The following is a 144,179-nucleotide window of genomic DNA, read 5'->3' as shown; positions in this document are numbered from 1 at the left end:
TTAAATATTAAATATTAAATATTAAATATTAAATATTAAATATTAAATATTAAATATTAAATATTAAATATTAAATATTAAATATTAAATATTAAATATTAAATATTAAATATTAAATATTAAATATTAAATATTAAATATTAAATATTAAATATTAAATATTAAATATTAAATATTAAATATTAAATATTAAATATTAAATATTAAATATTAAATATTAAATATTAAATATTAAATATTAAATATTAAATATTAAATATTAAATATTAAATATTAAATATTAAATATTAAATATTAAATATTAAATATTAAATATTAAATATTAAATATTAAATATTAAATATTAAATATTAAATATTAAATATTAAATATTAAATATTAAATATTAAATATTAAATATTAAATATTAAATATTAAATATTAAATATTAAATATTAAATATTAAATATTAAATATTAAATATTAAATATTAAATATTAAATATTAAATATTAAATATTAAATATTAAATATTAAATATTAAATATTAAATATTAAATATTAAATATTAAATATTAAATATTAAATATTAAATATTAAATATTAAATATTAAATATTAAATATTAAATATTAAATATTAAATATTAAATATTAAATATTAAATATTAAATATTAAATATTAAATATTAAATATTAAATATTAAATATTAAATATTAAATATTAAATATTAAATATTAAATATTAAATATTAAATATTAAATATTAAATATTAAATATTAAATATTAAATATTAAATATTAAATATTAAATATTAAATATTAAATATTAAATATTAAATATTAAATATTAAATATTAAATATTAAATATTAAATATTAAATATTAAATATTAAATATTAAATATTAAATATTAAATATTAAATATTAAATATTAAATATTAAATATTAAATATTAAATATTAAATATTAAATATTAAATATTAAATATTAAATATTAAATATTAAATATTAAATATTAAATATTAAATATTAAATATTAAATATTAAATATTAAATATTAAATATTAAATATTAAATATTAAATATTAAATATTAAATATTAAATATTAAATATTAAATATTAAATATTAAATATTAAATATTAAATATTAAATATTAAATATTAAATATTAAATATTAAATATTAAATATTAAATATTAAATATTAAATATTAAATATTAAATATTAAATATTAAATATTAAATATTAAATATTAAATATTAAATATTAAATATTAAATATTAAATATTAAATATTAAATATTAAATATTAAATATTAAATATTAAATATTAAATATTAAATATTAAATATTAAATATTAAATATTAAATATTAAATATTAAATATTAAATATTAAATATTAAATATTAAATATTAAATATTAAATATTAAATATTAAATATTAAATATTAAATATTAAATATTAAATATTAAATATTAAATATTAAATATTAAATATTAAATATTAAATATTAAATATTAAATATTAAATATTAAATATTAAATATTAAATATTAAATATTAAATATTAAATATTAAATATTAAATATTAAATATTAAATATTAAATATTAAATATTAAATATTAAATATTAAATATTAAATATTAAATATTAAATATTAAATATTAAATATTAAATATTAAATATTAAATATTAAATATTAAATATTAAATATTAAATATTAAATATTAAATATTAAATATTAAATATTAAATATTAAATATTAAATATTAAATATTAAATATTAAATATTAAATATTAAATATTAAATATTAAATATTAAATATTAAATATTAAATATTAAATATTAAATATTAAATATTAAATATTAAATATTAAATATTAAATATTAAATATTAAATATTAAATATTAAATATTAAATATTAAATATTAAATATTAAATATTAAATATTAAATATTAAATATTAAATATTAAATATTAAATATTAAATATTAAATATTAAATATTAAATATTAAATATTAAATATTAAATATTAAATATTAAATATTAAATATTAAATATTAAATATTAAATATTAAATATTAAATATTAAATATTAAATATTAAATATTAAATATTAAATATTAAATATTAAATATTAAATATTAAATATTAAATATTAAATATTAAATATTAAATATTAAATATTAAATATTAAATATTAAATATTAAATATTAAATATTAAATATTAAATATTAAATATTAAATATTAAATATTAAATATTAAATATTAAATATTAAATATTAAATATTAAATATTAAATATTAAATATTAAATATTAAATATTAAATATTAAATATTAAATATTAAATATTAAATATTAAATATTAAATATTAAATATTAAATATTAAATATTAAATATTAAATATTAAATATTAAATATTAAATATTAAATATTAAATATTAAATATTAAATATTAAATATTAAATATTAAATATTAAATATTAAATATTAAATATTAAATATTAAATATTAAATATTAAATATTAAATATTAAATATTAAATATTAAATATTAAATATTAAATATTAAATATTAAATATTAAATATTAAATATTAAATATTAAATATTAAATATTAAATATTAAATATTAAATATTAAATATTAAATATTAAATATTAAATATTAAATATTAAATATTAAATATTAAATATTAAATATTAAATATTAAATATTAAATATTAAATATTAAATATTAAATATTAAATATTAAATATTAAATATTAAATATTAAATATTAAATATTAAATATTAAATATTAAATATTAAATATTAAATATTAAATATTAAATATTAAATATTAAATATTAAATATTAAATATTAAATATTAAATATTAAATATTAAATATTAAATATTAAATATTAAATATTAAATATTAAATATTAAATATTAAATATTAAATATTAAATATTAAATATTAAATATTAAATATTAAATATTAAATATTAAATATTAAATATTAAATATTAAATATTAAATATTAAATATTAAATATTAAATATTAAATATTAAATATTAAATATTAAATATTAAATATTAAATATTAAATATTAAATATTAAATATTAAATATTAAATATTAAATATTAAATATTAAATATTAAATATTAAATATTAAATATTAAATATTAAATATTAAATATTAAATATTAAATATTAAATATTAAATATTAAATATTAAATATTAAATATTAAATATTAAATATTAAATATTAAATATTAAATATTAAATATTAAATATTAAATATTAAATATTAAATATTAAATATTAAATATTAAATATTAAATATTAAATATTAAATATTAAATATTAAATATTAAATATTAAATATTAAATATTAAATATTAAATATTAAATATTAAATATTAAATATTAAATATTAAATATTAAATATTAAATATTAAATATTAAATATTAAATATTAAATATTAAATATTAAATATTAAATATTAAATATTAAATATTAAATATTAAATATTAAATATTAAATATTAAATATTAAATATTAAATATTAAATATTAAATATTAAATATTAAATATTAAATATTAAATATTAAATATTAAATATTAAATATTAAATATTAAATATTAAATATTAAATATTAAATATTAAATATTAAATATTAAATATTAAATATTAAATATTAAATATTAAATATTAAATATTAAATATTAAATATTAAATATTAAATATTAAATATTAAATATTAAATATTAAATATTAAATATTAAATATTAAATATTAAATATTAAATATTAAATATTAAATATTAAATATTAAATATTAAATATTAAATATTAAATATTAAATATTAAATATTAAATATTAAATATTAAATATTAAATATTAAATATTAAATATTAAATATTAAATATTAAATATTAAATATTAAATATTAAATATTAAATATTAAATATTAAATATTAAATATTAAATATTAAATATTAAATATTAAATATTAAATATTAAATATTAAATATTAAATATTAAATATTAAATATTAAATATTAAATATTAAATATTAAATATTAAATATTAAATATTAAATATTAAATATTAAATATTAAATATTAAATATTAAATATTAAATATTAAATATTAAATATTAAATATTAAATATTAAATATTAAATATTAAATATTAAATATTAAATATTAAATATTAAATATTAAATATTAAATATTAAATATTAAATATTAAATATTAAATATTAAATATTAAATATTAAATATTAAATATTAAATATTAAATATTAAATATTAAATATTAAATATTAAATATTAAATATTAAATATTAAATATTAAATATTAAATATTAAATATTAAATATTAAATATTAAATATTAAATATTAAATATTAAATATTAAATATTAAATATTAAATATTAAATATTAAATATTAAATATTAAATATTAAATATTAAATATTAAATATTAAATATTAAATATTAAATATTAAATATTAAATATTAAATATTAAATATTAAATATTAAATATTAAATATTAAATATTAAATATTAAATATTAAATATTAAATATTAAATATTAAATATTAAATATTAAATATTAAATATTAAATATTAAATATTAAATATTAAATATTAAATATTAAATATTAAATATTAAATATTAAATATTAAATATTAAATATTAAATATTAAATATTAAATATTAAATATTAAATATTAAATATTAAATATTAAATATTAAATATTAAATATTAAATATTAAATATTAAATATTAAATATTAAATATTAAATATTAAATATTAAATATTAAATATTAAATATTAAATATTAAATATTAAATATTAAATATTAAATATTAAATATTAAATATTAAATATTAAATATTAAATATTAAATATTAAATATTAAATATTAAATATTAAATATTAAATATTAAATATTAAATATTAAATATTAAATATTAAATATTAAATATTAAATATTAAATATTAAATATTAAATATTAAATATTAAATATTAAATATTAAATATTAAATATTAAATATTAAATATTAAATATTAAATATTAAATATTAAATATTAAATATTAAATATTAAATATTAAATATTAAATATTAAATATTAAATATTAAATATTAAATATTAAATATTAAATATTAAATATTAAATATTAAATATTAAATATTAAATATTAAATATTAAATATTAAATATTAAATATTAAATATTAAATATTAAATATTAAATATTAAATATTAAATATTAAATATTAAATATTAAATATTAAATATTAAATATTAAATATTAAATATTAAATATTAAATATTAAATATTAAATATTAAATATTAAATATTAAATATTAAATATTAAATATTAAATATTAAATATTAAATATTAAATATTAAATATTAAATATTAAATATTAAATATTAAATATTAAATATTAAATATTAAATATTAAATATTAAATATTAAATATTAAATATTAAATATTAAATATTAAATATTAAATATTAAATATTAAATATTAAATATTAAATATTAAATATTAAATATTAAATATTAAATATTAAATATTAAATATTAAATATTAAATATTAAATATTAAATATTAAATATTAAATATTAAATATTAAATATTAAATATTAAATATTAAATATTAAATATTAAATATTAAATATTAAATATTAAATATTAAATATTAAATATTAAATATTAAATATTAAATATTAAATATTAAATATTAAATATTAAATATTAAATATTAAATATTAAATATTAAATATTAAATATTAAATATTAAATATTAAATATTAAATATTAAATATTAAATATTAAATATTAAATATTAAATATTAAATATTAAATATTAAATATTAAATATTAAATATTAAATATTAAATATTAAATATTAAATATTAAATATTAAATATTAAATATTAAATATTAAATATTAAATATTAAATATTAAATATTAAATATTAAATATTAAATATTAAATATTAAATATTAAATATTAAATATTAAATATTAAATATTAAATATTAAATATTAAATATTAAATATTAAATATTAAATATTAAATATTAAATATTAAATATTAAATATTAAATATTAAATATTAAATATTAAATATTAAATATTAAATATTAAATATTAAATATTAAATATTAAATATTAAATATTAAATATTAAATATTAAATATTAAATATTAAATATTAAATATTAAATATTAAATATTAAATATTAAATATTAAATATTAAATATTAAATATTAAATATTAAATATTAAATATTAAATATTAAATATTAAATATTAAATATTAAATATTAAATATTAAATTTAAAAACATAAAAATATAAAAAATATAAAAATAAAAAAATATATAAATATAAAAATATAAAAATTTAAAAATATAAAAATATGAAAATATAAAAATATGAAAATATAAAAATATAAAAATATAAAAATATAAAAATATAAAAATATAAAAATATAAAAATATAAAAATATAAAAATATAAAAATATAAAAATATAAAAATATAAAAATATAAAAATATAAAAATATAAAAATATAAAAATATAAAAATATAAAAATATAAAAATATAAAAATATAAAAATATAAAAATATAAAAATATAAAAATATTAAAATATAAAAATATAAAAATATAAAAAAAATAAAAATTTAAAAATATAAAAATAGTATATATGCTCCGGGTCTTCTGCTAGAAGACATGCTGGTCTTTTATAAGAAGACGTACTGGACTTTTATAAGAGGAGCTCCTTGTCTTCTATAAGAAAACAAACTGATCTTTTTCCTCGTAGTATGGCAACTCTGTATACTAGTTTTTGTCCGGCAAATTGAAGGATCAGTGCCGAAGATAGTTATTTATCAAACTAATGATGGGTGGCGACAAGGCACACAAATTCAGAATATGATATTAGAACATGCAACAACAACAACCACATAATAAACATTATTAATTGTTATAAAACATAAAATCCATTACATGAACTTGCATACAAAATTGTAAATGGGCTTTGAATTTTGCATCTGCAGGTTGCATTTTTTACACATTCAGGGGCAACACCCTTTTTTCATTATATGCTTCTTGTACCTTTTAAGCTTAGCTGAGGTGACTAACAAAAAAAAAATCCAACAAGTAAGCAAATTTAAAGAAACAATTTCGTATATTTTTTTCAATTCAAATAATCCTTTTTTCTGTTTTAAACATTTGTTAAGCTGCTTTAATGAAAACCATTTTGAAGTCTTTAAAAAAATGCCATTACCTTGTGGCATGTTAGGGGGATCTTGTTTCATAAATTGAAATTGATTGTCTTCAGCGATAATCCTCTTATGGCTTGTAGTCACCGGCATGCAAGCGGCAGCAGCCATTTTTTATTGTTTCTAGTTAAGGTAACCGCCGCCGCTCAGATACACATTATTTGAATTACAAAAACGCCAAGTGTCAATCAAGCAACAGTAAAAGGAGAAACAAAGGTTTGTTTTTTTTTTCATGGTTGTTCCATTCGTACGGTGACACGGTATTAGCACATGTATAGCAACAATATGTTTTTCGGAAGCTGTGCATTTTTAAGTCAGCCGTAAAGTTACAAACAGAAGCTGTGGGGGAACAATTTGTATTTTAATTAGAGCACTTTTATTGAAAAAGAAGTTTCAGAGGTCTTGTATAGGGATAATATTTTTAAGAAGTCTTCTATAAAAACAGGACCTTTCAAAAGTCTTCTCAGACAAATACCTTTCAGGGCTCGCCTATAAAGAGAAGTCCTTTACTAGGTATTTATTAAAGGAGGTTTTTGCAAAGGTAGCCTGTAAAAAAGAAGGCTTTCAAAAGTATTCTATGCAGCCCCTGAAACCCTAGCTTCTTCAAATCATTATATATTCCGTATTTACCGCATTTTTCACTAAAACTTCATAAATATTTCCCATTAAAATGCTCATTTCTCTACCCAAAATTTCTTGTCAACTTCAAAACGAAGACAATTTCAATATTAATGGTAATTTTTTATGCAGTTGTCGATCAGCAGCAGTTAGTCAGCCACTGCGGGTCACATTCAATTTATCAACCTGTCGCAAGTGGTTGTCCACCGCTAAAAAAGTTAACTAAAAAGCCCGAACAACAGCAAAAAATTCCACAAATTCTTTAACAGAAGCAAAAAAAAAAATACGAAGTGTAGATTTGACTTTAAAAATGCCAATAAAAGTTTGGCAGGTAATAGCGGCGACAGCAGCAGCAGCGAGCAACAGCTAAATGGCAACATAATTTCACTAATTACAAATCGGGTCTCATGTTATTTTTCTTTTTTTGTTGCTGTTTGTTGTTGTGTTTTATGGTTCATAATTATTGGCCATCATAATGAAAAAACAACAACAACAAATCTACAACAGAGCCACCATTATCAACAAGAAATGTCCGAAAAAAAATTACGCTCGGGGGAAACAACAAAAACAAACTGGAAAGTCAAGTAAAGAATCTCCTCAAGGTGTATTTTTTCTGTGGGAGCAAGAAGAAAAAGCTGGAGCAGTGGAGGGAGGGAAAAAGTAACTGCTCTGCACGTATGTTATGTGGGGATGTGATATGCTAACTCTTTTCCTTAACCATCAAACCAACTGGCAACATATGATGGTGGCTTGGCTGATGATTATGATGCGAAACATAATCTGCAACCAAGAACTAACCAGCATTTTAACATTCATGGCCAGATAAAGATCGAGAAATTTGAAAAGGAAATTAAAAAATCTCGATAGAAGAAAGGTGAGCAAAACATGGAAATCATATAGGCTATTTATAGCTGTATATAAGCTATACGGCCTTCAATCTGAGAAGGACCTGACATCGGTATCCTGAGTTAAAAAAAAAAAAAAAAATCCAAAAAAATTATAGAAATGTGTTTCATGCTATATAAGATCTGACCAGATTCAGTTGACCCTTCCCTTAGGTTGCATTCTTAATTAATAATTAAATATTCCGCCTAAAAGTATGCTCATTACTTTATCTCTCCATTCGATTAATAGTGTTGAATGTGAGATAGAGATGGCGTTAAACCATATCCAAAGAGGACCTTCTTTAAAGAAGATTTCTTTCTACAAGATACACTTTTTACATATAGAGGAGTCTTATAGAGGAGTCTGAGGTCATCTACAGAAAGAATAACTTTCATAGGAGACCTGAGGTCTGTCATAGAATAATCTGAGGTCTTCTTCAGAAAGCATAATTTTCGTAGATGACCAGTAGTTCATAGAAGTCCTTAATATAAACAGATCCGTGATAATTGGGAATGTACATCCGAACACACACTGCCAACTTAATGGGAAGAATGGGAAAGGTTTTTACGGCACCGAGGCAGCTGTGGCATTAGCCTGAAAGCCATTTCTGTAAGGTTCCACCCCGGCATACTCAGATTCCAACACAAGGTTCATCAATTCCAAATTGTAGTCCAGTAATACCATCGATCTTAATGTCAATAAGGGCAAAAAGTTTGTATTGCTGCTGCCCGTACTGGAGTCAGATACAGACCAGTAAGCCCCCCACTATGCGTCAGACGCTGCTGAATATATGTATTTGTAGAAGTTTTACTATGGCTACCCATGTTTGGCTACCCTTTACTTTAGTTTACATGTTTCTCGCCTTGATGGCTCAAACCATTGCACAGGGGCAGCGATATCATGCGTAAGCCAGTTCCCCATTGGGATTACCTAGAGAGCTCTTGGAGAGTGGTTGCCCTATACAAAGCTCCCAGGCCTATCTCGCAGGCACCAAGATCCACTGTGTGGATTTCACTTCGCTCTTGGTAGGGGGGTGAGATCTGTCTTTCACCAGAAAAATAGTTTGAAGTCAGACTTCGTAGACAAATCGGGACTTGTTGCCGAGTGCGTGATAAACTAGAAACGACCAGTGAATAGGGAGATCGTAACACAGGTGTTGCAATGATGGGGCAGTCTAATCACTACAATTACATGGTAGTAGGTTTCTTACTGCTGGGAGCGAGGCCTATTTTCTTCTTCTGCTCTGAAGCTGGCGAACAACAAATATTTGTGTGAAAGTCCCATAGCGTTAAAGATCTGGATGGAAGACCTCTGGTTGGATCTCTTAACCAAGTTACTACCAGTTTCGGTCCCACGTGACCGATAGGCTTCTATGACCCTGTAAGAATGGGGTCCGTGGGATCGATAAGCCAGTTTTCCCATTTTAGATAATATCCCTGCTTCATAGCAGGCCTGGCGGTCTTTTTATAGAAGAGCTGGATGTTTACTTTTGGAAGACCTGGAGGTCTTTCTATAAAGGATCTGGAGGTTTCCGTGCGTAAGACCTCAAAGTCTTCTTGTAGACGACCTTAACGATCTCATAGAAAGCCTAGAGGTCTTCGTATAGAAGACCTGGAAGCTTTCTTGTAGAAGACCTGAAGTTTCCCATAGAAAGCGTAGAGATCTTCCTATAGAAGACCTGGAGGTCTTTCTGTGGAATAACTAAAGATCCTCTTGTAGAAGGTCTGGTGGTTTTATTATAGAAGATTTGGAAGTATTTTTATAGCAGACCTGGAGGTCTTCTTATAGAAGATCTGGAAGTCTTCTAAAAGGCGACTTGGAGGTCTTCTTATAGAAGAAATTGAGGTATTTAGATGATTAGGATTTAGGAGACTTGGATTTCTTTAGAAGACATGGAAGTCTTTAGAACACCTGAAGTTCTGGGTATAGAAGATGTGGAGATCTTCTTACAAAAGATCTGGAGATCTCCTTGTAGAACATATGGAGATCTTCTTATAGAAGATCTGGAGATCTTCTTATACAACACCTTGAGATCTGGAGTTCTTTTTATAGAAGATCTGGAGATTTTCTTATAGAACATCTTGAGATCTGGAGTTCTTTTTATAGAAGGTCTGGATATTTTCTTATAGAAGATCTGGAGATCTTCTTATAGAAAATCTGTAGATCTTCTTATAGAAGATCTGGGGATCTTCTTATAGAAGGTCTGGAGATCTTCTTACAGAAGGTCTGGAGATCTTCTTATAGAAGGTTTGCAGATCTTCTTATAGAAGATCTGTAGATTTTCTTATATCAGGAGATTTATTGTAGAAGATCTGGAGATCTTCTTATAGAAGATCTGGAGATCTTCTTATAGAAGATCTGGAGATCTTCTTATAGAAGATCTGGAGATCTTCTTATAAAATATCTGGAGATCTTCTTATAGAAGATCTCGAGATCTTCTTATAGAAGGTCTGGAGATCTTCTTATAGAAGATCTTGAGAACTTCTTATAGGAGATCTGTAGATTTTCTTATAGAATATCAGGAGATTTATTGTAGAAGATCTGGAGATCTTCTTATAGAAGATCTGGAGATATTCTTATAGAAGATCTGGAGATTTTCTTATAGAAGGTCTGGAGATCTTCTTATAGAAGGTCTGGAGATCTTCATATGGGATATCTTAAAAGATTTGGAGATTTTTTATAGAAGATCTGGAGGTCTTCTCATAAAAGATCTGGAGATCTTCTTATAGAAGATCTGGAGATCTTCTTATAGAAGATCTGGAGATCTTCTTATAGAAGATCTGGAGATCTTCTTATAGAAGATCTGGAGATCTTCTTATAGAAGATCTGGAGATCTTCTTATAGAAGATCTGGAGAACTTCTTATAGAAGATCTGGGGAACTTCTTATAGAAGATCTGGAGATTTTCTTATACAAGATCTGGAGATCTTCTTATAGAAGATCTGGACATCTTCTTATAGAAAATCTCGAGATCTTCTTATAGAAGATCTGGAGAGCTTCCTATAGAAGATCTGGAGATCTTCTTATAGAAGATCTGGAGATCTTCTTGTAGAAGATCTGGAGATCTTCTTGTAGAAGATCTGTAGGTTTTCTTATAGAATATCAGGAGATTTATTGTAGAAGATCTGGAGATCTTCTAATGGGAGATCTGAAAAGATTTGGATATCTTCTTATAGAAGATGTGCAGATCTTCTTATAGAAGGTCTGGAGATCTTCTTATAGAAGATCTGGAGATCTTCTTATAGAAGATCTGGAGATCTTCTTATAGAAGATCTGGAGATCTTCTCATAAAAGATCTGGAGGCCTTCTTATAGAATGTATGGAGATCTTCTTATAGAAGATCTGGACTTCTTCTTATAGAAAATCTCGAGATCTTCTTATAGAAGATCTGGAGAGCTTCCTATAGAAGATCTGGGGATCTTCTTATAAAAGATCTGGAGATCTTCTTATAGAAGACCTCGATATATTCTTATAGAAGATCTGGGGATCTTCTAATAGAAGATCTGAATCTTCTAATTGAAGTTCTGGGGATCTTCTGATAGAAGATCTGGGGATCTTCATATGGGAGATCGGAAAAGATATGGAGATCTTCTTATAGAAGTTGTGGAGATCTTTTTTAGAAGATCTGGAGATCTTCTTATGGGAGATCTGAAAAGATTTGGATATCTTCTTATAGATGATCTGGAGATCTTCTTATAGAAGATCTGTAGGTTTTCTTATAGAATATCCGGAGATTTATTGTAGAAGATCTGGAGATCTTCTAATGGGAGATCTGAAAAGATTTGGAGATCTTCTTATAGAAGATGTGGAGATCTTCTTATAGAAGGTCTGGCGATCTTCTTATAGAAGGTCTGGAGATCTTCTTATAGAAGATCTGGAGATCTTTTCATAGAAGATCTGGAGATCATCTTATAGAAGATCTGTAGGTTTTCTTATAGAATATCAGGAGATTTATTGTAGAAGATCTGGAGATCTTTTTATGGGAGATCTGAAAAGATTTGGAGATTTTCATATAGAAGATGTGGAGATCTTCTTATAGAAGATCTGGAGATCTTATATATTATCTGGAGGTCCTTTAGTAGAAGTCCTGACGGTCTTCTTATAGAAGTTTGACGGTCATCTTAAAAAATACCTGTATGTCTTCTTATTGAAGACCGGATATTTTCTCTAGAAGTGACGGTTTTCTCGTGGTCTTATTGAAGACCTCATAGGAGACCAAGAGGTCATATTAAGGAACATGTGGGTCTTGGAAGAAAACTTTCTCGAGGTCTTTTATAAAAAGAAAATAGAGTCAAGGTTTTTCTATATATATAATAGGAAGACATGGATATCTTCTGATAAAATACCTAGAGACTTTCGTTTGGACGACCTGCAGGTCTGTTTAAACAAATCCTCATCTATGACTAACCTGGTCCTTCGACAAATGTCCTAAAGTTACCAACAAAAGGTCCAAACTGACTATACCCTCTATATCTTGATAGAGCCTACCATCCAAGAAGCATAAGAAACATTTAAGGAAAGCAACAAAAAACCGCTGGACACTGAAAGATAAACATTTTTCTAAATGAAATGAGAAGAAAAAAATCTGAGATTGCAACAGGCCAGGCAGGAAAGGCACATAGCCATGCTCTGGATGGATTTTTTATGCTGAGCTTAGCGTTTTTTGTTTCATATTTCATGGCTCCACAGCATATTGTATATACAAAACTAAGATGCTTCGGTGTGGGGGGCGGTAGGAGGCGTATGGAACTGAGTCTCAATGGTGACGTAGAGTCGCCTTGTAGTTGGACTCATATGTTGGACTGGCTGGCGGACTGTTGCTTTGGGGTTTCTTCGTTCGTTATTGTTTTTGTTTTCTTTCTCGTATTTATTTAAGCCAAAAACCGGATTTAATTAGGCTCGGACAACAGAGACACCAGATAGCAGCAAATGGACAACAACAAAAATAAATAACTGAAGACAACAACAAGAATGCCAACCAAGATGGACACTCTCCAGATAACAGAAGAAAAAAACGTTACCAAAGGAGATGAAAGTATCTGCCTGGGTTTGTTTGTGAGGTAAGAAAAAAAGAGTTAAGCAAATGATGCTGGTTATTTAAAGAGCGGCACAAGACTTGGGAGAGTAACTGAAGATCTCTCCACGATCAGTTGGTTTTCGAAAGGTTTTTTCAGTTTTCATTCCATTAATTTTTGTCGCCGCCGAGTGTCATGGTGTGTGTGTGTGTGTTTGAATTTCTTGAGAGCCATTCGAAACTCGTTAGATCGTTGATTTTTTGTTGTTTCTTCTCGGTTTTTGGCTTAGAGCATATTGTGGTTGAGATATTTTGATTTGTTGTTGTTACTGTCTACCCCCTTTCATTGAGCTTGGTGGCTGGCTTAGATGGGTCTCTAGATGTGATGCTGTTATCGTTTTTTCTTCACTTTGTTGTTGTTACTCCAGCATTTACTGGTTACGGCACCACACTGTGTTCGGTGGCAATGACAGTGGCAGCTACAGTTGTATGGTAAACGTGTGCGCTGAGCTATGTTTTGTATTTTTTGTTTGTTTCTTTTTAGCCCGGTTGCTCTATAAGCCGCCAACGTAGAGAATAGCTACAAATGTATGAACACGCAGACACACACACACACTCACATGAACATATTTATGACGAGCTGAGTTGAGGAAAAAAAGAAAAACGGCAGCAGCTTAATGTGCACATAAATATTACATACAAACGCATAATTGTGACATAGTGATGGCTTAAAAATATTTACATAAAATATACATACTCGTATGCATATTTATGTGTGTATGCTGGGCATGAGTATGGTGAAAATATGGGATTATGGATAGGGCTGCGGTGTTTTCTGATATTGTCTGGAAGTGTGGATACATTGTAGGTTCAGGAACCAGAACACATTTTAATAGCAAAAACTGATCGAATTTAATTAATATGGGTTTCTTGAACTTCTCATAGGCTGTTTAATTTCCTCTTACCTAAGAAGGGGGTCTCTCTTTTGACTTACTGGTAACGCCTTGTTCTTTAGGATACAATCTCTACACTTTCAGGAATACATTTACATACATATTTTTATACCCTACACCACACTGTGGTAAGGAATAAGATGCATAAGGAACCGAGATAGACCCATAGTTCCTTTTGGGGATATACGAGGGCTGTACGAAAACTATGCGGCCTATGAACAAATAATCTAAACTATGCCAGAGGTGAGAAAAAAGAATCTAAACGATGCGAGAGGAGCTCTTAAACTTCACTTTTTTCGAATTTTGTGTGGGAGGTACCAGAAGGAGTGGACCATAACTCATATTCCAACCTGATACATGACTGGATGAAAAAATATGATGTGCAAAGTTTGTTCCTGCGAGAATTATCTTGCGGATTTGCCATTTTGGGTCGTGCCGTCAGGGTTTCTTGAAACATTTTGCCCAATATGTCAGGAAGTATGGACTTGGGCAAGAAAAAAGTTGTACCGTTGGAAAGGGAGCCGCATGGACAACTTACTGAAACAAATATCAAAACGATACGCGAGGAGCGGTTAAACTCTTAAACTTCACTTTATCCGAATTTTGTGTGGGAGGTACCCGAAGGAGTGGACCAATATAGTCCATATTCCAACCTGATACATGACTCGGTAAAATAATACGATGTGCAAAGTCTGCATCAATCAGAAACTCCCTGCAAGAATTATCTTGCGGATTTGCCATTTTGGGTGGTGCCGTCAGGGTTTCTTGGAACATTTTGCCCAATATCTCAGGAAGTATGGACTTGCGCAAGTAAAAAATTGTACCGGCGTAAAAGAAGCCACATGGACAAACTGCTGAAAAAACTCAAGACGATCAGAGAGGAGCTCTTAAACTTCACATTATTCGAATTTTGTGTGGGAGGTACCCAAAGAAGTGGACCAATATTGTCCATATTCCAACCCAATCTTTATTTGGAAGGAATAAATCGATTGCTCCCTTCGAGAGTTATCGTTCACACTATTTTATAGACAAATTTTGAAGTTTTGTGGGGAGATACCCGAAGGAGTGGACCTAAACTAAGTTTGTCCAAAATATTACGATACCCACAATTTGGGTTCGAATCGGTTGATCCGTTCGAGAGTTATCGTGCTGGTGCCAGCCAGACAGACGGACATGGCTAAATCGACTCCAAATTGTCTGAAACGAATTTCGTCCAAACATACATGGAGTCTAAAACCGTTATTTCGATGAGGCACATTTTTGGCCGTATCAAAGTGGATATACCCTTTTTGCCTAATGGCTGAGGGTATAAAATGGAATTTACTTGTGGACATTTTCGTCCAATCATTTTTCACAACTTTCCACGTGGATAATCACGGTAAGGGGCATCGATCAAATTTAATCTTTGAATGTTGATAAAGGGCCATTCTATAGCACAATGAAAAACTGGTTTAATGAATTCAATCGTGCCCGACATTAGCAAAAAAAAAAAACCAAGTTCGTGAGGGTCGCCCAAAATCGGCCGTTGTGCCAGAAAGAAATTATGTTGTGCGTGAACGGATAATGCAAGATCGCCATGTTATATAACGTTAGATAGAGGCATCCTTGGGCATTTCTTCCACCAATTAACATTTGATATTGCATGGACACCTGGCCGCAAAAACGGATTTTTCTCGTTACCTCCAGCAAAATTGGACAATCGCGCAAAATGAGGTTCTTGTGGATTGGCGCAAAGAAATTGTGAATCAAAACGATCGCTGTACTTCAAACGACGTTTATAAGATCGTCACAGACGAATCATGGATCTATGCTTAGGAACCCAAAACAGGAATCGACCGTTTAGGTCTTCGAAAGCGAGCCAAATCCAACGAAAGTTGTTCATGTAAGAAGCACGTCGAAGCAAATGGTCACCTGTTTCGTGGCTACTATACGGCTTGAGCAACGTAGGACGGTTAATTGTGAGTGGTACACTACAATCTGCGGTGAAAATAGAAAAACGAACAAGAGAAGACGAATCATTCATGACAATGCGAGCTCTCACACATCGATTCAAACCAGCGCCTGTTTGACCGGACAAAACGTGGAATTGATGGGTAATCCGCCGTACAGCCGTGACTGGGGATCCAAGGACTTTATTTCATTCCAGAATATCAAGAAAAAATGCATGGTCAACGATTTCCGTAGTCAGAAGATGCTGTAAAAGCTTTCAAAAAAACATTTTTGGGAGGTGTCTAAATCGGAGTGGAAAAAGGGATTCAACAATGGTTTGAGCGCATGATAAAGTGTATAAATCATGCTGGGGACTATTTAAGAAAACAATAAAACTATTTTTGATGGTAACTATTCGCGTTTTCATTGTTAAACCAGATAGTTATCGTCATACATATCGCTCATTTACTCAAAGAGTGGCATAACTCAAAAAATGCGTTTTCTGAGTTAGGAATTTCTATTTTTTCTACGACTTTCACTTGATCTCGTGTCAAATTTTCATGCTGATATCTCTAAAACTCAACGAGTTATAGCTCATTTTCTACGGGTTTGGCATAATTGAACCAAAAAGTTTTTTGAGCTTACACCTCACCGAAATTTAGCACTGATATCTGGCTAGCTGTTTGCAAAATATGGTCCAAGTAGTTATTTTATTTTTTGTGTAATAATCTTTTTAGGTTGGAAAGAAAAATTTCAATCGCAAACTTAAAACGCGTTTTTCTCTAAACTCGATTTTTTGAGATGTGTCACTCTTTGAGTAAATGAGCGATACGTACATACACTCTGTTTTATGTCAATAGCACATTTCAAATTGCTTTTTGTTACTTCAGTTTAGTCGATATCCGTGGAATAACCTCGGGAAAGTTTATATATCTTGGTTTGTAATTTTATGAAGTATCATTCAACAGAAAGTTTGGCTTCGATAACGTACCGTTACAATTTTTTTTAATTTTCTTTCACAAATCCCAAAAGTTGTACGGTTCAAATTGTTTTATCGGAATAGCACATTTTTTAAAAACTTGAGTAAAAATGTAAATTTTGAATGCTACTGTTACGATTCTTTAAAATTGGAATAAATAAAAGCTATTTCAAGTTTAAAACGGTAAAATTCGTCGAACTATGACTTTAATACCGGGGAAATAAAACCTTATGAAAGCTGTGGACTTTAATTGCACTGTGCGACACGAAAAAAATTAACCACATTCTGACACCGCAGCGTGATAGAAGACGAAAAATAAGAAGACACGTGTCTCGGCGTTTTTCCCTGTTACTTCGTATTTCGCGGTTATGGGCCCCCAAAGACCTGAGGCCTTGATGTCAAAAACGACCACTTTTTTTCGGGTTCATATCTTCTACCGAACCGTTCAAAATTCAAGAATACAAGCAACTACAAAAATGTACCTAAGATCTCAGTTAACAACTTTCTAGAACATATGAACATTCTAGGAACGGCCCTTCATGTTCAAAATGCACTAAAAATTATATTATGGTTAATGCTCAGGTCTGGAAATAACAAACTGTTCAACACTCTAGAAAATTTGAAAGGTTTGTTATTTACGGACCTGACCAGGAAAGAATGAGTAAAACAAATGGAATCTTGAGCTTAAAGGACCGCTCCTAGAATGTTCGTATGTTCTAGAAAGTTGTTAACTGAGATCTTAGGTACATTTTTGTAGTTGCTTGTATTCTTGAATTTTGAACGGTTCGGTATCTATGGACCAGAATCGGAGAAAAAAGTATAAAAATCTAATATTTTCTAAAGTTTTTGCTATTTTGACCTTTAAGAACAGTTCGTAGTGGGCTCTGATGTTCGACAAAGTTGTATGCTGGTATATTCGCTACATTATTGTGGTTGAATGTTTTCTTGAATTTTGAATCGTTTAATTTCTATGGAGCAGAAACCGAAAAAATAAAATAAAAATTGCGTTTTTTTTTGATATTTTGACCTTTAAGAACCATTTCTACAGGGTTCGTATGTTCTAAAAAGTTGTTTATGGAGATCTAAGGTACATTTTTGTAGTTGGTTGTTTGATTCAATTTTGATCGGTTTGATATCTGTAGGCCAAAATCTGAGAAAAAATTATAACGGAAACTTGACCTTAACGATTTTGACCTTGAAGATAAGGTTGAATGGATTTTATGTCTTCACAATTATTATTCTTTAAGATGAGAGCTACAACTTTGCCTCTACGAGTAAACCAAAATTCTTAGCGGTTTAGAAGATATGAGCCTGACAAAATGGTCCTTTTTGGCATCAAGGCCTCAGGTCTTTGGGGGCCCATAACCGCGAAATTCGAAGTAACAGGGCAAAACGCCGAGACACGTGTCTTCTTATTTTTCGTCTTCTATCACGCTGCGGTGTCAGAATATGGTTAATTTTCCATGACACAAAAAATTACACACAGTGTTGTCTATAATACGTTAACAATTTGACATAAATTAACAGTTTCTTCTTAGTTTTATAAAAAACTAAAGAAAAACGAAGGAATGAAGAGAGATGGTGCAAAACAAACTTGAAATTCTACTGAAAATTGGTTATTTTTGATCGAGAAACTTCAAATTCCTACGACTTCTATTCCATAATACGGGTCAATCATGGCATTAAAATAAGTTAATCATTAAAATATCAGGTGATTGTTATTGCTCTGGGTCTGAGCCAACATACTATCAAGAAAAAAAACGAGGTCCTTCCTATACACAGAAAGAAACTAAGTGGAATTTCTGTGGCGGGTATAATTAATATTATAAGGAATCATTATTTGCATGTTCTCTATGGCAAACACTTTCACTTCTTGGTTCTCCTGGATGAGAAGAACCCAATAGACCATCTGCATTGCCGAGGTGACCGCCTCATGGAATCGGAAAGTACAAAATATTGCGGTACACAATTTAAGGTTATCTCCAGTTTATGTCTGTGTAAGAAATCTTACCTAGTTTCTTTCTATGTATAGGAAGGACCTCGTGTTTTCTTGATAGTATGTTGGCTAGACCCAGAGCAATAACAATCACCTGATATTTTAATGATTAACTTATCTTAATGCCATGATTGACCCGTATTATGGTATAGAAGTCGTAGGAATTTGAAGTTTCTCGATCAAAAATACCCAACCCACGGTGCTCTTGAAGCAACTTTAAATGGAAGGTGCTTCCACCTGGGAAGTTTTTGCGGATTCTGAAACTACAATGTTCATAGATGAGAAAAATCAAAAAACAAAAAAAAAAATCGCCGGGGCGCTTTTTTAATAAATCGCTATTCAAGTGAAATTTTTAGGGGTTTTTTAGGTTTTCACGATTTTGCTTGGAAACCGCAAGTCCTATCGAATTGGGATTAAAGGAAATTTTGTAGCTATGAAAATTTTCTACATGATTGAAATTTATGATAATTCCTTAGGTTTTGCCGTTATTGAGATATAGAAGTTCAAATTGGAACAACTTACTAACTGTATGGTCCCCTATAAAACAATGTCATGCAGGGTGCACCTTAACTAACTTTCAATGAAAACCGCTTTTCGCGGGTTCTGAAACAGCAGTATTGATAGATGAGAAAAATCCAAAAACAAGAAAAAATCGCTGGAGGGATTTTTAAATAAATTGAAATTCACACTTTTAGGTTTATTTTTGGTTTTCGATATTTTGCTTGGAAACCGCAAGTCCTATCGAAATAGGGCTAAAGAAAATGTAGCTGTGAAAATTCTCTAGAGGATTGACCGTTATGATTTTTTATGAAATTTTTAGCTTTTTTGTTAGGTTTTCACGATTTACTTGAAAACGGTAAGTCTTATCGAAATGGGACTATGTAGAGAGAATCTTTTAGCTGTGAAACTTCTCTACAAGAGAGGCTTTCGAAATTTTGTCTTAGGTTGTACCATTTTTCGAGATATATAAGTTTAATTTATTCCAATTGAAGTTCGTATTATTTCATTTGTAATTTGAATTTTTCTATTTGTAATTCAAATTATTCCATTTGCAATTCGAATCATTTCATTTGTAATTCGAAAAACCAAATATAAAACAAATGCAAACATTTTTTTTTAATTTTTTGTTTTGAATTGCAGATGGAATAATTCAAATTACAAGTGGAATAATACGAATTACAAATAAAATAATTCGAATTACAAATGAAATAATTCGAATTACAAATGGAATAATTCGAACTACAAACGGAATAATTCGAATTATAAATGGAATAATTAGAATTGTAAATGGAATTCTAGAATTACAACTGAATTGTTTCAAATTACAAGTGGAATAATCGAATTACAAATGAAATGTTACGAAATACAACTGGAATGTTTCGAATTACATCTGAACAAGTAAAAAAGTATCAGTCGGCTTTGCCAACAGAGATATACCCTCAGCATGTGTATATTGAAACAATTTTTTCCCAAAATACGTATGTATTTAGGGGGGTTTTAAAAATTTTGGGCGTTTGAACAGACAAAAATGTTGATTAGGAATAAAGATCAAAAGTTTTGCGGAGGAGATACTTAAAGGAATGGATCGATATTGACCGTTATGGAAGTGGATCTCCAGCCGCAACATATGGTGCCACAGGGGGTTTTTACACTCTCCGGGCTGTTTGCTCAAGAAGTATGGACTTGCCCCTAAAAAAAAACTTTTAACATCGTAAATGAGGCAGCCAATGCAAGTTGCTTCAACAAAAATCAAAGTGATTCGATATCAGGTCTTAAAGTGAACTTATCCGAAATTTTGTGTGGGAGGCCCCGGATAGAGTGGACAAATATAGTCCATATTTGAACCTGATCTATATCTGGTAGATATATTAGGATGTGTAAAGTATAGACCAATTCGGCCATTCCCTTCAAGAGTTACCGTACGAACAATTTTTCCGAACATTTTTGAACTTTTGTGGGGGAGGTACCCGAAGAAGTGGACCGATATGGCTCATCTTCAAACTTAAACTATGTTTGGACAAAATATTACTAAGACCATATTTTGGACCGAATCGGCAGATCCGTTCGAGAGTTATCGTGCGCTCCAACCACCTTACACGGTGTCATAGGGGTTTTTTGCAACTTTCATGCTATTTTCTCAGGAAGTATGGACTTGCCCCTGATTAAACTTGTACCATCGTATGGAGGGCAGTGAATACAAGTTGCTAAAACAAAAATCAAAGCGAATCGAGAGATGGCCCTAAACTGAACTTTTCAGAAATTTTGTGTGGGAGGTACCCGAAGGAGTGGACCTATTAAGACCATATTGGAACCTCATATTACTCTAGTAGAAAGTTTACACTATACGAAGTATGGACCAAATCGGTCAATCCCTTCAAGAGTTATCGTGCGCACAAACTTTCCGAACATTTTCAAACTTTTGTGGGGGAGGTACCGGAAGGGGTGGACCGATGTGGTTCATCTTCGAACTTAAACTAAGTTTGGGCAAAATATTACGAAAGCCAAAATTTGAACCGAATCGGTTCATCCGTTCGAGAGTTATCGTGCGCTCCAGCCAGCAGGACAGACAGACAGACAGACAGACGGACGGACATGGCTAGATCGACTCCAAATTGTCTGAAACACATTTCGTCCAAACATACTTGGGGTCTAAAACCATTATTTCGATGAGGCACATTTTCATCGTATCAAAGTGTATATACCCTCCTTAGCCTAAAGGCTGAGGGTATAAAAAGGTGTAGTTATTCACCACTACATTTCGCCGAAATTTCATTCTGAAATCATAGTTTTCCCAGAGAACTCCAAATGTTAAATTACACCTTTTTCAGATTTTATTCGAATTATTTTAATTGTAATTCGAGAATTATATTTGTAATTCGTAATATTTCGTTTGTAATTCCAGAATTCCATTTGTAATTCGAATTATTCTATTTATATCTCGAATTAGCTATAAATTTTTTTGAAACTTTCAGGGAAATATGAAATACCCCCTAAAAGTTATAATTTTGTAATATGAACCGCGATAACTATTCGATATAAATTAATGGCCCGATATATTGCGTTGTGCAAAGTTTTAGCCAATTCGGGTCCTCCCTTCGATAGTTATCTAGCGCTTTTACCACTTTAGTTGGTGGTCGTATATCTCTGTGTGTAATTTTTTGAGTCATGTTTTATTATCCATATTCTGAGTCCACAGTGTGATAGAACACCAAAAATGAGAAGGCACGTGTCTCGCCGTTTTTCCCTATCTCATCAGCTTTCGCGGTTATAGGCCTCCAAAGGTTTGAGGCTTTGATGTAAAAAGGGTGATTTAGTCAGGACTATATCTTCCAAACCGTTAGGAAATTTGAATATATCTCAAAGGCAAAGTTGTAGCTCTTGTCTTAAAGAACAAAAATTGTGAACACATATAATCCATCAAAATTCATCTACAAGGTCAAAATCGCCATGGTCAAATTTCTTTTACAATTTTTCTCAAGTTTTGTTATACAGCTATCAAACCGATCAAATGTGAAGCAAACAACCAAATACAAAAATGTACCTCAAATCTCAATTAACATCTTTCAAGAATATACGAACTCTGAAGGAACAGGTCTTAATGGTCCAAATAGCAAAACAATTGCGATTTGTATCCTCTTTTCTCGGCTTCTGCTCCATAGATATTAAACCGTTCAAAATTCAAGAAAACAATCAACCGCAATAGTGTAGCAAAGGCTTCAATAAACAACTTTCTCGAATATGCGAAATGTCTATGAACGGTTTTTAATGGTAAAAATAGCAAAAATCTTTTGAAAATATCCAATTTTTATACTTTTTTCTCCGACTCTGGTCCAAATATACGCAACCGCCCAAAAATTAAGGATACAGTCAACTACAAAAATGTACCTTAGATTTCAACAAACAAGTTTCTAGAACAAATGAAGATTCTAGGAACGATTCTTCAAGCCCAAAATTCGATTATTTTAGATCATTCTTTCCTGTTCAGGTCCGTAAATAACAAACCTTTCAAATTTACTTGACTTTTTAACAGTTTGTTACTTCCAAACATGAGCAGGGGGAATGTTAAAAACAATTTAATTGTTCGTGAATTTCAGCCCTAAGAATCTTTCCTAGAATCTTCATATGTTTCAAAAAGTTGTTTATTGAAATCTTAGGTACATTTTTGGGTTAGGTTAATTTTTGGGCGGTTGCGTATCTTTGACTAAATGACCCTTTCTACATGAAAGCCTCAAACTTTTGGAGACCTATAACCACGAAAGTTGATGAGAAAGGGAAAAATGGCGAGATACGCGTCTTCTCATTTTTGGTGTTCTATCACACTGCGGTGTCAAAATATGGTTAATAATTTTCGTGTTGCACAGTGTATTTCTACAGCCTTAGGGTAATAATGGCAGGAAGTATTGACTTGCCACCGAAAATTTTATACTACCGGATTTTACAACAATCCGAGATCTGTTCTGAAATTGCACTTCTGTGTACATTTTTGAAATGTCGTATGGGAGTTACCCAAACGTACAAAAGTTCATATTCTGACTTTTTCTATGTCTGGTAGTAATATTACAATAAACAATGTATGACCAAAGCGGTTAATCCCTTTGAGTGTTATCTAGTGCGCACCATCATTTTAGGGAACAATTTTGAACTTTTGTGGAACCCGAAGCAGGGATGTAGTCAGGGTGTTTTTATACCTTCAGTATAAAAAACACCCTGACTACATCCCTGGTTAAGTTAACGAGAGTATGTATTCTTTCTTTCATACGGGCAAAATGTGCCTCATCGAGATAATAAAAAACATTGTTCCACAACATCCCATACGGGACAAAGGAGACTTCTCTCATATCAATGAGTGCACCCCGATTCATATTTAGCTCAATGATATGGGACCTACTGTTTATCGCCGCGTCCGAACGGCGTGCCTTAAGACACCACTTGTGGAGAAGTTTTTCAAGGCTGAAATACTCAGGAAATGTCGCCAACATTACTGAGGGGTATTTTGCCACCGTTGAAGAATGTTTGATGTTGACTGGCCGGGGAATCGAACCACCGACCTTCTGCGTGCAAGGCGGGCGTGCATACCATTGCACCACGGTGGCACCCATCGAGATAATCAGTTTTAGAAAATTTGGAGTCGATGTAGCAATGTCCGTCCGTCCTTCTGTATATCTGTCTGGTTGGCTGGAGCGCACGATAACTCTCGAACGGATTAACCGATTTGGTCTAAAATTTGGCGTTAGTATTATTTTATCCAAACTTAGTCCATTCCCTCAGGTACCTCCCCCACAAAAGTTCGAAAATGTTCGGAAAAATTGTGCGCACAATAACTCTTGAAGCGAGGAAACGATTTGGTCTATACTTTGCACATCGTGAAATTTCTTCCAGACTTAGATAAGGTTCCAATATGGACTCAATCCTTCCACTCCCTCGGGTACCTCCCATACAAAATTTCGGAAACGTTCAGTTTAGGACCTGCTCTCGAATCGCTTTGATTTTTGCTGTAGCAACATATATTCACGGCCCCTACACGATCTTATAAGTTTCATCTGGAGCAAGTCCACACTGAGGAAATAGCCACAAAGATGCAAAAAACCCCTATGACACCGTGATCAGTAGTTGGAGAGCCCTCTCGCAACTCTCGAGCGTATCAACCGATTTGGTACAAAATTTGGCTTTCGTAATATTTTGTCCAAACTTAGTTTAAGTTCGAAGATGGGTTATATCGGTCCACTCCTCCAGGTACATCTCTTCCACAAAAGTTCGAAATTTTCGGAAAAATTGTGCGCACAATAACTCTTCATAGAAGCGACGGATTTTGTCCATACTTTACACATCCTAATATGTCTACCAGATATACATAGATCAAGATCGAACATGGACTATATTTATACACTCCTTTGGGTACCTCCTACACAAAAATATTGGATAAATTCACTTTAAGACCTGCTCTCCAATCACTTTAGTTTTTGTTGAAGCAACTTGCATTCGCTGCCTCAGTTACGACAGTAAAAGTTTTTTCAGGGGCAAGTCCATAGTTCTTGAGAAAAAAGCCCGAACTTTGTAAGAAACTCCTATGGCACAATATGTAGTGGCTGGAGAGCTCGAACCGAATACTGCGTTCGTCCACACTTTGGATATTGTAATATTTCTTCGAATATTAGATAAAATTCGAATGTGGTGCTTATAGGTCCACTCCTTTCGGTACCTCCCCACAAAAGTTCGAAAATATTCGCTAAAATTGTACGCTCGATTTCTCATAGACGTAGCAATCCATTTGGATCTCTAAATATTGTCGAAATTTAGGTTATATCATGGCACAACTACCCAGGTAGTGGCACCGTAAAATTTTGAATATGTTTTGTCAAAACTCTCTTTATGTTGTTGGGGAAATTAAAACAAAAATTATTTTTTTATAAAGGGATTTGACTTTTCATATTCGAACAGCTGGTGTAATACCACTACCTGGGTAATTGTGCCATGTTTTATATTCAAATTTGGACAATATCTGCCCAATCCTTGGGGTAGCACCCACACAAATGTTTAACATTTTTGTGTGGTTAAGGGTGTTTATATCCCCACAAATTTTTGAGCTTTATCCATATTTTTGTTGGTTCATACGCCCAAAATATCTACATACGTTTTTTTCGGGACAAAAGTAGGTATTTCAATCTAACTAGGCTGAGGGTATATCTCTGTCGGCAAAGCCGACTGATACTTTTTTACTTGTTTATTCACAAGTTGGAATTTTAAATTCCACGATTTTTTTTAATTCTTGCAGACCATATATTTTTGATTAACTTCAAGTCCTTAGTACCTTAAGGCATGCGGGCCAGATTTGAATATAATTTTCCCACTTTGATGATGTTTTTTATTTTTATTTATTTTTCACATTGCATCTGTATTCCACATTAATGATTTGTTTTTATTTCATTTTTATCTTTTTCTGGCTCTCTCTACCTCTAAGAATGATAACTGCTCAAATAAAAAATCTTAGTGACAAAAACAAAAAAGAAACAACAACACTAGCAAGAGGTATCAAAAACCTGTTCACTTTAACGTTGAGGAATTTTTAGATGCAAGGCATTCCAGGTTTGGATGGTTCTTTTTCTATTTTCTTGACTGTCGGTTGTTAATTTTTTTAGTCAATAGAAATTTACACACAGATACGCGACGCACACAACCCTAGAAGACCAAAAACTAACAACAACATAAGATACCAAAAACATAAAAATCCCAACAAACTCCTCAGATCATGATGATTTTCCTTGGTATTGGTGAGGAACACATTGCCTGCACTAGACAAACGACGAACATCTAAACGTTTGAACAACATTGTCGCATTGGCCAATGTGTTGACAAAACGACAAAATAACCGTGCGACTAAACGTCAGACCCAACAACTGAACGGCCAAACACAATTTTCTTCTTACTCTGTGTTTTTTTTCTGGTTGTGTTCAACAATCTTCTGCCAAATTGAACAAACGTGTTATTAACATTTTTTTCAAGCCATGGCTTGCTGGCTGACTGGTGGGTATGCCGACAACAGCAAACCACAGCAAGAGAGAACAACGAACCTTTGAGCTCAAACCTTTCCTCACCAGCAGTGAGCAACATAACAACGCTGATGATGATGATGATCAGAAGATTTACCTCAACCTCAGCGGTAAACTGATTTGTTGGTGGTTACAGCAAAAAAAGTTACTTTCGTCTCGCATGCATCCACTAACAGCAGCCATCAGCCAACCAACCCAGCCAGCCACTAGGCCAGGCCAAAATCATCATACAAACACACACACTCAACACAATCACTCACTCATTCACATATAACAGGCAGCTGAGTGAATTGATGGAGCGGACAGACAGACAGTCATCCAACCAGCCAGTCAGCCAGCCAAAAGATCCATAGACCCACAATCGGTTGTTAGTATTTACGGCAGTTAAAATGTGTTTTTCTACATTTTGTTTTGAAATAGGAGCTGAAGCCAGTGCAGCTACCAAAACGCTCCTCAAGTAGTCCCAATGTCTTCCCACACGCCACAATATAAAAATTGTAGACAAGCAACCTCTAGCAAGCAGCTAGCAAACGATCGTTATAACTTAAAGCTGTATGGGCTAGATGAATAGCTGGGCTGGAAGGCAGGCAGGCTGGATGGCTGCCTGACTGCCTGACTGCATGGTGACTTACCATACCACCATCATTATTATGATTATTATCATCATTATCATTATGATTGTTGTTCTTGTTTTCTTGTTACATGTTTTGTTATTAAACAGGCTCTCTGTCCCTCTCCACGTTTTACAATATTTGCTCTCTTTTAGATTATTTTTACAAAAATTGTGAAAAATTAAGGTTTTCATTGACAGCACGAAGAAAACTGTTTTGGGATGTTTCGACCAAGACCAAAATCTTTAAAAAATTGGGCGCATTTATTTTATGGAAATCATGTCATATTTTTGCAGCTTAATAGTGCGATTGGGAGAGTGGACATTAAAGGAGAATACACCACACTAAACAAGAAAAAAAATTAGAAGAACATAGCGGAAAAGTCTTTATATTAATCTGATGATCCACCAGATTGTGATTGTGAGCCACTCATAAAAAAATTCACATGGCTGAAAAATAAGAATGAGGGTTTGGCACCGTTAAAATTTTACGGGATGTTGCCTCTCTAGGAAATGGCTATTACCCATATAACTTATCACTGACTGGGTAAATAGGTAAAATGGAGGGTCGATTACTGAAAAAATTGTAGTGTATACCCAGCCAACAATTTTTGCTGATGGCTCTGATATCAGATTTTTTTCCGAGATTTCGTAACCTTTTTTTTCGATTATTTTCCGAGTGCTCTGCACAATCTCTGAAGGGAAATTTTGTATCGTTTTCTTTCCGATTATTTTCGGAGTACTCTGCACATACTCTGAAAGGAAATTTTAATTCGATTTTTTCCGATTAGTTTCTGAGTACTCCGCACATAATCTGAAAAGAAACTTTGATTTGTTTCTTTTTCTCGCGATCAAAATTCCCGAACTCCGGTTAAGTGTTGATTGTTTTAAAACAAATTAAAACTGGAAGTTTGCATACACATTTTGTAAAAAGCTGTTTAAAATAACAAATATTGTTAATTCTATTTTAGATACGCCAAATAAAGAACAACAGTGTAATGACATATGGAAAGGCTGTGTTTTATAATAAATACTATAAAATACAATTTATAAAGATCAACAAATAAAGAAACTAAGTATTGAGAACTCGTATCAAACATCCGAAAATTGTCCGAATTTCGTATAAATCAACAGAATTTGTTCCGATTTTCGGATAAAACTGTCGAAAATATTTCGATTTTTTTCCGAATATCGGATCAAACATCCGATAAATTTCCGAATTTCCTTTCAAACTTCAGAATTTGTTTCGATGTTCTGAAAAAGTATCTGAAATTCGTCCTATTTTTATTTCGAATGTTCTTTTAGAGTTTTTTTTCCGAAATTGTGTAGAAAATCGAAAATCCCCTTTAAATTTCCCTTCTTTTCATTCGAGTTTTTTTTAAGAAATCGTTAAGAATTCGGAAAGAAACACTAATGTTCCTTCCGATTTTTTCCGACAAAACTTTCCTAATTCGTGGGCACCTTCACACAATTTTTTTCCGACTTCGGAACGAATTCTGCATCAGAATCAGAAACTTGTGCAGAGTTTCGTTCCGAATTCGGAAAAAATCGGAAAAAAATGTTAGCTGGGTATACATACTAAAAAATTTGGTACTCAGTGACCGAGTGGTGCTCAGATTAAAGATAGGATCTTGAAATTAGCCCCAAAGCTAATTGTTTACAACTTGTCTAGAGGGGTGAATAATTTCCAAATTTATCCCCGCCATTCCAAGTAATGTTTAAAAGTAATGCACGCTTTAGTTATATCACATTATCAAGAAATTAAGGAGCATACTTTTGGGCGGAATATTTATATTTTAATAAATTCCGAATTACCGGCTTTTTAAGTGGTCAACAGCAGTTGTGAAGCTCAAACAAGCTCTTTATTTTTTAGAATCGATTTTAATGACCAATGATGCAAGTGAAGAAGGAAAGCAGAAAATTCGAACCGCCTTTGGTAGAGGCTCTTCAGACATATCGTCTGTGAAGCGGCTTCGCTATAATCTAACTTTTCAACTTTCAAATGAAATATATTTTTACAACGCTGAATATCTGTTTAATTCTATCATTGTATGGCTTTCATGAAAAACGCTCAGAGTAGTCTTTGAAAGTTATGAGTTTGTCTCTGAACGCTAACACGCCGTGACAACATTTTTTCATGTGTTATTCAAGGTCGTGGGTTCAAACCCCCCAACCTGGCTCAAGCTGATTTTATTTTGTATTTGAAAATTTTGCCTATTTGGGTGAAGATAATTTTTAATATTATTTTAATTAATTTCTCGTTAGAATCGAGCTTAATGACCAATGATGCAAGTGAAAAAGGAAAGTCGAAGATTCCAACCCACACAACCACCACTATGTGACATGTTTCGCACATTAAACTTCAGGCTGATTCTATATTGTAGACTTAGTCCTGCACTGGTACAACAGATTTACTACCTTTTTTATGCTGTTGGTGTCTGAAAGAACATATTTTCGGAGAGTATTGTAGCGATGGTCTCTTATTTTGTATGATCCAACTGTCATGGAAAGCTGTATACCAGAGTCCACAACTCTTTTACACTTCCTGTATTTGCACCTAAAACTAGAATACTTATTTATACAAACATGTATTTCGCATTATTTTTCGTAATTAAATTAACCAAGTACCTTTGCTTCACTGGTTCGCAACTTATCAGAAACGAACATTTTAATTTTCAGCTAATGGAATTAGAATGAAATAAAATTAATTTATACTTTAGAAAAAATATTCCAGAAACTATAGGTTTATATTAAGACGACTCTGCCACAACATTCAACACAGAAAACTCAACGCCACCTACTGGGGAAATTGCCTATAGCAAAGACTTACACCGCTACTTTACATAGATGGCTTTTATACTAAAAAGAACGTTTTGTTGTTCCATAAGCCGAACTCAGAATAAATTTCCAAATGCACCGATCTTCTGCTTTACTTCTCAGCTATTAGCGGAGGTTGTTGAAATTTGGTAACAGGAAGCGCTGGTGTAATATTCCTAACCCGCCATCAGATTAAAATAAATAACTCATTATTATTTTAATAAATCAAAAAAATGGAAGGCAAGTGGGAATGTAAAAATAATAAGAAAACGAACGCTGTTTTTATTTGAAAGCATTTAATTTTGACTATAGTTATCTCTTATATACTCATTTTTGTTTCAGTTGCTGGACCTCCATGAGGAATTCAACACTTTCAGTATTCTGTTCAATTGGGAAATAGGTTCAAAACTTGGATAAGGTGGATGAGGTCAGTAAATCACATTTGTTTATATGTTAACAAACATATCTAGGTGGATGAATCATCCGCTGTAATGCTGACAATATATATAATTTATTTGACTTCAAAAATTTTTTATACCCTCAGCATTTATGCTAACGAGGGTATATACACTTTCATACGGGCAACATGTGCCTCATCGAAATAATGGTTTTAGACCTCAAGTATGTTTGGACGAAATGTATTTCAGACAATTTGGAGTCGATTGAGCAATGTCCGTTCGTCTGTCTGCCTGTCTGGCTGGAGCGCACGATAACTCTGGAACGGATAAACCGATTCGGTTCAAATTTCTTTCGGAATATTTTACCCAAACCTAGTTCAACTTCGAAGATGGGCTATACCGCTCCACTCCTTCCTGTACCTCCCCCACAAAAGTTCGAAAATGTTCGGAAAATTTGTGCGCACTATAACTCTTGAATGGAGTAACCGATTTGGTCCATACTTTGCCCATCGTGAAACAAGTACCAGACTTAGATAAGGTTTCAATATGTACTCAATCGGTCCACTCCTTCGGGTACCTCCCACACAAAATTTTGGAAAAGTTCAGTTTAGGGCCATCTCTCGAATCGTTTCGATTTTTGTTTTAGCAACTTGCATTCACTGCCCCCATACGACGGTACAAGTTCCATTAGGGGCAAGTCCATACTTCCTGAGAAAATATCCTGCAAGTTTCAAAAAACCCCTATGACACCGTGTGAGGTGGTTGGAGCGCAAGATAACTCTCAAACGGATCTGCCGATTCGGTCCAAAATTTGGCCTTAGTAATATTTTGTCCAAACATAGTTCAAGTTTAAAGATAAGCCATATCGGTCCACTCCTTCAGGTACCTCCCCCACAAAAGTTCAAAATTTTTCGGAAAAATTGTTCGTACGGTAACCCTTGAAGGGGTGGCCGAATTGGTCTATACTTTACACATCCTAACATACCTACCAGATATAGATCAGGTTCAAATATGGACTATATTTGTTCACTCCATCCAGTACCTCCCAAACAAAATTTCGGATAAGTTCACTTTAAGACCTGCTTTGAATCACTTTGATTTTTGTTCAAGCAACTTGCATTCGCTGCCTCAATTACGATTGTAAAAGTTTTTTCAGGGGCAAATCCACACTTCTTGAGCAAACAGCCCGAAGGATGTAAAAACCCCCTATGACACCATATGTAGTGGCTGGAGATCCACTTCCGTAATGGTCAATGTCGATCCATTCCTTTAAGTATTTCCTCCGCAAAACTTTTGATCTTTAGTCCTAATCAACATTTTTGTCGTTTCAAACGCCCAACATTTTTAAAACCCACTAAATACATACGTCTTTTGGGAAAAAATTTTTTCAATATACACAGGCTGAGGGTATATCTCTGTCGGCAAAGCCGACTGATACTTTTTTACTTGTTATTAAATATTTTTGGGAGAAGACTCACTCCGCTAATCATGGATCTTTTTTAGATTTTTTAATATATATTTTTGGAGAATTTTGCTGAATTTTTGAGGAATTAAGGAATACCTGATTTTTGGGGAATAACTGACCCACACATCATGGATTTATTTAGAATAATTTTGGTCGGATTTTCAGAAAATTTATCATTCATTTTTAAAGAATATTTTTAGTAGAATTTTCAGAACTTTTATTGTGGATTTTTAAAAAATATTTTGGGTAATTTTCAAAAAACGCAACTGTTGTTTCAAAAATAGTTTATGGGACTGAAATTCTTGAAATTCGTAGGGAAATTAATCGGAGACTTAATCGGGATATTTTAAAAAATTGTGAACATTTTTCAGATTTTCAGGGGATTTTTTAATATATAAATCGGAAAATATAAAGTATATTTAGAACAATTTAATACCACTTATGGTTGATTTTTAAATAATATTTTTGCAGAGACAACTCGTAAATATTTAAATTATTTAATTAGTGACATTTCAGACTACTAATCCCGATGTTTAATGATTTTTTTGAGCTAACTTTAAAATTGCTTATCTCGGATTTTTAAAGTTTTAGAGTTTTGCCCAGGTTTTTCGTAAAATTGGATACTGTGCAACGGTATTAAATTAAATCTATTAATATTCTTAGTTGCCTTGTGATTGAGTTCTTCCAACCTCATGCCTCCATTATTTACTTATGCATGACCCATGAGGGAGTACGAACTCCAAGACCTCGGTGCTATTAATTTTCCTAAACAAATCTTTGTTTCGGCTAAAGCCGAAAATGCACTTCCATTAGGGGTATCTAGATTTTCATCAAAGATAAACCCTTCTAAAGAAATTGGATCTTCCATGGTTGTTCCCTTCGACATTCTACTTTTACAGATAGAAGCTTGCATATTATGTTAATAGAAGATCTTCTTTAGATGGAAGACCCCAGGATAAAATATCATCTATTTATCTAGATAAAAGAATTACTTATCAAAATAAATTGTTCGTATTTCACACATGTTGAAATAGATTCTCAAGATTAGCTTATAAAAATTACTTTGCTTAGAAAGAAATGGGTTCACATAAAGCATCCTCGGGTGAAGTCCCTAATATTAAAATAAAAACAATGTATTGTTTTATGTCTTTGAGACGGTCTGACTTTTTTAATTTATCCATATGTAGATCTTAAACTTTGCAGATCCGAAGTACTTTTTGCGATTTTCAGTTTTTAATTGTTTTTATCCGTCGGTAAATTTTTCAAGTAGTCATTTAATCTGTGTTTTATGAATATTTTTTATATAAAAACAAACACCAATATTATATTTTTAAATATTGTTCTAATATGGCCGGGTTATTTAGAAAACCCATTTAAGAAAATATGGGAACACTGGTTACGGGACACAATAGAAGATCTCATAGATGCACACCAATACATAGATAAAAAAGATACGTACGTTTTTTAGTGTTTATTTTTTGTTTCTTCTTCTCTTTCGGTATTCCTCTCCTTGCCTTGGTTGAAAAGATGTCTTGGTTATTGAAGATAAAAAATTTCCGAGATCATTGGTTATGGGTTAAGCTCTTTTTAAAACGGCGGGTTTTTAATGCTGGAGGCCAATAGTTGCTGGAATAATCGCGTTCAATCAGTTAATCCAATTAATATTTGAAAATATTTTAGGCACACAAATTTCATTTGTTTGTAATTTTTTCCATCACTTCACTTCAATTTTTGGTGTTTTGACACTTTTTCATTTCTTTTCTTAATTTGTAACCAATATTCTTTGGGTTATTCTTAAAAAGATTTTGTGATTTAATCTTTCTCTTTGCTCTTTCTAATTCTCATTCACTTTGCCACATATTTTTCTCTCAATTTGGCTTATTGTTATAATTTATTTAATATTTTTTATTTTATTTTAAAACCGAATCTTCTTCTTCACATCACATTTTTGTTTAACAAAAAAATAATCTTTTTTCATCCTCCTTCTTCTTCTTGTGCTTGCTTCTTTTCAAATTTCATTAATCTTATCCACTTATATCGGTAAGTATTGTGGCTGTGTTAGTGTGTGTGTGCTGAAACACACACATACACCTGGTTTGGAATATTTTTTTCTGCTTCCATTTACCAACACCATTACTGGTGGCTGGCCATGTGTAGAGGAGCGTATTGATATTATCACAAAAACCAAAAACAACAACAATGGGAGTAGCGTACATAAATTGTTTTAAAGAGACAGACAGCCAACTACCGACGTTGCTGTAATATTCCGTTTAAATTTACAGGTGCGTTACCTACGATCAACTCTTTAAGACTAATCTGAAAGTATCTCTGTTGGGGGGCAATGAGCCTCTCCTATTGAACAATGGCTGGGCCAATGCTCAGAGTGTAAACAAGTCCAACGCTGGCTCTCTTTTATCTTTTAGATAAACCACAAACATCTACCGCTCCGAAATACCACTCCGGCTCTCTCTTTGGGCCAAAAGATCTTGTCGTATTTGTTTTTTACTTCGTATTCCATTCTGTCCATGTATATAGCCTCCAATAAGGTTTCTCTACTAACAACAATTTATGTTTTGTGGTATCTCTGAGTTTGTGCCTGTCTGTGTTCATTATACCTGTTTTGTTGCCCGTAAGCTATTGCTTCTCGTCGAACGAAGTAACGAACGACGAACTGGTTTTGTCGTTTGTCTCAAGAGTCTCTGTGGTCTGGCCCATACATAAACGTAAGCGGGTATTAAAGTTGAGCTGCTGATGTGTTTCTGGTATCAAAGGCAATGGCACAGTGGTTAAGGAAGTAATAAAAAACCGACCCCTAAAGGGGTCTACTATATATAGAGTCTCCCAAAAGGGACCTTCTATAAACAATATATCTGCAATAAAGGTGTCTCCTATGAATATAAATCATCCTAAAAGGATCTTCTATAGATAGATTACCTTCTAAAGGGGTCGTCTGTAGATAAAGGACTTCCTTAAAAAGTCTTCTGCAGATAGAGAACTTCCTAAAGGAGTCTTGTGCAGATAGAAGACCTCCTAAATGAGTTTTCTACAGATAGAAAACTTCCTACAGGGGTCTTATATAGATAGATCCCCTTCAAAATGGTCTTCCATAGATAGAAGACCTACTAAAGGTGTCTTCTATAAATAAAATACCTCCTAAAGGGGACTTCTATAGATAGAGGACCTTCTAAAGAAGTCTTCCCTACTGAAGGGGTCTTCTATCGACAGAATACCTCCTAAAGGGGTCGTCTGTAGATAGAGGACCTCCCAAAGGAGTCATCTGCAGATATAGGACCTCCTAAGTGGATCTTCTATAGATAGAGCTCCTCCTAAAGGGGTCTTCTATAAATAGAAGACCTCCTGAATGGGTCTTCTATAGGTAGAAGACGTCCTGAAAGGGTCTTCTATAAATAGAAGGACCCCTACTAAAGAGGTCTTCTATAGACAGAATACCTCCTAAAGGGGTCGTCCCCCCCTTAAGGGGTCATCTATACCCCACTATAGACAGAAGTCCTCCTTAAGGGGTAGTCTTATGGGGTCCTCATACATAGAAGAACTCCTTAAGGGGTCTTCTATAGACAGAAGACCTCCATAAGGGGTAGCTTCAAGGGGGGCTCGTACATAGATAACTTTCTAAAGGGGTCTTCTATAGACAGAAGACCTCCTTAAGGGGTAGTTTTATGGGGTCCTCATACATAGAAAACCTCCTAAAGGGGTCTTCTATAGACAGAAGACCTCCTTAAGGGGTAGTCTTATGGGGTCCTCACACATAGAAGACCTCCTAAAGGGGTCTTCTATAGACAGAAGACCTCCATAAGGGGTAGCCTTAAGGGGGGCTCGTACATAGATAACCTTCTAAAGGGGTCTTCTATAGACAGAAGACCTCCTTTAGGGGTAGTCTTATGGGGTCCTCATACATAGAAGACCTCCTAAAGGGGTCTTCTATAGACAGAAGACCCCCTTTAAGGGATAGCCTTAAGGGGTGCTCGTTCATAGATGACCTCCTAAAGGGGTCTTCTTTACGTAGAAAATCTCTAAAATGGGTCTTCTTTACATTAAAGGCCTCCAAAAGGTGTCTTCTTTACAAAGAAGACCTCCTAAAGGGGTATTCGTTCTTCTATACATAGAAGACCTCCTACAGGTGTCTTCTTTACATAGAATACCTCCCAAAGGGGTATTCTTTATAAAGAAGTCCTCCTAAAGGGATCATCTTTACATAGAAAACCTCCTAAAAGAGTCTCCTATATATATAAGACCTTCTAAAGAGATCTTCTATACATGGAAGTCCTCCTAAAGGGGTCTCCTATACATGGAAGACCTCCTAAAGGGGACTTCTATACATAGACGAACTCCTAATGATGTCATATCTACATAGAAGACCTACTAAAGGGGTTTTCTTTACATATAAGACCTCCTAAGGAGGACTTCTATACATGGGAGACCTCCTAAAGGGGTCTTCTTTACGGAGAAGTCCTCCTAAAGGGATCATCTTTACATAGAAGACCTCCTAAAGGGGTCTTCTTTACCAAAAGACCTTCTAAAGGGGTCTCCTTTACATAGAAGACCTCCTAAAGGGGTCTTTCTTACATTGAAGGCCTCTTAAATGGATCATCTTTACCTAGAAGAGCTCCTAAAGGGGTCTTCTTTACCTAGAAGACCACCTAAAGGGATCTTCTTTACATTGAAGGCCTCCTAAGGGGATCATCTTTCCATAGAAGACCTCCTAAAGGGGTCTTCTTTACATTGAAGGCCTCCAAAAGGTGTCTTCTTTACAAAGAAGACCTCCTAAAGGGGTATTCGTTCTTCTATACATAGAAGACCTCCTACAGGTGTCATCTTTACATAGAATACCTCCCAAAGGGGTGTTCTTTATAAAGAAGTCCTCCTAAAGGGATCATCTTTACATAGAAAACCTCCTAAAAGAGTCTCCTATATATATAAGACCTTCTAAAGAGATCTTCTATACATGGAAGTCCTCCTAAAGGGGTCTCCTATACATGGAAGACCTCCTAAAGGGGACTTCTATACATAGACGAACTCCTAATGATGTCATATCTACATAGGAGACCTACTAAAGGGGTTTTCTTTACATATAAGACCTCCTAAGGAGGACTTCTATACATGGGAGACCTCCTAAAGGGGTCTTCTTTACATAGAAGACCTCCTAAAGGGGTCTTCTTTACGGAGAAGTCCTCCTAAAGGGATCATCTTTACATAGAAGACCTCCTAAAGGGGTCTTCTTTACCAAAAGACCTTCTAAAGGGGTCTCCTTTACATAGAAGACCTCCTAAAGGGGTCTTTATTACATTGAAGGCCTCCTAAATGGATCATCTTTACCTAGAAGAGCTCCTAAAGGGATCTTCTTTACTTCTATACATAGACGAACTCGTTATGTTGTCTTCTTTACATATGAGACCTACTAAAGGGATCTTCTTTACATAGAAGACCTCCTAAGGGGGACTTCTATACATGGAAGACCTCCTAAAGGGGTATTCTATACATGGAAGACCTCCTAAAGGGGTCTTCTTTACAAAGAAGACCTCCTAAAGGGGTCTTCTTTACAGAGAAAACCTCCTAAAGGGATCTTCTTTACATAGAAGACCTCCTAAAGGGGTCTTCTTTACCAAAAGACCTTCTAAAGGGGTCTCCTTTACATAGAAGACCTCGTAAAGGGGTCTTCTTTACATAAAATACCTCCCAAAGGGGTGTACTTTACAAATAAGTCCTCCTAAAGGGAGCATCTTTACATAGAAAACCTTCTAAAAGGGTCTCCTATACATATAAGACCTCCTAAAGATATCTTCTATACATGGAATTCCTCCTAAAGGGGTCTTCTATACGTAGGCGAACTCCTAGAGGGGTCTTCTAGACATGGAAGACCTTCTAAAGGGGTCTTCTTTACTTAGAAGACCTCCTAAAGGGGTCTTCTTTACAGAGAAGTCCTCCTAAAGGGATCACCTTTACATAGAAAACCTCCTAAAGGGGTCTTCTTTACCAAAAGACCTTCTAAAGGGGTCTCATTTACATAGAAGAACTCCTAAAGGGGTCTTGTTTACATTGAAGGCCTTCTAAAGGGATCATCTTTACATAGAAGAGCTCCTAAAGGGGTCTTCTTTACCTAGAAGACCTCCTAAAGGGGCCTTCTTTACTTCTATACATATGGTGTCTTCTTTACATAGAAGACCTCCTAAAAAGGTCTTCTTTACCAAAAGACCTTCTAAAGAGGTCTCCTTTACATAGAAGACCTCCTAAAGGGGTCTTCTTTACATGGAAGGCTTCCAAAAGGTGTCTTCTTTACCTAGAAGACCTCCTAAAGGGGTCTTCTTTACATTAAAGACCTTCTAAAGGGATCATCTTTACACAGAAGACTTCATAAAGGGTAGAAGACCTCCTAAAGGGGTCTTCTTTACCTAAAAGACCTCCTAAAGGGGTCTTCCTTACCTAGAAGACTTCCTAAAGGGGTCTTCTTTACATTAAAGGCCTCCTAAAGGAATCATCTTTACACAGAAGACCTCATAAAGGGTACTTCTTTACCTGGAAGACCTTCTAAATGGGGTCTTCTTTACATAAAAGACCTCCTAATGGGGTCTTCTTTACCTAGAAGACCACCTAAAGGGATCTTCTTTACATTGAAGGCCTCCTAAGGGGATCATCTTTCCATAGAAGACCTCCTAAAGGGGTCTTCTTTACATTGAAGGCCTCCAAAAGGTGTCTTCTTTACAGAGAAGTGGTCGTAAAAGGATCATATTTACATGGAAGACCTCCTAAAGTGGTCTTCTTTACATAGAAAAGGGGTCTTCTTTACATAGAAGACCTCCTAAAGGGGCCGTCTATACATGGAAGACCTCCTAAAGGGGTCTTCTTTACACAGAAGACCTCCCAAAGGTGTCTTCTTTACAATGAAGTCCTCCAAAAGGTGTTTTCTTTACGTAGAAGATCTCTTAAAGGGGTCTCCTTTACATAGAAGACCTCCTAAAGGGGTTTTCTTTAAATAGAATACCTCCTAAAGGGGTCTTCTTTACATTGAAGGCCTCCAAAAGGTGTCTTCTTTACAAAGAAGACCTATTAAAGGGGTCTCCTTTACATAGAAGACCTCCTAAAGGGGTTTTCTTTACATAGAAGTCCTCCTAAAGGGGTCTTCTCTACATAGAAGACCTTCTAAAGGGGTCTTCTATAGATAGAAGAAATCATCATGGAGTCGTTTACGTATAGAAGTATTCTTAAAGGAGCCTTCTATAGATAGAATGCCACTTCAAGGAGTCTTTTAAAGATAGATGACCCTAAGGGAATCTTCCGATTGATAGAATTCTTCCTATTTTAGCTAATTGCGTATTGAAACTCCTGAACAATGTGTTTTCATTTCTTGTTCTTTACTAAACCACTGTCTTCCAACACACAGACGAGTGTATCGAGCGTGTTTACCATGCGATGAATTGCTGAAATGAGTTCGACTCTTGGTCTCTGGCCATAGAGTGGTGTTCACTTGCGTTCGTTCTGTCCATCGAAAACCAGCAAATCGTCGTTGTGCTCAACCTGGTACCGCTGCTGTCAACTGGAAAAATGTTTTGCTTCAGCCTTTGGCTTGAACATAATAAGCGACATACAAACAGACGAACTCACTCGCTTACTGACATGAAGACAGACATACCTACATACCATGGGACGGATGGACGGACAATTTACGTAGATTATTTTTATGTTCAGAGTACTCTGTAGAAAAAAAATCATATATGATGAAAAAAGAACGAACAACAACAATAAAAGCATACAATAACAAAAACAAATAAACATTGCGCACACACAAAAGCAAACCCCAGTAGGTAATAGACGGCTATTTGGAATTGCTACTTCTGTTTGAGTTGCTGTCTGTCGTTACGTCTGTTATCAGTTATGGACCTTAGCGCATGCGTACACACACAGCTCGGAATGAACACCCTGTGGTCGTAATGCTAATGGGTTTTACTAGGAAATCGAAGCCAACAACAGCAACAACAAGAAAAGAAATCCTTGCCCTTTGTAAATGTTTTTGTTTTTTTTCTGTTTTGTGAATGGATTTTATATTTGAAATTCATTTGGATATCATCGATGTTTGAAAACTGGAAATGGGTTATTTTTTAACGACTTTTGTTTCGTTCTTCGTTTTTTTTTTGGGGGAAATTTCGTCAAACACACGTACCGAGTTTACGTAACATTTCCTCTATTCTGAAAAATAATTCTAAAGTCAAATATTAACATTGGCAAACAGGGAAACATTATTGGGAAAATGTGTGAAATTTGAAAGGTGAGCAGGTGAAGGTGAAAGTGCCACGGATTTTTAACAAAACTTCTTAAGTCAGAATGCATTATGGGGATCTTCTTGGAGGAAATTGTTGAAGTGATGTAAAGAGAGATATTGACAGAGATCTAGAAATCCTTTTATAGAAAACACTTCGAAATTCCTTCAATAAATGCAAATGTCCTCTTCTACAGATATAAGTCTATAATAATTTAGAGAATAAATTCTCAGAACCATCAACAGGGCCTTCTCACTTGTTTTCGGGTATACCTCCTGTATTCGTTAATAATTTTCGTACCAAACAAGTAAGAACGGTATTTTACTGTTACCATTTTTGTCATACCTTCCCTTGTAATTGCGATCACTGTGCCATGGTAATCAATTATGTAATCGGTGGCATTACAAAGTTCCCAACAAAAAGCTATGCTATCTATGGCTGATCCGGATTAAATATGGTAGTCCTTGTAATCAGGACTACAACATTTTATTTTTTACAGATATTGGCCAATCCTTCATACGTACCGCGTAAAATGCAGTTAACTCGAGGTTATTACTGCAGATGTAAATTACACTGTGCAACATTTTTAAGGTGATCTTGTGCAAACAATTCGAACTGAGGATTTTTTGAAAGTACAGACCCACATGACAAGAAACCCTAGTTGGGTATTGTTGTGTCAGATCCAGCTCTGATTTTATGGCCCCATCTAAACATGCTTAAATATTGAGTTTTTAAAGAAATTCGGGCCTATTTCTCTGCAATCAATGCGAATCTTCTTCTGACCTCTGAAGCAAATTTGTAGATAAGGACAAGAATAAAATATTTGGAGAAATAATGAACCCGAAAAACTACATTTATTGCCTCAAATTTCAAAATACATGCAAAAATTCCACAATTTTTATACATTTCGCACCGTATCTCCAAAACCGTTAATTTTTTCTGAATATTTTCCTTTGGAAAAATATTCCCTGGAATGTAGTACACAACTCTTCAGAACATGTCATTGTTGTAAAATGACTCTATGCCGTTATTTTCGGTACGTTTTTCAACGACGATTTAATAAAAATGTCAATAATGTAGTGAAATCCGAAATGCGAGAATAAACTGTTGGTGTGAACTGTGTTTGAAATACGTGCTGTAAAAGATATGATGCAAAATACAACTAAAACAACATGAAGTAAGCATTTTAGAGTTTTAGAATGTTCTATAGAATTGTTGAGAACTTTCTTTGGAAGATTTTTGCAGAAGGTTACTTGGTTCAACTCTCAATAGTTTAGCCGATACTGACCAGAATTTCAGAAATAATGTAAATTTTCTATATTTTATAGATTTTTATGGCCTAGATGGAGTTTTTCTTATGTGGTTTTCTCTAAAGATAAGTTCTACTAGTATAGCGCTACAATATTGCTAAGGACAGCAAGGCCAAATTCCTATTCGTTTCTCAGATAAAGGCATGATAAATGCAAAAAAGTGTAGATTTAGCCCGGTTTAGATGAGGCCATAAAATCCGAACTGGATCTGACAGGACAAAACCCTACTAGGGTTTTTGTAGTCTAAATATGTACTTTCAAAAAATGCATACTAGAAGTTGTTTGCATTTTGAGAGTTGCATAGTGTTATTCTAGATAATCCAGTCATCCAGGAACTCGTATAAAGGTTTTTCAGATCTTCATATAGAAGTCCACCCAGAAAAGGCCTCCAGATCAGCTCAGAGAATAACTCCAGGTCTTCACAGACGTTCCTGAAGAATTCTGCACGGATGTTTACATAATATTTTTAGAGGCATATTGGGCGTCACAAATGTGTATTTTTAAAGAATATTTTGAGAAGAATATTGGGCGCCATAAACGTGGATTTTTAAAGAATATTTTTAGATGAACATTGGGCGCCATACACTGGATTTTTACATAATATTTTTAGAGAAATATTGGGCACCATAAACGTAGATTATTAAAGAATATTTTTAGAGTAATATTGGGCACCATAAAAGTGGATTTTTAAAGAATATTTTTAAAAGAATACTTGGCGTCATAAATGTGGATTTTTTGAAAATATTTTTAGAGGAATATTGGGCGCCAAAAATGTGGATTTTTACATAATATTTTTAGAGGAATAATGGGCACCTCATACGAGGATTTTTAGATAATATTTTTAGAGGAATATTGGGCGCCATAAACTTGGATTTTTACATAATATTTTTAGAGGAATATTGGGCGTCACAATCGTGTATTTTTATTAGAGAATATTTTTAGAGGAATATTGGGCGCCATAAACTTGGATTTTTACATAATATTTTTAGAGGAATATTGGGCGTCACAATCGTGTATTTTTATTAAAGAATATTTTTAGAGAAATATTGGGCGCCACAAACGTGGATTCTTAAAGAATATTTTTTAAAGCAATATTGGGCGCCATAAACGTGGATTTTTAAATAATATTTTTAGAGGAATATTGGGCGCCATAAACGTGGATTTTTAAATAATATTTTTAGAGGAATATTGGGCGCCATAAACGTGGATTTTTAAATAATATTTTTAGAGGAATATTGGGCGCCATAAACGTGGATTTTTAAATAATATTTTTAGAGGAATATTAGGCGCCATAAACGTGGATTTTTACATTATATTTTTAGAGGAATATTGGGCACCATAAAAGTAGAAAGAATATTTATAGAGGAATATTGGGCGCCATAAAAGTAGAAAGAATATTTGTAGAGGAATGTTGGGAGCCACAAACGTGGATTTTTAGATAACATTTTTAGAGGAATATTGGGCGCACTAAACGTTGATTTTACATAATACTTTTAGAGGAATACTGGACGTCACAAACGTGTTTTTTTAAGAATATTTTTAGAGAAATATGTGGCGCCATAAACGTAAATTGTTAGATAAAATTTTTAGAGGAATATTGGACTTCATAAACGTAGATTTTTAAAGAATATTTTAGAGGAATATTGGGCGTCACTAACGTGGATTTTTAGATAATATTTGTAGTGGAATATTGGGCGCCATAAATGCGGATTCTTTGAAAATATTTTTAGAGGAATATTGGGCGCCATAAAGGTGGATTTTTAAATAATATTTTTAGAGGAATATTGGGCGCCATAAACGTGGATTTTTAAATAATATTTTTAGAGGAATATTGGGCGCCATAAACGTGGATTTTTAAATAATATTTTTAGAGGAATATTGGGCGCCATAAACGTGGATTTTTAAATAATATTTTTAGAGGAATATTGGGCGCCATAAACGTGGATTTTTAAATAATATTTTTAAAGGAATATTGGGCGCCATAAACGTGGATTTTTAAATAATATTTTTAAAGGAATATTGGGCGCCATAAACGTGGATTTTTAAATAATATTTTTAGAGGAATATTGGGCGCCATAAACGTGGATTTTTAAATAATATTTTTAGAGGAATATTGGGCGCCATAAACGTGGATTTTTAAATAATATTTTTAGAGGAATATTGGGCGCCATAAACGTGGATTTTTAAATAATATTTTTAGAGGAATATTGGGCGCCATAAACGTGGATTTTTAAATAATATTTTTAGAGGAATATTGGGCGCCATAAACGTGGATTTTTAGAAAATATTTTTAGAGGAATATTGGGCGCCATAAACGTGGATTTTTAGAAAATATTCTTAGAGGAATATTGGGCGCCATAAACGTGGATTTTTAGAAAATATTCTTAGAGGAATATTGGGTGTCATAAATTTGGATTTTTAGATAATATTATTAGAGAAATATTAGGCGCCACAAACGTGGATTTTTAACGAATATTTTAGTTCGTTAAAAATCCCCCATAGTTCTATAAATAAAACATTTGTGTTTCAGCTTATTTGTTGACTTTTAGCGGTCATAGACACATTTCGGGTGACATGCTTTACTAAAATAATGGGAACCCCGTTATTTGATAATGAAGTCCAACACTGAAGATCGAGATTGTTTTATATTCTAAAGTACATTAAAAATATTCCGGAATGTGCACCCATTTTCAAATTTAGCCTCAAAACTTAATTGCAGCTCCAAATTTTGATTCAATCGATCATAAAACCGAGAAAAAGGAGTAACACTAAATATCAAATTTTATGGCCTGTAAAAAAAAAACAAAATTAACAGTCCAAAGTTAATTTAAAGGTGACGAAAACATAAAGTTTCTATTCCAACTTTATGATCGCTCCAACAAACGAGCGGGCGGGCACGCTTATACGACACTTGTTATATGATTTTATTAGCAGAATCTTCAGAATACATATCAAGTTCCTTATATGACCGAGCGACCCATGAATAAGGCATTCAAAATTGTTTTTCATGTGACATTATGAGACAAATAAAAAATTTTATGAGTCTCGTTTAGAGGAGGACGGATGATTGTCAATCAGCAAGTTGTTGAGCATTTATGAAAGTTAGAAGCAGTAATAAAAGTTGAAACTCTTCTTCGCCCCCCTCTCTGCAGTAGCTGACAAAGGCAAACCCTTCTTCGTTCTTGTTCTTTGTGTCTCTCGAGGGAACATTTTTATGATTCTAATCAATTTGTGAAGTAGCAACAGTTAAATAGAATTTAAGCATTATTCAAAACCGATTGTACGGCATTCATTCGGCTAGTCAGTCAGTCAGTGAGCCAGCAACCAAGCAAGCGATCTGTCCAGCCACCTTACTTGTTTGTAATTATCTTCCGACATAAACACTGGCTGTGAGTTTTTTTCTCGCTTGCTTCTTTCGATTCTTGCTTGACGGTTTCAGGTTTGTGCGTAGGTATGTGTGAAAATGATCGTGTTGGTGTACCCTTCGAAGCACCAACAACAACAACGATATTATAATAGAACTGCTTTGTGCTTTGCTTGGCAGTTTACAGTGTGTCGTGATAAAATTTTCACAATGTGAAGAACAAATATTTTTTGAAAGGTGCATAAAGCTTAGTATGACCTTAGCCCGACCTTCCATCGGGACTTGGGGCTACAACGACTTGGACGACAAAAACGGCTCCGCGTTCACTTTCTTGGTTTTATGTTCGGATTCTTTTTGTTCTCAAAAGTCTCAAAATCTTTGTAGGAGTTTTATCCAATGTATCAATAAATAAGTCATAATCTTATTAAAAGGAATAATTCTCATTCACGTTGTATTTCCGATGACTCAAGTATTTCAGTTCTTATTAATGAAGAGAATCTTGTTATTGGCTAGGAGCTACTACTCTTTGTTCTACAGAACCTTTGGGTTATTGTTTTACAAAATCTTCGACTCGTTCTGTCACTCACAGAATGTCGGGAATGTTTGCCTTCCGGGGCTTGCGTAAATTATTTTTTGGTTCGACGTTCGACTCTTTGTTTTGTAGAATATTCATGTCGTTGGTTCACAGGGGCTTCAAGTCGTTTTTCCACAGCATCTGCGGCTTGTTGTGTCGCCGAATCTTCGGTTTGTTGCTGAAGCAGCTCCGAATAGTTTTTCCACCAAATGTTCGGGCTGTTATTTCACACGCAACCTTTGGGTTGTTGTTCCACAGAATATTTAATATTTAATATTAAATATTAAATATTAAATATTAAATATTAAATATTAAATATTAAATATTAAATATTAAATATTAAATATTAAATATTAAATATTAAATATTAAATATTAAATATTAAATATTAAATATTAAATATTAAATATTAAATATTAAATATTAAATATTAAATATTAAATATTAAATATTAAATATTAAATATTAAATATTAAATATTAAATATTAAATATTAAATATTAAATATTAAATATTAAATATTAAATATTAAATATTAAATATTAAATATTAAATATTAAATATTAAATATTAAATATTAAATATTAAATATTAAATATTAAATATTAAATATTAAATATTAAATATTAAATATTAAATATTAAATATTAAATATTAAATATTAAATATTAAATATTAAATATTAAATATTAAATATTAAATATTAAATATTAAATATTAAATATTAAATATTAAATATTAAATATTAAATATTAAATATTAAATATTAAATATTAAATATTAAATATTAAATATTAAATATTAAATATTAAATATTAAATATTAAATATTAAATATTAAATATTAAATATTAAATATTAAATATTAAATATTAAATATTAAATATTAAATATTAAATATTAAATATTAAATATTAAATATTAAATATTAAATATTAAATATTAAATATTAAATATTAAATATTAAATATTAAATATTAAATATTAAATATTAAATATTAAATATTAAATATTAAATATTAAATATTAAATATTAAATATTATATATATTTAATATTTAATATTTAATATTTAATATTTAATATTTAATATTTAATATTTAATATTTAATATTTAATATTTAATATTTAATATTTAATATTTAATATTTAATATTTAATATTTAATATTTAATATTTAATATTTAATATTTAATATTTAATATTTAATATTTAATATTTAATATTTAATATTTAATATTTAATATTTAATATTTAATATTTAATATTTAATATTTAATATTTAATATTTAATATTTAATATTTAATATTTAATATTTAATATTTAATATTTAATATTTAATATTTAATATTTAATATTTAATATTTAATATTTAATATTTAATATTTAATATTTAATATTTAATATTTAATATTTAATATTTAATATTTAATATTTAATATTTAATATTTAATATTTAATATTTAATATTTAATATTTAATATTTAATATTTAATATTTAATATTTAATATTTAATATTTAATATTTAATATTTAATATTTAATATTTAATATTTAATATTTAATATTTAATATTTAATATTTAATATTTAATATTTAATATTTAATATTTAATATTTAATATTTAATATTTAATATTTAATATTTAATATTTAATATTTAATATTTAATATTTAATATTTAATATTTAATATTTAATATTTAATATTTAATATTTAATATTTAATATTTAATATTTAATATTTAATATTTAATATTTAATATTTAATATTTAATATTTAATATTTAATATTTAATATTTAATATTTAATATTTAATATTTAATATTTAATATTTAATATTTAATATTTAATATTTAATATTTAATATTTAATATTTAATATTTAATATTTAATATTTAATATTTAATATTTAATATTTAATATTTAATATTTAATATTTAATATTTAATATTTAATATTTAATATTTAATATTTAATATTTAATATTTAATATTTAATATTTAATATTTAATATTTAATATTTAATATTTAATATTTAATATTTAATATTTAATATTTAATATTTAATATTTAATATTTAATATTTAATATTTAATATTTAATATTTAATATTTAATATTTAATATTTAATATTTAATATTTAATATTTAATATTTAATATTTAATATTTAATATTTAATATTTAATATTTAATATTTAATATTTAATATTTAATATTTAATATTTAATATTTAATATTTAATATTTAATATTTAATATTTAATATTTAATATTTAATATTTAATATTTAATATTTAATATTTAATATTTAATATTTAATATTTAATATTTAATATTTAATATTTAATATTTAATATTTAATATTTAATATTTAATATTTAATATTTAATATTTAATATTTAATATTTAATATTTAATATTTAATATTTAATATTTAATATTTAATATTTAATATTTAATATTTAATATTTAATATTTAATATTTAATATTTAATATTTAATATTTAATATTTAATATTTAATATTTAATATTTAATATTTAATATTTAATATTTAATATTTAATATTTAATATTTAATATTTAATATTTAATATTTAATATTTAATATTTAATATTTAATATTTAATATTTAATATTTAATATTTAATATTTAATATTTAATATTTAATATTTAATATTTAATATTTAATATTTAATATTTAATATTTAATATTTAATATTTAATATTTAATATTTAATATTTAATATTTAATATTTAATATTTAATATTTAATATTTAATATTTAATATTTAATATTTAATATTTAATATTTAATATTTAATATTTAATATTTAATATTTAATATTTAATATTTAATATTTAATATTTAATATTTAATATTTAATATTTAATATTTAATATTTAATATTTAATATTTAATATTTAATATTTAATATTTAATATTTAATATTTAATATTTAATATTTAATATTTAATATTTAATATTTAATATTTAATATTTAATATTTAATATTTAATATTTAATATTTAATATTTAATATTTAATATTTAATATTTAATATTTAATATTTAATATTTAATATTTAATATTTAATATTTAATATTTAATATTTAATATTTAATATTTAATATTTAATATTTAATATTTAATATTTAATATTTAATATTTAATATTTAATATTTAATATTTAATATTTAATATTTAATATTTAATATTTAATATTTAATATTTAATATTTAATATTTAATATTTAATATTTAATATTTAATATTTAATATTTAATATTTAATATTTAATATTTAATATTTAATATTTAATATTTAATATTTAATATTTAATATTTAATATTTAATATTTAATATTTAATATTTAATATTTAATATTTAATATTTAATATTTAATATTTAATATTTAATATTTAATATTTAATATTTAATATTTAATATTTAATATTTAATATTTAATATTTAATATTTAATATTTAATATTTAATATTTAATATTTAATATTTAATATTTAATATTTAATATTTAATATTTAATATTTAATATTTAATATTTAATATTTAATATTTAATATTTAATATTTAATATTTAATATTTAATATTTAATATTTAATATTTAATATTTAATATTTAATATTTAATATTTAATATTTAATATTTAATATTTAATATTTAATATTTAATATTTAATATTTAATATTTAATATTTAATATTTAATATTTAATATTTAATATTTAATATTTAATATTTAATATTTAATATTTAATATTTAATATTTAATATTTAATATTTAATATTTAATATTTAATATTTAATATTTAATATTTAATATTTAATATTTAATATTTAATATTTAATATTTAATATTTAATATTTAATATTTAATATTTAATATTTAATATTTAATATTTAATATTTAATATTTAATATTTAATATTTAATATTTAATATTTAATATTTAATATTTAATATTTAATATTTAATATTTAGTATTTAGTGTTTAGTATTTAGTATTTAGTATTTAGTATTTAGTATTTAGTATTTAGTATTTAGTATTTAGTATTTAGTATTTAGTATTTAGTATTTAGTATTTAGTATTTAGTATTTAGTATTTAGTATTTAGTATTTAGTATTTAGTATTTAGTATTTAGTATTTAGTATTTAGTATTTAGTATTTAGTATTTAGTATTTAGTATTTAGTATTTAGTATTTAGTATTTAGTATTTAGTATTTAGTATTTAGTATTTAGTATTTAGTATTTAGTATTTAGTATTTAGTATTTAGTATTTAGTATTTAGTATTTAGTATTTAGTATTTAGTATTTAGTATTTAGTATTTAGTATTTAGTATTTAGTATTTAGTATTTAGTATTTAGTATTTAGTATTTAGTATTTAGTATTTAGTATTTAGTATTTAGTATTTAGTATTTAGTATTTAGTATTTAGTATTTAGTATTTAGTATTTAGTATTTAGTATTTAGTATTTAGTATTTAGTATTTAGTATTTAGTATTTAGTATTTAGTATTTAGTATTTAGTATTTAGTATTTAGTATTTAGTATTTAGTATTTAGTATTTAGTACCTACTACCCAATTGGTCCATATCCCGTAAAATTCATTTCTACATTTCCTTTTACGGCACACTGTACCCTATCAACCCATATCGTAGCTGTGTGTATGAATGTCTCTCCGTATGATTTACCAGTTAGTAGGCACATCAAACAGTAATCTGCTACCATTTTAGTGCAACTGTTGAAAGCGTCTATCTTCTGTGTCTGTATGTTGTTGTGTGTCTTTCTTCATTTTCTTCTACCTCTTCTTCTTCTGGTGTTTTTGTTATGATAATGATGTTGCTGCTTTTGTATTCTTCATATAACGATGTACGTAGTAGACATGTAACCAAATCCAGGAACACAACCTGATCAACCACAACGCATCCGAGGAAGCAACCAACAAACCCGATATGCATTCATGTTCCAAGGGGAGGGTTTCAAGTATCTGCAACGACATCAAGTGATGCATGCATAGGAATGAGAAAATTACAACGATGATGATGCCGATCATAAAAACATTGTGTAAATCGGAGGAAGACAGTTTCAAAGAGTGTAACGAGAAGGGTTACCAGGGCTTGTAGGAAAAACTTAGTTTCTTCTAAAGTTTCACGAAGATTTTCTGTAAACAGAAGTGCAGAAGATCGCTAGGTGGTATTCTTTGTACAGAAAACCTTTAAAGGGTACACTGCGTATAGAAGAACAAATAGTCTCATAGGTTTGGCAAGGGTGCTTCTATAGACCGTTTTTGAACGAAGGCTTATTCAATAGAACCTTTGTGAAACAAAGGTTGCTTCTATAGCAAAAAAGGGTACTTCTATAGACTCATTCCGAAAAAGGGTGCTTCTATACACCTTTTCTGAAAGAAAGGGTGCTTCTAAAGACCTTTTTCTGAAAGAAGGGGTGCTTCTATAGGCCCTATGTGAAAGAAAGGGTGCTTCTATAGACCCTTTGTGAAAGAAAGGTTGCTTCTGTAGACCCTTTGAGAAAGAAAGGGTGCTTCTATAGACCCTTTCGGAAAGAAAGGCTTCTTCTATAGACCCTTGCTAAAAGAAAGGGTGCTTCTAAAGACCTTTTCTGAAAGAAAGGCTGCTTCTATAGACCTTTTCTAAAAAAAGGCTGCTTCTGCTTTCTGAAAGAAAGGCTGCTTTAATAGAACCTTTGCGAAATAAAGGGTCTTTCTATAGACACTTTCGTAAAGATAGACTTATTCTATAGATCATTGCTAAAAGAAAGAGTGCTTCTGTAGAGTTTATCTCAAAGAAAGGGTGCTTCTGTAGACTTTGTCTGAAGGAAAGGGTGCTTCTATAGGCTCTATGTGAAAGAGGGGGTGCTTCTATAGACCCTTTGTGAAAGAAACGGTGCTTCTATAGACCCTTTGTGAAAGAAACAGTGCTTCTATAGACCCTTACGTAAAGAAAGACTTCTTCTATAGATCCTTGCTAAAAGAAAGGAAAAAGACCCTTTCTAAAAGGAAGGGTGCTTCTATAGACCCTTTCTTGAAGAAAGGGTGCTACTATAGACCCTTTCTAAAAGAAAGGGTGCTTCTATAGACCCTTTCTAAAATAAAGGGTGCTTCTATAGACCCTTTCTAAAAGAAAGGTTGCTTCTATAGACCCTTTCTAAAAGAAAGGGTGCTTCTGTAGACCCTTTCTGAAAAAAGGGTGCCTCTGTAGACCCTTTCTGAAAAAAGGGTGCTTCTATAGACCTTTTCTGAAACAATGGGTGCTTCTATAGACCTTTTCTGAAACAATGGGTGCTTCTATAGACCTTTTCTGAAAGAAAGGGTGCTTCCATAGACCTTTTCTGAAAGAAATGCTGCTTCTATAGACCCCCTCTGAAAGAAATGCTGCTTCTATAGACCTTTCTGAAAGAAATGCTGCTTCTATAGACCCATTGTGAAAGAAAGGGTGCTTCTATAGACCCATTGTGAAAGAAAGGGTGCTTCTATAGATCCATTGAGAAAGAAAGGGTGCTTCTATAGATTCATTGTGAAAGAAAGGGTGCTTCTATAGGCTCTATGTGAAAGAGGGGGTGCTTCTATAGGTTCTATGTGAAAGAGGGGGTGCTTCTATAGACCCTTTGTGAAAGAAACGGTGCTTCTATAGACCCTTTGTGAAAGAAACAGTGCTTCTATAGACCCTTACGTAAAGAAAGACTTCTTCTATAGATCCTTGCTAAAAGAAAGGAAAAAGACCCTTTCTAAAACGAAGGGTGCTTCTATAGACCCTTTCTTGAAGAAAGGGTGCTACTATAGACCCTTTCTAAAAGAAAGGGTGCTTCTATAGACCCTTTCTAAAATAAAGGGTGCTTCTATAGACCCTTTCTAAAAGAAAGGTTGCTTCTATAGACCCTTTCTAAAAGAAAGGGTGCTTCTGTAGACCCTTTCTGAAAAAAGTGTGCTTCTATAGACCTTTTCTGAAAGAAAGGGTGCTTCTATAGACCTTTTCTGAAACAATGGGTGCTTCTATAGACCTTTTCTGAAAGAAAGGATGCTTCCATAGACCCCCTCTGAAAGAAATGCTGCTTCCATAGACCCCCTCTGAAAGAAATGCTGCTTCTATAGACCTTTCTGAAAGAAATGCTGCTTCTATAGACCCATTGTGAAAGAAAGGGTGCTTCTATAGACCCATTGTGAAAGAAAGGGTGCTTCTATAGATTCATTGTGAAAGAAAGGGTGCTTCTATAGACCCTGTGTTAAAGAAAGGGTGCTTCTATAGACCCTATGTGAAAGAAAGGGTACTTCTATGGACCCTATGTGACAGAAAGGGTGCTTCTATAGACCCTATGTGAAAGAAAGGGTGTTTCTATAGACCCATTGTGAACGAAATGTGAAAGAAAGGGTGTTTCTATAGACCCATTGTGAACGAAAGGGTGCTTCTATAGACCCATGGTGAAAGAAAGGGTGCTTCTATAGACCCATTGTGAAAGAAAGGGTGCTTCTATAGACCCATTGTGAAAGAAAGGCTGCTTCTATAAAACCTTTCTGATAGAAAGGGTGCTTCTATAAAACCTTTCCGATAGAAAGGGTGCTTCTATAAAACCTTTCCGATAGAAAGGGTGCTTCTGTAGAACCTTTCCAATAGAAAGGGTGCTTCTATAGAACCTTTCCGATAGAAAGGGTGCTTTTATAGAACCTTTCCGATAGAAAGGGTGCTTTTATAGAACCTTTCCGATAGAAAGGGTGCTTTTATAGAACCTTTCCGATAGAAAGGGTGCTTTTATAGAACCTTTCCGATTGAAAGGGTGCCTCTATAGACAATTTCTAAAAGAAAGGGTACTTCTATAGACCCTTTCTGATAGAAAGGGTGCTTCTATAGAACCTTTCTGATAGAAAGGGTGCTGCTATAGAACCTTTCTGATAGAAAGGGTGCTGCTATAGAACCTTTCTGATTGAAAGGGTGCCTCTATAGACAATTTCTGAAAGAAAGGGTGCCTCTATAGACAATTTCTGAAAGAAAGGGTGCCTCTATAGACAATTTCTGAAAGAAAGGGTGCCTCTATAGACAATTTCTGAAAGAAAGGGTGCCTCTATAGACAATTTCTGAAAGAAAGGGTGCCTCTATAGACAATTTCTGAAAGAAAGGGTGCTTGTATAGAACCTTTCTGAAAGAAAGGGTACTTCTATAGATCCTTTCTGATAAAAAGGGTGCTTCTATAGTCCCTTTCTGAAGAAAGGGTGCTTCTATAGTCCCTTTCTGAAGAAAGGGTGCTTCTATAGTCCCTTTCTGAAGAAAGGGTGCTTCTATAGTCCCTTTCTGAAGAAAGGGTGCTTCTATAGTCCCTTTCTGAAGAAAGGGTGCTCCTATAGACCCTTTCTGATAAAAAGACTGATACTATAGACCCTTTCTGAAACAAAGACTGCTTCTATAGACCCTTTCTGATAAAAAGAGTGCTTCTATAGACCCTTTCTGAAGAAAGGGTGCTTCTATAGACCCTTTCTGAAAGAACGGGAGCTTCTACGGACCCTCTCTGAAAAAAAATTGTGCTTCTATAGGCCCTTGTTGAAAGAAAGGCTGCTTCTATAGATCCTTTCTGAAAGAAATGGTACTTATATGGACCCTTCCTGAAAAAAGAAAGGCTGCTTCTATAGATCCTTTCTGAAAGAAAGGGTACTTCTATAGACCCTTTTTGAAAGAAATGGTACTTATATAGACCCTTTCTGAAAAAAGGGTGCTTCTATAGACCCTTTCTGAAAGAAAGGCTGCTTCTATAGACCCTTTCTGAAATAAAGGCTGCTTCTATAGACCCTTTCTCAAAGAAAGGGTACTTCTATAGATCCTTTCTGAAAGAAAGGCTGCTTCTATAGACACTTTCTGATAGAAAGGCTGCTTCTATAGACACTTTCTGAAAGAAAGGTGCTTCTATAGACCCTTTCTGAAAGAAAGGCTGCTTCTATAGGCCCTTTCTGAAAAAAGGCTGCTTCTATAGACCCTTTCTGAAAGAAAGGCTGCATCTATAGACCCTTTTTGAAAGAAATGGTACTTATATAGACCCTTTCTGAAAAAAGGGTGCTTCTATAGACCCTTTCTGAAAGAAAGGCCCTTTCTGAAAGATAGGTTGTTTCTACAGACCCTTTCTGAAAGATAGGTTGTTTCTACAGACCCTTACTTATATAGACCCTTTCTGAAAAAAGGGTGCTTCTATAGACCCTTTCTGAAAGAAAGGCCCTTTCTGAAAGATAGGTTGTTTCTACAGACCCTTTCTGAAAGATAGGTTGTTTCTACAGACCCTATAGACCCTTTCTGAAACAAAGACTGCTTTCATAAGCCCTTTCTGAAAGAAAGGCTGCTTCTATAGACCTTTTCTGAAAGATAGGTGCTTCTATAGACCTTTTCTGAAAGAAAGGCTGCTTCTATAGACACTTTCTGATAGAAAGGCTGCTTCTATAGACACTTTCTGAAAGATAGGTGCTTCTATAGACCCTTTCTGAAACAAATGCTGCTTCTATAGACCCTTTCTGAAAGAAAGGCTGCTTCTATAGACCTTTTCTGAAAGAAAGGTGCTTCTATAGACCCTTTCTGAAAGAAAGGCTGCTTCTATAGACCCTTTCTGAAAGAAAGGCTGCTTCTATAGACCCATTCTTAAAGAAAGGGTGCTTCTATAGACCCATTCCTAAAGAAAGGGTGCTTCTATAGACCCATTCTTAAAGAAAGGGTGCTTCTATAGACCCTTTTTAAAATAAAGGATACTTCTATAGACCCTTTCTAGAAGAAAGGGTGCTTCTATAGACCCTTTCTAGAAGAAAGGGTGCTTCTATAGACCCTTTCTAGAAGATAGGGTGCTTCTATAGACCCTTTCTAGAAGAAAGGGTGCTTCTATGGACCCTTTCTAGAAGAAAGGGTGCTTCTATAGACCCTTTCTAGAAGAAAGGGTGCTTCTATAGACCCTTTCTAGAAGAAAGGGTGCTTCTATAGACCCTTTCTAGAAGAAAGGGTGCTTCTATAGACCCTTTCTAGAAAAAAGGGTGCTTCTATAGACCCTTTCTAGAAGAAAGGGTGCTTCTATAGACCCTTTCTAAAAGAAAGGGTGCTTCTGTAGACCCTTTCTGAAAAAAGGGTGCCTCTGTAGACCCTTTCTGAAAAAAGGGTGCTTCTATAGACCTTTTCTGAAACAATGGGTGCTTCTATAGACCTTTTCTGAAACAATGGGTGCTTCTATAGACCTTTTCTGAAACAATGGGTGCTTCTATAGACCTTTTCTGAAAGAAAGGGTGCTTCCATAGACCTTTTCTGAAAGAAATGCTGCTTCTATAGACCCCCTCTGAAAGAAATGCTGCTTCTATAGACCTTTCTGAAAGAAATGCTGCTTCTATAGACCCATTGTGAAAGAAAGGGTGCTTCTATAGACCCATTGTGAAAGAAAGGGTGCTTCTATAGATCCATTGAGAAAGAAAGGGTGCTTCTATAGATTCATTGTGAAAGAAAGGGTGCTTCTATAGGCTCTATGTGAAAGAGGGGGTGCTTCTATAGGTTCTATGTGAAAGAGGGGGTGCTTCTATAGACCCTTTGTGAAAGAAACGGTGCTTCTATAGACCCTTTGTGAAAGAAACAGTGCTTCTATAGACCCTTACGTAAAGAAAGACTTCTTCTATAGATCCTTGCTAAAAGAAAGGAAAAAGACCCTTTCTAAAACGAAGGGTGCTTCTATAGACCCTTTCTTGAAGAAAGGGTGCTACTATAGACCCTTTCTAAAAGAAAGGGTGCTTCTATAGACCCTTTCTAAAATAAAGGGTGCTTCTATAGACCCTTTCTAAAAGAAAGGTTGCTTCTATAGACCCTTTCTAAAAGAAAGGGTGCTTCTGTAGACCCTTTCTGAAAAAAGTGTGCTTCTATAGACCTTTTCTGAAAGAAAGGGTGCTTCTATAGACCTTTTCTGAAACAATGGGTGCTTCTATAGACCTTTTCTGAAAGAAAGAATGCTTCCATAGACCCCCTCTGAAAGAAATGCTGCTTCCATAGACCCCCTCTGAAAGAAATGCTGCTTCTATAGACCTTTCTGAAAGAAATGCTGCTTCTATAGACCCATTGTGAAAGAAAGGGTGCTTCTATAGACCCATTGTGAAAGAAAGGGTGCTTCTATAGATTCATTGTGAAAGAAAGGGTGCTTCTATAGACCCTGTGTTAAAGAAAGGGTGCTTCTATAGACCCTATGTGAAAGAAAGGGTACTTCTATGGACCCTATGTGACAGAAAGGGTGCTTCTATAGACCCTATGTGAAAGAAAGGGTGTTTCTATAGACCCATTGTGAACGAAAGGGTGCTTCTATAGACCCATGGTGAAAGAAAGGGTGCTTCTATAGACCCATTGTGAAAGAAAGGGTGCTTCTATAGACCCATTGTGAAAGAAAGGCTGCTTCTATAAAACCTTTCCGATAGAAAGGGTGCTTCTATAAAACCTTTCCGATAGAAAGGGTGCTTCTGTAGAATCTTTCCAATAGAAAGGGTGCTTCTATAGAACCTTTCCGATAGAAAGGGTGCTTTTATAGAACCTTTCCGATAGAAAGGGTGCTTTTATAGAACCTTTCCGATAGAAAGGGTGCTTTTATAGAACCTTTCCGATTGAAAGGGTGCCTCTATAGACAATTTCTAAAAGAAAGGGTACTTCTATAGACCCTTTCTGATAGAAAGGGTGCTTCTATAGAACCTTTCTGATAGAAAGGGTGCTGCTATAGAACCTTTCTGATAGAAAGGGTGCTGCTATAGAACCTTTCTGATTGAAAGGGTGCCTCTATAGACAATTTCTGAAAGAAAGGGTGCCTCTATAGACAATTTCTGAAAGAAAGGGTGCCTCTATAGACAATTTCTGAAAGAAAGGGTGCCTCTATAGACAATTTCTGAAAGAAAGGGTGCCTCTATAGACAATTTCTGAAAGAAAGGGTGCTTGTATAGAACCTTTCTGAAAGAAAGGGTACTTCTATAGATCCTTTCTGATAAAAAGGGTGCTTCTATAGTCCCTTTCTGAAGAAAGGGTGCTTCTATAGTCCCTTTCTGAAGAAAGGGTGCTTCTATAGTCCCTTTCTGAAGAAAGGGTGCTTCTATAGTCCCTTTCTGAAGAAAGGGTGCTTCTATAGTCCCTTTCTGAAGAAAGGGTGCTCCTATAGACCCTTTCTGATAAAAAGACTGATACTATAGACCCTTTCTGAAACAAAGACTGCTTCTATAGACCCTTTCTGATAAAAAGAGTGCTTCTATAGACCCTTTCTGAAGAAAGGGTGCTTCTATAGACCCTTTCTGAAAGAACGGGAGCTTCTACGGACCCTCTCTGAAAAAAAATTGTGCTTCTATAGGCCCTTGTTGAAAGAAAGGCTGCTTCTATAGATCCTTTCTGAAAGAAATGGTACTTATATGGACCCTTCCTGAAAAAAGAAAGGCTGCTTCTATAGATCCTTTCTGAAAGAAAGGGTACTTCTATAGACCCTTTTTGAAAGAAATGGTACTTATATAGACCCTTTCTGAAAAAAGGGTGCTTCTATAGACCCTTTCTGAAAGAAAGGCTGCTTCTATAGACCCTTTCTGAAATAAAGGCTGCTTCTATAGACCCTTTCTCAAAGAAAGGGTACTTCTATAGATCCTTTCTGAAAGAAAGGCTGCTTCTATGGACACTTTCTGATAGAAAGGCTGCTTCTATAGACACTTTCTGAAAGAAAGGTGCTTCTATAGACCCTTTCTGAAAGAAAGGCTGCTTCTATAGGCCCTTTCTGAAAAAAGGCTGCTTCTATAGACCCTTTCTGAAAGAAAGGCTGCATCTATAGACCCTTTTTGAAAGAAATGGTACTTATATAGACCCTTTCTGAAAAAAGGGTGCTTCTATAGACCCTTTCTGAAAGAAAGGCCCTTTCTGAAAGATAGGTTGTTTCTACAGACCCTTTCTGAAAGATAGGTTGTTTCTACAGACCCTTACTTATATAGACCCTTTCTGAAAAAAGGGTGCTTCTATAGACCCTTTCTGAAAGAAAGGCCCTTTCTGAAAGATAGGTTGTTTCTACAGACCCTTTCTGAAAGATAGGTTGTTTCTACAGACCCTTTCTGAAAAAAGGGTGCTTCTATAGACCCTTTCTGAAACAAAGACTGCTTTCATAAGCCCTTTCTGAAAGAAAGGCTGCTTCTATAGACCTTTTCTGAAAGATAGGTGCTTCTATAGACCTTTTCTGAAAGAAAGGCTGCTTCTATAGACACTTTCTGATAGAAAGGCTGCTTCTATAGACACTTTCTGAAAGATAGGTGCTTCTATAGACCCTTTCTGAAACAAATGCTGCTTCTATAGACCCTTTCTGAAAGAAAGGCTGCTTCTATAGACCCTTTCTGAAAGAAAGGCTGCTTCTATAGACCCATTCTTAAAGAAAGGGTGCTTCTATAGACCCATTCCTAAAGAAAGGGTGCTTCTATAGACCCATTCTTAAAGAAAGGGTGCTTCTATAGACCCTTTTTAAAATAAAGGATACTTCTATAGACCCTTTCTAGAAGAAAGGGTGCTTCTATAGACCCTTTCTAGAAGAAAGGGTGCTTCTATAGACCCTTTCTAGAAGATAGGGTGCTTCTATAGACCCTTTCTAGAAGAAAGGGTGCTTCTATGGACCCTTTCTAGAAGAAAGGGTGCTTCTATAGACCCTTTCTAGAAGAAAGGGTGCTTCTATAGACCCTTTCTAGAAGAAAGGGTGCTTCTATAGACCCTTTCTAGAAGAAAGGGTGCTTCTATAGACCCTTTCTAGAAAAAAGGGTGCTTCTATAGACCCTTTCTAGAAGAAAGGGTGCTTCTATAGACCCTTTCTAGAAGAAAGGGTGCTTCTATAGACCCTTTCTAGAAGAAAGGGTGCTTCTATAGACCCTTTCTAGAAGAAAGGGTGCTTCTATAGACCCTTTCTAGAAGAAAGGGTGCTTCTATAGACCCTTTCTGGAAAAAAGGGTGCTTCTATAGACCCTTTCTAGGAGAAAGGGTGCTTCTATAGACCCTTTCTAGAAGAAAGGGTGCTTCTATAGACCCTTTCTAGAAGAAAGGGTGCTTCTATAGACCCTTTCTAGAAGAAAGGGTGCTTCTATAGACCCTTTCTAGAAGAAAGGGTGCTTCTATAGACCCTTTCTAGAAGAAGGGGTGCTTCTATAGACCCTTTCTAGAAGAAAGTGTGCTTCTATAGACCCTTTCTAGAAGAAAGGGTGCTTCTATAGATCCTTTCTAGAAGAAAGGGTGCTTCTATAGACCCTTTCTAGAAGAAAGGGTGCTTCTATAGACCCTTTCTAGAAGAAAGGGTGCTTCTATAGACCCTTTCTAGAAGAAAGGGTGCTTCTATAGACCCTTTCTAGAAGAAAGGGTGCTTCTATAGACCCTTTCTAGAAGAAAGGGTGCTTCTATAGACCCTTTCTAGAAGAAAGGGTGCTTCTATAGACCCTTTCTAGAAGAAAGGGTGCTTCTATAGACCCTTTCTAGAAGAAAGGGTGCTTCTATAGACCCTTTCTAGAAGAAAGGGTGCTTCTATAGACCCTTTCTAGAAGAAAGGGTGCTTCTATAGACCCTTTCTAGAAGAAGGGGTGCTTCTATAGACCCTTTCTAGAAGAAAGGGTGCTTCTATAAACCCTTTCTAAAAGAAAGGGTGCTTCTATAGACCCTTTCTAGAAGAAAGGGTGCTTCTATAGACCCTTTCTAAAAGAAAGGGTGCTTCTATAGACCCTTTCTAGAAGAAAGGGTGCTTCTATAGACCCTTTCTAGAAGAAAGGGTGCTTCTATAGACCCTTTCTAGAAGAAAGGGTGCTTCTATAGACCCTTTCTAGAAGAAAGGGTGCTTCTATAGACCCTTTCTAGAAGAAAGGGTGCTCTATAGACCCTTTCTAGAAGAAAGGGTGCTTCTATAGACCCTTTCTGTAACAAAGACTGCTTCTCTGAAAGAAAGGCTGCTTCTATATACCCTCTCTGAAAGAAAGGGTGCTTCTATAGACCTTTTCTGAAAGAAAGGTTGCTTCTTTAGACCCTCTCTGAAAGAAAGGCTGCTTATATAGACCCTTTCTGAAAGAGATGTTGCTTCCATAGACCCTTGCTAAAAGAAAGGGTGGTTCTATAGACACTTTCTGAAAGAAAGGGTGGCTCTATAGACACTTTCCGAAAGGAAGGGTGCTTCTATAGTCCCTTTCTGAGGGCATCTGTAGGGTCTATTGTGTATAGAAACCCCTAAGCAGTTTTATCTGGTCTCTCGGTAACTCTGTTCTATAGAATACATTTACATACAAATGTATGTATTCTCTCGTAAGATACACGTGCACAGAAAAGGTCGTTCGCTCTCAGAGAGTATTACTGCAACATAATAACTATCGTCATCATTATCGTCTTTGACAAAACACCTTGCACATTCACTTACAACTACATTCATCTTCCATAGCTGATGGATGGATGAATGATGGCAGTGATACTCATGCCATGCAACAGCAAAGAAGTGGTTTAGTAGCTGTGTGTTTGGGTATGTGTTGCATTCACATCTACATACTCTCACACACAACTGCAGTGCATTAAATTTATTATTACTTTTGATGATAATTTTGCCTTGCTACTCGTCATTTTGTATGGCTGCGCGTGCGCAACCATTCAACCATACAATTCACTAACTGACTGACTGGCTGCTTGGCTGACTATTGCCACTATCTGCTAGGTAGGTAGATAGGTAGTTTCAGGTAACTTGCCGTTTGTTGCTGTGCCTGACTGATATTTGCTACTGCTTGCTACTCGGCTTCTTGTTGTTCACTACCACCACCACCATAGCCACCGCTGTGACTATGACTACTGTTGGTCGTCGGCCGGTCGTTGATGCCACCACCACTGCAACTACTTGAGTTACGTACCACCAAGGCTAGTGGTAATAGATATCTAAGCATGCTGAGGAGCTTAGATACCATATTTGTTGGCGATTTGTTTTACTGACCAACCAACAAAAAGCAAGCATTTAGCTATTCGACCGGCCATGTGGTTTGTTAGGTGGAGATCAACAACGACAATTTCACAATTGTCATCAAACAAAACGATGACAATGATGATGCCGAAGATAAAACAACGCAAACGAGAAATATTTATTATTAGCCAGTCAGCCAGCCGTTGCACATAGGAGTAATGTATGTTAAAAATTGATTAAAACTCCTAAAAACCTCATTTATAATCCGATTGATATAATATTTTGCACAAATCATATCTTTGGTCCAAGGACTATTTTTGTAGAAAATAATGAAAATCGGTCCAGATTTGGATATAGCTCCCATATGTATTAGCATCGGATATGAGGTAAATAATGCACTAAAAGCGTAGTATAGGTCCGATCAAGCTGAAAATTGGTACAAACCTACCTACCTTATTTCTACACGGCTATGTGGTGGTATTTTTGATATTTGCAAAAAAAGTGCAAAAAGTTATAACCCTAGTGCTCACTTGTTGTCTTACCCATATTTTACTTCAGAAAAACCCGTGATTTTTCCGAATGGCGCAAACATTTATCAAAAGTTTTGATTTAGTCTGATAAATAAGAGCCCCGACTATAAGACAGATCAAAAATTAGTGTTGGCAAACGTTGCCAAAATATTTTTGTAATTTTTTTAAAATTGTTTTACATAAATTATTTAAATTTCACTTCAGAAAAACCAGTGATTTTTCCGAATGGCGCAAACATTTATCAAAAGTTTTGATTTAGTCTGATAAAAAAGAGCCCCGGCTATACGACAGATCAAAAATTAGTGTTGGCAAACGTTGCCAAAATATTTTTTTATTTTTTTTAAATAGTTTTACATAAATTTTTCCAGTTTAACTGCAGAAACAAATTTAAAGGTTTTCATGATTGCAGTGGAGAAAAATATGATTATTTCAGATTGGCGCAACTATGCGTAGCGTATTATCTTTGAATCAGCATAATCTGCAGAATCTTGCATAAAACATCAAAAGTAACTATGGTCCGCAAACGTTAGCATCATGTAGCATCATTTCACCATTGAAATTTGAGTTATCATAAAAGATATCTATGAATGACGGGATGTATCACAACAAACTAATAGTGAAGATGCAAAAACAATTATCTTTGGCGATTTTTATGAGCTGTAATACACATGAGTACAAATAAAATAAGTAGATTTGGCTAACGCTGGAACCAAAACATATTTCTATTTTGTAAATGTTTTTCTTAAATACTTCCATATTTAAATAATTCAATGGTTTTAGTTGATAACAAGTAAAAAAGTGTTAAGTTCGGCCGGGCCGAACTTTTCATACCCTCCACCATAAAATATTCTGAACTAAAATGGAATAATTAGTTTTCATTCCTGTTCCCAAGTTTACGTGGGTACGTTAAAATGTCAGATAATGTACATAAAATGCTTCATTCGGGAGGCACTTTTTTATGGTGCCTATATCTAACTATGTATGTTGACAATTTTTGGTGGGCTAGAAATTGGGAGGTACCGTTATATAGGGGTTATAATAAAACATGGCCCTATTTTGAAAATTTTTGATGGGAGTCTTTAATGTCAAATAACTCCTAATTCGGTTAAAAATTGTAGCTAAAATACTCAAAATACCGAAAATCGGTACATAAAGTGGGAACTTCAAATGTCATTAACAGCTAGTTCGGAGGTACCCCTATATGTGGGCTATACGAAAATATGAACTTAAATTAACAATTTTTGTTGCAGAATTTTTGTTGGCTCTTAAATTTAAAATTACAGAAAGTTCGTCCAAAAAATAAAGCTAAGGTACGGAAAATCGGGAGGTTTGTTTTGGGGCTATACCAAAACTTGGACCTACGTTCGGTTAAACATTTTAAGTAAAATCCTCAAAGTACCGAAAATCGGGAGGTATCGTTATATTGGGGATATGTTGAAAATTGTTGATGCAGATGTGTGGTGACCACTACAACCTTCAACTTGTAGTTAAAATTGCGAAATTACTGAAAATCGGGAGGTACCGTTATATGGGAGCTATATACAAACATGGACCTATGTTGACAATTTTTGATGGAGATGTGTTGTGACCACTAAGAACTTCAAATGTCAAAATACTGCTAGTTCGGTTTATTATTGTAACTAAAATCATCAAATTACTGAAAATCGGGAGGTACCATTATATGGGGGCTTTATCCATACATGGACCTTTCTTGACAATTTTTGGTGGAGAGGTGTGGTGACCACTAAGAACTTCAAATGTAAAATCTTCAAATTACAGCTAATTCGGTTAAAACTTGTAGATAAAATTCTCAAAATACCGAAAATCGGGAAGGTACCGTTATATGGGGCTATACCAAAACATGGACCTATGTTCATAATTTTTTTGAATATACGTTTTTGGTCGCTAAGAACCCTAAATATCAAATTATAGCTAATTCGGTCTAGAAATGTGACTTAAAACGTCAAAATACCTGAAATCCACTAGTCCACTAGTTTTGTTATATAAGTTTATTGACACTTAAGAACCTTAAATGTCAATTTATAGCTAAATCGAACTGAAAATGTAGCTAAAAACGTCGAAATACCGTAAATCGGAGGTACCGTTATATGGGGGCTATACCAAAACGTGGACCTATGTCCACAAGTTTTGTTATATAGTTTATTGACACTTAAGAACCCTAAATGTCAAATTATAGCTAAATCGGTCTAAAAATGTAGCTAAAAACGTCAAAATACCGTAAATCGGGGGGTACCGTTATATGGGGGCTATACCAAAACGTGGACCTATGTCCACTAGTTTTGTTGTATAAGTTTATTGACACTTAAGAACCCTAAATGTCAATTTATAGCTAAATCGGTCTAAAAATGTAGCTAAAAACGTAAAAAAACCGTAAATCAGGGGTACCGTTATATGGGGGCTATACCAAAACGTGGACCGATATAGCCCATCATCGAACTTGACCTGCCTGCAAACAAAAGAAGCCTTTTCCCAAAATTTCAGCGTCCTATCTCTATTTTTGTGGATGCTAGATTGATTACCACAGACGGACGGACGGACGTGCACATATCGACTCAGAATTTTACCCTGATTTCAATGCGTTACAAACGGAAAAACAAACTTAATATACCCTCCATACTATGGTGGAGGGTATAAAAATGAGATTTTTTCAGAATGGCGCAAAAATGCGCAATATATTATGATTGGATCTAATGTAGGAGACTTCAGTGCATACATCACCAAAAGTAATTATGGTCCGCAAACGTTCGCGTCATGCACTTTTTAGCTTTTGAAATTTGAGGTAACTTAAAAATTTTCATAAAAAATATGCATGAAGGAAGAGACGTACCACCATTATTAAAGAGTGAAGCTGCAAAAACAAATTGGAACTTTTATAAGCTTATCTTGTACGGAGAATATACAAAAACAAAAAACCTTGAAAATTATAAATTTTCGCGAAAATATTTTTATTTCAATGTTCACCTCATTTTAAAATATTTGAGAATGTACTTTTTTGCTTTCATTATAGCTGAGTTCAATCGGCTGCTGCTTTGGATTGGTTAACCGCAGATAGTTGCGGATGGTCACAGCGAATGGGGAAAAGGGTCAGGTGACTGTTTACCAATAGTTTGTTTTTAAAAACGCGATTTTTATATGTTGAGTTTTGATTAACTTTTGGCCTATATTACTCGTATGTGCGTTGGTTTGTGAAAATTTTGTTGTCGTTGTTAAGTGTATTTGACAGTTTTGTTTGTGGCGCAAATCTTTTAACCGCCAATATTTACCATATTGCCTATAAACTTAACAAACATTTCATTTAGCCAAACTAACTTCGTACACAAGGATGTATGGCACAAAACAACCTGTAGCCGCAGCATTGGCAGATTATCATCAAAACGACATCGCGCTTTGTACATCAACTAACCGGGCCAACAACCATATACCTCACTGCTTTTAGCTTAGAAGAAATGAAAGAAGAAGGAACGAACAACAACATAATGACCAAAAAAACCGGTCAACCGTGTTTCCCAAAAATGTCAGTGGCATGCAAAATGCTACTGCTAATCTTGTTGTTGTTGTTGTTGTTGCAGAAGACGACAAGTAAAAAGAAGTTTGTAGCAATGATTGTTATCTACAAGCATACATGAATTCTAAACTACCGGCGAACAATACAGTGAGAGTAAATTTTATTTATGGGCTCTACATTTTTGCCAAACAACTGAAGAGGGGAGATTTGAAAACGGCAAGATGGTATCAGAGATACGCTACACAAGCGGCCACAAAACGTGGATTTTTAAAGAATATTTTTTTAACGCACGAATAGACTACAAAGTTTGGATTTTTAAAGAATATTTTTAAGACACGAACAGGCCAAAAAACGTAAATTTTTAAAAAGTATTTTTCGGGCACCAAAGGACAATTAAACATGGATTTTTAAAGAATATTTTTTCAGATACCAACAGACCACAAAACGTGAATTTTTAAGGAATATTTTTTTAAAGCACGAACAGATCACAAAACTGGGATGTTTAAAGAATAGTTTTTGAGTTATCAACATACCATTAAGCAATCGTGGATATTTAAAAGAATATATTTTTAGCTACCCAAGGACCATTAAACGTGGATTTTTAAAGAATATTTTTTGAGTTATCAAAAGACCATTAAACGTGGATTTTTAAAGAATATTTTTTGAGGTGACATCAGACCAATAAACGTGGATTTTTAAAGAATATTTTTTGAGTTATCAAAAGACCATTAAACGTGGATTTTTAAAGAATATTTTTTGAGCTATCAAAAGACCATTAAACGTGGATTTTTAAAGAATATTTTTTGAGTTATCAAAATACCATTAAACGTGGATTTTTAAAGAATATTTTTTGAGCTATCAAAAGACCATTAAACGTGGATTTTTAAAGAATATTTTTTGAGTTATCAAAAGACCATTAAACGTGGATTTTTAAAGAATATTTTTTGAGTTATCAAAAGACCATTAAACGTGGATTTTTAAAGAACATTTTTTGAGTTATCAAAATACCATTAAACGTGGATTTTTAAAGAATATTTTTTGAGTTATCAAAAGACCATTAAACGTGGATTTTTAAAGAATATTTTTTGAGTTATAAAAAGACCATTAAACGTGGATTTTTAAAGAATATTTTTTGAGTTATCAAAAGACCATTAAACGTGGATTTTTAAACAACATTTTTTGAGATATCAAAATACCATTAAACGTGGATTTTTAATGAATATTTTTTGAGTTATCAAAAGACCATTAAACGTGGATTTTTAAAGAATATTTTTTGAGTTATCAAAAGACCATTAAACGAGGATTTTTTAAAGAATATTTTTTGATCTGACATCAGACCATTAAACGTGGATTTTTAAAGAATATTTTTTGAGCTGGCATCAGACCATTAAACGTGGATTTTTAAAGAATATTTTTTGATCTCACATCAGACCATTAAACGTGGATTTTTAAAGAATATTTTTTGATCTCACATCAGACCATTAAACGTGGATTTTTAAAGAATATTTTTTGATCTCACATCAGACCATTAAACGTGGATTTTTAAAGAATATTTTTTGATCTCACATCAGACCATTAAACGTGAATTTTTAAAGAATATTTTTTTGAGCTGACATCAGACCATTAAAAGTGGATTTTTAAAGAATATTTTTTTTGAGCTGACATCAGACCATTAAACGTGAATTTTTAAAGAATATTTTTTTTGAGCTGACATCAGACCATTAAAAGTGGATTTTTAAAGAATATTTTTTTGAGGTGACATCAGACCATTAAACGTGGATTTTTAAAGAATATTTTTTGAGCTGACATCAGACCATTAAACGTGGATTTTTAAAGAATATTTTTTGAGCTGACATCAGACCATTAAACGTGAATTTTTAAAGAATATTTTTTTTGAGCTGACATCAGACCATTAAAAGTGGATTTTTAAAGAATATTTTTTTGAGGTGACATCAGACCATTAAACGTGGATTTTTAAAGAATATTTTTTGAGTTATCAAAAGACCATTAAACGTGGATTTTTAAAGAATATTTTTTGAGTTATCAAAGGACCATTAAACGTGGATTTTTAAAGAATATTTTTTGAGTTATCAAAAGACCATTAAACGTGGATTTTTAAAGAATATTTTTTGAGTTATCAAAAGACCATTAAACGTGGATTTTTAAAGAATATTTTTTGAGTTATCAAAAGACCATTAAACGTGGATTTTTAAAGAATATTTTTTGAGTTATCAAAAGACCATTAAACGTGGATTTTTAAAGAATATTTTTTGAGTTATCAAAAGACCATTAAACGTGGATTTTTAAAGAATATTTTTTGAGTTATCAAAAGACCATTAAACGTGGATTTTTAAAGAATATTTTTTGAGTTATCAAAAGACCATTAAACGTGGATTTTTAAAGAATATTTTTTGAGTTATCAAAAGACCATTAAACGTGGATTTTTAAAGAATATTTTTTGAGTTATCAAAAGACCATTAAACGTGGATTTTTAAAGAATATTTTTTGATCTGACATCAGACCATTAAACGTGGATTTTTAAAGAATATTTTTTTGAGCTGACATCAGACCATTAATCGTGAATTTTTAAAAAATATTTTTTTTGAGCTGACATCAGACCATTAAAAGTGGATTTTTAAAGAATATTTTTTTTGAGCTGACATCAGACCATTAAACGTGGATTTTTAAAGAATATTTTTTTGAGCTGACATCAGACCATTAAACGTGAATTTTTAAAGAAATTTTTTTATGAGCTGACATCAGACCATTAAAAGTGTATTTTTAAAGAATATTTTTTTTGAGCTGACATCAGACCATTAAACGTGGATTTTTAAAGAATATTTTTTGATCTGACATCAGACCATTAAACGTGGATTTTTAAAGAATATTTTTTTGAGCTGACATCAGACCATTAAAGTGGATTTTTAAAGAATATTTTTTTGAGCTGACATCAGACCATTAAACGTGAATTTTTAAAGAATATTTTTTTGAGCTGACATCAGACCATTAAAAGTGGATTTTTAAAGAATATTTTTTTTGAGCTGACATCAGACCATTAAACGTGAATTTTTAAAGAATATTTTTTTTGAGCTGACATCAGACCATTAAAAGTGGATTTTTAAAGAATATTTTTTTGAGGTGACATCAGACCATTAAACGTGGATTTTTAAAGAATATTTTTTGAGCTGACATCAGACCATTAAACGTGGATTTTTAAAGAATATTTTTTGAGCTGACATCAGACCATTAAACGTGAATTTTTAAAGAATATTTTTTTTGAGCTGACATCAGACCATTAAAAGTGGATTTTTAAAGAATATTTTTTTGAGGTGACATCAGACCATTAAACGTGGATTTTTAAAGAATATTTTTTGATCTGACATCAGACCATTAAACGTGGATTTTTAAAGAATATTTTTTGAGCTGACATCAGACCATTAAACGTGGATTTTTAAAGAATATTTTTTGATCTGACATCAGACCATTAAACGTGGATTTTTAAAGAATATTTTTTTGAGCTGGCATCAGACCATTAAACGTGGATTTTTAAAGAATATTTTTTGATCTGACATCAGACCATTAAACGTAGATTTTTAAAGAATATTTTTTGATCTGACATCAGACCATTAAACGTGGATTTTTAAAGAATATATTTTGATCGGACATCAGACCATTAAACGTGGATTTTTAAAGAATATATTTTGATCTGACATCAGACCATTAAACGTGGATTTTTTAAAGAATTTTTTTTTGATCTGACATCGCGCATTTTTAAAGAATATGTTTGAGCTATCAACAAACCATTAAAAGTTGATTTTTAAAGAATATTTTTTGAGATATCAACAGACCGTTAAACGTAGATTTTTATAGAATATTTCCCCCACAGATAAAAAAAACAAACTCCACATCCATCATAAAAAACAAATAATAAAATGTTTATTTTGTTTGTTTGTTTTTGTTGTTGTAACAGAATAAATTTAACAAACATTCATACAAAAATTAAATAAATACAATAAAACAAGTCTACGTTAAATATAATATATCATCTTTGTGTTGTTGTTGTGTTTTGTTTTGATAAATTTTTAAACTATAACTAATTCCTCGATCCTTGAATTTTTGTTGTTGTATTTAGACGACTGACTAAACTAAAGTAAATGTAGTTTGGGGGCTTTTTTCATTTTATTTGTTGCAACATCACCGTTTGGGGCATCCAGCTTTGTCACTAGTTCTAGTTTTCAACAAAAACACACATTTGTTATTACTTTGTTGTTGTTGTAAATGTTTATAGTTTGTCTTCAAGTTGTAAATAATAATTTGTCTCTTGATTTCTTTAGCTACTCATCAATTTTCATATCTTTTTTTCTTCATTAAAATGTGATCATAAGTATTGTTTTTTTTTTGTTATTAAATCATATAATTTTTGTTTCATTCAGTATTGTTTCTACATTTGTCATTTATTTCACGAATTAATTAATTTTTTTAAAACATTTTTCCTTTAATTTCAAGATTTTTTTGTGGCAAATTTTTTATCTAACCTCATTTTTTTCGTAAAATTATTTGGCATATTTTTTATTGTTTCCTAAGTTTGTGTCTCAGTTTTTTACATTCAACAATATTTTGTGGTTTTCTATTGCAATAAATGAATTTGTTGTTTTTGGTTTAATATGTGAGCGTTAGGAAGATGGCAAACTTCAGATGACTCCTCATAGTTATGCGTATTGTGAAAACCAATAACAAAAAATGATTTTGTTCATTAAAAACGAAGTGAAACTTTCGAACTTTTTATTTTGAGAATCACACTCTGAAATTTTTGGCACTAACGCAGGTTGTTTCATCTTAAATTATTTTGTAAAAGAGCTGTTCTTCTTCTGGTCATAGCGATAAATTTAAAACATTTTCCTCAACTTTTTATCCGAAAGCATTAGAAGCAACCTGCTGGCTATGTTGGAGTCATAATTTATTTATTTACGTTACACTGCCTGAGGAGTTCTTTACCCGTAGTCTTTTTAATTCTTGTTCTCTTTTTTTTTTTTTGGCTGGCGTCTAGATGATATTTTGGTGATGTGAACATGAATGATGATGTTGTGGATTATTTTTTTCGAATATGGAGCAACATTTGGATCTTTTTGGTGCTGCATTTTTTTATTTACGTTTTCCCTAAGTGCTCTGAGATGTAACTAGAGGGGGAATGGAGGGAAAGGGGCGTATTACACTGCTAATTATCGTCTATTTACATCAAATGTATGACTGTATGTGTTGAGGAGTGATGTGATGCAAAGTTTTGATGTGAATTTGTATTTAAAAACGGTGAGTGTGTGTGTGAGATTTATTCCATGAAATAACTAAAACTACGTCGTTTCCGTTTTGTGCTGTGCATGGATTTATTGTTAATGGTTTTCAACCTTAGTTACCCAGATTTAATCCAACGATCTATGGAGTACTCCAGAGCTGATATCCATCTGAAAAGAAGAAGTATGAACAATTACAAAAAAATTTGTAGAACAATTTTTAAACAAAGGAATAAAAAATAAAATCTAAAAAAATATAAAATATATAATACAAAAAAAAAAAAAAAAATATATATATATATACACAGCATTCACGGAATTTACAAAAAATTAACAAAATCTTAAATGTAATCCGAATTTTTGAAAATATAGGTCCATTTACCCGTCAAAAATTACAAAAAAATAACAGTTTTAAATAAAGACTCCACGGGGAATCAAGCGAGACCAAACATTAATCATAATTAGGACATTAGTCCCAATTTACATTAGGCGAGTTTACTTGCGGCAATTGTCAGTTTGTTGGTGAGAGAGGGTGCTGAGAGGCAAAGGGTTACCATATGCCTCACCTCTCTCTCCTACAAAATGACAATTGCCGCAAGTAAACTCGCCCAATGTAAATTGGGACTTATAGCCAAAAAAAAAAGAACATATTTGTGTTACAAAAAACAAATTTTGGTTTGGAATAATAGTTTTTTACATGCATTCTAGAGTTGAAAATATTGGAAAATTCTATAGGAGTACTTCTATTATTTTTCTTGAAACTCCCAAGAAAATGGGCGGATTTTGCTTTATCTGCATTCACATAGAAGGTTTCCCATTGAGGAAAGTTATCGGGTTTATGAAATAAATCATTAGACTCCTTAAAAATAGAGTTTAAATAAACCGCTTTAACTTATATGGTACATTTCAAATTTCCTTTACAATTATAATAATTGTTCCACAAACATCCCAGATGGGACAAGGGAGACCTTTACAATTACATAGAAAAAAATTAAAAACCTTTTTGGCGAGCACATCTGCCATTTTTGGTACATGGGTTACGAAAAAAATCGTGGTTTCAAATATGTTCGCGTTCACAAAATTGAAGTTTTACTCTCTTGTAAAGAAAAAATATTTAAAAATTCCTATTGTGTTGTAATAAGAATATGTATGTATATGTGAATCGTTAGCAGCATTTGATATCTATCCGTAGATGCTAAAATAGTTGCTAAATTTATTTTTATTTTCGCGGAAAATCAAAAAATATTGAAGAAATCTTGGAATACATTTTATTTATTCTAAATCAGAGTCCAAAAAATCTCTAAAAAAAATTATTTGAAAATACGTATAGAATCTAGACAACGCGTAGAAAAATGTGAGACCAAAATTATAAAGATCGCGTTTATAACTTGCATATTACAAGCAACAACAAAGAACGGAAACTTATTGTTGGAAATTTTTTCAAAAATGGATTTTTAGTAAAATACGAAAAATTTGAAAAATAAATATTGTGAGTTATTCTATTATTTCGCTAAATTTCGATCCAAATCCTGAAGTATTTTGCTTAAACTTCTACAAGAAATGTAATTAGTCATCGTGAAAGTATATTTGCTTTCTGAGATAAGCAATAGAAATAAGAAGTAGAGAGTAATATTGAAATCACAACCAAAGAAAAAACACAACAGTTAAATAGCGTGTAATTCGCGAATCCGTTTAACTCAGTTGATGTGCATGTGTTTTTCCGATACAGGGAGTACAAGGCTATCAATATGCATGGATTTTCCCAGCGGCCAAAATGTGCCATCAGTTGGATCTTACTATTCAAAAAACCTTCAAGTGGGCAAAAATTACGCGATGTGCATATGATTATAAGGTGCATCCGATTTCAATGGCCGCCTATTAAAAATACGACAATATAAATTATTTTAGACAGATTCGTCAAGAACTGCGGATGTGCCACCGCATTCTATTTTGGGATAAATAGGGATATTACTCCTGAATCTTTGTATTTTGTGACACACCTTTTTGGCAAATATTATAATCGCTTATAAAGGATTATATATATGTAAAAATAATCAAAGAAAATCACGGTTCAATTCGCGGAATTGTCAAAATATATTTTTGCAGATTTTCCTACTTTCAAGGTATCTATATCCGGCGTTTTAGTGGATGGATTTGAACGCGGAAGAGCTTATTAGATCCGGCACGTAAAAAAACTAAAATCACGCGGGGTTCAGGGGTACCTGTACGACAGTTGTAAATTTCAAAGCCAAAAAATAGGTTTTTTCAGAAAATTTACGCACCAAATTTTCGCCTTTGGACTCCTATTACTAGGAAGCTGTACGGAGCACACTCATGAGATATACATCGAACGACGTGGAATCGCGAGTTCTACAATCCTATTAACTAGTTTGAATTATTATCTAGTTGCACCCTCTAATTATAAGAAAAATTCGAAAAACACCGAAATCAAAACTTCAAAATGTCAGCATCGATTTTAGGGGATGCAGTATATATATCGAAAAGTGATACACCAGAACTATGTTACCCAAAGAGTATTATTTAGTTCTTTCTTTGAGCACAGGTTCGAATTTTGCGTGCTTTGGCCAGAAATCAAGAAAGAACACAAAAAAACTTGTTTACTTCAACTCATTTTCCCATTTTTTTTATATTACCACCAACGCAGCTTCCACGAAAATTATTTGTTATGGTCCATATAATAAGATCGTGGCTAAAACACTTCAATTAATATAAATATATTCATATTTTAGAAAATATATTAACAGTTCGCGACTTATTAAATGGTGAACCTCAACTTCAACAGTTGTAAAACTTTTTTGAATATTACCATATCACTTTCATACGCGCAAAATGTGCCTACTCGAAATATCGGTTTTAGACCCTAAGTATGTTTGGACGAAATGTGTTTCAGACTATTTGGAGTTGATTTAGCCATGTCCGTCCGTCTGCCTGTCTGGCAGGAGCGCACGATAACTCTCGAACGGATCGACCGATTCGGTCCAAAATTTCGCTTTCGTAATATTTTGTCCAAACTTAGTTAAAGTTCGAAGATGAGTTATATCGGTCCACTCCTTCCGGTACCTCCCCCACAAAAGTTCGGAAATGCTCGGAAAATTTGTGCGCACGATAACTCTTGAAGGGAGTAACCGATTTGGTCCATACTTTGCCCATCGTGAATTTGTAACAGACTTAGATAAGGTTTCAATATGGACTCAATCGGTCCACTCCCGCACAAAATTTCGGATAAGTTCAGTTTAGGGCCATCTCTCGAATCGCTTTGGTTTTTGTTTTGGCAATTTGTATTCACTGCCCTCCATACGACGGTACAAGTTTCATCAGGGGCAAGTCCATACTTCCTGAGAAAATAGCCTGAAAGTTGCAAAAGACCCCTATGATACTGTGTGAGGTGGTTGGAGCGCAAGATAACTCTCGAACGGATCTGCCGATTCGGTCCAAAATTTGGCCTTAGTAATATTTTGTCCAAACATAGTTTAAGTTTGAAGATAAGCCATATCGGTCCACTTCTTCAGGTATCTCCCCCACCAAAGTTCAAAAATGTTCGGAAAAATTGTACGTTCGGTAACACTTGAAGGGAGTTGCCGAATTGATCTATACTTAACACATCCTAATATATCTACCAGATATAGATCAGGTTCTAATATAGACTATATTTGTCCACTCCATCCTGTACCTCCTACACAAAATTTTGTTTGATTTTTGTTAAAGCAATTTGCATTCGCTGCTTCAATTACGACAGTAAAAGTTTTTTCAGGGGCAAGTCCATACTTCTTGAGCAAACAGCCCGAAGAGTGTAAAAACCCCCTATGGCACCATATGTTGTGGCTGGAGACACACTTCCTTAATGGTCAATCCATTCCTTTAATTATCTCGTCCGCAAAACTTTTAATCTTTAATCCTAATTAACATTTTTGTCGGTTCATACGCCCAATATTTTTAAAACTACCACCGTTTTCTGGAAAAAAAAAAATTGTTTCAATATTCACAGGCTGAGGGTATATCTCTGTCGGCAAAGCCGACTGATACTTTTTTACTTGTCTTAATTCCAAATTTTAGGATTCTAGCTCTACTCGTTCATCCAAATCCAAAAGGTAGCAAATTTAGTACAATTTTGTGCTTTCCGTACCCATAAGTACGAATTTCCAAAACTACCTCAATCATACACTCCAAAAGTAATTTTAATTCCAAATTTCCAGCTCTATTCGGTCTCCCAAATCCAAATTGTACAAAATTTAGTACCATTTAGTACTTTCGTATCCTAAAGTACGAATTTTCACAATTTTCTCAATCCCACACTCCAACAGTAACCCTAATTCCGAAATTCTGGTTTCCAGTTCTATCCAATTACCCAAATCCCAAGTATACTATATTTAGTACCATTTAGTACTTTTCGTACACATAAGTACGAATTTCCAAAACCACCCCATTTGTCAATCCTACACTTCCAGCTCTATCCGATCACCGATATCTAAATTGTTCCCAATTTAGTAAGATTTAGTACTTTCCGCACCCATAGGTACGAATTTCCAAAACTACCTCAATCCTACACTCCAACAGTAATCTTTATTCCAAATTTTAGGATTCTAGCTCTACTCGTTCACTCGAATCCAAAATGTGCCAAATTTAGAACCATTTAGTAGTGTTGGGCAATCTCGTTCATTGAGCGGATCGATCTTTTTCATTCCGTTCACCAAAAAGATCCGGGTCGTTTACTTCGTTCGTTGGCTCTTTTTCGCTCAACAATACATTTGAATGTATTATTTTCTTTTGAAGTCGTTCGTTCTCTGCTGCATATGACTCCGTTGTTCTTTTCACCGAATCGTTCTTTTGATAATGTTCGGTCACGAATGACACAACTGTTGTGTTACTTGCTTGTTTGTGTGCTAATGGGGGTGGTTTTGTTTCTGAACGTTGTGGTGGTGGTTTTGATATGAAAGAACCAGATGAACGAATGATGCAAAAGAAAGATATGACCGAGATGTGCTACTGAATGAGGTGAGTTACTGAGCGAGAGTAGCTCTCTGAATCATTGTTTTGTGTGGAAATTTGTGCTGCTTGCGCTAACGCAGCGTTTGTTTAGAGTTTGACTGCAAAACCAATGCTGCTAATTTTGTAAGCAGCAATGACTCGTCCATCGGGGATCTAAATGAACGATATAAAAGAATGAGCTGGATACGGATCCGTTCGTTCTTTTCACGGAATCGTTCCTTTGAGCCGGTTCGTTCATGAACGACGCAACTCTACCATTTAGTACTTTTCGTATCAATAAGCACGAATTTCCAAAACTGCCTCAATCGTACACTCCAAAAGTAATCTTAATTCCAAATTTCAGGTTTCCAGCTCTATCCAATCATCTAAATCCCAACAGTACCAAATTTAGAACCATTTAGTACTTTTCGTACACTTAAGTACGAATTTAAAATGCCACCCCAATATCTCAATCCTACACTTCAATAGTAACCCTAATTCCAAATCTCTGGTATCCAGCTTCATCTATTCAACCAAATCCTAACTGTACCAAGTCTAATACCATTTAGTAGTTTTTGTACACATGAGTACACATTTCCAAAGCCACCTCCTTATATCAACCCTACTTCTAAACCTTGGGTTTCATTATAAATTTCAATCTTTTAGCTCTATCCGTTCACATAATACCAAATGGTACTAAATTTAGTACATTTGAATACTTTCGTAAACTATAAGTTCGAGTTTCTAAAACCCGTTTAGTACATCTATCCTTCATTCTATCAGTGACTCTCATTCCAAATTTCAGAATTCTAGCTCTACCGGTTCGCCAAATTCAAATTGAACGATATTTAGTACCTTTTAGTACTTTTCGTACCGTTCTAGTTCGAATTTCCGAAAACCCAGCCTTATCTGATCCCTTTGGACCAAGAGTAACCCTCCCCCAAAATTTCAATATTATAGCTTTAGCCGTTTATCCTGGGCGTTGGTTATCAGCCAGTCATCATTACTGAACTCTTTTATAAGTCTAGATAATTATTTACAATATATTTTACAAATTAATTTATAAAATATAGATTACAGGCGCCGGGTAATAGAGACCATATGCGCACATAAAATATATGAAATATAAAATACAAAATGTAAAATATAAAATAAAACATATAAAATATGAATTATAAAATACATAAATTCTCACCTCTTTTTCTCCATTTCAGATTCTGTATAAAAATAGTAATGTCTCAATTTCGGTTCAGGTGGTATAATTTCAAAGGAATATTTTTTGCCCGATGCTGCAGCAGACATTGATGATACTTTATAGCCATGGAGACAAACCATACCTGCAAGTAAACCAAAAAATAGATTTGAATGATTTAAAAATAGTTTTAATATCGAGAACTGATATTTACCCAAAGCAGATTTCGATATACCGTCCTGAAAGAAATACAAACATGCATCTTTCAGGACACAATAACGTTTCGACCAACCACACCATTTGGAGCCCAGCTTCATCAAGTAACCAAAGCAATCGGGACGTTGTATATTACTGGGTTGCTTGTAAAGATTACGGGCGCTGTAATTGAAATTTTATTATTATTATTTTTGTTAGATTATATCTGCCGATTCTTACCTCTTGTCCAACCATGCATTCTCCTGGGCCACTGCCTTTTTCAAAATATTCAGCCAACGATTTGTAATCTCTTCATTATCACCGGCCACATACATTGGTATACCTTCACCCGAATCTATTTTAAATGCATGAGGTCTACCGACCTTGGCGGGGCATGGTTCCACGGTGTGTTTGGCCATAATCATTGCACCAACGGGTTGTGTATCCTAGAAATAAAGGAGAAGATGCAATTTAAAGGATTGTATTTCAGTATTAGGATGTTAGTGTTTTATCTAAATATTAATGTTCGGATACTTTTGTTCTTGAAGTCTTAAATTGGGTATCTATTGGGACCTACCTCTTCAGTCTTGTAGTAGTATAAACAATTATCCGAACGCAAAACAAACCAACGTTGAACCCATTTCTTGGCATTCGGAGAACCTTTGGCTTGGCCGCTTTGACGCCACAGATAACCGCTGTAGATGACCTGAATGGGTGGCTCTTGTTGTTCATTCATGAGGACACCCAATGTACGGGCCACTTCCAGTTCAAGTTTTTCACAACCATCATGGGCAATTTTTACCACTTCGGTATGATGTTTATCCAAAACTTTAACACCATTAACTGATATGATGATATCGCCAACCTCCAGACCAGAACTTTCCGCCGGTGTATCAGGTTCTATGGCGGCAACAACTACGGGTTTCGAACCGTGAATGCGAAAACCAAACTCTCCAGAATCACTTTTCACCACCACAGTTTTATCAACACCTAGAAAAGGGGGGTAAAAATAAATTATGGGGGAGATGATATGAAATGTCATAAATTTACAGTGGAGCACGGATAAAATGAACAGCAAAAAAAAACGTATAATTATTATTTTTTTGATACATAAAGCATTGTTCTCAAAATTCTATGTTTTGAAATAAAATATTTTTTGTTGTTTTTCTGGTCATTATAGCCACTTCCCACTGTTATTTTTTTATTTGTTATTTTTATTGCCAGCTTATTAAAATGGGGAAAAATATGAAAAATATTGTTTAGATACCATATTCGCCGTTTGTTAATTTTGACAAGACATGACCTTCACGGGCCCATACCAACATCATCAATTTCAATATTTCCTCAAGTCGCCGCCTCAGAGAATCTTGTGCCGAATTTGATGTTATCAATTCTAGAAGAACGTAGGTCAAGATTTTGTTAATTGAATTGTTTGTGGAATGTGTGAGTGTGCGTGTGTGCTGGGCGTTGGGGATTTCATTGAGAAATAGACCACAAACACCCGCACCACACAACTCCCCAACAAAGAGAGGGGGAAGGGGGAAAACTTTTCACTTGATTACGTACGCACCCAACATTTTGGTTTTATTGTTTGATTTTATTTTCTAGTTTGCTGTTGTCAGTCTCTAAACAATTAGCGCTTCTGTTTTGTTTTACGCCACAAGTGGCAAAGTCACATAAAGTTCACTTTCAATTCAATGTTTCACTTTGCTTCTATTTTATTTTCTTTTCAAATCTGATAAGTTTCTTATGCCTTTTAATTTAATTCAATTGTTGATCTAATTAATTTGCGTACGCGTGCTAGATTAAAATAACTTCAAGTCTTTTCAAATGATCTTTGTGCAAAATCCGAATGGTAACAGCAGCAGATAAATGTCTCCTGCCCTGTGTAGTATCCCATGTGTAAGTTTGGCGATGACTAAATTTCGAATAAACCGACAAAAAAGTTTTGCAAACAAATTTTGTATTTACCGCGCCTCAGAGCACCATCACCATAAAGTTCTCAGTTGATTTTGTTTTTTATAACGAACGCACTTATCGGCAAATAAAAAAGTGCCGAAAAAATAGAAGCCACTACCCCTTTCCGCCACTCTCACTCATCCACCCAAATAGCATAAATAAATAACGTACTATATTTCTGCTGCCAAAGTTTTGTACACAAACAACTGGTCGCTGGCCGCTAGTCGACCGGCCCAGCGGAGTACTCTCTTCTGCTCTTTTGGCGGTCAATGGTACTTTGTTGTCACATCGCACAGTGGGGGGTATGAAACACACATAACTTTATGTTTATTTTTGGGGAATTTTTAAATCCCTAATCCCACATTTCTAATGTGATTGTTTTACTTTACTTTCACTATTTTCTTCGGCCTATAATATAAGCTATATTGATCTTATATGATAAACCTTCTATGATAAAACCTGATATGTCCAACCTGGCTTCTTTGAAATGAAGACCTATTCTAATAAAAGAATAATTCCTATTGGCCTTCTAATCTTTTTCTTCGCTTTTACAAAATCACTGCTTGATCTTCTACACGAAAAATTATTCACATATTACAAGAAAATGTATTGGACTTCTATGAGGAGTTCAGTTTAAGGCCTGTTCTCGGAAATATTTTCGATAGGTGGTGTCTATTTTCTGGATGTGGATTTGTCCATGGCATATTTCGGTTCCTTTCACAAATCAATATTTTTGGTTAAGATACAGTTTAATACTTGGTCTTGGATTGTTTTAACTTTTAACCGCATGTAGACTCCATTCTGATTATTATCAAGATCATGGTAATCACAAAATATTTCAAACAAGATTTGAGTTTATGAAGAAGTAGAAACTTCCAATATAAGACGATATTATTAACCCGTTTAATAATATGGATCAAGATTCTGGATGAATATTTTTAAGTTTTATACAGTCTGTACATTAATTTCTGGATGACATAAAGGATGTAAGATACCACGCAACGGTCCTGAACTGCTTTAACATGTATAGGACACAGGCACAGGACTTATCTTAGTCCCTCTTTTAGCTGAAGTGGACACTGACTTCCTCATTTTGTCACCTGGGGAACTGCTTTTAACACGCGCATTCATCCATAGAAACGAAAAAAAAAATTGATTGGACGTTGGTTCAGTAACCCACCCCAATAAAAAACAACAACGTACTATAACAAACAAGTAAAAAAGTATCAGTCGGCTTTGCCGACAGAGATATACCCTCAGCCTGTGCAAATTGAAACACTTTTTTCACAAAAAAAATTATGTATTTAGGGGGTTTCAAAATTATGGTCGTATGAACCGACAAAAATGTTGATTAGGATTAAAGTTCAAAAATTTTGCGGAAAGGTACTTAAAGGAATGGGCCGACATAGACCATGGGGGTGCCATAGGGGGTTTTTACACCCTTCGGGCTGTTTTCTCAAGAAGTATGAACTTGCCCCTGAAACAACTTTTACCATCGTAATTGATGCAGCGAATTTAAGTTGCTTCAACAAAAATTAAAGTGATTCGAGAGCAAGTCTTAAAGTGAACTTATCCGAAATTTAGTGTGGGAGGTACGGGATGGAGTGGACAAATATAGTCCATATTCGAACCTGATCTATATCTGGTAGATATTATGAGCATGTGTAAAGTATGGACCAAATGGGTCACTCCCATCAAGAGTTATCGTGCCCACAATTTTTCTGGATATTTTTGAACATTTGTAGGGTAGGTACCTGAAGAAGTGGACCGATATTGCTTATCTTCGAACTTAAACTAAGTTTTCACAAAATATTATTAAACTAAGTTTGGAAACAATATTACGAATGCCAAATTTTGGCCGGAATCGGCATATCCGTTCGAGAATTATCTTGCGCTTCCACCCATAAACATGGTGTCATAGGGTTTGTTTTTCAACTTTCAGTCTATTTTTTGAGGAAGTATGGACTTGCCCCTGAGGAAACTTGTACCTTCGCATAGGGGACAGTGAATACAAGATGTTACAACAAAAACCAAGGCGATTGGAGAGCAGGTCCTGAACTGAACTTTTCCGAAATTTTGTGTGGGAGGTACACGAAAGAGTTTACCGATTGACTCCATATTGTAACCTCATCTAAGTCTGGTAGAAATTTCATAATGTGCAAAGTATGGACCAAATCGGTTACTTCCTTCAAGAGTTATCGTACTCACAAATTTTCCGAACATTTTCGAACTTTTGTAAGGGAGGTACCGGAAGGAGTGGACCGATATAATCCATCTTTGAACTTGAACTAAGTTTGGGCAAAATATTATGAAAGCCAAATTTTGGACCGAATCGGCAGATCCGTTCGAGAGTTATCTTGCGCTCCAACCTCTACACACGGTGTTATAGGGTTTTTTGTAACTTTCAGGCTATTTTCTCAGGAAGTATGGACTTGCCCCTAATGAAACTTTCAGGTCGTATAGAAGACAGCGAATACAACTTGCGTATACAAAAATCAAAGCGATTCGAAACCAGATCCTAAACTGAACTTTTCCGAAATTTTGTGTGGGAGGTACCCGAAGTAGTGGACCGATTGAGTCCATATTGGAACCTCATCTAAGTTTGATAGAAATTACACGATGTGCAAAGTATGGACCAAATCGGTTATTTCCTACAAGAGTTATCGTGTGCACAAGTTTTGCGACAATTTTTGAACATTTGTGGGGGAGGTACCTGAAGGAGTGGACCTATATGGCCCATCTTCGAACTTAAATCGAATCTGGACAAAATATTTCGATACCCACAATTTGAACCGAATCGATTGATCCGTTCGAGAGTTATCGTGCGTACCAGCCAGCCAGACAGACGGACGGACGGACATTGCTAGATCTACTCAAAATTGTCTGAAACGGATATCGTACAAACATACTTGGGGTCTAAAACCATTATTTCGATGAGGCACATTTTTGGTCGTATCAAAGTGTAAATACCCTCTTTAGGTTAAAGTCTGAGGGTATAAAAATCATACAGATCTTCTATAAGCAGATCTATAATTTTTCTCCGATTTTTATACCCTCAGCCTTTAGGCTAAAGAGGGTATTTACACTTTGATACGACCAAAAATGTGCCTCATCGAAATAATGGTTTTAGACCCCAAGTATGTTTGTACGATATCCGTTTCAGACAATTTTGAGTAGATCTAGCAATGTCCGTCCGTCCGTCCGTCTGTCTGGCTGGCTGGTATGCACGATAACTCTCGAACGGATCAATCGATTCGGTTCACATTTTGGGTATCGAAATATTTTGTCCAGATTCGATTTAAGTTCGAAGATGGGCCATATAGGTCCACTCCTTCAGGTACCTCCCCCACAAATGTTCAAAAATTGTCGCAAAACTTGTGCACACGATAACTCTTGTAGGGAATAACCGATTTGGTCCATACTTTGTACATCGTGTAATTTCTACCAAACTTAGATGAGGTTCCAATATGGACTCAATCGGTCCACTCCTTCGGGTACCTCCCACACAAAATTTCGGAAAAGTTCAGTTTAGGACCTGGTCTCGAATCACGTTGATTTTTGCTTACGCAAGTCGTATTCGCTGTCCTCTATACGACGCTGTAAGTTTCATTAGGGGCAAGTCCATACTTCCTGAGAAAATAGTCTGAAAGTTACAAAAAACCCTATGACCCCGTGTGTAGTGGTTGGAGCGCAAGATAACTCTCGAACGGATCTGCCGATTCGGTCCAAAATTTGGCTTTCGTAATATTTTGTCCAAAATTAGTTCAAGTTCAAAGATGGATTATATCGGTCCACTCCTTCCGGTACCTCCCCCACAAAAGTTCGAAAATGTTCGGAAAATTTTGTGCGTACGATAACTCTTGAAGGGAGTAACCGATTTGGTCCATACTTCGCACATTATGAAATTTCTACCAGACTTAGATGAGGTTCCAATATGGACTCAATCGGTAAACTCCTTCGAGTACCTCCCACACAAAATTTCGGAAAAGTTCAGTTTAGGACCTGCTCTCGAATCGCCTTGGTTTTTGTTGCAACATCTTGTATTCACAGTCCCCTATACGAAGATACAAGTTTCCTCAGGGGCAAGTCCATACTTCCTGAGAAAATAGCCTGAAAGTTGAAAAACAAACCCTGTGACACCATGTTTATGGGTGGAAGCGCAAGATAATTCTCGAACGGATATGCCGATTCGGGCCAAAATTTGGCATTCGTAATATTGTTTCCAAACTTAGTTTAAGTTCGTAGATAAGCCATATCGGTCCACTCCTTCAGGTACCTACCCCACAAATGTTCAAAAATATTCAGAAAAATTGTGCGCACGATAACTCTTGATGGGAGTGACCGATTTGGTCCATACTTTACACATTCTCATAATATCTACCAGATATAGATCATGTTCGAATATGGACAATATTTGTCCACTCCATCCCGTACCTCCCACACAAAATTTTGGATAAGTTCACTTTAAGACCTACTATTGAATCACTTTGATCTTTGTTGAAGCAACTTACATTCGCTGCCTCAATTACGATGGTAAAAGTTGTTTCAGGGGCATACTTCTTGAGAAAACAGCCCGAAGGGTGTAAAAACCACCATGGCACCCCCATGGTCTATGTCGGTCCATTCCTTTAAGTACCTTTTCCGCAAAATTTTTGAACTTTAATCTTAATCAACATTTTTGTCGGTTCTTACGACCAAAATTTTGAAACCCCCTAAATACATAAGTTTTTTGTGAAAAAAGTGTTTAAATTTGCACAGGCTGAGGGTATATCTCTGTCGGCAAAGCCGACTGATACTTTTTTACTTGTTTAACTGTTCTTTAGATCTCAATAATAGTCCGATGGGCTTGAAATAAGATTTGTGTTTATGATGAAGCAGAAGTTTGCAATTTAAGATTATGATCAGATAATATTAAGCAGGTTAAGCGGACCATTTGTCATTATTTGTGTTAAAATTGCTAATCTTTCCAATATAACCTATATATTCAGTCCTGGAAGACAAATTTCGTCCAAGTATGCTGTATTTAGAAGAAGAACTTGTGACCTCTTCATATCATTCTCCTTCTCCCCAGGGAAATAACTTATTATAAAACCTGCTTAGAGCAGAGTAGTAGGATCACCTGGCCTCTGGAGATCTTTGAGTTTCCCTAGGAGTATGGGGATATTCCCCTAAAACAAAAAACAAACGAGGAATAAATAAATGGGTGTATATGATTGCTGTGGCTAAATAACCCAGTATGGACGATGAAGAATTTTAAAGAAGGCGACACAGTTATCTCGGGCTAGAAGAAGGTGAGCCCGGTCACTCAATCGTTTGAAAGACTGTGCATTCTGAAAAAATCCCGGAACTTTCAGAAGAGGAAAATGGCCGTGGAGACTGGAAAGGAGTCGTCATCTATTTACGGCAGAATAACCAACAAGCGATATATTCAATCTCACGGCAGTCGGTTCTTTCGTAACGGATTGACACGAAACCTTAGTGTTTCAAACCTATGTTTCTACGTAGGTTCCTATGCTGCTACAACAATATATATATTGTGACGAACTGTTTTATACGGTAGTGGCCACCAGTAGAGCGTCTCGTATATTACATAAAGATCATCAGCAAACCACTGTAGAAATGATAAACCAAAAATCATTGGGCCATATTATGCTGCCTAATTGAAATCGCCAGCAGTGAGCTGAATGGTAACCTGTTAATGTTCCACTTTGGCCAGCATGCAAACTTTGCAGTTCTGGGAGAGATAATCAGCAAAATCTCGATTCCCTGGGAAGGTGGCAAACTACAGCAGTTTAAGGAGAAGGAGATCCCTAGCCTGACCAAAGCGGCTGTGTACGTCAAAGGATGGGGCATCAAACTCGAGACGGAACTCATTATCGAGATCTTTGGCAACCAAAAACCGACGATAGATGTGGAGAAATAGAAGGTGTGCAACCTTGTGGTGGCATTGTACGATCTCTAGTGCAACGAATTCTTGGGCATATTACGTCTCAAATTCCGTCTATTTCAAAGTAGGCGGGGCTAGAATCAGCAAGGAAGAAGATGGCAAAAATCACAGCCAGGAGGTTAAACCCCCGAGCGACCCACAAGAGGGAGTCGAAACAACAGCGACTCCCAAGAAGCTCCATTACTAGAGGACCAATGATCGAGTCAGTTATATTAACTTCTATCGCATCAACTAAAGCTCAGTGGTGCAATTATTTAACTAATTTTTTGGTTGCCGTCGGTAAACGTTTATGTTAATAACCGGCAAATTTCTTTATAGTATGGTTACACTATAGTTTTTTGCCGGGTTAACCCACTTCGAGAGGATTTATTTGACGTTTGCGCTTTGGAATTGACATTTTAAATCCAAACCCACTGGGTTAATCCGGTTAAGTGTAACCGGGGTATTAATTACTAAAATTATAATCATTATACCCTCAGCCTTTAGGCTAAAGAGTATTTACACTTTGATACGACCAAAAATGTGCCTCATCGAAATAATGGTTTTAGACCCCAAGTATGTTTGTACGATATCCGTTTCAGACAATTTTGAGTAAATCTAGCAATGTCCGTCGTCTGTCTGTCTGGCTGGTGCGCTCGATAACTCTCGAACGGATCAATCGATTCGGTTCAAATTTTGGGTATCGAAATATTTTGTCAAGATTCGATTTAAGTTCGAAGATGGGCCATATTGGTCCACTCCTTCAGGTACCTCCCCCACAAATGTTCAAAAATTATCGCAAAACTTGTGCGCACGATAACTCTCGAAGGGAGTAACCGAATTGAACCAAACTTTGCATATGGTAATACTACCTCTAGGCATACATAAAGTTCAAATATGGATTATATCGGTCCACTCTTTCGGGTACCTCCCACACAAAATTTCGGAAAAGTTCAGTTTAGAGCCATCTCTTGAATCGCTTTGATTTTTATTTTAGCAACTTGTATTCACTGCCCTCCATACGACGGTACAAGTTTCATCGGGGGCAAGTCCATACTTCCTGAGAAAATAGCCTGAAAGTTGCAAAAACCCCTATGACACCGTGCGAGGTGGTTGGAGCGCAAAATAACTCTCGAACGGATCTGCAGATTCGGTCCAAAATTTGGCCTTAGTAATATTTTGTCCAAACATAGTTTAAGTCTGAAGATAAGCCATATGGGTCCACTCCTTCAGGTACCTCCCCCATATAAGTTCAAAAATGTTCGGAAAAATTGTGCGCACGATAACTCTGGATGGGCCGAAGTGGTCTACACTTTACACATCCTAATATATCTACCAGATATAGATCAGGTTCAAATATGGACTATATTTGTCCACTACATCCGGTACCTCCCACACTAAATTTCGGATAAGTTCACTTTAAGACTTGCTCTCGAATCACTTTAATTTTTGTTGAAGCAACTTGCATTCGCTGCCTCAATTACGATGGTAAAAGTTTTTTAGGGGCAAGTCCATACTTCTTGAGCAAACAGCCCGAACAGCTGGAGATCCACTTCCATAACGTTCAATGTCGCAAAACTTTTGATCTTTAATCCTAATCAACAGTTTTGTCGGTTCAAACGCCCAATATTTTTAAAACCCCCTAAATACATACGTATTTTGGGAAAAAAAAATTGTTTCAATATACACAGGCTGAGGGTATATCTTTGTCGGCAAAGCCGACTGATACTTTTTTACTTGTTTTAATTTTACCAACACCACAAAATGACTTACAGAATTCCATTGACATTTGTAATATAACTTAGGTAATTCGGAAACTTTTGACTGTGCAGAACAAGTTATCTGAACTCTTCCCTTCTTTATTTGCTTTTTCGATTTTCGAATATTAGCGATCATATAATTACATAGTTTCTATTTTCATTAAATGTTATTTATGATTTGACTAAAGAGTTCTCTATTTCGTGATGTGTTGATAAGGTGGTCTGCGTTATGATATCCGGTCCATTGCTATATGTTCTTGAGCCAAGTTGTTTCTTTTCTACCTCTGGAATTTCTACCTTCTATTTGTGCTAGGAGAATTTCTTGAAGTTGTTTATATTTGGGATTCCTCATAATGTGTCTTAGGTATGCGCTCCTTTGCTTTTTGATATGATTTATTAGTTCTCGGGTGCTGTTCATTCTTCCGAGAAACTCTTCGTTCGATATGTGAGCTGTCCAAGGTATTTTTAGTATTCTTCTGTAAACCCATATCTCAAATGCCTCGAGTCTTTTAATGTTTACAGCTTAAATGGTCCAAATTTCCACTGAATATAGCAATACACACCAAATATATTTTTTAATGAATCTTGTCTTCGTTTCAATGTTTATGTCATGGCTTAAATAGTGATGTCCTCGGCGTATCGGATGTTGTTCATATATTTATTTTTAATTTTTATACCTTCTTGAATATTTAAAAATGCTTCTTGAAATATTTTTTCAGAGTATATGTATATTAAGTAGTAGTGGAGATAAGACACATCCTTTTCGAACTACTTTGGATATCATTATTTCTTCTGTTGTATCTCCGTTGACATCAATTTGGCAGTTTAGTGCAAGTGTAAACTTAATTCACTCCACTGTTCGAGAGGTAGTATTAACACAAACAAAGGAGGTCAGATCCCATTATATTACTTGAATAATAACTCTTAAAATAGGAAAAACCCTTGGATTCCGAAAAGCAATGAGGTTTCGGAAGAGCACTTTCGTTATATTATGGTATATATCGAAAAATTCAGAACTAATTCGACATGTATGAAAAACTAATAAAAGACAGGCTAGTTTAACACAACAATGAATGACTAAGAATGACGATATAGACATAAATGTCAACAAACCAACGGATATATTTAAAAAGTTAAAGAAAGCCGGACCCCCTTGAAAATGTTCTGTGTAAGGTCTTACCGACATTATTGCGATTGAATGTGGATTACGTATCGGCCAAATTTTCAACACGTGCTTAAAATTTGCGTATACCCCTAAATCCTGGTAGGTGTCGAAGATGGTTACAATTCTGTGACCTGGTAAGACATGTTATTGTTAGGTTAAGACATCCAGCGTGTTATTGTGCTTTTTTTGGGAAATAATCCAAATTTGCTTCGCAGAAGGGCCGAATCTAATTGGGCGGAAAATGTGTATTTTTTCCTAGGAATACAAAACACTCTGGCAAAGTAATCTTGGCAAGGAAACTTTAATGGAAAGACAATATCCAAAAAAAAAAAAAAAATGCTCTCAGATGGTGATAAACCTGCAGAAGGGCTGTAGGTTCCAAATAGGGGTTCATCTCTAAGATGATACCTTAGCTATTCAAAAGCCTAATTCTATTATACTCATCAGTAGTCTGGTGGATAACAAATTTAGTATTAAATAAGTAAAAAAGTATCTTTAATTTATTGACAACATCGAATACCGGCAACGCAAATAAAATCATTTTCTCCAATAATTATGTAATGTGAGTTTTCAGATTTTGTAGCCCTTATTGGACATCTGACCTTGCCAACAAGAATATGTATTTGGATTAAAGCTCAGGTAACTGTCCAGGTAACTGTCCAATTTGGAAGTCATTTCAGTTGGGCACAGTAACAGCATTTGGACCACTATGTTAGGAAGCATGGACTTGCCCACGACAAAACATAATATCAGTGTAAACAGGACAACAGTAGAATCGGTATAAATTTTCAATCAATTAAACAAAAATATTGAACTTTTGTGGGAGAGGTACCCTAAGGAGAAGACATATATGGACATATTCGAAGTTAAACTAAATTTGGACAAAATATAAGGAGATCCAAAGTTTGGACCAAATCGATTACTCCGTTCAAGATACCATACCATATTAATGTTTTTTTTTGCCCTTTGAAGGGAGATGTACCGAAAGGATACGACCTATATAGCTCTTCCTCGAACTTAAACTAAGTTTAGACAAAACATTACGAAGGCCAAATTTTGGACCGAATCTGTTGATCCGTTCGAGAGTTATTGTGCTTTCCCTTAGAGTGCCGTAGAGCATTTCAAAGCGATCAGAACATTTTCTCAGCAAAAATGGACTTGCTCCCGAAAAAACTTGTACCTTCGAAATGGGGGCGGCGAATACAAACTGTAGTAAAAAGAATCAATGCGATTCGAGAGCAGACCTTGAACTGTAGTTTTCCCAAATTTTGTGTGGGAGGTACATGAAGGATAGATTCCATATTGGATCGATAGAGTCCATATTGGAACTTCATCTATGCATGGTAGAAATATTACAATTTGTAAAGTATCGCGCGTACAATTTTAGCGAACATTTATGGACTTTTGTTGGGGGTATACCCGAAGGAGTGCACCGATATGACCGATATGTGAACGTAAACTAAGTTTGACAAAACATTACAATGATCAAATTTTGTGCCCGATCAGTTGATTCTTTCGAGAGTTATCCTGCGCACCAACGAGACAGACAGACGTACGAACGGACATGGCTAAATCGACTCAAAATTGTCTAAAACGGATTTCGGCCAAACATACTTAGGGTATAAAACCATTATTTCGATGAGGCACATTTGGTCATTAGCCTAACTTTTTATACCCTCAGCATTTAGGCTAACGAGGGTATACACACTTTCATACAGGCAAAATGTACCTCCTCGAAATAATGGGGTCTAACCCCAAGTATGTTTCAGTCAATTTGAAGTTGATTTAGCACTGTCCGTGTGTCTGGCTGGCTGGCTGGAACGCACGATAACTCTCGAACGGATCAACTGATTCGGTTCAAAATTTGGCTTTCGTAATATTTTGTCCAAACTTAGTTTAAGTTCGAGGTCGGGTTATATCGGTATCGGATAGCCTGAAAGGTACAAAAAAACCCTATGACAACGTGTTTAGTGGTTGGACCGCAATATAACTCTTGAACGGATCTGCAGACTCGGTTCAAAATTTGGCCTTCGCAATATTTTGTCGAAACTAAACATAAGTTCGAAGATAAACCATACCGGTCCACTCCTTCAGGTACCTCCCCCACAAAAGTTCAAAAATGTTCGGAAAAATTGTGCACGCGACAACTCTTGAAGGGAGTGACCGATTTGGTCTATACATCGCAGGTTTGAATATGGACTATATTTTTCAACTCCTGCGGGTACCTCGCACACAAAATTTCAGATAAGTTCACTTTGAGACCTGTTCTCGAATCACTTTGATTTCTGTTGAAGCAACTTGCATTCAATTCCGACGGTAAATGCTTTTTCAGGGGCAAGTCCATATTTCTTGAGAAAACAGTCGAAAAAATATCCAAACTTGGTTTCAGTTCGAAGATTATCAACAACTTCCAATATTTAAAAAATACCACTAAAATGGTATGCACGATATCCCTTGAACGTGGCAACCAAATTTTTCCAAACGTTGGATCTCCTAATATTTTGTCCAAATTTAGTTTAACTTCTAAAATGGGCGATATCGATCTTCTCCTCATGGTACCTCCTCCACAAAAGTTCAACAATTGTGTCGATCTGTCCGTAGATGAAAGTTTCAATTCACATAGGCTGAAGGTATATCTCTGTCGCAAAGCCGACTGATACTTTTTTACTTGTTTTTTTTTTTTTTTTTTTTTATTACGCTATAGGTCGCAAGTTTGATAGGATCGTCAACGAATTTTGGGGGTTATTGAGGGTCCTACAGAGGAAGAAGACTGTTGATTTTGGTGATGCCCGGATAATATTCAGGGGTCAGAATGGACAAAAACTTATTTGGAGAGAGAAGAGGAGCATAAAATTTAGTGGTAGTCGGATAATATTTCCTAAAAGAAATGTTTACGAGTGAAAAGCTTATTCACAGGGGTAGTGGTGTAGGATATCACATAGTAGGCCCCGTCTCGACTATAGCCTTTGCTCACTTGTTATTTTAATAAACGCTTGTTACAGATATAAAACATTTTTCTTGAAAGAACTTTTTACACCACCCCATTGTGCAGACATCACTTCTTGACGCTAACAGTTTTGTTTGTTTATAGAGCGGTCAGTTGTACTTTACTCTAGCTAATGTTCCAAAATTAGAAACACGCGCCAGAAATACCGGGTATCTCAACAAACAATTCCCTCATACATTGGCCCTTCCACACAACACAGTCTGAAAGTAGCGTACGCTGCGTTCATCATACGAACATAATTCACATTTACATTACACATCGTACAAAAAAGCACAAGACTGTGTAGCTTGCTGCTCTTCATCTCTAGTGTGTTACATTGACATGCCGAACAGGCAGCTGCTGGTGGCATAAGCAAAACATCATGTCAATGAATATCAATGAACTAAGAGTATTCGCGGCTGACCAAAATAAATGCTCGAACAAAAGAGGATAGAGCGAGAGGAAACTTACCGAATGTATCATTCTTTTGACGATGATACATCTCCAAAGTGCAACGTCTCTGTACAAGGCGATGCAGGATGACTTGGTATTTGGTGTAAAAGCTTTTTTCCGAATCTGTTGAGGAACGACGACCACGACTGCGTTCTAAAAAGGGAATTAATTTAAATTGTTAATTGAAATCTTTGAAATATTTTTTTTCGCTTACCCAGACTTTGATGATCCAACTGAGCCCATATATCAGAATCTGTTAGCCTGGCATAGCGAGCACAATCATAATGGCCAATGTAAATGGTTTGCTGTTTAGTTTCGCTGGTAATTTCTGGCAGTATGCAGGGGCTGGAACCTGCTGGCCGTAAAATGGGTGTGGTCTTCTTATTGCACTCCTGGTTTCGTTCTTCACTCTGAAAATGTACGATTTTTTTTAAAAAAAATTGAGAATGCTAAATGTTGAATCGCTCCCCCTTACCTTTGCTCTAATGTTCTCCTTACGCGTCTTATAGTGACGACCCCTTTCCAGGTGATAACGTTCCTCGGAACGAAAACGTTTATCCATTTTCTTATATAGCCTTTGTGGTGTTTTATTTGTTACCGGCGAATCGGCAAAATCGGACGGTGGTTTAACAATATCCGGTTCGTTGTCTATGTAGGGTAATGATTCTACCGAATCGCCACAAACCACAGTGGGGTCATCAACCTCCTTGCCGCAATGGGAACAATGGCCACTGTGCTGGTCGGCATGATTGCCATCAGCTTCACTGTAAAATACCGAATCGGAACCGGGTGAAACCGAACGATTTAGTGATTCAATTGATTTAGCTTTTAATTGACATGTTTCCGAGGCGGATTTTACGTATGCAGGTGATAGCGAGGTTGGAGCTTTGGAGGAAGTTATTATTGTTGCTGTTGCAGCTTCTTTGGCAATGCGAGGTGCTGGTATAGGAATATCATGTTCTGCGGAAGTTACCATGTGACTTGGAGTAGCAGGAGGTTTTGGTGACATTATGCTGGCATCCAGAAGTTTCTCTGCACTACCCGTTGTTATCTGTTGCGGCGATAAAGCGTTGTTGGCTTTTCGGGTGCGTGTTGCACTTTCATCACGTGAAGATCGACGCAATTGTCGTCGTATTTTCGGACGGAAACGTTTTAATTTTACAGGGCTTGTTGATTCAGCTAAAGCGGAAGAAGCTTTTTGCCTTTCCGGTGATTTCTTTAGGACATCCCTTTTAATGGGACTTGTCAGAGCTCTCATATTTTCCTTTTCGATATCAATTTTCATGGAAGTCTTGCGCCGTTTACGTTCCTCTTCCTGGCGATAACGTCGTGACTTTAACTTTTGATATTCATCATCGTGTGGACTTTCATAGTAACCCGAGGAGGAATAGCGTACATCACTGCGTTCATCATCTGATATGGATTCGATTTTCTTGCGTGTCTGTTCCGACACCCTTTGACCCAGAGGAGAAGTACTTTCTTTTTTGGCCGTGGACATTGCTACCTTTTCATTTTCAGGGGTTTTAGTTTCACCATCCACATCCACTATACCACCCACATTATAGCTACCCGATGAGGTACTGCTAACCGAATGGGAGGGTGACTTTTTGGCTATCTCACCCTGAATTGGAGAAGGTAAATTCAGCGTTAAATCTAAATGAGTTTTAGATTCACGTCGATATTCTCCATCGGGTTGGATAATTTCTTCCGAGATCATTTCTCCCTTGGATGAGTATAAAGAAGAAGCACTCTCAAACGAAGACTCACCATGGGTTTTATCCATTTGGGAACTTTGGGTAGAAGCTGCAAGAGGTGGTAATTATGTTATATTAATGCCGGTGGAATTGTGTGGACTGGGGAATCAACATCAAAGGATTACAAAAAAAATTATAGGACATTCCAAGCAGGTGTTTGCATACGCAAAGCATCATCATACATCAAGCATCGAACAACATTGAACATCATCTACAATGAATGTGGTCTATACTAAATTGAGGAAATTGTTTTGCGTGTGTGTTGAGTTCTCAGAAAATTTGGAAACACTTAAGGCCGCCCATGAAACTTTTAATAACAAGTGTTAAACATAAGGAGTTGCAATATAACTTTGGTGTTTATATAGATACATTTTCGGGAATCTTTAGACCAAACAAAAATAAAATAAAATAAAATAAAATACAAAATAATTAAAAAATTAAGTTACAGTGCTTTATTTATAAATGCACTTAAAACTAGAAAATAATTTTTAATGATGGATTCTCTCAAGAAAACGCTTGCCGTTTAATATTGTCACAATTTTAATTCAAATGCAAGCGTTTTATTTGAGAGATTCCATAATTAAAAATTATTTTCTAGTTTTAAGTGCATTTATAAATAAAGCACTGTAACTTAATTTTTTTAATTCATTTTTATTTTTTTAATTAATTTTCATTTTTAATTATTCATTTATTAAATTTGTTGACCACTATAACAAAATTATAGCCAATTTAGACCGAAAATGTAGATAAAAGCTTTAAAATGCCTGAAATCGCGTGGTACCGTTATATAAGCGCTATAAAAAAACCTGGACTTATGTCTAAAATTTTTAGTGGGGGACAAATGGGAACTCCAAATGCCAAGTTTCAGCCAATTCGCGTTGAAAATGAAGATAAAATCCTTAAAATACATGAAATCGGGTGGTATCGCTATATGGAAGCTATAGCAAAACCTTGACCTATATCCAACATTTTTCGTGAGGAAGTTTATGTTCCTTTGAGAACCCCAAATGCTAAATTACAGCCAATTCGGCCTAAAAATGAATATAGAATCCTACAAATATTTTAAATCGGTTGTACCGCTATATGGGGGCTATAAGAAAAATATACCATATTGGTTTTGGTTTCATATTCATGTATTGTCATCCAAATCTGAAAGGTGTGCAAAGTTTCAGTTCGATTGGTCAACTGCAACTATGTTAAAAATGAGTTACCAGATTTGAACTAAACGGACACCAAAGCAAGTTAAATAAAAACTGTAAAAAGGGACGTTTTATGAGAATAATATTTATATATTTTGAAGGTACTGTATTATAGTCAAATTTAATTTGTTGAGGAAACTTTCTTACCAAAATTTGTGGACATAGACCATCCACGCTTCGATACCCACAGATTTAATTTTTTGTTATTTATTTTTGCCAAATTAATGAAATTCGGTACCAAAACAAGGGAGGACTCTTGTTTATTGTAATTGGATAGTTTGTTATTCTGAAATACACTCACTATAGAAAGCACTCTTCTGATATCTTTATGAAGGTCGAAGGAGAATCTGCTAAACGGTGAGAAGACCAATCTTAATTCCAAATTTTAGGATTCCAGCTCTATCCGTTCACCCAAATCCAATATGTACCAAAATTAATAACAATTTCCAACAATAGTCTACTCTTATTTTCAAATTTGATTTTCTTATTTTCAAATTCGTAGCCATAAGTACGAATTTCAAAAACTAACTAAATCCTACACTCGAACAGTAATCTTAGTTTCATATATCAGGATTCTTACACTTCAACAGTAATCTTAATTCCGTATCTCAAGATTCCTGCTCTATATGTTCATCCAAATCTAAATTGTACCAAATTTAATATCATTTAGTACTCTTCGATAAGTACGAATTTCCAAAACCTTATCTTAATTCCAAATTTCAGGATTACAGCCTTATCCATTCGCTTGTTGTACCAAATGTACCATGATGTTTTGTACCATTTAGTACTTTTCGTACCCATAAGTACGAATCCTACACGACTAAGAATTTCCAATATTACGTCCATATCTCAAACCTACATTTCAACAGGGATCCTAATTCCAAATTTTAGGTTTCCAACTCTATCGCTTCACCCAAATCCAATTTGTACCAAAGTTAGTACAATTTAGTTATTTTTGTATACATGAGTACACATTCCCAAACCGCCTACTTGTATCAACCCTACTTCTAAACCTTGGTTCTCATTTGAAATTCAATATTTTTGTTATTTTATATAATACCTAATGGTACCAAATTTAGTACATTTTCGTGCAGTTATAGTTCGAGTCTTTAAACACCGTTAGGAACGTCTGTCCTATATTCAGTCAGTGACCCTCATTACACATTTCACAATTCTACCTCTATTGGTTCGCGAAATACATGTAGTACCATTTTTAGTACTTGTGGTCGCCTTCGAATTTCCAAACATCTTGAGACCAAGAGTGACCCTCACCCAAAATTTCAAGATTCTAGCTTAAGTCGTTTAGCCTGAGCGTTGATTATAAGTCAGTCAGTGAGACAGTCATCATTACTCAACGTCTTTACGAGTATAAGTATAGATTAAACATTTTAAAAGTTTTCACACAAAAGTTTCATCAATATGCTGATTTGCAGGTTTCTTCTTTGTCGTAAACTCAAAGTTTATACAAAATTTAGTTTTGATCGGACTATTATTGCGACCAACAGAGCATCTACAAAATCAAGTAAAAATTTCTATTCTGGTCGGTACACTACACAGAAAAAATTTTTCAAGAATTTTTATATATTTTCGTCCGTGATGTAGTTTTTTCATGCTGTACATTTACCTCACATAAGATAAATGTGCAGTTTCTTATTTCCATCCGAAAGCCACTATTTTTTCAAAAATATGTAAGATTTTCCTAAGATGCAAAATCACTTTCCAATTTTTCCCTACTTTCCATTATTAGCTCTCATATTCCTTCTGTTGTTTGGTAAATGCTCTCAACTTTGTCCTTTTTTCTTTTGAAAGGTCTCATCGTCTTACCACCACATTGACACTGTATATAAAAAACAGTAAAATTTGTCTCTAGTTTGATTGGTGGTGTGTGGTGGTTGTTAGTCAATAAAAACAAAAACAATTCGCCAAAATTGTTTTTTCAATCTCTCAGAAGAAACCAGTATTTTTTTTTCCTTTATGAAAATCATTTATGAAATGCAGAAATTTGAACCTTGGCAAGACTTTATGAAGACTATTTCTAAAATGCAGTAATTTTGTTTTCTGTTTAGCTCTATTCAAAATTTCGTGACCATCGGCTTGTATTATACCCTTAGCATTTATGCTAACGAGGGTATATACACTTTCATACGAGCAGAATGTGCCTCATCGAAATAATGATTTTAGACCCCAAGTATATTTGGACGAAATGTGTTTCAGACAATTTGGAGTCGATTGAGCAATGTCCGTCCGTCTGTATGTCTGGTTGGCTAGAGCGCACGATAACTCTCGAACGGATCAATCGATTCGATTCAAATTTTTGCTTTCGTAACTTAGTTTAAGTTCGAAGATGAATTATATCAGTCCACTCCTTCCGGTACCTCCCCCACATAAGTTCGAAAATGTTCGGAAAATTTGTACGTACGACAACTTTTGAAGGGAGTAACCGATTTGGTACATACTTTGAAAAACGTGAAATGTCTACCAGACTTAGACGAGTTTCCAATATGGACTCAATCGGTCCACTCCTTCGGGTACCTCCCACACAAATTTTGGATAAGTTCAGTTTAGGACCTGCTCTCGAATCGCTTTGATTTTTGTGTTAGCAACTTGTATTCACTGCCCCCTATACGACGGTACAAGTCGTAGTCGTAGCCCCAAAGTTGCAAAAATCCTATGACACCGTGTGAGGTGGTTAGAGCGCAAGATAGCTCTTGAATGGATCCGCTGATTCGGTCCAAAATTTGGCCTTAATAATATTTTGTCCAAACATAGTTCAATTTCGAAGATAAGCCATATCGGTCCACTCCTTCAGGTACCTCCCCACAAAAGTTCAAAAATGTTCGGAAAAATTGTTTGCACGGTAACTCTTGAAGGGAGTGGCCGAATTGGTCCATACTTTACACATCCTAATATATCTACCAGATATAGATCAGGTTCAAATATGGACTACATGTGTCCACTCCATCCGGTACCTCCCTTACAAAATTTCGGATAAGTTTACTTTACGACCTGCAATCGAATCACTTTGATTTTTGTAGAAGCAACTTGCATTCGCTGTCTCAATTACGATGGTAAAATTTTTTTCAGGGGCAAGTCCATACTTCTTGAGCAATCAGCCCGAAGGGTGTAAAAACCCCCTATGGCACCATATGTAGTGGCTGGAGATCCACTTCCATAATGGTCAATGTCGATCCATTCCTTTAAGTATCTCCTCTGCAAATCTTTTGATCTTTAATCCTAATCAACATTTTTGTCGGTTCAAAGACCAAAATGTTTAAAACCCCCTAAATACATACGTTTTGTGGAAAAAAAATGTTTCAATATACACAGGCTGAGGGTATATCTCTGTCAGCAAAGCTGACTGATATTTTTTTACTTGTTTATTTGTCATTTTCTATATTTCGTAAGTTTATTGACAAGTGATGGCAGCTTTGTCACGTGATTTTTGGAGACCTAGATTCGAATCCCAGCATTCTTCATTTTGTCCACCAGTATAATCGTTCCCGTGTAGAAGCAAATCAAACTTATACTTTTGTGGATGGTATACACCATATAATGAAGTATATATTAAGTTTGTCATTTTGGTTGTAACTCATTCAAACACTCATTCACTATTGCCTGAATTGGCTGTAAATTGGGAGGTTAAAACATATTTTTTACCAAAAATGTTCTTTGTACGACCACGTTATAATATAACCCCAAGAATAGCACAAGACATCGATTTAAAATATTTTGAAGGTCTTGATCACATTTACCCACCGGAATGTCAGAAATTTGATATTAAGTCTTCGTTGAGGCTAGAAACTTCCCTCCGAAATTTGTCAGTATATGTAGTATTTTTCTTTAGCCTCATTTCGATAGGACTTGCGGTTTCCAAGCAAACTAGCGAAAACCTAAAATAAACCTAAAAAATGTGAACTTTGACCGCGATTTATTTAAAAATCCCTCAGGCGATTTTTTCTCCGAAAATCAATGACCTTGGCTTTAATAAGGCAAAAATAAAAAAAATAATTTCAGCATAAGCCAGGCTGGGATTCGAACCTTGGTCTCCGACAACTGAGTGTCAAGGTTGCCGGCGTCTTAGCGTTTTGAGCCACTATCAACTTGTCAAAACTTTAGTAGACAATAATTGATGATCAGAAAATCTTCTGGTATAGAAGAGCAAGTACTAATGACGTTCAAATAAAATTTACCATAGTATTTGTGAACATTGAAAAATGGGATTACCAAGCAGGACTATAGGAAAAGTTTGGAGTTTCAATTAACTGACATAATTTCGCATATGCATTTATCTAATGAAGTGCAATATATATAATAGTTACCAAGCTTTGCCTTCGTCTGCCATAAAAACAACATCTAATACGCCTGAAGATCGGCTTAACCACTCGTGACACGTAGCGTAGTGGTTGGTTGCTTGGGACTTCGGTAGACTCCTAATTTTTCAATGTATCTCTTAGGTCTTACAGCTCAACACGAAAGAGAATTAAGATTTTTTCTTGTGTTTTGTTTTTTCTTCTAAGAACATTGCTGTTTCAAAATCAATAGAAACTGCCCAGGTATAATCCGTTTTCACTTAAAATTAGTTAAGGCGCACCATGTATAATATTGTTTTATAAAGAAGCGGTACAGTCAATGTATTTTCCAATTTGAACTTCTGTATCTCAATGACGGTAAAACCTACGAAAATATCATAAGGGTTAATCTTGTACAGAATTTTCATAGCTACAAAATTTTCCTTAGCCCCATTTCGATAGAACCTGCGGTTTCTAAGCAAAATAGTAAAAACCTAAAAAAACCTAAAAATGTCCATTTGAATCGCGATTTATTTAAAAAGCGCCCGACGATTTTTTTTTTTTTTTTTTGATTTTTCTCATATATAAGCATTGCAGTTTCAGAATCCGCAAAAACTTCCCAGGTGTAAGCACCGTCCATTGAAAATTGGTTCAAGAGCACCGTGCAGTTTGTTTCCACGAAAAAAAGATAATTAAATACAAAAGTTATTGAGAGTTTCATTCCCTGGGTGAGGGACGGGCCAAAAGATAATACAAACACGCACACACATACACATGTATAAAATTATTCTAAACTAAACATAATCAAGATCATCATACAAAAGGACGTGCTAACGATCTCTCTAGACATTTACATAACGACAGTTTGTATCCAAACCTGGTACTTGTGTTGTTGATGATGAGCTTGTCGTAGTAGTGGTTGTGGTTAAGGTAGTCCTCATACCTGGCGTGCGTCTTGATGTGTCAGTGCAGGTGGCATAATCTTCAGTGTTGGTGTTGGTGCTGCATTCGGAGTTATCGCCAAAACCTTTAAGATTATCCGTGAGAGATGATACACCCACCGAGATGTCGGATAACCTAGAAACAGAATAGATTTTTATGGAATTTTTAGAGATATTTAGAAATTCTAACTAACCTTCTTTGTTCCTTTGGTGGTATTATGGCAATAGATTTTCTTGGCGAAGCCAATAATGCCTTGCCTGGGGGTTTGACGGGAGATGGTGTGGTTGTTTGCCCCAAGCTGGGTGTTATTTCTATGGATGGTGATATCAATTTCGGCTGTACACCCCTTTCGTAGGACTTGACGAGAGTTTCCCGTTCATTTTGCGGTGTGGCTGGTGAACGCGAAGATTTCATGCTCACTGAACCCGCTTGGCTGTATGTTGGACTTTGATCTGTAAATTGTTCCTCAAAATCCAAAGCATCAGTGTCCACCGAACTCCTTTGCTGATGTTGCAACAACAAATGTTTTCGCTTCGTTGATGGAGTCAACAGCAGATTTAAGTTATATGAGGCCTCGGATCTTTGCTCTGCCATCAGTACTGTCACCTCCGATTCATTCCAATGACCATCCGAATGATCTCTTGTGACATCATTAGCCAATGAATCCGATGACGGATAGGTAGAAGCATGACCTATGGCCTCTTCACGCAGCGGACTGGGTGGTGCGGAAATTCCTGAACCCTTTTCATCCTTTTCTTCTTGTTCTGGTTCACTATATTCGGCCTCGGGCACGGTGGCGCCAATTGCACAACCACAGGCCTGTAAGTTTTCATAAACAGGATCTTGATGTTGATCCTCTAGGCTACGATCACTCTCGGCTGATATGGAATCATAGGGTTCAGGAAGTTCCGGTGGTGGTAGTTTGAGGGGCTCTTGTTGTTGTTCATGTTTCTTGAGAAATTTTCGTTTCAATGTTTTCGGCTGTAGATCGTTTTTAATGTAGGGTTTGAAATCGATTATGATTTCCTTTTCATCGGACATATCATCGCGAAAGGCTTTGCGATTAAAGCGCCGTGAACCTTTGCCCACATAATCGAGGTCTATAAGTTTCTCGGTTTTCACATAGACCGGCATAGATTGGCGCCGTATATCGTCACGGCGAAAAGGACTTTCATCATCCGGGGGTTCCATGCTCACCAACATTGATTTGCGACGATTGGTATCCTTATACTCCTTTGGATATGTTTGGGTAATGTCCAATGAATCATCATCATCCAGACAATATTCCTGGGGTGGTGGCAGTAAATCGGAAGTAAAATCCGAGGAACCATCCGCCATCAGTTCGGAACACTCCGTTATGTGCTTGCATACATCCTGGACATTATGCATATCCCTTCGGGGTAGACTGTGGAAATCGGTATCCAAACGATAGCCACATGTACGACGCGGTAAGCTGTTACTTTCATAGGAGAAGGAGTCCTCTTTGGACATGGAGCTAAGGTCTTTCTTTTGATAGATATACTTCTCGTGATTGGTATCATATTCCAGGGGAGGTGGTGGCTGATAATAGGGAAAACTACTTTCCAGCGGTGATTTGGGTGGCTCTTCGGACTGTGTACGATGCAGTAGCTCATGTTCTGCCTGAGAAGTCCCTCTTGGCTCTTCATTCCTTTTACTATCGTAGGGAATTTGTGATAGACTTTTGGCCAAGGGCTTGCCATTCGCCAAGCCACCATTTGTTTGGGCACCCTGAGAAACTACCCTTACACGATGTATGGTTCGTGGACTCAATGCCAAACTCTGCTCAAACTCATTTTTCCTTACATCTGTCTGGGTGGCCTGGGTCTTCATGGCATTGCGGAATTTTTTCTCCACCACAATAACCTCGGGACTGGGTGGTGGTAGTGTTTGCAAAGGACATGTGGCGGTGGTGGCCATTTGTAAGTTGGAAAGTTCCTCCAAAATGGGACGATTATTCAAGATCGCTGTCGGCTGTTGGGTTTGAACATGTTGTTCGGTCACATAGGCGGGAATATAGGTTGTAGGTTGCGGCTGCTGTGGCGTCTGCCCTTGCAAATGACCCGCCTGGGCATAATGTTGATGTGTATGACCCAATTGATGGACAGGAACTGTTGCCGTTGGCAGCATATGTATGGTGGATGTCGAACCCATTATGGCAGTAATTTGCGGTGGTGGTGGTGCCATTACAGGCATTGTGTCATAATACGATCCACTGGGTCCCAAAGGTTTTTTACCACCAATTAGGCGTTCTTGTGATTGTGCGGATTTCATGCGACCCGATGAACGAAAACCCACATTGAAGTCATCGAATGAGGTTAGGGTGTGGGAGCGGGCAAAGCTAACATGTTTGGTTCTGGATAGAGAGAGGGAGAGAAGAAGGAGAGAGGTAAAATGATTGAAATAGATGAAAGTAACACCTTAAAAGCTTAAAAAAGCTTTAAAATATTTAAAAATATTTCTCTTTAAGGATGTAGAAATAAAAACCAAGGCTGCGGAGTCGAGTGTGGAGGAAGAGTGAAGGCAGCGGATATTTTAAATACATTTTACATGTACATCAACGCCTCGCAATTGTTGAGAAAAATTATTTGGCGGTGTACCGAAGCCTTGGAAATATGAAGAAAAAATATAAGGAGGACTCCCAAGGCTGCGTAGACGAGTATGGATGACGTGTCAAGGCCGAGGACTTTTTAAATATAATTTATATGTGCATCAGTACCTTTGAATTGTTAAGAAGAATTATTTAGACGTTTATAAAGGCTTTGCAATTATTTAGAAAAGTATGTGGAGGTCTCCCAAGGCTGCTGAGTCGAGTATGGGTGTTGTGCGAAGAATGTGGATTTTTAAAATATATTTTATATGTACACCAATGCCTTCGAATTAAAAAGAAAAATTATTCGGAGGTGTAAAAAGGCCTTGGAATTATTATAGAAAATATTTAGAGGTTTTCCAAGGCTTCGGAGTCGAGTTTGGGGGATGTGTAAAGGCCACTGATTTTTTAAAAATATATTTAATGTGTTTAGTAAGACCTAAAAAATATACAAAACAAAAAAATTGGAGGTGTACCAAGGCCTTCAAATTATTATAAAAAATATCTCCCAGGGCAATGGAGTCGAGTATGGAGGATGTGTGAAGACCGTGGATTTTTAAAGCATTTTTTATATGTGTATTAAGGCCTTGGAATTGTTAAGAACAATTATTTGGAGGCGTACCAAGGCCTTAGAACCATTAAGAAAACAAATTGGTCTCGCAAGGCTGCGAAATCGACTTATGGCATGTGTGAAGACCGCGTATTTTTTCAAAATATATTTTATATATGTACCAAGGCCATGGAATTATAAGGAAAAATTAAAAAATAGGCCTTGCAATTATTAATAAAAAATATTTGAAAATGCGTAAGCTTTTTAAATACATTTTATATGAGTACCCATTTCTCGGAATTATAAAGGAAAAATTATCCGGTGGTGTAAAAAGGCTTTGGAATAATTATAAAAAAATATATTTTATATGCGTAGCAAGCCCTCGGAATTATTAAAAAATTTACTTAGAAATCCGTAAACTTTTTAAATATATTTTATATATGTACCAATGTCTTCGATTTATAAAGAACAAATTATCCAGTGGTGTAGAAAGGCCTGGGAATAATTATAAAAAAAGGCTGCGGTTTCGAATATGGGGAATGTGTGAAGGTCGGGCAATTTTATTATTATATTTAATATGTGTATCAGCAAGGCCTTGGAAATATTAAAAACAATATTTGGGGACCTCCGGAGGCCTTGTTAATATTAAGAAAATATATTTGGGGATATCCAAAGGCTTCGGATTCGAGAATGGGGGATATAAGCAAGCATTTTTTTAAATATTTTACATATGTGTACCAAGCCCTTTTAATTATTGAGAAAAAATATTTGGAGGTTTACCAAGTCCTTGGAATTATTAAGAAAAAGTGCGAAGGCCATATATTTTTTAAATATATTTTACTGATATACCAAGGCCTTGTTAAAATTATGAAAAAATGTTTGAAGACCTCCCAAGGTCGTAGTAATAAAAATCAAGTCTGCGTATCGAATATGGGAAATATACGAAGGGGTCGAGTATTTGTTTACTGGCCGTGGCGTGGATTTTTTTATAGATTTTTGTGAGGACCATAGATACCAAAAGGCGTGAATTTTTTATAAAGTTTTTGTGAGGATCAAAGAGGCCAAAATGCGTTGAATTTTTATAAATTTTTTGTAAGGACCAAAGATACCAAACGGCGTGGACTTTTTTATAAATTTTTTGTAAGGACCAAAGATACCAAAAGGCGTGGATTTTTTATAATTTTTTTTTAAGGACCAAAGATACCAAGAGGCGTGGATTTTTTATACATTTTTTGTAAGGACCAAAGATACCAAAAGGCGTGGATTTCTTTATAAATTTTTTGTAAGGACCAAATATACCAAAAGGAAATATACGAAGGGGTCGTGAATTTTTTATAAAGTTTTTGTGAGGATCAAAGAGGCCAAAATGCATTGAATTTTTATAAATTTTTTGTAAGGACCAAAGATACCAAACGGCGTGGATTTTTTATAAATTTTTTGTAAGGACCAAAGATACCAAAAGGCGTGGATTTTTTATAATTTTTTTTAAGGACCAAAGATACCAAGAGGCGTGGATTTTTTATACATTTTTTGTGAGGACCAAAGATGCCAAAAGGCGTGGATTTTTTATACATTTTTTGTGAGGACCAAAGATGCCAAAAGGCGTGGATTTTTTATACATTTTTTGTGAGGACCAAAGATGCCAAAAGGCGTGGATTTTTTATACATTTTTTGTGAGGACCAAAGATGCCAAAAGGCGTGGATTTTTTATACATTTTTTGTGAGGACCAAAGATGCCAAAAGCGTGGATTTTTTATACATTTTTTGTGAGGACCAAAGATGCCAAAAGCGTGGATTTTTTATACATTTTTTGTGAGGACCAAAGATGCCAAAAGGCGTGGATTTTTTATACATTTTTTGTGAGGACCAAAGATGCCAAAAGGCGTGGATTTTTTATACATTTTTTGTGAGGACCAAAGATGCCAAAAGGCGTGGATTTTTTATACATTTTTTGTGAGGACCAAAGATGCCAAAAGGCGTGGATTTTTTATACATTTTTTGTGAGGACCAAAGATGCCAAAAGGCGTGGATTTTTTATACATTTTTTGTAAGGACCAAAGATACCAAAACCCGTGGATTTTTTATACATCTTTTGTGAGGACCAAAGAGGACAAAAGGAGTGAATTTTTTATACATTTTTTGTGAGGACCAAAGAGGCAAAAGGCCTGGATATTTTATAGGCGTGGATTTTTCATACATTTTTAATGAGAACCAAAGAGGCCAAAAAGCGTGGATTTTTTATAAATTTTTTGTGAAGACCAAAGAGGCCAAAAGGCGTGGATTTTTTATAAATTTTTTGTGAGGACCAAAGAGGCCAAAAGGCATGGATTTTTTATAAAATTTTTGTCAGGACCAAATTGGTTAAAAGACGTGGATTTTTTATAAATATTTGTGAGGACCTAAAGATCAAAAGGCGTGGATGTTTCATAATTTTTTTGTGAGGCCCAAAGAGGCCAAAAGTCGTGGATTTTTTATAATTTTTTTTTTCTTTTTGGCCCAAAGAGGCCAAAAGTTGTGGATTTTTTATAACTTTTTTGTTAGGACCAAAGTGGATTTTTTATAAATTTTTGTGAGGACCTAAAGGTCAAAAGGCGTGGATGTTTTATAATTTTTTTGTGAGGACCAAAAAGGACAAAGGGCGAGGATTTTTTATAATTTTTTTGTGAGGCCCAAAGGGGCCAAAAGGAGTGGATTTAAAAAAATGTGAATTCCAAAGAGGCCAATTGCGTGATTTTTTTATAATTTTTTTGTGAGGAAGGAGTGGATTTTTTATAATTTTTTGTGAGGACCCAAGAGACCAAAAGGCGTGGGTTTTATACATTTTTTGTTAGAAACAAAGAGGCCAAAAGGCGTGGATTTTTATACAGTTTTTGTGGAGACCAAAGAAGCCATAAGGCGGGGATTTTTTATAATTTTTTTGTGAGTACCAAAAAGACCAGAAGCCGTGAATTTTTTATACATTTTTTGTGAGGACCAAAGAGGCCAAAAAGCTTGATTTTTTTATACATTTTTTGTGAAGACCAAAGAGGCCAAAAGGCTTGGATTTGTTATAAATTTTTTGTGAGGATTAAAGAGGCCAAAAGGCTTGGATTTGTTATAAATTTTTTGTGAGGATTAAAGAGGCCAAAAGGCATAGATTTTTTATAAAATTTTTGTGAGGTCCAAAGGGGACAAAAGGCGGGGATTTTTTATAAATTTATTTGTGAGAAGCAAAGAAGCCAAGAGTCGTGGTTTTTTTATAAATTTTTGTGAGGATCAAAGAGGCCAAAAGGCGTGAATTTCTTATACATTTTTTGTGAGGACCAAAGGCGTGGATTTTTTATAATTTTTTTGTGAGGACCAAAGAGGCCATAAGGCGTGGATTTTTATACATTTTTTGTGAGGACCTAAAAGGCCAAAAGGCGTGGATTTTTTATACATTTTTTGTGAGGACCTAAAAGGCCAAAAGGCGTGGATTTATTATCAATTTTTTGTGAGGACCAAAGGCGTGGATTTATTATAAATTTTGTTGTGAGGACCAATGGCGTGGATTTTTTATAATTTTTTGTGAGGACCAAAGGCGTGGATTTTTTATAATTTTTTGTGAGGACCAAAGAGGCCATAAGGCGTGGATTTTTTATACATTTTTTGTGAGGACCTAAAAGGCCAAAAGGCGTGGATTTTTTATACATTTTTTGTGAGGACTTAAAAGGCCAAAAGGCGTGGATTTATTATCAATTTTTTGTGAGGACCAAAGGCGTGGATTTTTTATACATTTTTGTGAGGACCAAAGGCGTGGATTTTTTATACATTTTTTGTGAGGACCAAAGGCGTGGATTTATTATAAATTTTGTTGTGAGGACCAAAGGCGTGGATTTTTTATACATTTTTTGTGAGGACCAAAGGCGTGGATTTTTTATAATTTTTTTGTGAGGACCAAAGGCGTGGATTTTTTATAATTTTTTTGTGAGGACCAAAGGCGTGGATTTTTTATATTTTTTTTGTGAGGACCAAAGGCGTGGATTTTTTATAATTTTTTGTGAGGACCAAAGGCGTGGATTTTTTATAATTTTTTGTGAGGACCAAAGAGGCCATAAGGCATGGATTTTTTATACATTTTTTGTGAGGACCAAAGGCGTGGATTTTTTATAATTTTTTTGTGAGGACCAAAGAGGCCATACGGCGTGGATTTTTTATACATTTTTTGTGAGGACCAAAGGCGTGGATTTTTTATAATTTTTTTGTGAGGACCAAAGAGGCCATACGGCGTGGATTTTTTATACATTTTTTGTGAGGACCAAAGGCGTGGATTTTTTATAATTTTTTTGTGAGGACCAAAGAGGCCATACGGCGTGGATTTTTTATACATTTTTTGTGAGGACCTAAAAGGCCAAAAGGCGTGGATTTTTTATAAATTTTTTGTGAGAACCTAAAAGGCCAAAAGGCGTGGATTTGTTATAAATTTTTTGTGTGGACCTAAAAGGCCAAAAGGCGTGGATTTTTTATAAATTTTTTGTGTGGACCTAAAAGATCAAAAGCCGTGGATTTTTTATAATTTTTTTGTGAGGACCTAAAAGGCCAAAAGGCGTGGATTTTTTATAAATTTGTTGTGAGGACCTAAAAGGCCAAAAGGCGTGGATTTTTTATAAATTTTTTGTGAGGACCTAAAGGGCCAAAAGGCGTGGATTTTTTATAAATTTTTTGTGAGGACCTAAAGGGCCAAAAGGCGTGGATTTTTTATAAATTTTTTGTGAGGACCTAAAAGGCCAATAGGCGTGGATTTTTTATAAATTTTTTGTGAGGACCTAAAAGGCCAAAAGGCGTGGATTTTTTATAAATTTTTTTTGAGGACCTAAAAGGCCAAAAGGCGTGGATTTTTTATAAATTTTTTTTGAGGACCTAAAAGGCCAAAAGGCGTGGATTTTTTATAAATCTTTTGTGAGGACCTAAAAGGCCAAAAAGTCGTGGATTTTTTATAATTTTTTTGTGAGGACCAAAGAGACCATAAGGCGCGGATTTTTTAATACATTTTTTGTGAAGACCAAAGAGGCCAAAAGGCGTGGATTTTTTAATACATTTTTGTGAAGACCAAAGAGGCAAAAAGGCGTGGATTTTTTTACATTTTTTTGTGAGGACCAAAGAGGCCAAAAGGCGTGGATTTTTTTTACATTTTTTGTGAAGACCAAAGAGGCCAAAAGGCGTGCATTTTTTATAAATTTTTTGTGAAGACCAAAGAGGCCAAAAGGCGTGGATTTTTTATAAATTTTTTGTGAGGACTAAAGAGGATTTTTTAATACATTTTTTTGAGGATCAAAGATGCCAAAAGGACTGGTTTTTTTTATAAATTTTTTGAAGACCTAAAAGGCTAAGAGTCTTCGATTTTTTATACAGTTTTATGAGGACCAAAGAGGCCAAAATGCGTGGATTTTTTATCAATTTTTTGTGAGGATCAAAGGGGCCAAAAATCGTGGATTTTTTATTCATTTTTTGTGAGTACCAAAGAGGTTAAAAGAAGTGGATTTTTTTTATAATTTTTTTGTGAGGACCGAAGAGCCCAAAAGCGTGCATTTAAAAAACAAAAATGTGAAGACCAAAGATACCAAATTCGTAATTTTTTTAATAAATTTTTTATGAGGTCCAAAGAGGCCAAAAAGCGTGGATTTTTTATAATTTTTTGTGAGGACCAAAGACGACAAAACACGTGAATTTTTTATAAAGTTTTTGTGAGGACCAAACAGACCAAAGGCGGGAATTTTTTATTAACTTTTTTGTGAGGATCAAAAATGCTAAAGGCGTGCATTTTTTATGCATTTCTTTTGAGGACCAAAGACCAAAAGGCGTGGATTTTTTAAAATTTGTTATGAGAACTAAAGAGGCAAAAATGCCAAGGTTCCGGAGCCGAGTATGGGGGATATTCGAAGGTCTTAGTTTTTATATGTTTTGAATCTTTTGGTTACTTATTTCTATGAGTCTATGACAAAATCCTCTTTGAATTGAACCCTAAATACAAACTATACAAACCTGGGTGTATTCATAGCACCTGCAGCATGCATGCCAGCACCAACAGTCATATGGGAAGGGCAGTGATATGAGCTGCAATGAAAGAAACAAACAAGTCAGGCTTAAGTCAGAGCAGAGATTGGAAAAATATACCTTTTATCGTTGATATAACTGATATTATCATAATTCCCATAGCTTGGATGCTGGGCTAATTGTTGATGCGGCATGTGATGTTGTTGCTGCTGTTGCAAATGTTGTTGTTGCTGTTGATGCAGTTGCTGCTGCTGTTGTTGCAATTGATGATGTTGTTGCTGTTGGTGCTGCTGTTGTTGTTGATGTTCCAACCAATGCCGATTATCTGTGGCAGCATCAACCATTTTGGAAGTACTTAATATCGATGCTGGTTGTCTACGAAAATAGGAACTTTCCATATCCATGTTATCAGCTGTGGTTTGATTCGACGACGACGACGTTGATGTGTTGTTGGTGGTATTAGGAAATTGTTTGCTGTAACGTGAATATTTATAGAACGGCGTATAGGGAGCTAAATTTTCATCCGAGGGTATACGCCGGCCAACACAACCACCCAAAAACGATTGTGGGGTACTGCGACGACTTAGGCAACCAAAGAAACGTTCACGTTTCGTACGATCGATGGTATTTATTTGGCGATCAGTTAAGCAATACTGTTGATTGGAGGGGGAGTGAATAAAAGTTTGAGTTAATTTAGGATTTAGTTTGGTGATTACATTTTTACCTGCTCTCTTATATCTCCTTTAGAATATTGTGATGGTCTTGGATACAGTTCTGTGGATGAGGTATGTCTCAAACGACGGCGATACGTATTTTCATCTTCAGAATCATAATTACGATCAGATTGACTGGAACAAGTTGGTTTGGTATTTGTTGTAATTGTATCTATGGTACCCATTGAAACAGCATGGTGAAGACCTGGAGAGAGGTTTTTTGTTCTTTATTAGGCAACAATGAAATTGGTTGTATTCTGATGACAGTATGAATTCAGAAAAAAAGAATGTAAATTGTGACTGTAGAAGAAAATGACAAAAAAGCATCAACCTGACGAAGCCTCTTCAAATTGCTGCCTATTCGTTTTTCTTAGGTCTACGGCCGTGTTACAAAATTAACCAAGATTAATTGAGCTATAATCATGGTCATGAAGCGCTAAATCTCTGCAAAAATTACGTTAAAATTATTAACACATAACAAGTCGTTAAGTTTCCGTCGGGCCGAACTTTTTATACCCTCAACCATAAAATAGTTGTAATTAAAATTGAATAATTAGTTTCTTTTCACAATTTTAGGTGGAAACATTTTTCGACCATGGATACCCCAAATGCCTAAATTATCTAAACGAACTAAATGTGTTCAGCCAGGTGAAAGATACCACCTACGGGGCTATATCAAAGTGTCAACCTACTTTACAAGTTTTGGTGGACAAAATTGTATAACTGCAGGGAACTTCAAAAGTCAAACTACGGTTAGATCCGCCGAAAATGTAGCCAAGTCAATTTACAGCTAGTTCGGTTGAAAATTGTATCTAAAAGCCTCAAAATACCGAAAATCGGGAGGTACTGTTGTAGGGGGGCTATACCAAAACATGGACCAATGTTGACCATTTTTGATGGAGAACTTTTGTGGCCACTGAGAACCTCAAATGTTAAATTACAGCTAGTTCGGTTGAAACTTGTAGCTAAAATCCCCAAAATACCGATAATCGGGAGTACGGTTATATGGGTGCCATACCAAAACATGGACCAATGTTGACTATTTTAAGTGGAGAACTTTCGCGACCACTGAGAACCTCAAATGTTAAATTACAGCTAGTTCGGCTGAAATTTGTGGCTAAAATCCCCAAAATATCGAAAATCGGGGGGTGCGGTTATGTGGGGGCCATACCCAAATATGGACCAATGTTGACGATGTTTAATGGAGAACTTTCGTGACCACTGAGAACCTTAAATATTAAATTACAGCTAGTTCGGTTGAAACTTATAGCTAAAATCTCCAAAATACCGAAAATCGGGAGGTACCGTTATATGGAGGCTATACCAAAACATGGACCAATGTTGACGATATTTGGTGGAGAAGTTTTGTGGCCACTGAGAACCTCAAATGTTAAATTACAGCTAGTTCGGTTAAAAATTGGAGCTAAAATCCTTAATACAGCTAAAATCCCCAAAATACCGAAAATCGGGGGATACGGTTATATGGGGGCTATACCATAATACCGAAAATCGGGGGATACCGTTAAATTCTCGTGACCACTGAGAACCTTAAATATTAAATTACAGCTAGTTCGCTTGAAACTTAAAGCTAAAATACCCAAAATACCGAAAACCGGGAGGTACCGTTATATGGGGGCTATACCAAAACATGGACCAATGTTGACGATTTTTGGTGGAGAAGTTTTGTGACCACTGAGAACCTCAAATGTTAAATTACAGCTAGTTCGGTTAAAAATTGGAGCTAAAATCCTTAATATACGTAAAATCGGGGGATACGGTTATATGGGGGCTATACCAAAACATGAACCTGTGTTGACGATTTTTTGTGGAAATGTTTCGTGACCACTGAAAACCTCAAATGTTAAATTTCAACTAGTTCGGTTAAAAATATTAGCTAAAATCCTCAAAATACCGAAAATCGGGAGGTACCGTTTTATGGGGCCTATACCAAAACATGGACCTATGTTTACGATTTTTGGTGGAGAAGTTTTGTGGCCACTGAGAACCTCAAATGTTAAATTACAGCTAGTTCGGTTCAAAATTGGAGCTAAAATCCTTAATATACCTAAAATAGGGAGGTACCGTTATATGGGGGCTATACCAAAACATGAACCAATGTTGACGATTTTTGATGGAGAACTTTCGTGACCACTAAGAACCTCCAATGTCAAATTACATTGGTTCGGTTGAAAATTGAAGCTAAAATCCCCAAAATACAGAAAATCGGGGGATACGGTTATATGGGGGCTATACCAAAACATGGACCTGAGTTGACGATTTTTGGGTGAAAAGTTTCGTGACAACTGAGAACATCAAATGTTAAATCACACAAAATTGTAGCTAAAATAGCCAAAAATACCGAAAATCGGGAGGTGCCGTTACATATGGTTATATCAATATATGTACCTATACCCATAATTTTTGGAATATAAGTTGGTTGATCACTTGGATGACGTAGGGGATGGAAGATACCAAGGAACGGTACTGACCGGTTTTAACATGGCAAAGCCCAGGATTTACCTTGGTCCCTCTTTCATCTCAAGTGGACACTGACCTCCCCGTGGTGTCACCTGGGGAACTGCCTTTAACACCCGTTAGAGGTAGTGAGCTAACATGTGCCGCGCGTTCACCCATACGAACGTTAACAACTTGGGTTTGGGCGTTGGGTTAGTAACCCTCCCCTAGAAAAAAAACAGCCTAAAGAAAAGAAAACGAACCCCTCTAAAGTTGACGACCCCGCAAACGTTTTAAGGACCATGATCTGCGAATCTGCACCTGGAATGTTCGCACTCTTTATAGAGAAAGTGCAGTCTTCGCATTGGCAGACGTATTTGAAAAGTACAATGCCGATATTACTGCCATACAGGAAATACGATGGAGTAGGAAAGGCGCAAAACAACACCTATGGTGACGCACTGGATTATAGCTGCCAAGACGTAAAGCATGAGTTTGGTTGCGGATTTGTAGTTAATCGGAGACAAAAACATCTGGTATCCCGCTTCACCCCAGTGAATGAAAGACTTGCTGCAATTCGAATAAAAGCTAAATTCTTCAACATCGGCTTTATTTGCGCTCATGCTCCCACTGAAGAAAAGGACGAACAGACCAAAGATATATTTTACGAGGGCTTAGCAGAAACTTATGACCATCATGGGCAGGGCAACATGACATTAAAATTATACTAGGCGATTTTAATGTCAAAATTGGAAAGGAGAATATCTTTGGCCCAACAGTCGGGAAATTCAGTCTCCACAGTGAAACATCTGACAATGGTATAAGGCTGATAGACTTTGCAGCTGCAAAAAACATTTTAGTTACCAGTATCAGATTTAATCATCTCGATATTCATAAGGGCACCTGGCTGTCTCCAGATCAGAAAACAAGAAATAAAATTGATCATCCTGTGATAGATGGAAGACATTCATCGAGCGTGTTGGATGTACGATCGTTCCGAGGCGCAAACATTGATTCGGACCACTACCTAGTTGCAGCAAAGGTACGCACCCGCTTAAACGTAGCAAACAAAGTACGAAGAGACACAACACGGAAGTTGGACATCGTTAAGCTGCAATCACAACAGATAGCCACAGCATATTCCACTCAACTAGCCCAATTGCTTAATCAAAACACTCCTCATCCCGATAACATAACAACACAATGGCAAAATATTGCCCACTCCATGCAAACAGCCGCAAAATCAATACTTGGATACCAGAGACCTCCACAAAGGAATTCATGGTATGACCAGGATTGTCGTGCTGCTACCGAAGAGAAAAATGCGGCATATAGGGCTACTTTACAAGCAGTAGCAACGGGTAGCGCACGAGAGTGGTATCGGGAGAAAAGGAGAGAAGAGAAACGTCTTTTCCGCAAGAAAAAGAGAGAAATGGAAAAGCGGGAGTGTGAAAAAATCGAGATGTACAGGAGCCAGAAGTCCGACAATTCTACAAAAAGAGTGCAACATCAAACTGATGGCTTTGGAACTGGCACATCCTCCTGTAGAGATCAGCAAGGTAATCTGGTAACTCATACAGATAGTGTGCTAAGGATATGGAAAGAGCATTTTTCCAATATTTTGGTATCCAATAGTAGCGAAGTCGATGAAGATACCACAGATCTAATCCCAGAAGATGGTATAGAATGTATACCGCCCGGCCACGATGAGGTAAAAACTGCAATCAACCGGCTGAAGAATAATAAGGCAGCAGGAGCTGATGGCCTACCAGCCGAGCTGTTTAAAACCGGAGGCGACACGCTGATAAGGTGTATGCATCAGCTAGTTAACTCCATCTGGCGGGAAGAATGCGTACCCGACGATTGGAACCTGAACATCCTGTCTCCCGTCCACAAGAAAGCAGATAAGACTGTATGCTCCAACTATAGTGGCATAAGTCTTCTCCCTATTGCCTATAAGATAGTGTCAGGGATATTGTGCGAACGACTAAAGCCAATGGTCAACGAAATAATTGGACCATACCAATGTGGCTTTAGACCTGGCAAGTCCACTATTGACCAGATATTTACCCTGCGCAAATTCTGGAGAATACCCAAGAGATGTAGATCGACACATATCACCTTTTTGTCGATTACAAAGCAGCATTCGACAGTACCCTCCGATCAAAGGTATTCCATGCAATGTCTGAATTTGGTATCCCCGCAAAGCTCATTCGGCTTTGTAAGATGACTTTAACTGATACTAGGTCCTTAGTTAAAATTGGAAAGAACCTCTCCGAACAGTTCAGTACCAAAAGAGGTTTTAGAAGAGGAGACAGCCTTTCGTGTGACCTATTCAACATTTTGCTGGAAAAGGTTATATGAGAGGCAAACGTCAAAAGAAGTAGCACAATCTACACCAATAGCCACATGTTACTTGCTTATGCTGATTATATAGACATCATGGGACGATTAGTAAAAGAAGTAACCGATACCTTTATGTAGGTCGAAGGAGAATCTGCTAAAGTGGGTGTGGCGGTAAACGGCGAAAAGACCAAGCTGATGGTGTCGACGCGCAATGCGTCCATTGAGATCGGACCAACTATTGAAGTTGGTTCCTATAATTTTGAGGTAGTAAAAGACTTTGTATACCTCGGCACCGCCGTAAACACAACAACCGACATCAGTTGTGAACTAAAAAGAATAATTGTATTGGCCAACAGATGCTAATTTGGCTTAAGAAGGCACTTTAAAAACAATGCCACAACTCGTCAAACAAAAATAACGCTTTACCAAACGCTGATACTACCCGTGCTGATATATGGTTCCGAAGCCTGTATACTTGCGCAAGCAGATAAGGCAGTGCTTGGTGTGTTTGAGAGAAAAATTCTTCGAAAGATCTACAACCGATCTGCGTTGACGGTGAATATCGACGTCGTATGAACCACGAACTTTATCTGCTATACAACGACATCAATATTGTTAAACGTATCACATACGGACTGGAGGACATGCATAGATCGACTCAGAATTTTACCCTGATAAAGAATATATCGCTCATTTACTCAAAGAGTGACACATTTCAAAAAAGCCAGTTTCGAGATAAACGCGTTTTAAGTTTGGGATTAAAAATTTTCTACCCGACTTAAAAAGATTATTACACAAAAAGTAGAATAACTACTTGGACCATATTTTGCAAACAGCATGATTTGCTTAGTGCTTCATAAACTCAAAAAACTGTTGTGTTGAATTATGCGAAGCTCGTAGTAAATGAGTTGTAACTCGTTAAGTTTTAGAGATTTCAGCATGAAAATTTGACACAATATAAAGTAGAACTCGTAGAAAAAATACAAATTGCTTACTCAGAAAACGCATTTTTTGAGTTATGCCACTCTTTGAGTAAATGAACGATATATACTTCATAGGGTCGCAAATGATTATTTCAATGAGTAACAAACGGAAAAACAAACTTAATATACCCTCCATACTATGCTGGAGGTAATAAAAAAATTATGCCAGAATATTTACAAACGCATCACCCATCCTTTTTATACCCTCAGCCTTTAGGCTATGAAGGGTATATACACTTTCATACGGGCAAAATGTGCCTCATAGAAATAATGGTTTTAGACCCCAAGTATGTTTGGACGAAATGTGTTTCAGACAATTTGGAGTCGATTGAGCAATGTCCGTCTGTCTGTCTGTCTGTCTGGCTGGCTGGAGCGCACGATAACTCTCGAAGGGATGAACCGATTCGGTTCAAATTTTGGCTTTCGTAATATTTTGTCCAAACTTATTTTAAGTTCGAAGATGAGCTATATCGGTCCACTCCTTCCGGTACCTCCCCCACAAAAGTTCGAAAATGTTCGGAAAATTTGTACGCACGATAACTCTTGAAGGGTGTAACCGATTTGGTCCATACTTTGCCCATCGTGGAGCGTGTACCAGACTTAGATCAGGTTTTAATATGGACTCAATCGGTCCACTCCGTCGGGTACCTCCCACACAAAATTTTGGAAAAGTTCAGTTTAGGAACATCTCTCGAATCGCTTTGATTTTTGCTTTAGCAACTTGTATTCACTGCCCTCCATACGACGGTATAAGTTTCATCAGGGGCAAGTCCATACTTCCTGAGAAAATAGCCTGAAAGTTGCAAAAAACCCCTATGACACCGTGTGAGGAGGTTGGAGGGCAAAATAACTCTCGAACAGGTCTGCCGATTCGGTCCAAAGTTTGGCCTTAGTAATATTTTGTCCAAACATAGTTTAAGTAGAAGATAAGCCATATCGGTCCACTCCTTCAGGTACCTCCCCCACAAAAGTTCAAAAATATTCGGAAAAATTGTGCGTACGATAACCCTTGAAGAGAGTGGCCGAATTGGTCCATACTTTACACATCCTAATATATCTACCAGATATAGATCAGGTTCAAATATGGACTATATTTGTCCACTCCATCCGGTACCTCTCACTCAAAATTTCGGATACATGTTCACTTTAAGACCTGCTTTCGAATCACTTTGATTTTTGTTGAAGCAACTTGCATTGCTGCCTCAATTGCGATGGTAAAAGTTGTTTCAGGGGCAAGTTCATACTTCTTGAGCAAACATCCCTGAAGGTCTAAAAAACCCCTATGGTACCATATGTAGTGGATGGAGATCCATTCTTTTTAGTATCTCCTCCGCAAAACTTTTGATATTAAATCCTAATCTAAATTTTTGTCAGTTCAAACGCACAAAATTTTTAAAACTCCCTAAATACATGCGTTTTTTGGAAAAAAAAATTGTTTCAATATACACAGGCTGAGGGTATATCTCCGTCGGCAAAGCCGACTGATACTTTTTTACTTGTTTTTAATATCTCTCCCCTGCATAAAAATCTAAATAAAATAACAAAATGTTGACACTATAAAAATATTTTAAACATTATTTTGTTGATTACCCTCAAAACTCTAACCTCTACTCTTAATAGGTTTACAAATATTTATAGATTACTTTATTATCTCCTCAGAGGCAGGAAAAGTTTTCCTAAACTTTTCTTTATTCCACTTAAGTAAGATTAGATTATTATCCCAAAAAGTAAACCCTTTTTCTTTCCTTTTTGCTGAACATTCCAAAGAGCTTTTCATAATTTATGGGTTCTTTAAATACAAAATACCATAAATTCTTGAATAATTTCCACACTTAACAGGCTAAGCGTTCTATGATGCTGTGTGGCCCATCAGCATAGCCTGTTTAGTTAGTCAGCTCGGCATCCTTCTCCAATTGCTTTATAATTGGTCTTTTCATATTTACAGCAGAATTTCCTCTATTGTCAAAACATTTAATATGAATTTCAAAGTTTAGCAAAAGTATGTGAATGTGTTGTGTGTGGGTGAGTGAGTGTCACGTTGTGGCTAAATGTTATGTGTGCGTGTGTGCATGTGTTTATTTGGGTCCTTCGAAAATATTGTCAACACCAAAAATTCAAAAGTAAAATGACGACACAGCAAAAAGACCGACATCAGCAGCGGCATCACCGACACTGCCAGGAAAATCATCTAAGCCAGGCAGCTAGAATTTAGTACACGTTTACATCTATGAGGACGTTGCTTTGGTGTTTGTATGTCGCCTGTCTTTTCAAAGTGCCAACTATGTGCCTTCACAAAAGCTTAATTTTGTTTAATATTGAAATTAAAATGCTTGCCGCACTGACTCACTGTCTGCCTGTCTCATCGACCTGATTGTAGCAAAAAGTCAGCTAAACAAAAAACGTTGTTGAATGTTTTTTTCTGCTGGAATTATATTTGGTTTCGTTTGTCCTTTTTTGGGCCTCCTCAGCAGCTGAACGGAAGGCTTGCAGTTTTTTTTTTTTTTGTTTGAGAACTCAATAAATTCTCCATTTCCATGTTCATATCCTTTTCAGACAGACATTCTCACAAAGCGGCGAATGCTGAGGCTTCTTTACTTTCACTGCAAAGGTTTAGAATTACATAACGTAAAGGATGTCATGAGCGGAAGCGTAAAAACAACGTCGTTGTCGACGATGGTGATGTCGGCAACATTGAAAATCAGGTTATTTTTGACATTTGTTTATTTGGTTTTTTGAATATGTGATGCATAGCTGTTTCGCAAGGACAAGGACCCTTGTAAAATGTTGCAGTGGAAACGATTTGAATTTAATTTTGTAATACATAGAGGGATGATATAAGATAGAAAATAAGAACACTTAACAGATATTTTATGTTTTATATTTTATATTTTGTAATTTATATTTTAAATGTTATATTTCATATTTTATACTGGCAGACCCCGGTACGCGTTGCTGACCCGTCGTAATGTGTTTTAATTACAACTTGTTATGGACTTTATGCTTGACAATTCAAAGATTGGTATTTTCTATCTCAATTCTTCGGTCCATTGTCAAACCGAGGAGGATTTTAAACGTATCTACAGATTTTGTCTGTAGCGTTTCTATTCTCATACGGACGTTGTCGAAATTTTTCGCCCATTGATGCTGTTTAGGACTTATTATCGTACATGTCCCCTTTCTTTTTATTAAAGTGATCTAATTATAATTATAAAAGTTAAATAAAATGGTTAAGTCGAATTCTCCCATGGGACCATGGGATATTCCTAAAAATTTCATGAAAATAGGTTCAGTAGTTTTGGAAAAATAATGTAATGTGAGAATGGGCGCGGCCATCTGCTTTCGAGATATAACATATTGAAAAAAGTGGGAGTGGTCCAGTATTTTAGCTCCAAATATGTGCCTAGGATACACACACCCCATTGCCTCCCAAAATGTATGCTGAACCGATATAATCATAAGTTTTGCTTATACATATAGCGTTTAAAAGAAATGCGTGGGGAAGGTACCCCACCTCCTCCGAAGTTCGTAAAATATACATAACAATGGCAAACATTGAGCTTTTGCTGCAAACTTGATGGAAATAGGTTCAGTAGTATTGGAGATACAACATATTTAAAAAACAGGTCGGGTCTTTAAGCCTCAAAGAAGTGCCTAAATTGTAGATTAATCCATACATTTTTAAACCGTTCCATGCGTCATTTGTTTGCAAATATAGAGTTTTTATACCCTACACCACACTGTGGTAAGGGGTATTATGTCTTTGTACATTTGTATGTAACATACAAAAGGAAACGAAATAGACCCATAGTTCCTTTTGGGGATATACATATAATCACTTTCAGAGTCGATTTATGCATGTCCGTCCGTTCGTCTGTCCATGTATTTTTGTACGCAACGTACAGGTCCCATTTTTTGTCCGATTCAGCTAAAAATTGGGTAATATAATTTTTTATCCATAGGAAGAACGCTATTGCATTTGGTGAAAATCGGTTCAGATTTGGATATAGCTCCCATATATATTTTCGGCCGATTTGACGTATTTGCTGCACCAGACACGATATATACGTCCGATTTTGATGAAATTTGGAATGTGTGACTGAATTCGGTCTAAAAATATATGTGCCAAATTAGATCGAAATCGGTTCAGATTTGGATATAGCTCCCATATATATTTTCGCCCGATTTCACGTATTTGCTGCACCAAGCACCCTATATCTGTCCAATTTTCATGAAATTTGGAATGTGTGCCGGAATTTTGGCTAGTAATAAGTGTACCATATTATATAGAAATCAGTTCAAATTGATATATATCTCCTATATTTTACATATTCACAATGGTGTAGGGTATCATATAGTCGGCACCGCCCGACTATGATCCTAACGTGTTTCATCAAAATTGGACAGACACAGCGTGTTTGGTGCATCAAATACTTCAAATCGGCCGAAAATATATACGGGAGCTATATCCAAATCTGAACCGATTTTCACCAAAAACAATAGCGTTCTTCATTAGGCTAAAAAAATTATCTTTCCCAATTTTCAGCCAAATCGAACAATAAATGCGACCTGTACGTTGCGAACGGACGGACGGACATTCATAAATCGACTCAGAAAGTGATTATATGCATATCCCTAGAAGGAACTATGGGTCTATCTCTTTTTCTTAGGCATGTTACATACAAATGCACTAACACATAATACCCTTACCACGGGGTGATATAGGGTATAATTAAATAATGCCTTACTGAACTTCAATGCATTCGGTGCCGAAAATTTTTCCGCGATAGAGAAAGAATGACACCGTATTTCATAGTAGTTTTTCATGCTCTACCCGGCTATGCGGTGGTATTGTTGATATTTACAAACATTGCAAAAAAGTTATAACCTGTACATTTATTCCCTGACAATTTCATGAAAATCGTTTCAGTAGTTTTTGTAGAAAAAATTTAAATTTAAATTAAAGGCTTTACCTAATTAACTGCGCGTGCGTTCGAAAAAACAAAATACATGTATTTCAAATTGAAAACAAAAACAAATACAGTCGGACCTCGATTATCCGTGATGGTCGGGACCGGAGGCATTACGGATAATCGATTTTCACGGATAATGGAGGCAATGTTTTTATGCAGTTTTTGAACATATTTTTTAATAAAAGTATTGTACAATAATAATAGAGTCAGTAATTTTTTTTCAATTTCTAAAGGTAATCTACAAAATTTTAAAAGGATACATAATACCATCATCAGATTTATCTGAATTGACTTTGTCCCATGGTTTTTGTGATACCATTAATATACAAATTGTGTAATATAGGCGAATTTCCAGTTTTCTTTTTTTACCTTTTGCTTGCATAACCAAATTTATTGGAAAGTGTGCTTTTACTTCCGGATAATAAAGTTTATAACGAAAAATATAGGAAATTCAAAAAAGACCAACATTTATTTTATATCCCGGATAATGGAGGTTCCCGGATAATCGATTCACGCATAATCGAGGTTCAACTGTACATGTATTTTGTTTTTTTTTTTTTTTGAACGCACACGCAAAACGCAATTAATTAGGTAAAGCTTTAAAATTGAAACAAGTAAGCAATGGTTATAGTCGGACGGGGCCGACCATGTGATACCCTACACCACAACCTGTAGGAATTAGCTATGTGCAACCGCCTTGAATGCTGAATGTCCTGGTTCGATTCCCATCAAATTGTCAACAGTGGCAATATACCCCTTACTCTCTACAAGTGGCAACTTAGGACACGCCGTTCGGACTCGGCGATAAAAACTATGTCACATATATATGTCACGGACCGAATAGTCCATATTCCAACCTGATACATAACTGGATGAAATAATACGATGTGTAAAGTTTCGACCAATCAGAAAATCCTATTGAGAATTATCTTGCGGATTTGCGCCGCAAGTACAATCTGCTGCAAAAATTGGAGAAGACTCTTAAATTTCCCTTTTCCGAATTTCGTGTGGGAGGTATCCTAAGGTGCGGACCGATATAGTCTTATCCGATCTATATATGAAAGGAATAATAATATATGGAAAGTTTGTAGCAAATCGATTGTTCGCCAGTTATCGTTCACACTTTTTTTCGAAAATAATTTTGAACTTTTTTGGGGGAGGTGTGGATCGACATAGCCTACATTCGAACTTAAACAATGTTTGGGCAAAATATTGCGAAGTATAAAATTTGGGTCTAAGCGGTAGATCCGCTTGGGACTTATCGTGCGCACCAGCCAACTAGACATTAAGAGAGACAGATGAACGGACAAGGCTAAATAGACTCCAAATTGTCTGAAACGAATTTCGACCAAACGTACTTGGGGTCTAAAAGCAATATTTCGATGAGACACATCTTTGGTCGTATTTTGTTTGTATCCCCTTTACCCTAAATCCTGAGATATAAAATAGGTGGCGAGGCGATCCCATATTGTAATATTTGTATAAATAATCCAATTTGATAACTGAACTGAAAATTTCTCTGTCATGATAGAGACAATTTTTAGCATGGGAGGAAATTGTGGTTCTCTACACAAAACCCATTATATATTAGGCAGTAGGCCCGATATCTAGCAGACGCATTATTGCAATTTGCATCAAGAGAAAGGTCAATAGTTATTATTCCATATGTAGGCTACTTTGCCGGTATATGCCTCCAGGAATTAAAATATGGACCAAAAATAAAATTTGTATATTTTTCATACAAAAGTAATGGTCTATGTCATCCGCTAAATAATATCAGATCATCATGCAAAATCATAGACATTTTCTTCTACCTAAACTCTTACCTCGTGCAAAATTTCGTGACTATTGAGCTGTAATTGCGACCTCTAGTGTGTTAATTACTACACTACAAACAAAAAAACTGGATATATTAGGCAGTAGCTCTGTTATCTGATCACGTACATCAACGTAATCGACATCAGTGCAAATGTCAAAGTATCGTCTTCCAAATATAACTCACGAGGGAAAAATGTGTATTTCAGGAACAAAGATCTAAGCTGTATATTAAAAATTTTCACAATTTTCCCACAAAAGTTCTGGTCCATTTAACCCCCTAAATATTGTCTGATCAGCATCTCAAATTGCAAGCTACTTCTTTGTCACATACTCTTACCATATTTAAAATTTCGCGTTGACCGGACTATAAAAATTATGTTTTTGGTCCATTTCACCCGCTAAATATTTCACGATCATCTCCAACAAAAATAGGGATCTATTCTGGTCTGAACCCGACCTCCATTCGTGGTGACGATCGGTCCATAATTTCGCCCTGGAGTTTGATTACAATTTATAATGGACAGACGGACGGACGGACGGACACACATCTCAAAATCGCTTTATCTCGTCGAGATATGAAGATTGGTATACCACATTGGGAGTCTCCGACGAATATTTCGCGGTGTTACATGCATTTTTACCAAAACAAACTTATAATACCCTTTCCACATAGTGGTGTAGGGTATAAAAAGTGGGCGTGGTAAAATTTTCATTCAACAAACCTAAATTGGGTTATGACGGCATTTGATTGTTATTCATAAAGATATGGCATTTTTTTAATATGGCACAGGGAAGTAAGAGTAAGTGGGCGTGGTCAAATTTTGCATATAAACTTAAGTTGGGTTATGACGAACATTTAAAAAAAAAAGAATTATATAATTGCCATTACCAACGAACATTTGATTTTTATTTGTATGGATTTTATATTTTAAAGTTTTATATTTTATCTATATATGAGGCGGCCTAACCCACATGTCCTAAAAAATCAAACAAACTATTAAGATCTAACCAGAACTTTCTGAAATAACTACTAAAAAAACTCCATATTGCATTGAATAACACTAGGTTACACTACCTTCTAAAATAATGCAATATGCTATTTTTTTAGAATTTATTTCAAAAGGTTCCAGTTAAATCTTTATAGTTAGTTTGATTTTTTTTTGGTATGTGGGTTAGGCCGTTTTGGCGCTGAGCGCCTCATATATAAAAGAGCTTTGTGATGAGTGAGTGAATCTTAAAGTTTGGGTGTGGGTTGCTGTTGGTTTGTAGGGGTGAGATAAGGTTGGGTTTTTGGAATTCGACGTAGAAGGGTACAAAAAGTACTAAAAGGTACAAAATATGGTACCCTTTTTATTAGGCAAACGGGAAGAGCTGGAATTTTGAAATTTGGAATGAGGTTATTTTTGGGTTTTTGGGTTTTTTGGAAATTCGGCCTCTAAGTTTACGAAAAGTACTAAAATTTACAAAATTTAGTACCAATTGTACACTTTGATCGGATATAGCTAGAATCATGGAATTTGGTATGGAAATCAAGGTTGGGAAGTGGTGCTTCTAAAAGGAAATGGGTTGGAAAATTCGTACTCATGTGTAAGAAAAGTACTACATTTAGTACAATTTGGATTTGGATTGGAACCTGAAATTTGGAATTGAGATTACTGTTTGACTGACTGTAGGATTGAGATATGGGGGTAGTTTTGGAAATTCGTACTTATGTGTAAGAAAAGTACTTAATGTGGTACAATGGGGATTTGGGTGAACGGATAGAGCTGGAATCTCGAAATTTGGAATTGAGATTACTGGTGGACTGTAGGATTAAGGTAGTCTTGGAAATTCGTACTTATGGGTACCAAAAGTACTAAATTGTACTAAATGTGGTACAATTTGGATTTGGGTGAACGGATAGAGCTGGAATCGTGAAATTTGGAATAGAAAATGCCGTCGGTGTGTAGGACTAAGGTAGAAATTCGAAATTTGGAAATACGTACTTAGAGTACGAAAAGTACTAAACGGTACTAAATTTGGTACAATGGGGATTTGGGTGAACGGATAAAGCTGGAATCCCGAAATTTGGTAGTTTTGGAAATTCGTACTTATGGATATGAAAACTATTAAATGGTACCAAATGTGATACAATTTGGATTTGGGTGACGGATAGCGCTTGAGTCCTGAAATTTGAAATTAGGATTACTGTTGGAGTGTAGGACTGAGCTAGTTTTGGAAATTCGTAGTAATGGGTACGAAAAGTACTGAGTGGTACTACATTTGGCACAAATTCGATTTGGGACAACGGATAAAGCTGGAATCCTGAAATTAGGTCAGACTGGCGTTGGAGTGTAGGATTGAGATGGAGGTAGTTTTTAAAATTCGTACTTATGGGTACGAAATGTAGCAAATGGTACTAAACGGTACAATTTGGAATTGAGTGCACGGATAGCGCTGGAATCCTGTTATTTGGAATTATGGTTGCTGTTGAAGTGAAGAATTGAGGTAGTTTTGGAAAATCTTACTTATGGATGGGTACGAAGAGTACTTAATGGTACTAAGTTTGGTACAATTTGTTATTGGACGAACGGATAGAGGTAGAATCCTAAAAATTTGAAATTAAAGGCTGCGTATTATTGTCAGTGTAGGGTTGATATATATATGTGGTTGTCGAAATACATAACATACAGTGGCTCCAAGCGAAAGTCGTACAGCTAATGACATTTTTGTAATTGACTTATATCTCCGGCACAAAAAGGGATATAAAGAAAGTATTTACGCAGCCTTTTAGTGCATTTAGCACCAAGCGAAAGTCGTACAGCAATTATAAAGATAATTAATTCTAGTACATGTTACTGTTTTTTGTTAAATCCTACGATCGATTTAGTGTAACATCAGTGCTTCTTTACAATTGAGAGGGTCAATTCTGTAAACTTGTATCAGATTAAATGGGAAAGAAGCGTAAAAATGAAATACAAATTTTTTAATGAAACCACATGAGAAAATGGTTTATTCAACTTTACAAAAACAATTTCTTACGATTCAGCAGATATCGAAAATTAAAACTGCAATGCTATTCAATGCGTTGAATGCAAAAATTAAAATAGTGTAATTTTCATAATAGAACATAACGTAACAGTGTGTCTGTGAGTGTGTGGGGCTTATCTTTCAGATTTGAATCTTTGTTTTATAATTTTTTTGAAGTCATTATGGATCGAACTATGAGATTTTATATTTAAAATGAGTTCTTACTACCTGGGTAATAATGTATTGCTCAAGGTAAGCGTTGTTCTTTCTGCCAAAACTCTGACTTCAAGCATAAAAGCTTATTATTTGCGACCACTGGTATTAAATAATTGTTTCAATAACATGGGTTGGCTGGACTGCTGTCCAAGCTTGAACAATAAATTGTCTATAGTGGTTATATAAATGGAGTAGTCACTGAGTGGTGATAACATACAAATATGTAATATTATGTAATTCATTTTAATTGGCCTGATGGCTTGAATTATTGTAAAGTTGATTAATAAATAAATAAATAAATAAATAAATGTCTCCAGACGAATAATACTTCCAAACATCCTTATAGGAAAGATTTTCAAAACAAGCCTCGACCTATTTTACACTACAGCTGTACAAAACTGGTCAAAAATATTCTAAATCGATTGCAGAAATCAACTGAAACCAGAAATATGCGGAAGTATTATTTATATTACTAAATATTTTGTCTTTATAATTGCTGTACGACTTTCGCTTAGTGCTAAAATTCTTAGTATTTTAGATATTTTAATTTTATAACAATGTAAACGGGTTGATTATTTTATTATATCGTGTTTCTAAATTGTCGACAAAATGCACTATAAAGCTGCGTAAATACTTTCTTCATATCCCTTTTTGTGTCGGAGATATAAGTCAAATAAAAAAATGTCATTAGGTGTACGAATTTCGCTTGGAGCCACTGTATGTATACGAAAATTACTAAAAGACACTTAATTTGTTATTTGAGTCAGGGTGAGTGTTGGTGTGTAGCGTTGGTATATTTAGGTGGTTTAAGAAATACATACCATAAATACACGAAAAGTACTAAATCGTTCTAAATTTGGTATGGGTGTAGGAAGAGAGCTGGAATTCGAAAATTTGTTCTTAGATGTAGATGACTTTGGAAAAACATATGTACTATGAAAAGTACTAGATGGCACAGAATTTGGTACAATTTGTTTTTGTGTAAAGGGGTCAACTGGCATTTTAAAATATGTCATATAGAGCTGGAAATGAGAATCGCGGTTGGTGTATATTGGGTTCATATAAGGGGGTAATTTTTCGAAGCTTATACGTATCATTTTGGTGTTGCATAATCGATAACATAATGAGTTAATGCGTACAAATTCTGAAATTGGAAATGAAATACCTGTTATAAGGTTACGAAAAGTACTAAATGGTACTAAAATTGACCTTGGTCGTTGGAATAAAGTTGGAATTATATAATTTGAAATAATACTAATAATGTACGTAAAGTTCCGAAGAGTAATATGCAATAAGTGTTTTAGATGTACTAAATAGTACTAAATATTAAAGGGCTGCATGTAATACCATAGGTATTGGGGAATAAGTAGGACAAAAGCTATACAATTTAAGATACGGTCTTAGGTTTTGGTCTGGTATTGTACTATTAGTTTTATGTGAAAAATCTTTCTTTATTCTGAACGTTTTAGTAAGTTTATTTGGAAATGTCGACCTAGGTGAAAATTTCTTACACGAATGCGTTTACCACCTGAGGACACAAATCCCTCTATAAAATACCTCAGAAATGTGGCTTCTTGTTGATGTGTAGGGGAGAGATACGGCTGTTTTTTTTTTTTTTTTTGGAAAATAGAAAAAAATGTGGTACGGACAATACTTATATAAAAATAAATAACAATTAAAATAGGTATTAGTACAACAACATTTTCAGTGTTCACCGTTTCCATATTAAATATTGTTTATTTATTTTTAATCCTTTCTGCATACGAAGCAGCGGGCACTTTGTTAGTATTTTATATTTTATGCTTTATATTTTATAAATGTTGTATTTTATACAAAAATACAATTTTTGTAGGTGTCGAATTTCTGCAAGGATAGCTATCTTCTTAAGTCTTTCAGACCCCCAATACTCATCATGAGTCAATAACGTTTGTTGGGTTAAGGATACCCATTCATATTCTCGGACGCACACCATCAAGAGGAACTTACATGCACACCGTCACAACATCAGTCATCAATGTTGTACCCACAAAACCAGATTCCTTGTTTGCACTTGTTGTGTGTACGTGTGTTAGTTAGTAAAGCGAGCGAGAGTGTCGTCTTGTCGTCTTCTTCGTCGTCGTGTCGCTATGTTATTCTGTGTGACAAAGTGTGTCAGGACTGTGCAATTATTTACAATTACTTAAAATTCCGTGGCATATGTCGGCCGCGGCAGTGGTGGTGGAGATGCTGTGACTGGCTGTAAGTGGAAGTGGAGGAGGAAACAATAAAAAAGAATACAACAAGAGAAGAAATTACATGTAAGTGAATGGGAATAAAGCAAGGCAACAATGGAAATAAAAGCGATGATTATAAAAAACAACAACAATAGCGACACATAAGACGATGATGATGATGACGAAAAAGGCAACCGCAACAGGAGAAGCAACCAACCAACAAACAAACAGAAATCATCAGCCAAGTCCATGTTAAAGGCAAGCATGTCGAAAATGTCAACTTGTTTGCCAAATGAGGAGTATCAACAGAAGACGAAAATGAAGAAGAAGAAGAGAGGGCAGAATTTGAAAAGGGAACAGGAAACATAACACTACAAATGGGTTTCCTTTGCATTGCTTGGCTGTTCGTTACATATAAGGGTGTGTGTGTGCCTTTAGCTTTCCTTTCTGAGAGCTTGTGTTCGCTTTTACTTTACGCAAAGTATTAACATAAACATACACTTATCACCCATTCGCTTGATGTTCTGTTCTGCTGTTGCTGTTTTACAAGCTCATGTATACTTCATGTATGATGCTCTTTGATAGAGTTTCCATTCCATGGAATTGTCATGTGCCAAATAAAAAGAGTTGTTCAGATGTGTTCGTTCGTGGAGGGAAATTTGACACTGTCATTCTTTAAATAATTTAATTTGCTAAAGAACAGACACGCCGAGTTACAAGGAACATTTGTTGCATACGTGATTGCTGGTTTCTTTTTTCACATCTACACTTTGCTTTAATTATGTACTACACCCTCAGATGCTAGAGGAAGGAGTTGGGTTCTTATTGATGTCGCACGTTATAATGTAGAACGTAATTAAAGCGTCAACGTATTTTTCTGTAAATAAGAAATTCCATGAAATTGAAATCAAATTTCCAAAACAATTTTTTTGAGAATCAAATTAGTTGGGAGCACAATATCTGTTGCACATTACACAGAAATGGAAAGTGTTATACAATACATATTAGTGTGGTGTTGAGGCGTCCACGTAATATTATAAGGACAGAGTGGGTAAAAATTATACTAGCGTAATACATGGGTGTGTCATCCAAATAATATATAGATTAAGAAGCTTCAGTTCTCAGGGTCAGTAGACTTTTACCTAAAGTAAAATATCTGTTTCTGATAAGATCTGAATATTTTGGCTGAGTGGTCAGTACACCGCACAGGAGTCAGAATCGTTTTATAATGAAAATATGTACCTCATAAGCGAAACGAGATATTCTGATAAGTTTTTAGCAGTTTTATGGAAAACCCCGTAACGGCAGCGGGTTATTACGTACCAGATTGAACAGAAATCATTGTATTTCGGCCGGCAGCTTCTAACCCAGCATAAAATCTATGCTTCTACGTAGGTTTCATGCTGCTACAACAACAACATAAGTTTATAGGTGAAGAAAAGACGTTATAAAATGAAAATTGTTTTATAAAATACTAGCAGACCCAGGTCCGCTTTGCTGGCCCTTGAAAAAGTTTTATGTTACCATTTCTTAAGTCATCTATTATATTTTTCTTGCATCTAATTAGCGATTCGGGATCTGCAAGTGACTAAAAATAACGATCTTCAGGAATGTTGGTGTCGATATGCAATTTTAACATACCGCCAAAGAACTGATGGCTTGAGGCATGCGTTTATTCCATCTGCTGGAATAGTATAACTGGAAGTGTTTGTCTGAAATCTACACGTGAATTGCTTCTTAAATCCTTGAAGAATCGATTTAAAGCTTCTAGGGAATTTTTATGCCAAATCGTACATTCCAGTGGCAACTTAAAGACCGTCTCTGTCGTCCTTCCATCTTCTTATAATGTATATCATATATATCTGATGAAGCTATAGCTATCGATATGATGCCTTCTAATCCAAACACTTGCTTTCCAATAAAACCAAAGCTTCGTTATGCATAAGATTTGGTATTTCCATTAATTTGTAACGTTCGTAAGTCTTACATATATAGCGCATTTAAAAAACAGGGCACAAGGGATAACCCTCCTCTCCGAAATTCAACAAAATATTTAGCCTATTTCCACCACTGGCCATCTCTGTACATCATCTGAAAATTATATGGAAATCGGTTCAGAAGTTTTGGAGATATAACATAGTAAAAAAAGGCGTGGTCGGGCCTTTAGGTCCCAAATAAGTACCAAGAATGGAGGACACAACCACCATTGCAAATTCATTTTCAAACCGATACGTTCGCAACATTTACAAAAATAGCGTTTTTTAAAAAACATAGGGCTTTACCCCTCCTGTACCCCTCCGAAATTCAACAAAATATATTGCTTATTTTCACCAGGGGTCATCCCTGTACATTCTCTGAAAATTTCAAGAAAATCGTTTAAGTAGTATTGGATTTATAACATATTTAAAAAAGTGGGTGTGGTAGGGTCTTTAAGCCCAAATGAGTACCAAGCATCAAGAAAATCCGTTAAGCAGTTTTGAAAAAGTGGGCGTGGTCAGGTCATCAGGCTCCAACTGAGTACCTAGGGTCGGAGACATAACCACCATTGCCTCGCAAATTAATTTTCTCACCGATACGTTGGTCAGTTTTGCTAAAATAGCAAAAGGGGAGGTACTCCGGCCCCTCCGAAATTAAAAAAAAATATATACAACTTTTTTCACCAAGGGACCTCCCTGTAAATTTTCTGAAATTTTCCGGAAAATCGGATCAGTAGTCAGTGGGCGTGCTAAAAATAGCGTTTTTTAACAAAATCTGGCTTAGGGGAGGTACCCCGACCCATCCGAAATTCACCTAATATTTAACCTATTTTCACCACTGGTCATCCCTACACATTCTCTGAAATGTTCAAGAAAATTGGATAAGTAGTTTATAAACGTGGGCGTGGTCGGGTCTTTAGGCCCTAGATAAGCAAGCACCTTGGGTCGAAGACTCAGCCACCATTGCCTCGCAAATTTACTTTCTAACCCATACGTTCGTAAGTTTTGCAAAAATAACGTTTTTAAGATATAGGGGCTATGGGAGGTACCCCACCCCCTCCGTAATTCAAGAAAATATGCAGCCTATTTTAACAAGAGGACATCCCGGTACATTATCTGATATTTTCAGGAAAATCAGCTAAATAGTTTCAGATATATAAAATATTTAGGCCCCAAATAAGTACATAGGGTCGAATATTCAACCACCGTTGCCTCAAAAATTAATTTTCTAACCGATACGTCCGAAAGTTTTGCAAAAATAGCGTTTTTAAAAAATAGGACCGAGGGGTGGTATCCCGTCCCCTCCGAAATATGTAACCTATTTTCACCACGGGTCCTCCCTGTACATTCTTTGAAGTTTTCAGGAAAATAGGTTCAGTAGTTTTGGTTATATGTATAACATATTTAAAAAGGTGGGCGTGCTAAAATAGCGTTTTTAAAAAATCGGCCAATTCAACGAAATTGAAAAATTTAAGTAATGAAAGCAAAACCACGGAAAGGCTTGGTTTTGATATCCTTAAGTTTTAGTTACGTCTTTGGGCATTTCAGGTGACCATATACACTTCGATACAATGAAAATGTGCTTCATTGAAATAATGGTCTTAAACCCCAAATATGTTTAGACGAAATCCGTTTCATACAATTTGGAGTCGATTTAGTGGCCATGGCCATATCGGTCCATTTCTTCGGTTACCTCCCCCACAAAAGTTAAAAATGTTTCGCTAAATGGTACGCACGATTAGGTCCAAGCTTTGCACATCGTAGTATTTCCTCCAGACATAGATCAGCTTCGAATATGCACTATATGGGTCCACTCCTCTGAGTACCTGCCACACTAATTTTCGAAATTGAATAGAATTGTCATAAAATTGGGCTCGCGGCCCCATTCATTGCGGTATAATTGTTTAGGGGGCAAGTCTACAAATCCTGAGAAAGTCTACATTGGAAACATTTTCGGGTACCTTCCTCACAAAAGTTCAACATTTTGTAAAGTGCAGTTATGGGCTATTCAAGGATCGCTTGTAAAGTACTTCTTATGGTCCTGTTTACAGCACTATATTGTTTTTCGTGGACAAGTCCATTCGTCCTGACATAATTGCCCAAAAGCTCCAAAAAGCCACGCTGGCCAACATTCAACCAACAACATCCCCGAAAGGACAAGAGACACTTCTCTCATATCATATTGGCTCAATAATATGGGACCTACTTTTCATAATCGAGTCCAAACGGCGTGTCTTACGACAACACTTGTATAGAAGTTTCTCATGGCTGAAATATTTAGGTAATCATAGCAGTCATTACACTGAGGTGATTTGCCACTGTCGAAAATGTTGATGTTCAGGTCAGAAATTGAACCGCAGATCTTCTGAGTGCAAGGCGGACGTGCCTACCACTGCACCATGATGTCTCTCGTTCTGGTCTTTTTGCGTCAGGTTATACTACCACGATAGAGTTTTTGTACCCTCAGCATTTATGCTAACGAGGGTATATACACTTTAATACGGACATAATGTGCCTCATCGAAATAATGGTAAAAGACCCCAAGTATGTTTGATCGAAATCCATTTCAGACAATTTGGAGTTGATTTAGCCATGTCCATACGTCTGCCTGTCTGGCTGGCTGGTGAGCACGATAACTCTCGAACGGATGAACCGATTTGTTTCAAAATTTGGCCTTCGTAATATTTTGTTTAAACTTAGTTTAAGTTCGACGATGGGCTATATCGGTCCACTCCTCCAGGTACCTCTCCCACAAGAGTTCGAAAATGTTAGGAAAATTTGTGCGCACGATAACTCTTGAAGGGAGTAACCGATTTGGTCCATGCTTTGCACATAGTAAAATGTCTACCAGACTTAGATAAGGTTCCAATGTGGACACAATCGGCCCCCTCCTTCGGGTACCTTCCACACAAAATTTCGGAAAAGTTCACTTTATGACCTTCTTTCGAAACGCTTTGATTTTTGTTGCAGCAACTTATGTTCAGGGGCAAGTACATACTTCATGCGAAAATTGCCTAAAAGGTTTAAAAACCGCCTATGACACCATGTGTAGTGGTTGGAGCGCAAGAAAACTGTCGTACAGATCTGCCGATTCGGTCGAAAATGTGGCCTTCGTAATATTTTGTGCAAACTTAGTTTAAGTTCGAAAATAAACCATATCGGTTCACTCCTTCAGGTACCATCCCCAACAAAAGTTCAAAAATGTTCGGAAAAATTGTGCGCACCATAACTCTTGAAGGGAGTGACCGATGTGGTACATACTTTACACATCATAATATAGCTACCATAGATATATTAAGTTCGAATATGGACTTTATTTGTCCACTCCTTCGGGTACCTCCCACACAAAATTTTGGATAAGTTCACTTTAAGACATGTTCTCGAATCACGTTGATTTTTGTTGAAGCAACTTGCAATCGATGCCTCAATTACGACGGTAAAAGTTTTTTATGGGCAAGACCATATTTCTTCAGAAAACAGCCCGAAAGTTGTAAAAAACCCTATATCGCCATATTTAGGAGAGCACGATAACCTCGAACTGATCAACCGATTTGGTCCAAAATTTGGCCTTCGTCATATTTTGTCCAAACTTCGTTTCAGTTCGAAGATGGGCAATACCGGTCCACAACTTCCCCCGAATATTTAAAAAGTGTCACTTTAATGGTATGCACGATATCTCTTGAACATATTTGGGCCAAACTTTGAATTTCCTAATGTCTTTTCCAAATTTAGCTTAACTTTTAAAATGGAGGTACCTCCCCCACAATAGTTCAACATTTGTGTTTAAGTGCATTTTAAGATATATTTGGAAATGTATACCGATGCTGTTCGTTGTAGTCCTGTTTACATAGATATTATGTTTTCCGTGAACAAGTCCATGCTTCCTGTCATACTGGTCAAAAATTATAGATATGATGACCCACTGAAATGAGTGAGGTCGAAAAGATATGACTCCCAAAATAAGACCCACTTCCATAATGCAGGTCGGTTCTTTTAATACTTCCTCTGCAACACTTTTGAACTTTAATCCTAATCCACATTTTCGTCGACAAGTTTAAATGCCCACAAAATACGGAAAAGACCCTAAATACATTCGATCTGACCGTAGAAAAAAATTTTCAATTCACATAGGCTGAAGGTATATACATATGTGTCGGCAAAGCCGACTTATACTTTTTACTTGTTTTTGTTTTTCTTTTTGACAATTTAAATTTACTTTGTTTTAATAAAGATTTATAGAAAACAGGGAGAGTCGTTAAAAACAGTCTGTAAATTTCGCGAATTCGTTGCAAATGACCACATATTCTCTTGTCCGATGGGTACAATAAAAATACATTAGGCTTGATAAGTCTACCCATCGCAATATATTCACTGGTGAAAATATAAAAAAATATCCCACTAAATAATAATGTAGGCACTTCGGTGATAATTCATTTTTTATTATTATACACTTCATCACTACAAAGCCATAGCAATATACAGATGAGCCTTTTCAATTGTTTTAAAATGTTAACAGATGGATTTAACATCTGTTGTGTCGTTTTAACGATTAGATTATATTGTTCCAATCATTTTTTGTAGGTGGGGATGTCAGAATGTCAAATGGGATTCTTTGCTATTTAGCGATATATCCGATTCTCTTAGGAATATTTCACATTAAAAGACAGCCATTGAAAATATAGAATTTCACATTTTTTGCAATTTTCACACACTGGCGTCATAACAACACAACACAAAGCATGATTTTGGTTGTGGATTTGTAGTTGGTCGGAGGTTAAAACATCTGCAGCGAGTAAAAGACTTGCTGCAATTCGGATAACAGCTAAATTTTTAAACATCAGTTTTAGTTTCACCCATAGTCCCACTGAAGACAAAGACGAACAGACCAAAAATTTATTTTACGAGCGCTTAGAAAATTATTCATTGGGAAGGAGAATACCTTTGGCCTAACAGTCTCCACAGTGAAACGATATAAAATAAGGTTGATAGACTTCGCAGCGACAAACACATGGTAGTTTACAGTACGAGATTTAAACTAGGAATAGGTAATGAAAAGCAATAATCAATTTTTCGACTTTTCGATTGTTGTCTAAAACTAAAAAAGCGATTTTTAGGTCTGGCGATTATTTCAATTGTCCTAAAATTCGACTTTCGACTGTTTTGATAGCCGCAGAAAATAGATTATAATCGAGTATTCGTCGATTTTCGAGTTTTCTTTTGATATGCGGGTATTTCAATTGTCCTAAAATTCGACTTTCGATTATGCGATTTTCTTTTAAGTCAAAACTCGACTTCGATTTTTAGATTTTTGTCTACCAAATACCGACTAATTGATTAATCGAAAGTCGACTTACATATCCCTAATTTAAACATTCCATAGCAAACATCGACTCGGATAACCACCTTGTGCAGCAAAGGTGCGTATTCGATTAAACGTTACAAATAAGACAGAAATAGGGCTTACCGATGTCTTGCAAGCACAGTGGCCCAATTGCTTAATGTAAGCACTACTGGTTTCGATAACATACTAGCACAGTTGCAAAGTAGTACGCACTCCATGCAAACAACCACAAAAACCCAAACTTGGATACCCATGGTATGACCAGAAGTGGTGTGCTGCTACCGATGGGAACAATGCCGCATATAGCGCTACTCTGCAACCAGTAGCAATGCATAGCGCACGAGGACGGTATCGGGAGAAAAGAGAGAGGAGAAACGTATTTTCCGCAAGCAAAAGAGAGAAATGGAAGAGTGTTAGTGTGAAAATATCGAAATGTACAGGAGCATGAATGAAGTCATAAAATTTCTACCAAAGAGTAAAACATCAAACTGATGGTTTTGGTACTGGCACGTCTTACTGTAGCGACTAGCAAGGTAGTTTGGTAATTGATACAGATGTGTGCGCGTGATATGAATTTTTCCATTTATTTTTTCCTATTATTTTTTGCGATGATCGTGACATGTTTAGGATGTGAAATGGACCAAAACAAAAATGTTTATCTATTTTGTAAGGGCTCTATAAGTTTAGAGTTTACGACATAGAAGTAGCTTGCATTTTAAAGTGATGATTAGATAATATTTTGCGGGTGAAATGGACCAACAGTTTTGTGTGAAAATTGGTAAAATTTTTAGTATAATGATTATATCCTTATTCCTGGAAGATATTTTCCACACCCGTAAGTTATATTTAGAGGAGGAACTCTGGACCTTTCCATTGACGGCAATTATGCTGATGTATGTTGTCAGGTTACATAGTTACAGCATAGTATATACAGGGATCATACCGTTTTAATTGTGTGTAGTGTTACCATAATCACGCTAGAGCTAATACATTTGTGCACGAAGAAAGAGGTTTGGTCAAGAAAAATTACAATAATTTTGAAAAATTATCAGATAGTATTTTGGGGGTGAAATTTATTATTGACTAATGTGGAAAAAATATACAAATTCAATTTTTGGTCCAAAATATATATTCTGGGGCCATATTCCGACAAATTACGAAAACAAAACTTGAAAACCAACTCTTGCCCTGTCCTTTGATGCAAATTATATTATATTATTATGCAAATTATTATATCAATAACATAACCTATCACAATCATATAAAATAAATTCCGTAGAAAACAATGCCCGGGCGATATAGTGTAGGGTGTCACATGGTCGTCCCCGTCCGATTATAGCCCTCACTGATGTGCTTTTTAAAATAAAAAAAAAAATTGTTTCACCGAAATATGAAATTATTCGAGGGCTGAACGATAACTATCTGGTCTAACAATGAAAACGCGAATATTTAGCACCAATAATAGTTTTATTGATTTCTTAAGCAGTCTTCAGGATGATTTATACGCTTTTTCATGCGCTGAAACCAATTGTTGAATCCCTTTTCCCACTCCGATTTAGACACCTCCAAGACATGATTTTTGAACGCTTTTACAGCATCTTCTGGCTACGAAAATCGTTGATCATGCCTTTTCTTCTTGGTATGCTGGAATCAAATAAAGACATTGGGTCCCCAGTCAGGGCTGTATGGCGGATGACCCATCAATTCCATGTTTTGTCCGGCCAAACTCGCATGGCACAGTGGTCGAAATCGCTGTTCTAGCGGCGCAAACCTTTCCTTCCAAATAAGTTGCCGTTTGGTACATAGGGTTTCTAGTGGTCAGTAAACTTTTCCACCCACTTTTCCAATCCCACGGCAGCGGATTCTAACGTACCGGATTGACCCGAAACCATAGAGTTTCGGCCAGCGGCTGCCAACCCAGCATCAAATCTATGCTTCTACATAGGTTGCATGCTGCTACAACAACAACCAAAAATTGTGGACATAGGTCCACGTTTGGGTATAGGCCCTTTTTAGGTACCTCCCGATTTTTAGTATCTTGGGGATTTAAGCTACATTTTCCGACCAAATTTGGTGTTATTTGGTATTTGGAGTACCCAGTGGCCACAAACATTCTCTACCAAAAATTGTGGACATAGGTCAACTTTTTGATATTGCCCCCATATAACGGTACCTCCCAATATTTGGTATTTTGAGGATTTTGTCCACATTTTCAGACCTTTGGCAGTGGAGGTTCTCGTTGGTTATACATCTTCTCCACCAAAAAGTTTGAACATACATCAACGTTTTGATATAGTCCCCATATAACTGTACTGCCCGATTTTTGATATTTTGAGGATTTAAGCTACATTTTCCGCCCAAATTAGGTTTAATTTGGTATTTAGAGTTCCCGGTGGACACATACATTCTCCACTAAAAATTATCCGTTCACGGAAGGTTTAATTTTTTCTGGCATAACAGCCGATTTTGGTCGACCCTCATGCCAATCGTTTTTCTGGCCAGTGTCGACCACGATTGAATTCATTAAACCAGTTTATCATAGTGCTTTAAGATGGCACTTTATCAACATACAATGATTTAATTTGCTCTATGCACTCTTGTCGTGATTATCCACGTCGAAAATTTGTGAAAAATTATCGGACGAAAATATTCAAAAGTAAATTCCATTTTCTTCAGTGATGGGGGGCGCTTGACTTATCAGAAGCCTTTGACACTTTCAAACAATCCATACTGTTTGAGTATATCGAGCAAACAATCCTCCGGCCCAGGTTGAAACGTTGTACACTCAATTGTATATGTGGACGCAAGTCGTAGTTGGATTTTAAGAACAAGAATTCCAAACCCAGCAGAGTGAAACAGGCAGTTCCCCAATGTGGGGTGATATCTCCCGAACTGTTTAAGCTCTACCTCTCCTATATTCAGCCCCCTCCAGATAGCATTGATATTGTAACGTGATGACATATGACTTGAATGTCATGGTCGATGGTAGCAGAATTCCGACCACAAACTACCCCAAAATTGTAAGGGTCACATTCGACAGCATGTTCTCGTCGTCCGCGAATGACACTGCTACAGGGTCCTCAAGTCCCTAGCCGACAGCACTTGGGGTGCAGATAAAGAAACCTTGTGTTCATGTGTTAGTGGACCATCTACATGAGGAGACAAAGATTCTTCCGGTACAGCAGAACAATGACAAGCTTTCGTTGCAGTACTTGCTCGGATGTTACCGTGAAAGCCATTCTAATCACCACATGGTGGATAGGACCACCCCTCCCTCCCGCACACAGGCATGTCAGGAAAGATGTTCATTATCTAGAAAGAGAAATCCAGCGTTACAATAGAGAATCCATAGACCAAGCATATCAAGCACGTTTGAATAGCATCTATACGGATTAAGGCGCAAATGTCATAAACAACTAAACAACAACAACCTCATCTGTCATCAGCTGCCACGAAAACCCAGAGTAATTTGGGCTCAACTACCCTCCATATAAAAATAGCAATGTTACAACAATAACGAAGCCCCTCAAACTACCTTGAACGTGAATCTCCATTCTCTGGATATCCTGGACCAGTTTTAAGCGGCGAAGACGGCTTTGGGCTCCAATTTTTACAGCTTGCATATGCGAGGGTCTTAAACATTATAATCAGTTTATGATATGTCCATCTCTTTCTGATCTGACTTACCCTCAGTGTTCGAAGTAGTGACACTTGGCCTTAAGGTGATTTCAACCAAGATGAAAGAAGATACTGGCGCCGGTGTATATTGAAAAAATCTATTATTCAAATGATAACATAAATTTACGATAGCTGTAGCGTATTTTAAGTAGAGATTTTTGCTATTAAGAAAGCGCCAGGGTTAGTCAGGAGTTGAAACCAGTTTTTAAGGACCCGTGACAATATATGTCGATAGTTATGCGACCTTTAGGCTCTCAGGTTATGGGCAATAAACTCGCGAGCTATCTTTGACTACAAAAAACCTCTGTATGATGTATGAGACAGTAATATAATGGGAAATGAATTAGAAGATGATTGAGTTTGAGGTGGCTCTAAGTCGATCGATTTACCATCAATGTGCTACCACATCGGCAAATTTTGTGAGATGTACCTAAAGAAGGCGCAACGCAAATGGGGTATAAAATAGAGATGTGGGATATTAAAGGCAAACCGACCTGCGATCCAGAATCGAGATGGAAATTACCACCCCTTGCGTAAGTCCCTGTTCCTATGTATCCATAAGGCTTAAGAATATAACAACACTAATTTGACAATTTTTCAATTTTTTGTTGATCAAAACTTATTGTAAGGCCATTGAACCAGTTTTCATATATATTTGTTATACCCTCAGCCTTTAGGCTAAGGAGGGTATATACACTTTGATACGATGAAAATGTGCCTCATCGAAATAATGGTTTTAGACCACAAGTATGTTTGGACGAAATGTGTTTCAGACAATTTGGAGTCGATTTAGCCATGTCCGTCCGTCTGTCTGTCTGTCCTGCTGGCTGGAGCGCACGATAACTCTCGAATGGATGAACCGATTCGGTTCAAATTTTGGCTTTCGTAATATTTTGCCCAAACTTAGTTTAAGTTCGAAGATGAGCTACATCGGTCCACTCCTTCCGATACCTACCCCCCAAAAGTTCGAAAATGTTCGGAAAGTTTGTGCGCACGATAACTCTTGAAGGGAGTAACCGATTTGGTCCATACTTTGTATAGCGTAAACTTTCTACCAGAGTAATATGAGGTTCCAATATGGTCTCAATAGGTCCACTCCTTCGGGTACCTCCCACACAAAATTTCGGAAAAGTTCAGTTTAGGGCCATCTCTCGAATCGCTTTGATTTTTGTTTTAGCAACTTGTATTCACTGCCCTTCATACGACGGTACAAGTTTCATCAGGGGCAAGTCCATACTTCCTGAGAAAATAGCCTGAAAGTTGCAAAGAAAACCCTATGACATCGTGTGAGGTGGTTGGAGCGCAAGATAACTCTATAACGGATCTGCCGATTCGGTCCAAAATATGGCCTTAGTAATATTTTGTCCAAACATAGTTTAAGTTTGAAGATAAGCCATATCGGTCCACTCCTTCAGGTACCTTCCCCACAAAAGTTCAAAAATGACCGGAAAAATTGTTCGAGCGGTGACTCTTGAAGGGAGTGGCCGAATTGGTCTCTACTTTACACATCCTAATATATCTACCAGATATAGATTAGGTTCAAATATGGACTATATTTGTCCACTCCATCCGGTACCTCCCACACAAAATTTTTGGATAAGTTCACTTTAGGACCTGATATCGAATCACTTTGAATTTTTTTGAAGCAACTTGCATTCGCTGCCTTATTTACGATGGTAAAAGTTTTTTCAGGGGCAAGTCCATACTTCTTGAGCAAACAGCCCGATGAGTGTAAAAACCCCCTATGGCACCATATGTTGTGGCTGGAGATCCACATCCATAACGGTCAATGTCGATCCATTCCTTTTAGTATCTCCTCCGCAAAACTTTTGATCTTTAATCCTAATCAACATGTTTGTCTGTTCAAACCACCAAAAGTTTTTAAAACCCCCTAAATACATACATATTTTGGGAAAAAATTGTTTCAATATACACAGGCTGAGGGTATATTTCTGTCGGCAAAGCCGACTGATACTTTTTTACTTGTTTTTTTCTAAGATGAATCGAAAGCAACTTCCTTCGAATTACTACCAAACTCCTGTTGTTTTAAACATATTTGGTTCATTTTGCAAACAGAAATTTGTTAGTAATTCGAACGAATTTCGAATCGTTTTCGATAAACCGACCATAAAATCCCAGACAGAAATACGTTCAAATATTCACCGAATCATGGACTTAATGGAGTCTGTAAATCCAAGATTTCGTCAAAATTTCCCAAAAATTATATTGTACTCTTCAACCATTCTCCCCTCCCAAGTGTTATGCTCTGTTTGCCAGCCCTAACCGCACTTCAAGTCAACAACAACAAAAAACAAACCCCAGAAAAATATGTGTTAAAAGTAAAATTGTAAACATATGTACACCATGAAGTATACGTACTTTTTTACTACTCACCGTTATTCATACGCATCGCCACACTCATCTTAGTGTTGGTGAGGCTTTTTGGGTTGTAAATAAAATCCAAGAAGGATGGATATTGCTTTTCAGACTGGCTGTTTGTTTGACTGGCTGGCTGACGAAATGAATGGTTTGTGTTTAAAAAGCGTTCCTTCGTTTCTTTCACTTGATGAGGAGTGTCTATGCTTTGGAATGTGGGTGTCTATCTATGAGTGTGTAGGAGAGTTACGTTTCCCTGGGTGTCTGTCTATCTTGGATGTTAGTGTGTGCTTGTGTGGGGGATTTTGAAGTTATCTCTTATCGTGGTCGTCGTCGTCGTAGAAGAAAAAACGCTTCAATGATTTCTGCCTTTGTTGCTTACAAACGATTTTTTTTTATTTTTAATGCTATTAGAGTTGGCAATGATGACGATGATGCCAGCTGCTGGAGGGTAACTTCGTTCATACGTTAAGGTTGTTGCGTGGTCCAGCCAAGATGTTGGTTATTAATAGCTTCTGTCTTTGTGTGTTTCTATGTCTAGGCTTATATTTGGTTTAGATAGTTCTTTGTTGTTTTGCTCCAATTGCATTGCATTTGTAAGAAGAACAAGAAGAAGCTGGTGTGTGTGTGCAGCAGCAGCAGGTTCAACAATGACGACAACAATGATAATGCTCTGGTAATAAGATAGAGGATGTGAGACACAAACACTCAACTTAACCCACATGCATACCGTAGGAATTACCTCAGCCTTAGAAGGAAACTAGTCATTATTGTTTTTTTATTTTTATTATTATTGAGGTTGATTCCAGAATAAGGGAGAGGGGGAAAGAGTTGAATCGAATGCCTTAAGTTTTGTATTACGGTAGACCTTAAAACCCTGCTTTATCCGCAATGATACATGATTGTGGTGTTAGCAGCAGCGGTAAAGAACTTTGCAGCAGCAATTGAAGAAGCCATGGTGTATGTGTCGATGATTCTCCTTGTGGATGTTGTTGTTGTTGGGTTTGTGTTTCTTGACATTCTACAGATGTACGATCTGAATATTTTCTATAAATTTTTTGTACATTTCTTTAAAGCTTTTCTATTCTTTTTATTCGGATTAGATTATGTTAGGTTTCTCCTCTTGGTTTGTATGTACGAATGAATATGTATAGGTGTGTGTGCGTGTGTGAGTGCGCTAGTATTTTCTTTAATATTGCTAATCTCAATGAATATCCTTGGTTTCCATTTCTTTTTTTTATGGGTTCACTTGGAATTTATTGTAGTTTGTTTGTGTTGCTGTTGTTGTTGTTTTTTCATTCTGTTTTTTATTTCACTAAAATACCCGTATTACGAAGGATGTGCATAATAAATTTTTTGCTGGTTTGGTATGCTGCTGGTATGTATGTATGTGTCAGCAGCAGCATTTGTGGTATCCACAGAGTAGTGAATGTCCTGTTTTATTTTATTTTTTGCTTCTTTGCCTTTGACGAAAGCAAGAACACACTTATGCAAGAACACCAAATTTGAAATGAAAATTTGCCAAAAAAATCTTCTTAATTTCACTTTAAGGGATTTTGGTTTTTCTTTTTTTTTCTTTTTTCACTAATAAAAATATCACACCAATAAATTTCAAAATGAATTAACTAACATTATTTTAATTTTTACACACAATTTCTTTTTTTTCTTTGTAATGCTATGTAGTAATGTCTGTATATAACATTTCTAAGTAAAAGATTTTTTTCCTTCTTTTGTTTGTTGTTTTTGGACTAAACTTATTGTATAACAAAAATAAAGTAAATCGTTTTATTCGTTCGTTCGTTTGATTTTGTGTTTTTTTACACGGCCGTTTTTCGTTTCAAAAAGTAAAGTGAAAATATTATTTAAAACAATTTTTGTAATGCCTAACGCAGCTTTACACAGAACCTTTGAAATTTTTTCTTTTGCTTTTTGTATATGTGTGTCTGTCTGGTTGCTTCCTTCCTTCCTTTTTGGCCGTCGTAGTAGCAAAAAAATTGTTATGTCTTGTATTTTTTTTTTTCTAAAGTGTCTTTTAGAGTAGAGGAAATGAAACACCTCAGCACACTTTCGAAGATGCGAACGAGATAACAATGATGCTGAAACTGAAACGTTGTGGCATTGCGAAAGACCAAAAATCCTTTTTTGTGCTCGCATCACACAGTCACGCACTCATCACAATAACAACCGAATTTCTTTACACTCTCAAAAGTAAGTGAGAGAAAATGAGAGCGAAGAAGAGAGATGATTAGCGAAACACCAACGCATAATAATCACAGGCAGCATCCCAGTTACAGTGATGCCAACTCTGAGATGCAAAAAATATTGATTTTGTGGAAATACGTTTTTAGAGGATTAAGGATTTCCTCGTGTGCAAAATGATAGTAGCAAGGTGTTTTAATTATTCTCGGAAGTTTTAACATTTAAACAATTGAATTATGGCGGCAAAAATATGTCATATGGTATAAATATAATTGACAATAGAATCTATTTCTCAAATAATATATGTATATTGGGGGAGAAGATAATCCAAATCTGTAGTGATTTTCATAATTTTTGAGAGATCTAGTAACTTAACTTTTTAACACAGTTGCAGTTAACCAATCAATCTAAAACTTTTCAAAATTGGATGATAATGGGTCTATTTTTTCTCTAGTCCCCATTTAACGGTACCACCCGATTTCAGGTATTTTGAGGATTATATCGTCATTCTTAACCCGAATGGCTGTAGCTTGGCATTTGGAGTTCCCAATTGTACAAACACTTCCGCACTAAAAATTGTGACATAGGTCCAGGTTTTGGTATAGCCCCCATATAAC

At 34.0% G+C, this 144,179-nt stretch overlaps 2 protein-coding genes across 2 annotated transcripts in view; both read right to left on the bottom strand.

The window, feature by feature from the left end:
• The window catches only part of bowl (brother of odd with entrails limited), a 58,216-nt gene extending 23,399 nt beyond the window's left edge, over window positions 1-34,817 (bottom strand). Inside the window, exon 1 of the mRNA XM_073971262.1 lies at window positions 33,964-34,817. The gene's annotated coding sequence lies outside the window, so the exon portion shown is untranslated. The remainder of the gene's footprint in view (window positions 1-33,963) is intronic.
• A 35,663-nt stretch (window positions 34,818-70,480) lies between these two features.
• On the bottom strand, window positions 70,481-143,467 carry LOC141392558 (uncharacterized). The gene is made up of 17 exons (XM_073965493.1): window positions 141,382-143,467; window positions 109,995-110,188; window positions 109,391-109,923; window positions 109,259-109,330; window positions 100,294-102,474; window positions 100,102-100,235; window positions 92,392-93,719; window positions 92,131-92,326; window positions 91,935-92,069; window positions 91,800-91,882; window positions 79,238-79,271; window positions 78,935-79,060; window positions 78,245-78,657; window positions 77,908-78,113; window positions 77,687-77,850; window positions 77,476-77,617; window positions 70,481-71,465 (listed from the first exon to the last, which is right to left on the bottom strand). Exons 1-17 carry the CDS (start codon window positions 141,407-141,409, stop codon window positions 71,414-71,416), a joined length of 6,021 nt encoding a protein of 2,006 aa, XP_073821594.1. The 5' UTR covers window positions 141,410-143,467; the 3' UTR covers window positions 70,481-71,413.
• Between the last annotated feature and the right edge of the window lie 712 nt (window positions 143,468-144,179).

This window comes from Musca autumnalis, unplaced genomic scaffold (genome assembly GCF_047663935.1).
Source record: "Musca autumnalis isolate F117 unplaced genomic scaffold, ASM4766393v1 scaffold_2, whole genome shotgun sequence".
NCBI lineage: Eukaryota > Metazoa > Arthropoda > Insecta > Diptera > Muscidae > Musca > Musca autumnalis.
The sequence above is the reverse complement of the archived record's forward strand: the minus strand, read 5'-3'. Positions and strand labels throughout refer to the sequence as shown.

Bases quoted from the DNA above. Each gene is read 5' to 3' on its own strand.
- LOC141392558 (XM_073965493.1), bottom strand. From the start codon at position 141,409: ATGAGTGTGGCGATGCGTATGAATAACG. The intron at 77,851-77,907 runs GTAAGAATCGGC...TTTCAATTACAG, and splicing joins AATGCATGGTTGGACAAGAG to CGCCCGTAATCTTTACAAGC. The intron at 71,466-77,475 runs GTGAGAATTTAT...TCTTCTTTTCAG, and splicing joins TCTGAAATGGAGAAAAAGAG to ATGGATATCAGCTCTGGAGT.